This window comes from Falco punctatus, assembly GCF_963210335.1.
Source record: "Falco punctatus genome assembly, chromosome: 2".
NCBI lineage: Eukaryota > Metazoa > Chordata > Aves > Falconiformes > Falconidae > Falco > Falco punctatus.
Window position 1 is genome coordinate 8,702,676 of NC_137581.1, and position 121,896 is coordinate 8,824,571.

The 121,896-nt window shown below is 44.7% G+C and overlaps 3 protein-coding genes and 1 long non-coding RNA gene across 6 annotated transcripts; 3 read left to right on the plus strand and 1 right to left on the minus strand.

The window, feature by feature from the left end:
• Positions 1 to 17,747: 17,747 nt before the first annotated feature.
• On the plus strand, positions 17,748 to 70,449 carry RAB30 (RAB30, member RAS oncogene family). The gene is made up of 5 exons (XM_080375947.1): positions 17,748 to 17,889; positions 53,070 to 53,170; positions 54,627 to 54,710; positions 59,576 to 59,759; positions 61,881 to 70,449. Exons 2-5 carry the CDS (start codon positions 53,078 to 53,080, stop codon positions 62,129 to 62,131), a joined length of 612 nt encoding a protein of 203 aa, XP_080232073.1. The 5' UTR covers positions 17,748 to 17,889; positions 53,070 to 53,077; the 3' UTR covers positions 62,132 to 70,449.
• A 4,428-nt stretch (positions 70,450 to 74,877) lies between these two features.
• On the minus strand, positions 74,878 to 84,564 carry DDIAS (DNA damage induced apoptosis suppressor). 3 transcript variants are annotated; one of them, XM_080375914.1, is made up of 7 exons: positions 84,084 to 84,564; positions 83,542 to 83,626; positions 82,910 to 82,949; positions 81,860 to 81,988; positions 80,691 to 80,852; positions 79,431 to 79,548; positions 74,878 to 77,681 (listed from the first exon to the last, which is right to left on the minus strand). In XM_080375914.1, the coding sequence occupies exons 4-7, from the start codon at positions 81,970 to 81,972 to the stop codon at positions 75,126 to 75,128; spliced, it is 2,949 nt and encodes a 982-aa protein (XP_080232040.1). In that variant the 5' UTR covers positions 81,973 to 81,988; positions 82,910 to 82,949; positions 83,542 to 83,626; positions 84,084 to 84,564; the 3' UTR covers positions 74,878 to 75,125. The 3 variants fall into 3 exon arrangements, with proteins under 3 accessions (XP_080232040.1, XP_080232041.1, XP_080232039.1); XM_080375915.1 differs by having other exon boundaries at positions 83,542 to 83,637; XM_080375913.1 differs by lacking the exon at positions 83,542 to 83,626.
• A 146-nt stretch (positions 84,565 to 84,710) lies between these two features.
• PRCP (prolylcarboxypeptidase) lies at positions 84,711 to 118,962 on the plus strand. The gene is given in 10 exon segments (XM_080375917.1): positions 84,711 to 84,973; positions 102,278 to 102,418; positions 103,477 to 103,578; positions 103,874 to 104,055; positions 104,724 to 104,881; positions 105,874 to 106,046; positions 108,652 to 108,816; positions 111,188 to 111,375; positions 115,793 to 115,917; positions 115,920 to 118,962. Coding segments are annotated over 10 exon segments (1,434 nt in total). The 5' UTR covers positions 84,711 to 84,850; the 3' UTR covers positions 115,997 to 118,962.
• On the plus strand, positions 84,981 to 97,039 carry LOC308059078. Its single transcript, XR_013926106.1, has 2 exons — positions 84,981 to 87,806; positions 90,197 to 97,039. It is a non-coding gene; the product is annotated as an uncharacterized lncRNA (long non-coding RNA).
• Positions 118,963 to 121,896: the final 2,934 nt, after the last annotated feature.

Below are 121,896 nucleotides of genomic sequence, written 5' to 3' on the forward strand. Positions count from 1 at the left end.
AGGGATGAAAACGGAGTAAGTGTCTGAAAACAACATCAATTCTTTCATCAGGTTTGCACAGCTGGGTATTTTATCCTTTCTCCACAGAGTATAGCTGGGCCTTGGGTAAAGTAGGTTGGATGGTCGTTCCTATTCACAGTGGCTTAGTTTAGTTTAACTTTGACTCTGAAAACATAACATCTTGGCTAGAGAGCTGCACTTTCAGTGGCTGTGCAGTCTGATGGGTGTGCTTGCAAATAGCTGGAGGCTACGTCGCTAATTCCTTTCTGCCAGTGAGACGTGCCTGTCCATTTCTTGGACAGTGTCATGAGTCTCTTATTTCTCTTGCCTGTCACTGGACCCAGCTGATAGAGTGTGAACTCATGCGTCATCTATATGCCAGTTGTAAAGCCATTGTGCCTTCCTAGAGACAAGTCTTTTTTAGATATTACACCACAGAGAAAGAGCAAAGAAGATGGAACAAGCCAAATGACAACAGTGGGGTAAAAGAGCCAATAACCCTCCAGATCTGAAATGCAATGCCTTTAGATACTGACAATATACAGTTGCTTTGTCAAGGCACAGAATTTTGCAAAATCTTTGACAAGGAAAATTTATGGCTTTCCTTGTGGAACATTTTAATGCTCAGCTTTCCCAGTGGGATCTCACTTTCTCAGGGCAGAGATTTGCCACCACTTTCTTGATTTGGATGAACTTTCTGCCAAAATCAACAAGGAAGGAATTGACAGGAAGGACTTTGGTAACAGGGAAATTGTAACGTGTTTGAAGAGAGCACGTGCTCGGAGGAGGGGCTACTTCTGTTTCAAAAAGCAGCTTCTTATCAGCAAACATCTACTCTTTCCTGCAGATGTCTTGTCTCTCTGCCTTGCAGCAATGCTAAGAAGATGTCTCCTCTTGTGAGAAGCCAAGGGAAAGAGTTTCAGCAGCGTAAGAACATCTATGCATACGCTATTTAAACTCCAGTCATTCTATTGAGCTGAACTAAGAAAAGTATTAAAAACAGCTTGATGGACCACAATGATTAAAAGTCTTTGCAGTTATTACAGGGTCTGTTTTTCTGCTGAGTAAACACATGCTGCAGCTTCCGTGACAAAGGAAGGAAGTAAATATTGGTACAACAGCACACAAAAATATTACTCACTGCCCTTCTGCCAACTGGTCTTGGGTGGCTTGGGGCAGACATGTCAGTCTTCTAAGACAAATCAACAGTGCAAAACTTGAGTGTATGAAAAATGCCATTTTTTTAAATACACAAGATCAATCTTAAATAGTAGAGATGCTAAGCAGTGCACAGAGCAACTGTTATCTTTCAGCAATCTAACTGAACACGAGTAGCCAGGAGTCCAAGAACTGACTTAAAGCAGTGATGATAACACCTCTCTCCTCCTCCTTCTTCTCACTCTCCTCTGAAATACTACAACCACAATTTGTAGCACACCATATCTTCCCAAGCTTGAAGAATCACTCACACACAGAGAAGAACATGCAAGGTTTTTTAAAAGCACCTTGATAACTGGAACAAAAAAACTTTGTTTAGCTATGAGTGGAATGCCAAATTATAAAATGCCAAATCGTCTTTTGTTTTTTGGGTCAAAAGATGATGAGATGATCTGTGAGCTCTTATTACTTCTTCTGTTCCTTCACAATAAAAATCTGGAGCATTTTAAAAATGCTGAGAATGTGACAGTGATTGACAAGAAAAGAAGGACGTAAGGAGATACTGTGCTGAATAATTTTTAATTGTTTTTATAAAACAAAATTGATACTGATGTAGGTTTTGCATTTGCAATCTCAGCCAGAAACCAGGGCTAAGTTTTCTCAACCAAGACCCTTACACACTCTGCCTTTCAGCCTTATGAAAGAACACCTAACTTGGTAAAATCCTTTGAGTGCCTTTAAGGAGAGAGATCCTAAGAAATTAAACAGCTGATTGAACTTTTGTATTTTTAACTTTTTCTCAGTGAAAGCATATCTTATTTTTAGTGTTTGTGCAGTGCATGTGTGAGGCTGCTTTCATAATTTTCATTACTGCATCCATGTACTAGTGAATACCCAGGAATATGCGTTTGATTCCAGTTAGGTGTGGGCACACAACAACGTTTCTACAGAATTAAGTATCTACAGTGTGGAGTTCATAGGACTTTTATAATGGCTGGGACCTGATAACTGATCTGACATAAAGTGACAATGGCACAGAGAGAGCAGTAGCTGTAATCACATTAAGTGTGTCAGTAAAAAATTAAGCTAACAAAATTTTAAAAGAAATTTTAACTCCCAGCTTGAGTGAAAGCTGGCTCTGCACCTTGGATAATGGGTTGTGGTATATCTGGTCTGATACTAGGGACCCTGATGTTGGATTTATTGTGTCATTAAGCCACGGTCAGAGAGGAGAAGGATGAACTGTATCTTTTACAGTTGCAAAAAATGGAAAGTACTCTGTCACTGGTATGTTCTCAGTGAAAAAGCCAGTGGTGTTTGAAAACTGCTATTGGAGATGATTCAGTCACCATCTATCTGCATGTTAAATCTTCAAAATATTCTGTGTTACCGCATAGTGATGGCAAAGGACATAAAACTGCTACCATGCATTCACAGGGAGATTTAAAGATGTGGCACAGGTATTTGTATAACTGTACTTTGTTGAGCTGAGCAGGGGTATAGTTCTCATCTGCTCGGATCATTTAACTGGCCTAAGACCAAAATATACATTTAATATTCAACAGCCACCTGCACCCAGTAATGGCAGGGTCCTCCAGTGATATGTTAACTATGTCAATAAAATATTAGCCAAATTATAGCTGGGTTTTTCTGGTCAAAAGAAAGCTAAACCTTCATTAAATTCTAAAACAAGGTTAACAAAGAAAAAGAATTACTTCTTTCATTATGTAATCTGATTATCTGCCATGTTAACTTGGTGACTGGATCATTAGAACCTGCTAATTTATTGGCTTAACTGAAATTGCAGCCTTAAATCTTATAAAAATTAGAGCATTGCTTTGTTTTTAATGTTTGGTGAAATTGTAAGTAAATTAGGTAAGCAATGTGCTTTGTGAGATTGTTTGTGCCTTCACCCTGTTTATGCAAGCTGTAGATGGGACACAAGGCGTGTTTACTTCATCAGCCCGCAACCTGGGTCACAAACTCTGAAGGCACACAGAAGCTCTAGTGGGAAATCACCAGCCCCTTGTGTCTGTCTCCAAAGCGACTACCTACATCCTTTACATCACACAGGCTGTAACTGCCCCCCCCCCCCCCCCCAAATGACCATGATAGATATCTGTCTTACAATACTGAGAACGTAGCCGTCTGTAGATTACAAATATGCTTATGGGCTATGGATTTGTGAGTGTGCCCTCATTTACCTGCAGAAGTCAATACAAGACACAAAATTGCCAGATATGTTTACCTATAATGAACACCTCCCTGGATACCCAGCTGGTTTGAAACAGGACAAAGCAGGGAATGAGGCAGAGCATCTAAGTGACCGCTGCAGGGCAAAACAGCCCCAGCCATCGGGTTGCCTTTTCCAGCCTACAGGGGCAGTACCTGTTTGCTTTGGTTTTACCGTGTATCATCTTCACTGGAACATGGTATATAATAAAATACACAGCGTGTTGTTTTGGCACTGGGGGAGAAGGCTGCCTCAGTCTTGTCTTGGATGCTGCAGCCATGGTTAGACCCATGGAAAGGGGCTGAGGTCCTTTTCTTTGGTGCAGTTAAGCACGCTGAGTTGGGGGAACCGTCTTAAGAGCAGGATGGGACAGAAAAAAGCATTTGAAAAAAAGACCCTGCCTTACAAAGGGTTAATTCAGAAACTTTCTGTTTCTTTCCTGCCTTACTTGAATTATTTTTATTTTTTTTTAAGTATTTGTTTACATTTTAACAAACTCTGATTTCTGAAGTTAAGAGCTTTGTGTTTTGGGACATTAGTATCAAGGGAAAACTGGAGGTAGGTCCACCCCAAAGATCTGCTGACTCTACCAGAGTGCTAATATCATTATATATGTTTATTACCTCCAAAATGAGGAGGTGCCTGCCTTTAGATGTCTTGCAGGATTATAATGTGAATTCCTTAGTTAATTACCAAAAACAGTGTTCCCCTGACCTGTGCTTACCGTGTTGATTTGCATACTTGCAAGACAAGAGTAAACTGCAGAACACAGTGATTTGAATTTAAACCCATTGCTAAACTTTGGCCTGGAAGCATCGAGTTGCTCTCTTGATCATTTGCATTTACACAAGCCGAGGACAGAGGTAAAGAGCAATAAAAAGGCAAGGCAAAGGACAACAACTCATAAAGCACCTCGGCAGTGCTAACTTGTTGGGTTATATTATTCAGTCTGATTTTTGCCCTTTTCAAATGGTTGTGTCTTTGCACAGTTTGCCGCATCGGCCCTTTATAACAGATGCAGAGCTTGAACAAAGCGTTTGCTGCCCCTCTACTTGTTTATGTGTGGGGGTGTCCTTTTTGCCCTGTTTCACATACTGAGAGTGAAACAGCTAGGTACCTGCGTGCTCCCTTATTCCTGCGATGGAAGCAGCGAGGGGGGAAAGGGCAAAAGAAGCCAGAATTTCTGCTAATGGGAAGAAAAAGTACAGAATCACAGGATGGTCAGGGCTGGAAGGGACGTCTGGAGGTCACCTAGCCCCACCCCCTGCTCAAGCAGGTTCTCCTGGAGCAGGGTGCGCAGAGTCACATCAGGTGGGTTCTGAATGTCTCCGGAGCAGGAGACTCCCCAGCCTCTCTGGGCAGCCTGTGCCAGGGCTCCGTCACCCTCAGGGTAAAGAAGCTTTTCCTCGTATTCAGATGGAACCTCCTGTATTGCAGTTTGTGCCCATTGCCCCTTGTCCTGTCGCTGGGCACCACTGAAAAGAGCCTGGCCCTGTCCTCCTGACACTCGCCCTTAAGGTATTTGCAGACATCGATGAGATCCCCCCTCAGCCATCTCTCCTCCAGGCTGAACAGCCCCAGCTCTCCCAGCCTTCCCTCACCAGGGAGATGCTCCAGTCCCCCTATCATCTCTGTAGCCTCCGCTGGCCCCTCCCCAGTAGCTCCCAGTCTCTGTGGAACTGGGGAGCCCAGCACTGGACCCAGCACTCCAGGTGCGGCCCCACCAGGGCAGAGAGATGGGAGGACCCCCTCCCTCGACCTGCTGGCCACCACGCTCCTCCTGGTGCCCCCCAGGGTCCCACTGGCCCCTTGGCCACAGGGCACACCGCTGGCCCATGGGCACCTTGCTGCCCACCAGCACTCCCGGGCCCTTCCCCGCAGAGCTGCCCCCCAGCAGGTCACCCCCAGCCCCTGCTGGTGCCTGGGGCTGGTGCTCAACACATTTGATTTCTTGTAATTACTAACGATAAATGGAGGGTTAGGAAATAAAGGAAGCACTAAGGCCATCATGCTCAGCACCCAGCCCGTAGAGCACTGAAAGCAGTGTGTGAACATTGTACCCACCCGCCGGCAGCAGGGACCCCAAGTACAGTGGGCCAGCAGCTAGAGCAGCCTCTCCGATTTCAAAGCCAGCACAGATCAACACTTCTCTGATGTGCATTTTGCAGCTCCCTGTGGTATTTGGCTACACTGAAGACCTCAGAGGTGTGACCTGAGACAGAGGGACAGAGACCCTCCCCCGCTGTTAGCATTACAGGGTGCCGGGGGCTCTGCAGCGGGGGGCTCTGCCGTTCCCTCGCTCCCCTTACAGCTGCATCCAGCCCAGGTTTAAACTTACAGCCACATCCCCAGGAGAGGCTGTGACGGCGGCGAAGATACGAAGAGAAGGGTTTATGACTGCCAACACTGCCAGTGTTCTCTTTGCCGCTCCACAGGCAAAACACACCGGCTAGGAAACCACAGACCCCATCTAAGCGTTGACTGTATAAGCACATGCATGCCTGAATTTTATTTAAAATAAAAGCCATACCTAATATTTGTGTTTTGAAAATCAGGGCTCCTTTTATGATTTCAGCTGTTTTCTAAAGAAATAATACAAAGCCACTTCATGTCTTGGACTTGGAAATGTGAACATACCCAACGATGCCACAAACCGGCTGTGGAAATGGAGGAGTCGTTAGAAGTCTTTCAAGGTTCAAGAAGTTACATTGTGTCTAGATAGCTTCCAATATCCTCTTTATTAATGCTGGAGAGGTACTTGGCTACATTTATGAGTGCATTAAAATGGGGAGAACCCTGGGAAGGTATTTGATTCTCCTCTTTACCACGTTGTCAACTACTTTTCCAAGGGATAATGGGTTTTAGACAGAATGCTGTAGGCATAACATTGTAAGAAGGGCTGGGTTTGCTCAGCCTCCTGACGAGTTTTTGCACTACCATATTGTAGTGGTGACTGGTTGGTTCCCAGCAGTACCGTGGTTCTGCATCTTTACTGGGTATCTGTGCAAAACGGCACTTCTGCCTTTGAGGCATTTCAGGCAGTTGGCTGTAGAGATCTACTTAGCCTCAGGTGTCACCCGTTTAAGAAATGGAAGGGGCTACTTTAAAAAATGCAAAGGTTAAAAGTATGAAACTCAGCACATGGACAGCACTTTTCATCTACCTTTTAAGTGTTATTAGATCTCTTTCCACCCACACAGAGATTCAACGGGAACCAGATTTCATCCCAGAGGTAAGAGATGCTGAGGTAGCAGCAGCCAGATAGTCACACAGATGTCCTCCAGTGCAAAACATGGTCCTGAGGTATAAATTATTTGCCCACTGAATGTACCAGGAAAGGATCCAGGTCCTCTGAAGTTTGAACTCAGCAACTCTTGTGGTTTATGACCCATTTTAACATTTGTTATTCAAATATTCCTGACTTACCTGATGTGGATACATGCAGCTGTAATACACAACACGAAAGGAACGCCTACTAAGAAATGCCATTTATATGCCTTTGCATAAAAATGGCCGTATCTGTACAAAATGGAGAAAATTAATTGATTGTAAGTTACATGGAATACGCAGGGATTCTCAGGGCTGAAACATCTACTAAAAAAAAATAATGGAAATGGGTCAAACTGTTCTTCCCATCAACACATTCTTTGAAGGACCCTTGGAAACAGTGTAGAGCCACCTTCACACTGTGGGCTCATCAGGGCCTCCTTACTTGGCAGATCTCAAAACTCTAATGCAAGATTACCACGATAGAGTCATGGAAGAAGACCTGATGACAGTGCCACTAAAGAGAAGACCAAGTCACATAAGGCTTTTTCAAGTTTAGCAGAGGTTACACATGCCTCTACAAAAGTATTTCTCGGACCTTGCCCACACTAATATCCCCTTTGTTACAAACTACCTAAAGACCTGAAAAAGTTCATCTGATGGCATGCCAAGATGCACCCCGGCCTGCTGTATCTAAAGACTGCTTGTGCTAAAGGGCTGTATCAGAGCAGGTGTTTTCCAAAAAAAATGGCAATGAGTTTCAGGGAAAGGGACATAGAAGCTGACCTCCATCCATCCCCTGCCCTGGGTGGTGGGACAGCAGCACCCTAGGGTGGAGGAGGCCAGGGGCCATCCATCTCAAGAGCTGCTGTCTTCTACCTTTGTCACTCTGTCCCCGTGGCTTCTATGTCCCTTTCCCTGAAACTCATTGCCATTTTTTTTTGGAAAACAGACCCCTGCACCAGCTCTGGGGCTGCTCGGCACATCCCAACAGACAAGAAGGAAAGGAGGGCTCTTTCCTCCAAGCTTTCATTTGTCTTCTTTATAATGATGGGATGCAATAGCCAGAATTTTGGAACCACCGGAATCACCAGCTCCACACAGCTGAATAAACAGGGAATTATCCTAGCGCTACTCACACCTATCAGGGCATAACCTACAGACTGAACACGAGTGTGATGTGCTGTTTGGGTGACAGAGAGATACTACAGAAAAGGGAAAAATCCAAAGTTTGGAAAACCTGTGTGTTGGCACAAAGCCTCCCTTAACACCTTTGTTTTAGCCAGAAACAAAATGGTGACGAAAAATAAATGCCAGTTGAGGGTGGTGGACTTGAGCAAAATAATGCCTTGCACTCCCTGCTATGTCACGGGGTGCTGAGCAGTAAATTCAGGGATGACTGGGGTAGCCATCCCTTGGCATCCCACAGAGGTGACCACTGCCTGGAGGCTGTGCACATAGCACAGGGAAAGCCCAGGACGCACGTATCCTTTGGGAGAAATAAGACGGGTAAATCGGCCATACCCAAGAGGCAGATCCATCCCCACCAGACAGCATGACTGAATATTACAGGGAAGCAGGCGTCTTCCAAACCCAGGATCTTGGCAGTCGTGAGCATTTCTATCTAAATTCACCTTCAGGTAATGGAGAGCGGACTATGGCGAAAGGCTGGGATGCCTGAGATACCGTGAAACCCATGTGAATGAGGCTGCAATGCCACTCAGAGTGAATGGCAGCAACATTATCCGTTCTGGAGAGCCACTGCACGTAAGTGTTGACAAACTTGTGAAAGAGCCCACACATACCTGCCTCCACGGCCAAGCATGTCACATGCCTCGGTACTCATGGCAAGGTTAATCCACGGCCAAATAACCTTCTCAAAGAGCAAAGTTTAAAAGACAGACATGATTAGGAACTTTAACAAAATGAGGGGATTCACACAAACCATATTTGTTGGGGACCAGGCTGCTGTGTTTGATCCGCTTTTAAGAGGGAACAGCTACTCCATGCCAGCAATCTGTTGGCAACAAACAGCTCCTGTATTTTTCCATGATTCCCTGGCTTATTAATTTATAATTGTTACTTCATAAATTATTAACATACACAATATAGATGTATTTAAACATACATTTTATATAGGTATATGCCTTACTTCTGGTATTCACATTTACATGACAAAAATATAAATTATTGTATAAATTAAATGTATTTAATAATTTAAAAGTAAGCAAATTTACTTATTCTCATTGGACCTACTAAAATAAACTCTCTTTCCTCACCTGTTTGCAGGAGGTAGCATCGGGACAGCGGTTGCTCCAGTCACAACTGACCCTGGAGACGAGAGGAGCTTTCAGTGGGCAGGGATCTGCAGGAGGCTACACAGACCTCACAAGCACGACTGCCCTCCATCCCTGGTGAGACACAGCATCCCCCTCGGCTGCGCAACACCCTCCTGCCAATTCACGTGAGGATTCTATCTGCCTCTACTTCTCATTTGTTTTTTTCCAGAAAGATTAACAGCAGCAATAATCTAACTCTTAGGGGATGCAATTATTATTTTAGCCGACATCGGCTACAGCAGAGCAAGTACAGCCAAGCCACCACATGTCACTCCGAAACACCTGCCACTACATCATCCTCATCAGAGGACAGCATTCACCGTTACCAGAACGAAGGCAGTAGATCATATTTGCGTGGCAGGAGTTCACAGCAGAGAAGCTAACTTGGCTAGTATCAGGAGCACTGCCAAAATGTTGACACGGAAAACTGGGATCAGGTTTTTATCTATCATGTGTGGAAGATTTTAGTACCTCAGTCTCGTTACTGTAGAACTGTCCTGCCATGAAATATAAAAGGGATATTTAGTTAAGTGTGCAGGGGTTACATGCAACTCCCTAAATGTAAGAGATTAGTTCCATCATAAGAAAACGTATTTGTACTCCGTTAAGAGTCAACCCCCCGCCCACATTTAGGGGAAAACTGCTCCGCATCTTACTCCAGCTCCCCTCTCCCGCTGGGATTTGTTTGGACTACACCTAGCAATCACAGCGCTGCTTACAGACATCAGGGTTTCTTGAGCTGCCACTGCCTGGTCAGAGGTCTAGAGGCAGCAGAACATCTGGCTGGGTCATGAGCCCTAAAGCAGCAAAACATGATTAACAAGAGCATCCATGTGCACAAGCGACACTGCACTACTGCTGCTGTTCCTCCCCCACAAAATAAACTGCATCCTTATGCGCATGACTTAATGAGACAGAAGCTTCAGCACCAAACCCGACTGCTGCTGTACACCTGGCCACTTCTTTTTAGTGCCATGTTGCAAATGCTCCAAACCAGCTCACTAACCTGATCCAGGTTTTAGAAAGCTGCAAACTACAAACCTCCTCTGCTTCTGCCCCGAGCCACAGAAAAGCATTCACAGGGCAGGGAGTGTGCATTAACACCCTGATTAAGACACTGATAGCTCACTGTGCCACTCCAGAGAGTTGTGCTGGCACAAAAGGGAATGGTGTAACATGGCACAGGAAAGAAAAGGTAAAAGGGTAACACCAAACTCCTTAAACAAGCAATGCCACCACAGCTTCTGCATCGTGCAGCTGTATTTTCTGAGAGCACAAAGCAGGGAGCTCAGGTAATACACCTCCTGGGAACACATACCCAGAAAGGCTCTGCTGGATACAAACCAACTTGGACATGCATCAACTCAGAACCCGAGGACAAGACTCTACTTTGAGCACGGTAGCTTAGTCAGCTTCACACCTCAACGCTAGCTTTGGAAAACCTCTCCTGCAGTGCAGCATGTCAGACCTATTAAAGACATGAGAAATAATCCTTCTCACCTAGGCCTCACGTATGCAGAAGGGCAAGGTTCAGAAGAGATTCTGGGTCATGCAACTCAGTAGGTGAAGCAATCGGTCCTAGCATGTCCATTTTTAAATCTGCAACAGCAGAACACTATCTTTGTCATAAAGCTGTGCAAAAGGGAAACCAAGGGCTGTAAGAGAGGCCACTGAATTTATTGTGAGGCAGCAGGCTTGTGTAAACCTGACCTATGCAGACTGGGGCCAAGACATAAAGGTTAGCTGCTTGCTGCTAGCCGTCCACTAAATTATATCTTTAGGACACTACATGTAAATAACTTGACAGAAGGGAGCAAGTGAAACCATGAGTGGAAACTTGGCCAGGAACCTGAGATACTTACTGTCATTCCCAGGTTTCCAGGAAGTGGTATTTGCAGAGAAACGGCAAAAAAAACCAAACAAAAAATAATCAGGTGATGGAAAAGAGCCGACCAGAGATAATGCGCAGAAAGGCTCAAAGTTTGGGTAAACAGCAGAGTCCAAGGCAAGGAAGAGAACAAGCCCAGGGAATTCTGGCACAGGAGACACTATGAAATGAAGCTCGCCCTAGAGTTGTGTGCTTTTTCACAGTGCAGCGTTACTTACCTAAAAGGAAATGGTTTGTCTACAGTAAGGAATGTTCTGACTGCACTACTGTTTAGGTACTCACACTGCCAAAGATTGTATTCTAAGCTGAATCATATAGGAAGCAACATAAAGCTTTGTGCCACTGCATCCAAATAGCTGGATACCCTGAGGCCACTAGCATGCATGATCAGGGACTCCAGCATTACTGGTTTAGATAAAGGACCTTCTTAGAAAATAACGGTGTGTAATTTCACTCAAAATTCTGGTTGCTAGAATTAAATTTTTACTTCTGGTTACGGTTTTCACACTCTGTGTCCAGCACTTCTCCCCTACAAATCTCAGAAAAACACAGAGAAGGAACGGAATCGGAAAATTGTTGTAAATCACGCTACTTTTTGTCACAGCACTCATCATTTCCCAAAATGTATTCTTTCCACCAAGATTTTTAGTGGGCTTTTACTTGCAGTAGAGTTTATGTGACCCTTCAAAAAAAGTCCTTGCTGCCTCCCCTTTTTTTTTTTTTTTTGTAAAGGAGTAAAGCCTAGTCCCCATGCTTGAGGAGGTCAGCTCATGGACTACTTGTCTGGCAGACACACACACTGGCCGAACGGTATCAGTTACTAACTCAGGTTTACCACTACACAACAAAAATAGACCTTTCCAGGATGTGGCAACCGAGGTCCACACCTAGCGCAACCTCAGCACGATGCCCCCGCCTGTCGTACGCACTACTACAGGGTTTTATCAAGTTTTGCGCTGAAGAGGGCAGTGCGCACACAGAATACCTCCCAACTGGCCCTGCCCGAGTGTTTTCTTGTTCCACGTGGAAGCTCCCAAGCGTGCTGCCTGCATATATTAAAGCTACAACACAGGCAGCCAAAGGATTTACACTCAGCCTGGAGCCCATCCGAGTCATGTCTGTGTGCCAGTCTCCAGCGACCCAAGGGCGGGGAAGGCTTATCTTCAGAGCAGTGCCGCGCTCAGCCAGGTAACTCCTGCTGGAGTTCAGTGGAGCAAGCACAGCTATTTTTAAATCTGGTAATATTCTTTGACGAAAAATGAAACTGTTTCGGTGGTTCTGAACTGCACAGTTGCATCTATGCCCTCAAGGGAAATGTGGTCTGCCTACAAACCTATGGTCTTCAGCAGTCACCTTAGGCCATCCCACCTTAAGAGATACATCCCTATGTAAGAAACAGCTGCAGAACATACTCAACTGGAGTCTCCTCTGCTTAAGCGGCATCCCCCCAATGCTACAGTGCCTTCCCAAAGGGGAGCTTCCCCACAGCTGGTCTCTTGTACGGGAACTACCTGCAGGTTTTCCGAGGCCCACTACAGTGCCCTGACTAGCACTTTTAAGTCCCCTATTCTGATGATCTCCTGTACCTACAATAAAAGTAATTTCCTGTTTCAGTATTAGATGAGTTCTCATTTAAATTCAAGGGAGTTAGAAGTTGTGGAAGAAGTTTTCCTCTCTACTAAACCCAGTTCCTTCCAATACTGGTTGTTATGAACCCAGGGACTTGCAGTAGCCTGCATGCCCCTTCCTGTTGTGTAACTGCTGCCTTGATTCAGTCGAACACATTCATGCCACCTGAAGAGGTTCCTGACTGCTCTTGGAGGATTCTTCTTGTGCTGAAAGATAAAAAAAAATAAAGACTTCATAATTAGTCACTAGAATTATTTTCTGAGAAGCTTTACAAACTTTTTTGGCTATACAGGAAGATTAGATTCTTCTAGAAATTGGTTTAACAGCTGCCACCTCACAATTTCCTTGAGAACACTTAAAAAGGCACAGAAGCCTTCCAACTCTTACCTGTTTTTCCAAACTCTCCTGTTGAAGAATGAAGTAGACAATACAACGTATTTTTCTGTATTATCATTAAGATACTATGAAACAACATGATATAGAAGTACTTGCCTGTTCCACCCAGCTGAACTCACCCTCTCACCTTTCACTTTGCAGCTCTGGCAAGTCCTTGGGAAATTGCTCCACGGGAGACACAAACAAAATACCTTTGTAGCGGTTTCTTCGGCCTCCAAAATTCGAGCAGTAATTCTGAGTGTTTATACCCTTTCCCCATAGGTCTTGAAGAAAGCAGTTCCTCTGTGACACTTTCAACTCTCCCTCCTCCAAGGGGACTGTGGACAACTTGTGACAAAAAAGTTTTATAGCTGGAATAACTAAGAAAATGGGAGTTAAAACCAAATCTTATGTACCAAGGCTAGCACAGATAGCATCAATCACCCTTAGAAACCATATCCCACTCCCTGTTTGAGTGCACGTGAAATTATTTTCATTTAGCTAATTTGCACACTAAGAATTATGTATGGATTGGCAATTTTCAAGAACTCAGACAACCCCAACATCCTGCCAGTTCATGCTGCACTGACATAGATGTTGACACTGTGACAGCAGAGTATCAGACACCTTAAAAATTATCTTGGCATGTAACATATTTGTACACTCTTAAAATTCAGGTAATTCTCATACAGACTGTAGAGCTGGTTTTGGTATACTATCCACTGAAGGCTCAATTTAGGGCACCCAAATCCTTTAAGTTTTCATTAAAACGTGTCAGAATGAAAGCTGAGATATGAGGCCAGGTTGCTACACATGAAATTACACCAAATATGTATTAAGCAATTTCTTCTTGAACAAAGGCATCACACATGCCTACTTAATTTCCACATCCCTCCTGCAGGGTCTTCCTACCACATCTCCTGGTCTTCAAGACACTAGGTGGTTGCTTACCTGAGGCCACAGTGACCAAAATCACTTCAGCAACAAGAGAACACAGTTTCTGTAGTGCAGCATGCCAACATAATAGTCAAAGCATAGACAATGTATCAGCTTTCACAGGCTCGGGACCATATGGACACTGCAATTTTTATTAGCAGTATTAAACCAGAGTATACCCACGTATTTAAGAAATAACAAAGGCAGGCTTTCAATTCTGTGGTCACCTTATGTGTTTTCATATGAAATGCCCAGACACCACTTATTTCTGCAATAGGACTGTAAGCTTCTTGTGCATCTTGCATTTCAGACCCGTTGGGTCAGAAAAGACTTGGACATCAGCGCTTTCAGGTGCACAGAGTATCCAAGTTTGAGACATGTAACATGAGTTTCATTATTATGATCTGTGACTAGTCATCATCAATTAGTAAGATCCACACACCGGCAACTATCAGATACTCCCAAACTGGTGAAAGTGAGCTATACATACATAGAAAACTATTTTACTTGTTTCTTGCATCAGGCATTCATTTGGGTAGATTGCAAAGCCAGTTCCTTTTTTCTACATTTCAATATGCAACTATTAGTTGAGACATCAGTGGTGTCTATAGCTTGAGAAAGAGAAATATGGTATAAACAATGAAATAAAATGATCTGTAAAGCAGGAGGCATCCTTGTCTCCTCCCAAGGGCAGTAGCACAGACACAAGGGGGAAGGGGAAAAAGAGAGGGAAATTAATGCAGGTGAAATGCGTTGTTTCTAAACCAGTTTAAATAACAAAGCATACTGTCATTAGATCAGCAGACAATCTTGGATGAAGGTTTCACATACATGTTTTCTGACAGCTGCAGAAAAGATAACCAAGCTCCCCCCTGCCAGCTATCTCACTGCAATACTTACCATCATTACTTGGGTTCAGCTGCACAGACAGAAGCTTAGGCTTAGAGCCTACAGTGGGCAACTGTTGTGACATAAGTCATCATGCCACTGCCCCTTTTTTCCACCCACAGCACACCTGATCTAAAGGTATCTGTGTAGAGAAGTAGATAAGAAATAAAAGAGGCTGTACTTGCGATTCAGAATGCTTCAGATATATGCAACTATTACTGAAAGTTATAGCAACAGCAGAGGATTGTGCTCCCTCCGCTCATTTTCTTCAGTGATGAATATGGCAAAACTGGCCACCCTGGAGGTGGGGAGAAGCATGTCCCCTCCCAGGACACTGGACATTTTACAGGAATGCAACTGGTTCAGATTCTTTAACTAGAGGGAGCTGGATTTAAAGATAGAAGAAAGGCACACAATGCTGTAGTATCAACAAACCTTGAAAGGCTGCAAGGTTCAAGTTAAGTAACTGCACCACAGAACATCTCATGACATCCTCCCTACACTGTTCCAAGTATATCCTGGGGCAAACAGACCACTGTATCTGTGTAGTTATTGCGAGATGATATCCTGAGCAAATGCACTGTACTTACCTCCAGGAGGAGCCAAAGTATTAAACAAAACTTGTAACTCCATTTTTCCTGAGCTATACTACTGCTGGACTTTTTTAACAAAGACTTCCAGTGAGCCTGTGAAACTCTTCACAACTCTTTTAAATGGAGTGCCTTCTTGAAGTAATAAAGTACTTTATTTCACAGGAATCAGCTGTAACTAGAAACAGTGTTATTTCACAAACCATGCACAAGTGTCCTCACTTTCAGTTTTGAGCAACGATCTTTCACATGTTATTTCATGGAACTCAAGTTCTTTAAGACTAACAGGGATTTAATTAATCTTTCATATGGTGAACGGATCATTTCACATTCCTCAACACAGGGCCTAGCACATGCAGGGGTGATGTTCAGCACAGGAAAGTCTACAACCCATTGCTGAAAATCTGGCCTAACTCCTATACGCCAGGCAGAAGGTATGCTGAAATTCTGACAGCACCCAGTCAGCTGGCTAAGCAATACCAACACTAGACAGCAAGCTCAAGTAAGAAAACAGGGAAGCAAGTTAGCTTGGCTGCTCCCGTACCACGCTGAGAGGTCTTATACCACCTCATCTATTCTCTCAGCTTTTTCAAGGTTGATTTATGTCTCTATGGACACAGAATCATGGACTGGTTTGGGTTGGAAGTGACTTTAAAGATCATCTCGTTTCAACCACCCTGCCACTGGCAGGGACCTTCCACCAGCCCAGGCTGCTCCCAGCCCCGTCCAGCCTGGCCTTGAGCCCTGCCAGGGATGGGGCACCCACAGCTGCTCTGGGCAGCCTGGGCCAGTGTCTCACCACCTGCACAGTGAAGAATTGCTTCCCACTATCGATTCTAAATCTACCCTCTTTCAGACACGCAGGTAACAGCCCCCTGTGGGAAGGGGCAAAGCTGGACACACTAAGCCACGTACCTGTGACAGCAAAACACTGTCAGTACTGTTATCAGAAAGAAGCCACGACCCTTGAAAAAAATAACAGGAGCCCTCAGCCAGCACGCACAAGCTACCACCCTGTGTGTGACAAGGGCACGTCCCAGCCTGCTCCCTGCTGAGGCCTGCCCCACCAAGGCCAGGCCATGAGCCCAGCCCTGCTCTTTAACCCAGCCTGCATTCATCCCAGGCCGGGGCCCAACACCTCGGCAGCTACAGCCCCGCACCGGGCCCCTCTCCCCACAGGGCGCCAGGGGCACAACCCCGGGAGCTACGGAGCCCCCTCCCCCCCTTCCAAACCAGCGCCCCCCGGCCCCGCCACGCCCCGCAGCCCCCACAACCCGGCCCGCGGCCCCGTCCGAGCGCCCCCCAGCTCCTTCCACAGACCCACCTCAGCGGCCGCCGCTCCCGCGCCGCCGAGGCCCGCCCGCCTCAGGGCCCCGCCGCCAGGACCGCAGGGGCCCCGCTCCGGCCCGCAAGGGGGGGGCGAACCCCGGGAACGCACTCCCACCCCTCACCTCGCTCCCCCCACAGAGAGGCACTGCCCTTCCCAGAGCCGGCGGGCACCGAGGGACAGCCGGCCGCTGCGTAACGCCCTTCAGAGCCCTCCGCTACCCGCCGCATCCCCTCAACCGCCCCCCTCCTCTCTCGCTCCCTCGAACAAGCTCTTTCCACCCCCTAAACCAAAACCTGGCTCCCACCCTCCCCCTTTTCCGACATCTTAACCCGGCTCCCCGGCCGCTCCTCCTGAGTTACGAGCATCCCACGCCATCAACATGGCGGCTACCACCACCTCCTTCCCCGGCCCCCGCCCGCGCCCCACCGCGACCGCGCGGCGCGGGGCCTGTCGGGAAATCGAGTCCTCGCCCTGCGCGCTTCCGCGCAGCGCGTCCTTCGTTAAACTACAACCCCCAGAAGCCATCGCTGCCGGCGGGCGCCAGCCAATGGGGAGGCGGCAGCGCGGCCGCTGGCCCCGCCCCGGCGGGCGAGAGGGGTGATGTCATTGCCCAGCGGGCGGCCGAGGGGGCGCGCCGCCGTTCATTGTGCTTCGCCGGTGCCGCCTCCCGCTGCCGCTGCCGGCCACGGCGGGGGGGGGAGCCCGCTCCTGCTCCCGTTCCGCTCCGGCCCCCTAGCATTGGCCCGGGGCGGCCCTGCTCCTGCACCAGCTTGGGGGGCTGCCCTGCAGCCAGGGGCGGCCCTGCGCCTGTTCCCGAAGAGCGCTACCGTGCACCGAACCCTGCTGCACCCGTCCCGGGGGGGGTCTGTCCTGGCCCGAGGGTGGCTCAGCACCCGTTCCGAGTGGGCTGCGCTGCACGGGGAGGAGCGGCGGGGCTCGGCACCCATCCCTGAGCGTGGCTGCTTTGCGTCCGACCGCGCTGCACCCGTTCCGGGGAGCTGCCCCGCACCGGGTGGGCGGCCGGCACCCATCTCTGGAGGGAGGGGGCTGCCCTGCACCCATCCCTGGGGGGCTGCACCGCGCCGGGGGCGGCACAGCACCTCCCCCCGGGTGTGCGGGGGCTGCACCCTACCCAGCCCCGCTATCCCCGTCGTGGGGCGGCCGGGGGCTGCCGGCTTTCTACCATCGCCGGTGACCGGCTCCTGGTTCCCGCCTCGTTTCATGATCGTGGAGAGGGAGGAAAAATCCCAAACCAGGTGAGTTCTGCGCATCTCTTCTCGCTTCCTGTGGTTTTGCTCCCCTTTTTATCACCACCCCCCCCCCCCGCTCCCCGCCAATCCCCCCCATCTCCCCGTGCGCTCCCCCGCGCCTGGCATTCCCCAGCGGGGAGAAGCGCTGCCGAGCAGGGCAGCGTCTCCTTTCCCTGGCATTGCTGAGCAAGGGGTGGGGGGGGAACCCCCCAAAACCCCTACGTCGGAGAAATACCGCGGCGAGGGGTCCCCCCCGGCCCCTGGGGTCCGGCGGGCAGGTGCGGCCGCGCTGTGCGTCCCGCTGCCGTCGGGAAACTCCCGCAACTTCGGGATGCTTCGGGCAGAGCCCCGTCCCGTTTGTCGTCCGCACCGTTTAACAGCGGAAAAAATAAAATGGATTGTTAATCGCTGTCGTTAAGTGCTGCTGAGCTCCTGTGAGACCTGGGGTTCCTGGGGAGGGGGAGGGCGGGGAACACGACCATCTTTTAATAAGTCGAACAGGGAAAGTCTGTTTTGGGATGGTTTTGGGGATGCTGGTGAGCTGCGTCGTGCGGCTTCTGTGTTTTGATCCCCCCGTTCTTCCCCTCTTTCAGGGAAACGGGGGAGATTTGAATCGAACTGGCTTTCCATTCTGGCTATGTGCAGTGGGTCCAGGTTTCTTTTCTAAGTCATTTCATGAGTATTCATTGTCAGTTGTCGGCTGGACAGCCGGGTGGTTCATTTCAGCTTCCAAACTATCGCTCTGGTCTCTTTTCCTTTTATCGTAAATAAAAGAAGTGTGTATATTTTAAATTTTGTTAAAACTTTGTGGTCCGGCAGCACTTTATTTTAGTGTGGCTTCCTTACTTGTTTCCCTGTTCCTTGCTGTTTCTGAGGTGCAGTTCAGATCTTTACTTCAATGGTGATGTGATATTAATGCAAGATATTCGATATTTTTTTTCCTTAGTGCCTAACAGCAGAAGGTTTGATCCCCTTCTATAACTCCATTATCGCTGCAATCGCTCATGGACCCCAGATGTATAATCTGGTGCTGGTGGTGGTGAAATGCATGCACACAGAGTTCCTGCTCACCTCAAATCTGTCAGCATCTTTCAGTGCCCTTTAAAGTTAATCCACTCCAAAGCCTGGCTTGGAGGCTGTTCTGAGAGCAGGAAGAGAGTGTGCAGCTCGGCTGATATATATATATATTTTTTTCCTTTCCTTTCCCTCTGCTGCATATTTGCTTCTGCGCTTCTCTTGTGTAACTGGCACTGTGTGTCCTCTGGCAGGCTCTCCCTGGAATCGCAGCACTGGGGGACGGGTGACATGAGTGCAGTGGGGACAATGAAACTCCCTGTTTGGTTTGATCAAAGTGTTTGTAAACACCAAGGCGGTGGTTGGGGTGTCCGTATGCAATGTGTGGCATTTAACCACCCTCCCCTCTTCAAGCAGGATAAACAGGCTGCATCCACACCTTCTCCTTACATTTATTTTATCTGTGTGTTTTCCTTCCTTCCTCTGTTACTGACTCAAAGGGGAAGAAAAACAGTGCATGCAGGAGTTGCTTTTGTTTGTTTGGTATTTTTTTTAACATTTTTATTTCCTGGAATGGCATTTCCCCCTTTCTTTTACAAGGGAGGGAATGGGTAATCTAATAGAGGGTTTCCCATCTTGGCTATAGAAGCAGAAGTTTTATAGCAGTGATTTTGTTATCTATGGAGAGAAGACACTGGAAATGAAGTGATAATTTGAAAGCATAGCCTGGGAGCTGTTCTGAGAGGTATTGATACCGGAGTTGGGGAGAATAAGCAAGGAATCCGTGGCCAGGGATTTTGTATTTATGCAGTTTTTGTGATGTCCCTTTTTTTGGTTCTGCCTTCATCTTTATATGGTATATATCTTTACAAACATGTATTGGTGTTTATGCTTGTTTTGTTATTTTTTCTGAATTTGTGACATTTCTTGAATTAGCCTTGTGACAATGCAAACATTTTCAAGCTATGCTATACCACCGCAAGAAGTGGATTAAAAATGTACCTCAAATCTACACTATTAATATAATAAGATTAAATTTTGCCTAGCAGCAACCGAAATATAGACACAGAAAAATGGACTGAAAGCTGAAAATCACTCAATAGCCAAGTGATTGCTGTGAAAAAGCACAGATGAGCTAAGGGGCCCTTCCTCTTGAGTCATTTGATTACTGATTCTGCGAAGACCTAAATGCAATGTATGCATTTGCTGTGATTCAAAGGGTCCTGAAGATGCCAATTGCTGGAAGCAAAGAGAATATCCCAGCAAAGCAGCACTAAATATTTCCTCTGGTCTTTTACTTTTCCCCCCATTTCTTACTGGTGTCCAGTTTCTGAAAGGGGATTTAGGGGTAGATGGTCTTGTGGTCATACTCTATACAGTTTTCTTGTGTCTTAGTCCTGCTCTTAGCGGAGTTGTCTGATGCCGTTGATTGGCTTCTTAGTGAAGCCAGAAGTTGAGTCTTTGCAAATTGGCTTTATCAGCGTCACCCACATGCCCTGTGCCGTATTAAATTGCCCATCACAGAACTGTCGCAGAAAGAAGTTCAAGCTGCCCTGAGATGAACCTCATGTATCGGGAGACCCAAAGACCGGTGAGATGAGAGGAACTGGGAAGTGCCAGAGCTGGGATGGACTTGCTCCCTTTTAAGCTTCACTTTCTTCTCTGCTCCAGAGCTGAGCTATGAGAGGACAGTGATTTTGTTGTAGCGTGGAGTTGGGGTATGGTGAGGCAACTGAAGTTTCTGGAGGGGAGAGGTGGGTGGATGAAGAAGGCTGTTCAGGGAGGAACTGAGCAGTCGCTTCCCAGACAGGCATGGGGAGGCAAGGTGAGAAGTGGGGAGCGGGCAAAAGGTGTCTGTGAGCAAACTGAACCTCTGCTTGTTGCTTTCTTATGAAAGAGCTTTTCTCTGTTAGTGGATCTATGCTGTGTGCTGCCCGTCTTCCCAGGCCCAGCTGCAGGTGGAAGGTGTTGCTCACTGCCTGAGCTGAAGTTTTGTGGCGCTCCAATGCAAGTTGTAGAGCTCCTGGCTCTGGCGCTGCCCTTGTTTGGTCCTCACTGTATAGCCAAGCCGGCATGCATCCATCAGCACGTTGAGGTGCTTGCTCTAAGTTTTGTGGCATCTCCCAGATAGATGTATCTGCAGGTGGTACTTTTTGTGGCTGAGGTATGGTGTTGTTGGCACTTTCTTATTTTTGCATAAAATGTAGCCAAACAAGAAGTGATAAGAGCTAGGAATTAGGTAAATTTCTGTTCTAATTTTAAAGCATATTGCGCTGCCTTTTTGTTTTTGTGTTTTTTTTTTTTTTTTTTTTTTTTTTTTTTTTTTTTTTTTTAAGGGCAGGGACAACAGTTTGTGCGAGCCTTGCTTTTGGCAAGTATGGGAGGTGGAGTCCAGGGGGAAAGTGCTGGGATCTAGTTGGTGGGTATTGCCAAATTACCACCCCGGCAATGCCAAAGTTCAAGAGATTGCAACAGTGTGGCTGGCACGGCAGGAGTGCAGAAAGCAGCACAAGGTGGACATACCTTGCTGTGATGGGGCTCTTTAAACAAGGAGGCTTGTATGGATGCTTGCAAGACTTTGCAGCAGGAGATCTAAGAGCCAATAAAGTCATCTTCTGTATTATGGATGTGTTTTGAACACCAAAAACATCAACCTGGTGGGAGAGAGCTTGGGGCAGAGGTGCTCAGCAGCAGCCCTGCTGTGGCTGGAGGACAGACGAGATGACCTAAAGCAATGTTTTGATTGACTCTCTAGTTTCTGTAATTTCATTTTGCATCAAGTCATTTAGCTTCCTGCCCCCCCAGTGATTCTGTCAATAACTAACTAAATCCTCATTTTGTTTTTAATGGGTCTCTTACAGCGGCAAAGAACTGATCTGTCATGTTTGTCATGTAATCCTGCTTGGCCTGTGCTTAAATCGTGAATTTAAACTGGGAGGGGATTGAGTCAAATATTCTGTAGGTGCTAATATGTTGAAATAATTAGGGCAGAACAAGGATGAATTTGTCCCTTAAAAATCCTTGTCAGTATTTAACAGAGCCAAGACCATGTTAAAGTCTGTTTGCTGTTACAGGAGTTTCATAACTAATTTGTGCTATTAAACATTGGAACTGCATAAGGTATTAGTGAGATTTGTGTTGTAATGCCATTTGATTTCATCCTGTGTAGATAAAAATCATTAGAGAGCTTTGTTGTATTGAGCTGGGGATAGGTATGTAGGCTGCGAACAGCTGGAGACTGAATTGCTATTTGTCATCTCGCCTCGCCTGGAGTTACCGCTCTCACTACATCGCGCTTCTGTCTGTCTGCAGAGGTGCGCTCTCCCTTAATATACTTAAGGCAAAATTTAAACCACCTGTTTAAACTAACCTAGCTATTAGTTTCCTGAGATAATTAGGGAATACTTGTACAAAGAGAGGAGAAACAGAGGACACCAAGTAAGGTCTTGCTTTGCTCGGTATAGATAGAGCTCATGGAAATCTGCTGCTGTCCTTTCAAAGATCACAGAATACCCTGTTTATTTTCTTTCCTTTTAGCAGAAACACTTTCTTGTAGCTACTGCTAAACAAAAAATAGCCTTTAACTATCTGAACAGTGTTTTCTTTTAGGCCTTGAAAAGAGTAATGGGAAAGGGAAGAGAAGAAGAAGGGGAGGAAAGGCTGTGGTGGCATGAAAAGAGATGAGCTTGCACATGGTTTCTCAAAAGGCTGTATCCTGCAGGGTGAATTTAAAAGGAGGGGAAAAAAAAAAAGGTGTTAGAGATGCCAAAGTGTACAGAAGTCAAGCAGTGCTAGGGTAACTCTGTCCTGCTAAAGATGCTGTCCATGGAGAGGGGAATTTACTGCAGCCTGACCCACTGCTGCACTGTGCCACTCCTCCTCTGTAATGAAGTTACAGAAAACTAAACTCTGCTTTTTTGTTTAAGCAAAAATCAGGTACTCGGAGGGCAGCATGTGTGTCTTTAAACTGGGAGTATTGCTTGGTATAAATCCAGCCAGTTACTTGCAGAAAGGGATCACCATGGAACTACCATCCTGTAGGCTGGTGATAACCCTTGGTGCTGATTTGTTGGGAACAGCGAAGAAAATTAATCCAAACATGTACAAGACTCTTGCACCCTGTGGTAGCAATCATTTGTGTGCGCTTTCCAGAGCGTTTTGGACCAAGTTCCTTACATCAAAAAAAAAAAAAAAAAAAAAAAAAGCTTTTACTGCTTTGGCAGGATGGATTACTCCTTTACCTGTCTGTGGAAGTATGGGATCCCTCTGCAGGACAATCAAGTGGTTAGGATAGAATATTTTAAGTTGGAAGGGACCTACAAGGATCATCTAGTCCAACTGATGACACTTCAGGGCTGAGCCAAAGGTAAAGCACATTGTTAAGGGCATTGTCCAGATGCCTCTTAAACCCTGAGAGGCTTGGGGATCGACCGCCTCTCTAGGAAGCCTGTTGCAGTGTTTGACCACCCTCTTGGTAAAGAAATGCTTCCAAATGTCCAGTCTAAACCTCCTCTGGTGCAGCTTTGAGCCATTCCCACACATCCTGTCACTGGATACCAGGGAGAAGAGCTCAGCACCTCCCTCTCCGCTTCCCCCCCTCAGGGAGCTGTAGGAGCAATGTTGCCCCTCAGCCCCCTTTTCTCCAAACTAGACAAGCCCGGAGTCCTCAGCCACCCCTCATAGGACATTCCTCCCAGCCTGGCCACCAGCTTTGTTGCCCTCTGACAAAGCTGTATGGGGCGTTTTGCTTGGAGTGTCACTCCTGAGACAGTACCAGCTTGAGGGGAACCGCTGACAGGCTTGTTCCCATCCTCTTTCTCTGTGCTTGTTTTCTGTCTACACAGGTCTCTCCCTGCTCCAGCACATCCACCCCACCTCCCTGTTCCCCTTTGGTTTTCTTCTCTCTAGCGATGTTCAGCAATAACCTTTGGGAGCTTGGATACTCCCCACTACGATTGAACCTGAGGAATACTGTGAATGGGCATGAATGAAGACTCTCATCTGAAGAAGGTGATATCAATATGGAACGTGTTCCTAAAGATGCTGGCTGGAAAGAAGAATGTGTGTCTGTCTGTCTGAGTAGATCAGTCCACCTAAGCTCTGCCCTGTGGCAAATGAAACTTAAGGCACAGGAACTTGTCAAGCCATCCTGCCTTCCCAGTGGTCACTCTTTCTCCAAATGCCCATTCATCTATAGATACAAAAGTGGTGGGCTGTACCAGAAAACATGTGCTCCAGGAAAATCCCAGATCCATGTTCAGGATGTAGCTCGACACCTTGAGTTGGGAGGTGAATGCCCATGTTCAGATTTACAGGTGATCAAAGAACAAGTGAGAGGGATTGCCAGGATTAGAAAAGAGATTTTTGGGTTTGCTGTGTTGCAAAGAATGCTTCCAGTAACGAAAAGCTGACTTGAAAAATAATCATTAACGCTTCTGTGTGATTTAAATTTCATTGTGTGATCTCAGAGTAATGGAAAATAGATCAGTCAAGGCTTTTTATCTAACAAGCTTTTAAAGGAAGCCAGCTTCATGTCTCATTAGTGAGAACTTCTCCATGGTGCCATCTCCTATGCTTCCAGGGTCTAATGCATGGTGTTTTCGTGATAGTTGTGGCTGAAGCATGGGTATATTTACTTAGAATAACATCCTGTCTTAAAAACATAGTAAGACAAACTTGTACATGAATTTATTTCTTGCACAACCTGGATTCTTGTTAGTGACCTCAAAAAATCCCCTAAGGGGTCTCCATGGTGTGTGGTATTATTTTCCTGTTGCTTGCTGGTGGCAGAAGGGAGCTTTAAATTCCATCTTCTCCTACGCTGGAGATTCAAGCTTTATTATAACGGCTACTGAACTTCATTAACTGAGAGAGGTGACTGCCACTTGAAAAAATAATCCCTTTTTTTTTTTTTTTTGTTTTTCCTTCATAGCTATTAACTCAAATACCTGAAAAACAAATGTAGGGTTGAAAAAGCTTTCCTGACTCATTTGGCATCCCTGTTAGTCCTCTGGAGACGTCAGATTACTCCATTCTGAGACGAGTAATCTTTGGAGGTGAGAATCAGGTAGGCTGAAATTGCAGTGGGGGGTATCAGTTCAGGTTTGTGTATCGGGAAATAGATTAAGAAAAACAACGTTAGCCTTTTTATTCTTGCATCTCCCCTGAAGTTCATGGTGCAGCGTGTCCTGTGTAGAAAAGGTATTAACTCAGGTAAACCTGTGGTAATGAGTTTAATTAAAACCCCAGCGAAGACTGGAGTAATCTGTAGCGTTCACAAGAGCGTGAGGGCAGGGTTGGGATTTCGGTGTGCCTCTGGGATGCGGAGGGCTCTGGGATGGCTGGTACCGGCATCAGGTTCCATGTCCTGGTTGACTGGAGATGTAGCAAGTTCAGCTGTGGTGGTGGGTTTGGGCTCTGCTTCTCTTCTCTGTAATCCCCATTTCTGTGGCATAGCTACAGAAAAGTGCTTTCACTCTAAAGGAGTAATTTTAACCATTTGCAGCTATTTCCATGCTTTCTATCAAAAATACCCTCAAGCAAAGTGAATATCTGCACCATTGCAATTACTCCAGCCCCATGGCAATAGCTGTCTCCTCTCTGTAGCCAATAGAAGACTGTTGTACCCTCTAATTTCTCATGTATCTGATAATATAAAAATCCCCACTGTAAATATTTGCTCTTGAGAGCATTAGGTGGTTATAGGGTGATTCTTGAACAATGTTGGGTCTAGTGAAAAAAAAAAAAAAAAATCGTGCAAAGACAGTATCCGAGCTGCATGTACCAAAGCTTGAAACAGCAGAAGCAAAGTCATTGCCTTCTTTTTTCTAGTGCATTTGTCCTTGTTCTGAACAATTTGTTCCTTCTAAAAAGGGAACTGTGCCCATTTTCTTCAAGCCAGCAGCATTCACATTTCTAAAATACGGTAGTAGCATTTTGCTCAGATAGATGGATGGGGGAGTGTGTGTGTGTGCGTGGAAAGCCCCCGGACAAACCCAGGTTTCTCTAACTCTTTAATTTCAGCAGGCAAGTGGGAAGCCCAAAGTCAGGCTCTGAACTCCAGGCTCGACCTGTTTAGGAGAGGGAGGCGTGAGCGTGTGCTTCGGCTGGGAGCTGCTTTGTGGTGTCTGTAGGAATGAGGTCTGCTCTTGTGTTGTGGCCGGCTGTTGGCGTGCCCTGAGCATCTCCTGCAGGGATGTAGTGTGTTTGATGTGGGAACAAACTGTCTCTTTAGCAATCGCTAACCCCAAATTCTGAAGTTTCTTTTGCCTCCCCCACATACCCCAAAACTGGAAAACAAACAAATATATCTGTATCAGAAATATGGAGAAATATCTCAGGATCACATTATGTCTGTAAACCTTGGAAACTACTTCTTTTAGTAGAGGGAAACACTCTACATTAGAAAAACCTTTCTTTCCTTTTTTAAAGTAGCAGTTCTCATGTCACAGTTCTGCAGGAAAACTGTGTCTTGGTGCACCTACGCTTAGCTGTGCAGGGAGTTGGTCCCTATATGTCACCAGGAAGCATGGACAGAAGTGTCTTGAAATGCGTGGCCTGGGAGGAATGTCTGCTGGGTCATGTTGGACATCCCTGTGCTGGAGATGCTTGAGATTCCCCTGTCCTATGCCATTAAACATGGTTGTTACGGACCATCCCTGAACTTTCCACTGCAAACGTGAATGTAGTACAGGGAATTTTTAAAGCTCCTTCTCAAGCTGCTTTATGGCCAGAGACATATGGGCTTCCATCGTTAGTAACTTCACCTTACTCATCTTAAACCTCCAGTCTTCTGTCAATGGCTACCCCATTTATATCAGTGTTGTCTCTAACCTGTTGTCCCTCTGGATTGGGAAACCGCTTAGTTAAAGCCAATCTTAAAATTAAAGTTTTTTGCTAGGTTTTTTTGTTTTGGGACAGTGTCCCCAGACTGATTGACTTTGCAGCCATGCAGGTGGTTAGCTGGCTTTTAATACTACTACTGGTAAAAGCAGCTTTAAAACAAATCCCCTCTGGTTAGAAATTCAGAACTGAAGAAATTAAAAATAAACTGAGTATTGACTTGCACAATGAAATAACCAAGGAAAACATTCATTGTGTGCTGAGGCTAATTCTATTAGAATAAAGGAGGCTGATTGTGAAATAAATATTAAATAAAGTGTCTCATGAAGTTCTGCAGTTTTACAAAAGCCGTTGCCACAGGGAGGAAGAACCTGGCGTGAATTATTGTTTGTTTACTGCAGCTGTCAGTCATCACGGTGGTGAGAGTGTTGCATCAATTCATAGAGCAGCTATTAGTAACCAGGCCATCCAGCTTAAATGTCAGGCTCCTTGCTGGAAGATGTGTGAAACTACATAAAAATTCTTTCCATCTTGTTCACATGTCTTTCGCGATGTTCCTCGTTTTGCTTGCTGACTTCAGTTCTTGGAGATACAGAAGAAGGCTTTAAAAATACCTCCCTGGGTCATGCTAGGTGATGCTTAGTTAATGAATTTAGTTCTGTCTGCGTCTGATGCTCTGGAAGGTTGGTCCACTGCTGGTCCTTCCTCTGATGCAGTTTTTGAGTAATTAATCTTGCTTTTTGACTATTCCTGTATCTTATGTATGGATTGGGTTTTATTATCCGTGATAAGGTCTTTGGAATAGGGCTTTTATCTGTTAGTCCCTCCTTTGCACAGTGAGAATCTGCGGTTTTCTGCAATCTGTCGGTGTTACTGTAATGTGAGTCACCAGGGCTGTGTAACCTGGGGTGGGTGTGTGTGAATAGCCATTAGTGACTTTGGGGAACGGCAGTCTCCTTAATTTCACTGCAAATCAACCTGTATAATTTGCAGTTTCACCTAGAAAGATGTATTTTGTACTTTAAAAGCAAGACAATTGAATTCTGCATCTGTTTTGTGTTTATAGACAAGTCACTTCTAAACTTTCTATCTCTTGGTTGCCTCCGTCTGTAAAATGGATATAACCTCAGAGGGATGCCCTGAATATTCATCAATGATTTATTGTATATCGCTGAAGAAAAGTGTTACAGGCAATGTTAATGAAGTTTATTACTTGGCCTGTCTACTGCACATTGATCGGTGTTTCAAACATGCACAGTCTCCGCAGTGAGCACTAGCAAATTCTTAACTGGGCTTAGCCTGTGGATGACAATAATAACTGCAATTTACGTGGGGCTTTTCCTTTGGAAGAGCTCCAAAGAATTTTATAAACTCGTAATGCAAACCATAGCATAAATATTGCCTTAGCAGCCACCAGCTATCAGTGAGGTGCTGCGAGATAGATATTACAATGCAGCTGGCAGCTTTATGTGAGAGGATAACAAAAAAAGAGAAGTAATACTGCAAGTGGTAGGGGTGACACAGGCAGGGAAATAGGAAGGCAAAATGACACTACCTGAATTGTGATTTTTAGCTTTGATGTGATCAGCACTTCCTAGAGATCAAGTGACTCATGTGAAACATGACATTTTTGTTGCAGTCCCATGGTGCTGTCATATTGGTTCAATTCCAATCAAACAGAAGGAGCCCTGCTAACTCCCAGGGGTTCTTTTCTTGCAAAATGTGCGTGTTTCTGGACATCTTCATTCAAATACTGTAGTACAACAATGTGATTTCAGTGCTTTCCCAGGCTGGTGTGGCTGGCTGTGTAATGCCCTCCTCTTACGGAGGCAAAAGGTACGGTCACATGGAGTTTGCTCTTGTGCATCCAAAAGGCTTGGAAGCGTAACCCAGATAACTTACCCTCAGACTGAAGTCCCGTTAACCTTACATAGGTTGTGGGGTTAATCCTTTCAGAAAGTGTAAATACCTTTGCAGAGATCTTGGCTAAGAATCAGTTGGGTTTGTTCACTGAATGATGGAGCCATGGCTTCTCCCCTGCACCATAGGCACCTAAGTTGGATTGTCTAAAGTCGAATGTTATTGTTGTAGGTCCCAGACGCTGTCAGTGGAGAGAGATGGCAGATTGAGAAGTGCTCAGAGATGCTTGTCTTGCAGTTTGGTAGGGACGCCAGACCTTGTATAAGACTAACTTGGATGTTTTGGTTGGCTTACCTGCCTTTGAGGAGCTAAAACAGTGCCACCATGTACAATGTCATCTGCCAGACCAGTCAGTGCTTTAATAGACTAGATACAGAGCTCGGGTTATCAAATAATTTATTAACAAGAGGTTCACCAGCTTTTGTGTGTCATGCAGGAACATGTGTTTTGGAGAGGTTTTGAGCACTTTCAACTCCAGTGGCTGAGTGCTGAAGCTTCAAGGGCTCAGAACCACTAAAAACCAAGACAGAGGTCCAGGAATGGGGTAACATGAATGAGTAGCTACAATTGGAAGTTCTGACAGGAACATCTGAAGAAGAAATGCGTGACTGCTACGTGTGCTCTTGGTTGACATGCGTTAGAGACCTGAGCAACCAGCCAGCTGCAGCCAGACAAGAAGAGGCAAGGGCAGAGGGCACCAACAGTTACAGTGCAGGTGCTGATTTGGGGCTCATCCCAGCTGCCTGTTGGTCACAAAAAAAAATGTAGACATTGTATTGTCATTGCAATTTTGCTAAAGCAGTCTTTCTTTCAGTAACTTTTGAGCCTGGTGGCCAGGCTAGATAATTGCAAAAGCTTGTTTTCCTTAGAAAATGCGTGTGTGTGTATCTATATTTATATATATTTTAAATATATATACATATATAAAGTGTTTATAACCCTTTAAGGAGAGGGAGGCCTGTTGGATTTAATTGCTTGTTTGGCGATGCTCATCCAAAGCTTGTCTGGTGTGGAGAAGAGGTTGCATTGTATCATCATTAGGCTTAGTCTGGGCAAACCATTATTTCTGTTAGGAGCACCCTGGGCTGATGGAGACCTCAGCAGTCAATAGAGCATGCTTTGAGGCTTGGCTTCTTGCCTGGCTATATGCTTACACCAATCGTTACGATGAAAACAAACCACACAGTATAATTACAACCTGGTGGATAAACTTATATTTTTGGTATGTTGTGTTGCCTGGGCTATTTAAAGCCTCTGTGTCCAGGATTCAGGTCTTTCTAGATATTTAAAATGCCGTCAATTCTGTATTTTGCTAGGCCCCACCCTTCATTAAATATATATCGATAACAGTCAATGACTGCATTAATGTTTAATCCGGTACGTTTTTCAGTTTTAGGATCCCATTCATCCATATTGCTGTAATCAATTCCTCCTGGAAATACCGTGGTAATTAGAGGAGAGGCTGATTTGCAAGCATTACTGTGACATGTGTAACCAACCTGTCTTGTTTTGATCCTTTCATTACCTTCGCTTATGACTGTAATTGTGTACAGCCTCGAGTAGGGCTGTGGAAGGAGTGTGAACTTTTCATTTGCATGTTAATGGCACTTTGTTATGGAAGGTGTTATGGGGATTCAAGCAGTGCTATGCAGGAGAAAATAACACGTCCAGTATGCAAACAACTTTGATGGCTAGCGGATCAGACGTTGGTTATAACGAGGGTATTTTTATTTTTATTTTTCTGATAGAGCAAAAGCACCTTTCAAATGGACAAGGCAATTGCTATGATTTAGGAAGAGAATTGTTACGGTGAATGCTTTCCTGTAATCTGCACCTATCTCCTCCTAGGAAGCTTGTAACTTGTGCATCCTTTTCAAAGGGAGGATGTATTAATTAAATATTAGTATGTGTTGTGATACATAGGGATAGATTGGAAAAAGGTGTACACTGAAACTACCTGGATTTATGATGCACGAGATATGTGTTGCTGGGAGTGTGGGCTGTTCTCAGGAGCTCAAAGACAGGTTATTTTGTGAAGCTTGTTTGGCATTTGCGGGCTTTGTCCAAGGCTCTGACATTTTACTCTCCGACTTCTGGTTTTAAAAAAGAACATCTGTCATTTTATCCTAACCCTGAAGTGGGTCCCAGTGTGCTTCAGTGTGTGATTGGGGTTGTTTGTCTTCTTGCAAAGGACAAGGTCACAATGGCTATTTTGGCTGTTCCTAGGAAAGTAAAGATACCCTCCATCATGCTTCTGATTCTGCGTGGGAAGGGCTTACTCTAAACAGTCGCAGAAATCCCTGTAAATATCAAAAATGTTTCTTGTGACACTGTTCTCGTAATTCCGCGCTCTCCTGTTTGCAAGAAACCTGAGCCGCATGCTTTCAACTCACCATCAGCATCTGACGGAGCCGGGAGGGACTGCCATTCTCTGTGGATCAGACGTGGAGGAAAATGAGTGGCGTGGGAGTAACAGCCTTGCACTTCCATTTAGGAACAGTCGGGTAAGCCTCAAGAAGGGGAGACTTGCTGCTTTAAGTTAAGGGTGGCCCACTTCTGCCTCTTGCTGCTGTGCCTTGCTGCAGCATCCCGTGGCCTCTTGTTGTGTCCCAAATAACTGCACATGTAAGACAGTTTCCACCCAGCAGAGTCAGCGCTTTGTGGTAGGTCACAACAGGTCATGGCCACAAACAGGCAGGGAGAGGCAAGGTAACAGCAGTATTTTTCAGCAGGAGAAAGCTCAGTGGGTGTGGGCAGGGAGATGTGACCATGGGTGAGGGACAGCATGGTTGACACGGCTGTTTGTGTTGAGGATAACTAATGGGGTGCAGGCTAGGCTGTAAAATAAATGTGAAAAGTAATCACAAGGAGCTGGGGAGCCATGGAAGAACAACAGGAAACCCTGTGAACGTGCAAATCAGGAAAACTGTCCTTTTCTTCTTCTTCTTTTTTTTTTTTTTTTTTTAATGGTGATGCCAGGGATCCAAGATGAGATTGTCAAGGCCAGAGAAGAGCAGTGGCAGTAACTGAGATGTGTGAGTATGCTAGGTTAGATTAACCTTGAAGGACCTTTCTGTTTTTTAGGAGGTTTCACTGATGTACTTCTGCAGGAAAGGGCTCTCTTGCCAACAGAGATTACGCCAGTTCTTCCCATGGATGATCTGTGTGGACAGTGAAGCTGCTGGCTGGGGAGGGGAGGGCTGTTTGGAGCCAAGGGAGGAGGGGGTTTAAGAAGAGGTGGATGCTGTCTGTTTAAAGGTGGCGATCTTCCTAGATAAGTGTCAGCTACTGAAGCTTCAGAGCTGCTGTTGCTGTCCAGGCATCTTCCAACCTGCAGCACAAGTTAAAGTAGTATTTTCTTCCCGTTCACAGCTTTACTGGTTTGACTGCTGCCTGTAGAATGTTAAATTAGGATGGAAAGCATTTCTGCTCTAGTCTGGGGACAGAGGTGGCACTAAGGTATTAGTGGCTAGGAGAGAATTTGGGCAGTTGCCTGTGTGCTTGTGCCACGTGGAGACAGTGAAGTCCCCAAGGGAAGGCTGTGCCATCATGGGTGACCTGTTCCCCAGCACCTAGGAGTGGGTAGGAGAAGTTGGAAGAAAGAATTACCTTCTTTATTTTGGCAGCTTTAACTTTCATGCAAAACTTACTAGTTAAAAGGAGAAATTCCCTGAATATGGCCCAGAAACAGTTCCCAGAGAAAAATACTGGCCCTGTTACACCTTTCTTGGCAAAGACAAAGCCCAATATGCATGTAGAGGGTGTGATACCGGGGCAGAGGAAGGCAGGTAGCAAGACTACAGAATGACAAGGATAAGAGATCAGGGATAGTAAAGCAGGGGGTGGCAGGAGAGAAGGAGGCTGGAGAGGTAAAATAGTCCAACAAAGACAGCGTGAGGCTTAGGGGCTGGTTACCTGAGGGCTACTCCCAAACTTCTGACCTTGGGCAAATCACCTGAGCTGTTACTTTTTCTGCATCTTGCCTTGTGTATGGAGCATTCAGTGATGGACGATAATGCTTATAAAGTGATTTTTGTGTGACACAGAGTACAGTGAGGCCAACAGCCTGGCTTGGATGTAAGTGTTACCATGACGCAGATTCCAAGTTACTTTTAATGATGAGAAAAGGGGAAAAATGTACATACTGCTTATGCGCAACTTGCTCTCCCTTTAAAATTTAAAGGTTATACATGTGGGCGTGTGTATGGTGGAAAGTGTGCTTGGGCACTCCCTCCATGCAATAGTTAAATGCTGAGCGAAGCTTTTGGAGTTGTAACTCTGACCTTTTAAAAATGCCACAGGCCTTTTCAATGTGATGGACCAAAAAAAAAAAAAAAATACTGTAATGTTCTCGCTAAGCACAGCTCTTGTGTTGTTGGAATCTGTGCAACCTTCTGTACAAACAGGTATAAAGAAAGCTCATATGATGTGCACCAAGATACCAGCAAGCGACAAATAACGGAAGGGAGAGGAACAGTCAGAAGTGGGCAAAGCAGAGAAGCCGCACGTACAGGGTCTGTAGTGCTCCTCTTGTGCTTTTAAATAACCCAGTTGATGTTTGAATTAGTTTCACGTTTGAGTTGTTGGTTGTCGTAATGGCATGATGAATAAATAATTTAATTTGATGCAATATTACATGTTTAATTGTGGCTTCCTAATCCCCAGGTGCCCATCGCAGCCAGGCTCTGGATGTGTTCCAGTAGTGCGTTTGTGTTGAGGGTGAAGGGGGTGGTGGTGTTTGTGACCATGCTTGGACCTTATATTGCTGGCTTTGGGCAGCCGTGAGGACACAGACCTGCTCCAAAGAACACACACAGTCTTCACTGACGGTTTACATGTAATAAGTGTATTAAACGCAAACGTGGTGCTTTCTGTGTGAGCTTCGTTATCTGCAGCTCTTGTATTGTACCTCGAAGTCTCGCCTGGTGCTTCACCTCTCTTCCCCTTCACATGAAACTGGGTATTAGTTGTCAGAAAAGAAACTCAAACCACTTTAAGTGGTGTTTGTTTTGGTGTTTTTTTTTTTTTTTTAAACTTTTTTTTATTTAAGAGTTGTGAGAACTGGGAGCTGCCAGCTGTAACCCTGGGCAGTATGTGAGGCTACTGCAGAGCGGCAGGAATAGGGCTGGGAACCAAAGCAGTGGATTAGCTAGCCCACAGTGAAAACTTGGCTTTCTCCCCTGAAGGTGAAGTTCTTCACACCAAAGGCTCCAAAGACTCTTTTTGATGTGGAGCACTTGTCTTTGTCACAAGCCAACCTACATTTCTATGCCAAAACAATACTCAAACCTGTCCCCTTGTGTTGCGCCACAAATGGGATACTTGACACTTAATGCCTAATTTTCCCTGATTGTCTTGGATTGTTTTGTGCTTTTGGCAGCGAACCAAAAGCCTGCTTGTGACTTACAAATGCATGTTTTATTACAGATGGATGTGTTAGCTGGGGCTGTAGTGACTGTAGTTCAGGCTGGCACTGAGATTTGTATTCAAACCCAACTTCTGCTCAGTGTTTGAATTCAGATTCCCGGAGCCAATGCACTGCCTCACCAGAATGCGCATCTTCACAATTTTAAAACCGGAGTGTTTTTTTAACTTTTGTTAGAGGTAGCCCTAAAACGTTTGAGTTTGTAGGTAGCTGGTGGGTGTCCTTCCAGGGTTTGGGGTTGGTTTTTTGCCAGTTTCTTCTTCCCCTTGTCCCCTCTGGGCTGCATTTCTCCTGCCTGTGTTTTGCAGCGCCAGGCACAGATATTTCTCTCAGCAGTGCTGCTGGCTGGGCTCACGCCTTGGTGCTCCAGCAGCATCTGCCTAGCTATCCTTATCCCAGATTCATCCTGTATCCTTCTGTCCTTATAAAAGGAAGAAATAGAAGTTATAGGGTGTTTTCCCTGGCTTTTTGTCCTAGAACTTCTATTCCTTCCTCTTAATATCCTAACCCAAAACTGCCTCAGAGTTTCCTTAAACCACTTTTTTTCCTGTAAACCTAGATTTTTACAGCTGTAATGTGTTTCCTTTCACCATCGACTGTAGCAATTCAGAGGACTGCCAGCTAAGCAAATACCCCAGCCCAGATGAAGCCAGTTTGGCAAGCCTTGTTACCCTGCTGGGATTATTTACCACTGCAGCAGCTTCTTTTTTGCTTCTTGTCATACCTGTATGCAGTTGTTCAGGTTGGCTCAGTTTAAGTTGTTCTGCGTGTGAGTATTGAAGAGACACTGAGGTGCTTGTGCTACAAGGTAGCAGCAGTGCACACTAACGGTGAAGATTTCTCTTCCTTAGGAGAAAAACTAAACAGATTGGAGAACAGACCAGTTTGAAAAGGTGGTTCAAAGCTTGAATTTGCTTGTTCTTGCTGGAGTTACCTCACGGTAATAAAATTGCGTAAGGCGTTGCAAACCCTGTTTTCAGAGAGAAAACCCCAGTGACTGTAAATCTGCTTTCAAAATTAAGTCTCAATGTAATGCTTCTGCGAAACGTCCTTGCATGGAATTTTGCAGGATGGGTGGGTTTGGTCTTGCAGTGCCACTTCAGGGCAATGCATATTATGACTGTTGTGTAGGGAAGAATAAAATTGGCAGCGCCACATACGACCTGTCCTGCAAGCTGTCGTCAGCAGAGCCAATGTGTCGTCTTATATTCTGACCTCCGTTCCTGGTCTTTACCTGTTTTTTTTTCTCCTGCTGTGAGGATAAATATACACAAAAGAATCATCTGTTTGTTCTCTGATTTGTAGTACAGTTCTGGATATTTAATTTCACTCATGTGTAGTATAGAAATACATATAGAATGGACTAGAAATAAATATAGAACTTCTCTAGAAGTGCTTTCTTTGCTGTAGATGGGCTCCGTTAGACATGAAATCTTTGTAATTAATGACAGTTTGCTGTGTGATAGGAGCTGGTGGTTGTGTGTTGCTTTATATTTGATGGGGGCATGTTGTGCTGGGGGCCGGCAAGGCTGCGCTTGTGTTTGGAATAAATGGCAAACAAACATGAAGAGGGAATTCTGCATTTTACTCAATGAAAATGCCTTATGTCGAGTTTTGAATTGCAAGTAGGTTTTTTGGGTAGACTGCCCATTTGTCAAAGAACAAATGGTGGCAGTCCAAATAGTTTTGTGTAAACCCAGGGAAATGCAAGGAAGGAACAAATGTGAGATGTTCCTTATCCTCACAGCACAGTCTGTCAGGCTCATGCCATCTCCTTTGCTAAGCTGTATCCTAAAGAAAAATGTCCAAGTATATATGTATTTAAGAAGCTGCTAACCCGGTGGGGGTTTTTGGTTTGTGTGTGGTTTTTTTGTTTGTTTGTTTTTTGGTTTTTTTTTTTTGTTTGTTTGTTTTTGTTTTTTGTTGGTTGGTTGTTTTTGTGATTGAAACATGCTTTTTCAGGATTGTGTGTCAAGATCTTGAACACCTGAGGGTAACCAGCTGGTGTTAGCTTTTGGACAAAATCTCCTAGTTGGGATGAAGAACACTTGCTCTGTCACATCCCTTCAAATTAAAGGAGTAAAAACTGTGTGGTACCAGTGTCAGCCTGCTTTGGGGTAATACATTAAAGAGAATTATTCTTGCTTGGTTTCAGTTTTCCTTCTATTTTCCCTTTTTCCTTCTGAGCCTGTCTTTTAATTCCCCTTGGGCCCATGCTTTCTCCCTTGCCTTTCATCCCTCCCCTCATCCACCCACGTGCATAGAAATCCAGAAATGCTCTGGCCCTCAAACTGCTGGAGGACTCGGCGTGTGAGCCAGCAACCCTTGCAGGGAAGGGATGCTGCAGGACCAGCATGCTGAGGTGTACGCTGGCTGGAGTCCTGCATGGAAAGTTCCTGTTTTCTGTGGTTTTGGCTTATGTCTTGGGTGAAAGAGCAGGGTTCCCTTGTCCCCTGGGCTGCGATCGCATTTCCAGTAACTTCAGCAGCCTCAACGTTTCAGCTCTGTGGTGTGGGTAAGGGTTAACGTATGAGGTTTGTGATACAATTAATACTGTCTGAGCTGAAAAGTTATTGTGGAAATCTATTTATCTCATGCTGGGTACAAAGTGACCTCCTTTTGGTAGGTACAGACTGTAAATGAGAAGGTGGGTGTTTCGCCTGCAGTCCTGCAGGCACAGCCCGGCCAAGGAAAATAATGGATCTCCTTCCTTCTGCCTCATATCCAAAAGATAAAGGATCCAAACTAGTTAGGTTTGTTATATCCTGTTGCCTTTAGCTAATTTGCATGGGCATCCCTGATTGTGGCTCGGTTTTGTGGATGAAGTTGAGGGAGGAGCCTGGTTTGGTTTGTGGTGGTGACAAAGCTCTGCAGCGTGAATATGCACTGAAGCTTCTGACTTGGTAGGACACAGTCCTCTGCATACATACGCAGGTGGCCAGCGTCGGAGAGTGATGGCACAGTTTCATATACAGCTGCTTTTTGAGGAGTTTAAGGGAAGGAGGTTGTGGCTTTTGTTAGAGAAGGGGCTGCTTTCCAGCCAGCTGCAAGCGTGTGGTTGTGCAACTTCTGGTCCCTGCTGTGCAATCACAGCAGATGGGATGGCAGAAAAAAAACTAACCCACAGAGGAGCATTGCTTACAACACTGTATAATAAACATTAATCCTTAGGATCCTGTTACTCCTTCTAGACAAAAGGCCGTGCGTTGGAACCTGAGAGTGAAGAGAAAGCTTTGCAGGAGGGGAAGAGCTGGAGACACAACCAACCACGTGTGACCTAGTGGTGGAATGAGTGATGTAAATCTGCTGGGTGGATATCTTTTAACTTCCCAGATTTTTAGCATGCAGCCAAAACCAAAAAGCACTGTGGCTGGAAGGAGCAGGCTCTCTGGGGACCTACTCCTGAAATTACAACCAAATTATCTCCAGCCTATTTTCAGGGAATCTACTGTAACGAAGGGGTTGTGGTGCTGGTTGTGCAAGTGGCATGCAAGGTGCTTTGGTTACCCCAGCGTTTGGGCCAACACAGGCTGTCTTTGCTGCTGTTACCTGTCTGGCAGTTTAAAATACCTATGGTTTTGGCTTGTTTTGGGAACACGTGAAGAAACTTCTGCTATCAGACGTGTGGCAGGAAATGTGGTGATGCTGAGTGTGGGAGCAGGGGAAGGGGACCTGTGTCACTGCCGGGTTCCCCTGACCATGCTGTGCCAGCAGCCTCCCCGGGAAGCTGGTGGTGGAGCTGTCATGGGGCTGAGAACGCCCCCCCCCCCCCCCCCCCCCCCAGCTGGTTTAGGCTCCCTTTGGCAGGCAAGAAGTCACCGCATGTAAAAGCACATGATTCTCATTACCCGCGCCTGAATGTCTGCTGGGGCTGAATTGCCTGGATCCCTCGGAGTTGCTCAGTAAGAAACAGCAAACACTTTCCCTGGGAAGGAGCAGCTGTTTATATATAGTGTGCAGTGGGTTCATGAGCGATTATTAGGAAAACACTCCTTTCTAGTCATAAAAAAAGGGCATTTTTGTTGTCTCTTTTCCTCTAAAACACACAAGTTGAAGAGTCAGGGATTTTCATTTGCCATGACAACCAATGAAACCACTGAGCCATGTGATTTCTCTAGCCTTCCTATGATTAAATCTTTTTTTTTTTTTTTGTAAAGGCCATATTGCTAACAGAGTTGGGAAATATCAGGTGTTATTTGTTTTTCTCAGGATTTAGGCAGGATTTAATTTGCATGTTTGCTTGGGAGCTGTAGAGAGCTGGGGGATATTGATATTTCCATGATTTATGGTAAGAACAGTGTCTTAGTTCAGAATTACTGTATTGTGGTTTTTTTTTTTTTCTTTTTCCCTGCTCTCTGAGACACTGCTATAACTGAGGGGTCCTGGCTCCCACAGGACAAAAACCATCATGGGACCCATCAGTGCTGCTGAATAGTGATGAATTTCAGAGCCTTGAAGATGTTGGTGTACACATGATACACAAATGGCTTAGACTTTTTATGAGCCGGTAAATCTTCTCCTATTCTTACGCCAGGGCAAAGTTTTGCAAAGGCAGAAAGTGTGATGGACGTGACTTTGATGCCTGGTCCGTGTGAGGACCCCGTTGGCTCCAGGTCTGAGCACTTCACATTGAACAAAAGCCTGAGGGTGGTGTTACTATCAGCAAAGCTTGAGTGCCAGCATTTATTCTGTCTTTTAAAAATTGCTATTTTCTGCTCAGAAACTTCCCCAGTATGCCAAATATAGATGCAACATACACACAAAAACCCAACCAAACAAAAACCAAACACCAAACCCAAAACCCAACCCCAAGAGCTGCTCTGTTGCTAAGAAATAAAAATAAACGGTCACAAACGTGGTGCTGACGTGCTGTGTTGTGTCCCCATGACCACGCAGCTGTGTGTGAAGGTCCCTAGTTGGGCAGTGACAGCACTGCCCAGGCTGCGCACGTCATGTTGGCATCGGTGTCTACAAAGGACTGGCTACTGTTTGCTTTAAGTAACCAAAAGGAAATAACTTTCTGTTTCCTAGTATTAGCCCCCGAGAGGTCAAAATCTTAGTAAGCTGCTGCCAGATCAGTAGTAGTAAAGGACAATCTCTGTATTTTTATGTGGTGTTATATATTACACAGCAATGTCTATATTGTAAAAGCCCTGAGAGATCATGTTTGTGATGGGAACATATTTTTTGAGCAGAAGTACCATGCTTTGGGAGGTCTTGGGCTATTCCAGAGCGCTGTCAAACACTGACAACATCCAAAGGGTGAATATTGGTGCTGCAAGCTGCAGTTATGCCTTCATCTCTCCAAATGCAAACCTCTATCTGCAAATCTCTGCAATAATTTATTAACCTGGATGGAGACAGAGAGTAGCTGAGCTGGGAGTAGAGGTGTGCAGAGGTGAAGACATGATTTATCTGGGCCAGAGAGCTGCTGTGACCAATGCGATCTTTTAATCTCTGTGTGTGGATGCACATGTGGTGCTTGGTTTTGGGGGGGCCTGCCCACTTTAGTCCTTAAGGTACCACTTGCTGCATCAGCTCTAAATAATAAATCTCAAAGACCCTGCCCCTGGAACACATTATTTAATATTTATTTTTTTTCAGATTTCAGGCTTTTAGGTAAGCTGTTTGAGTAATCTCCCTGCAGTGCTAGGAGACCTAGAGCAGAAAGCTTCCACTAAAGAGCTGAGTTTTTTGCTTTTGGGGATTTTTTTTAGTGTTGAATTTAACCCATGTGGTCTTGAATTGCAGCTGACCCAAAGCTGAAATGAGGATTTAACAGCAGATAGCTGCCCTAAATGAGTAACTGTACTTTTGTGGTGGTTTAGGACAAATGAAAAGTACTGTAACCACCTGAAACTGTAAGGGGAACTGAAATCGGGCTACATGTTAGCATGTGAGCTAAAATTTAAGGAGAACATGAATACTGTTCCTTATTCTATGAAGAGACTTGTGATAGCCTTATAAAAAAAATCTTACTCGGGAGCAATGATATGAAATTACCGTTACAGAGATACTAGTTACAGTAAAGATATTTTTTTACAAAAATGAATTTCTGGGACCAGGGCTGTAGGATCTAATTCTGTTGTCCCACCCCTAGATTGTTCCCTGTCCGTACTGGGTCCCTCCTGCAGCCGGCAGGGTGCTGGGTGCAGGCAGGACTGGGAGCCTTCCCTTTGGATGCAGCAGGGCTTACATCAGCTTCAACCAGCCCTGAAGCTACACCCAAGTCTCTATTATTTCCACTTTCTTTCCTCTCTGAACAATTTGTTTTCATGAAACATCTGCTTCTCTGGCACATACTCACAGTTAAAACTGTACCGCAGTGTTTCTCTGCAGAAATGCAAAGAATATCCCCCATCAGCTCAGCCGCTTGCCAGGCGGGTTGGCTGATCCCGGCTGAGGGGCTTCCATCAAACAAGAAATCTTCCCCTCTAAAAATGCTCTTAAAGAGGGCAACGCCTGCACTGGCAGCGCAGTTTTGTTAGGAAGCAGAAGCATAGATGCTTGGGTGCACGACTGTGTATATGGTGTTACAGGTAAAATGTGCTTCCCACCTGGAAACAGGCGATGAATTGGGAAGAGCTGGGGCAATCATCAGCCTAGGAATAGCCTAGACCCACCACTCCAGACTTGACCGTAGTGGCAGAGAGGGCCCTCTGGTTTGGGATTTCAAGCTCATCTTTGGAGGGAATGGGGACCTGGGAGATGAGCTTTCCTGGGCTGTCCTCAGCTGCTCCAGCACCTTTTCCATCTCCCACCCTGTAAGGATTTAAATAGCTGATGCTATGGCATTGCTTCTGCTATCTTAACAGGAGCCTGTAACACTCTAACTCATTTTATTCCTCCATTTCATGCTCAAAAAAGCACTATTATTTCTGGAGGAGAAACCTTCCTTTAAAATGCTTACCAGAGGCAGAAGTTCTTCCTAAATGCAAACTTGCTATTGCAAGTTGCCACCTTTCCTATCAGGGTGGCACAGGGGTGTGATGCACAGTTCCATTGTAGCTGGCTGATGTTACCTGTATGGTTGTAGTAAGGGAGCTCCTAGCTGAAACACAGGTTCGCTTCTAAAAAAAAAAAAAAAAAAAAACAAACCACAACAAACCCCCCTTTTCTTGTAATGATCCTACTCAGTAGTAGCAGGCTGTACTCCTGAATTGGGAGGCACACCTGAAGGTTTTGCTTGGGGATGCCAGCCTTCCTGTTGAGTCACGAGAAGGATGCTGCCCCACAGAATCCAAATGCAAACGACTGATTGAAAGTGGGTTACCTGCACCGTGTGAATAATTGGCCTAATAATTTTGTGCTCACTCCTGGAAAAAGCTCCTTCGAGCAGTTGTTTTGGGGAGGTTTCTTTACTGCGCTTCAAACTGTGACATTAAATGTATGAGGGTTGCTAGTTTGGGGTTGAGCTTCTCTCAATGAAATATTATCATAGACTGGTTTGAGTTAGAAAGGACATTAAAGACCACCCAGTCCCCACCCCCCTGCCACAGGCAGGGACCTTCCACCAGCCCAGGCTGCTCCCAGCCCCGTCCAGCCTGGCCTTGAGCCCTGCCAGGGATGGGGCACCCACAGCTGCTCTGGGCAGCCTGGGCCAGTGCCTTGTCACACTCACAGTGAACAATTTCCTCCTAATAGCTAATCTAAATCTCCCCTCTTTCAGTCTAAAGCCATTCCCCCTTGTCCTGTCACTGCCTGCCCTTGTAGAAAGCCCCTCTCCAGCGTCCTTGTCGGCCCCTTTAGGCACTGGCAGCTGCTCTAAGGTCTCCCTGGAGCCTTCTCTGCTCCAGGCTGAACAACCCCAACTCTCCCAGCCTGTCTCCACAGCAGAGGGGCTCCAGCCCTCTGAGCATCTTCACAGCCTCCTCTGGATTTGCTCCAACAGGTCCATGTCCTTCTCCTGTTGGGGGCCCCAGAGCTGGATGCAGCGCTGCAGGTGGGGTCTCACCAGAGCGGAGCAGAGGGGCAGAATCCCCTCCCTCGACCTCCCGGCCACGCTGCTTTTGAAGCAGCCCAGGATACAGTTGGCTTTCTGGGCTGCAAGTGCACGTTGCCGGGCCATGTTGAGCTTGTTGTCCACCAATACCCCCAAATCCTTCTCCTCAGGGCTGCTCTGAATTCATTGTCTGCCCACCCTGTGGCTGTGCTTGGGGCTGCCCTCACCCGTGTACATGACCCTTGCACACAGCCTCCTTGAACTTCTTGAGGTTCTTACGGGCTTACCTGTGAAGGTCTTTGTGGATGGGATGGGAGGTCAAATGTTCAGGGAAACATAATTTGGGGGTTTTCCTTCCCCCCCCCCTCTTTTTTTTTTTTTTTTTTTTTTTGTTTTACAGTTTCTGTAGTACATATACAATTCTCACAGCTGTAGTGTCTTGGCTTTTGCAGGTTTGGCTTTGATTTGTGTTATTTTAAGAGAACCAGTGCAAGCAGCTGTAGTAAGAGAGCACCCATCTCCTCTTTGGAGTTCTGGTGATACTGGACAGATTGAATCTACTATAGAGGAATGTTAGGCACTGTGTCTGCTTCTGAGGAGGGCTAGCTCTCTGGATATTGGTAAGATCAGTTCAATGGATGATGAAATATGTGTCAAGAACAGTGTTTAAGATAGTTTTTTGGGTTTTTATTTTGTTTTATGATGAGGGTGGTGAGACACTGGCCCAGGCTGCCCAGAGCAGCTGTGGGTGCCCCATCCCTGGCAGGGCTCAAGGCCAGGCTGGACAGGGCTGGGAGCAGCCTGGGCTGGTGGAAGGTCCCTGCCCAGTGCAGGGGGGTGGGACTGGATGATCTTTAAAGGTCTCAAAACGGTTCTATGGCTCTATGATTTTTATCTTGCTTGTTACCTCTTCCCTTAACTGCTGGTAATGCTCATTTATTATTACATTTCAGGGAAGTTACCTTTAGGTCTGATATTGCAAGCCACAGAACCAAGAGCCAAAAGTTGAGATTTTTTGTTGATCCTGTTGTCCATTCTGAAAAAACCCTTTCATCTTAAAATAGCAGTTAGCAATCAAAAAGTTTAAAACTACTGCAGGACACTGTTGAGTTGGCCCAGCGTGGCCTCCCCAGTGGCATGGCATAGCACAGGATCATCGTGCATGGTGACGTATGGACCCCGCAGCCCAAGCTGCAGGGTGCCAAGCACAGCCCTCCGGACACTGATCTCAGCCATGTGAAAGCAAGATTAGATGAGGTTTAATTACTTATTACTTCTCCTAGGTTTTATGGAGAAGTGATGTAAATCCCAGTAAATCAAAACCTTACTTAAGCAGAAATCAAGAGGTGGAAATAACTGCTCATTTTTCCTTAATTAAAAAGCTTTCTTACAAAACAAAGCCTTATTAGCAAAATTTTTTAAACTTGTTCATACCACAGTCTCTGGTACAATCAAAACAAGATAGTTGACAGCAATAAGACATGTAACCGTAGTTAAAACTCCACAAAATTTTCTCAGACATAGTTTGGGTTATAAAAGCATCTGATGTACACATTCATATTTCACAATACGTTTATGGACTTATGTAATTTGGCTAATGACATACTTATGCTACTTTACGCTTGCAGCTTCATTTGAGTCGTGATGTTCTTGTAAATATTTTATTGAAATTCTTTAGTTATGATAGCTTTTCTTGTCTTTTCAAAAATGGAGGTGTCAAACTGTCTAATCCTGCAAATGTTTTATCAGAGCTCTGTCACCCAGCGTCAGAACTTCTCCGTGTATGACCATGACGCCATTCAAACCCCATGCCAGCCCAGCAAACTGGTGCATCGGACTTCTTGTGCCTTCTACCTGGCTGACACGCACAAACCTTTCTTCTAGACCAAGGGTGAATTGTTTCCCCCCGGCCTTTGCCTCCCTGCAGGCTGTGCAGCCAGCACTTCCCTGCCTGTAGGCATGCTGTCCCCCAAAACTTCTCCCAGATCGTGGGAGACACGTGGGGTTCAGCCTGATCCTGCACCTAATTTCTGAAGGCAGAGGAAACCTCACCTAAGGTCCTGATGGGTTTCTCCATTTCAGTGGGTCAGGTCTTGGTGCAGGATTTATTTCTCATTGTAGAAAACTGTACTTGGGAAGATTTCCTGGCTTTTCCATGCAAGACACATTCCAATTAATGCTTGGCTGTAGTTTTAAAAAATAACTTTGTGGGTTTTTTTTTCCTTTGGGAAGAGGCTTTTGTTTTTGAGTGGATAAAACAGCATTTTTGGCTGGATTTCTGGCAATGCAGTTTTCCACACTTGGAAGACAGCCTGTCTGCTGTGCTGGCTGAGTCTTTAACTGCTTCCATGCAAAAATGTGTTGCTGCAGAGCCCACAGCTTGGTGGTCACATAATTTGCTAAAACGTGGCCAAACCCAGCAGGGTCTTGTTTTGAGCATGCACTATTGGGTCTCCATGTCCAGGCATGTCTTAAAAGATGTTTGTAAAAGCATGTGTTAAGGTTGCACTGACTTTTTTTGGCAGCCAGGACCCAGATTCTGCGGGTTAATGGAGTGCTGGCCTGTTCTCGTGCTTGGAAATGGTTTTCTGAAGATGGTGTGTTATCTGGGCGTGCTGCTGGTGGTGCGTGGTTTGGTCAGCCACTGTCGTGACATTGTGGATCTACGTGTCAGCATTTGTTTTATCAGTCCTAAAGAAATTAATTTTCTATGTTTTATTTTGCAAGTACTGTATGTATCTCATTTTTCCTAAGTAATGCAGAAATTGGATGAGTTTGTTTATCTGTGTGAGGAGAATCATCACTGATTAACAGTTCAATCCTCAGATTTATGTGATGGAATATAACTTGCTGTTTGCAAGTGATCTTTTGCATTTCCATGGCTGTTGCCAGCGCTGAAGTGTGTTACAAATGTCACTGGGTCTCTCCTCCCTCCAAGAGGTGGGAAAGTTAAATGAGGACACTAGATTGCAGAAGCTGTGACTTGCCTGGTCTTTCCTGAAGAGCCTTTGGTGGCGCTGAGATCCTCAGGGATGTGTCCAACTCAAACACCGCCCAGTAAAACAGAGATCCTGTTCCAGGCTCTTCCTTGGGATGATACTGGTGCTGGATTTACCAGCTTGTTTCATGGTGAAGCGCCTGTAACTGCTGGTCAGTAGGTTCCTCCATAGCACTTGCACAAGCTCCTGGCAGCCAAGTAACCTATGAGCCATGACCTGATCCAAGTAGCCCAGCGAGCTGCAATTTTTTCCCTGGTGGCAAAAGAGGTAAGGGGAAGGGCTGTGTACTCTGTGTGGTCATGGATGCAAAACCCCTTAGCTTTAGCTTTCCTGTTCTTTGTAGAAATCTATCTATGGGATAAACCACATCTGTGGTACATGAGAACTTTTACCTACTTGGCTTACTTGGTTTTTGTAGCTGAAATATTCTGAGCAAAGGGTTGAGGAGCAGAAATCACCCCAAATGGGGTTAGGGCTGAGGTTTTCATAATATACTGCTTTTTCCAGCTGGAAAGTTTGGATGCAATTTGCTTTTTTTAAATGAGTCTACCCTTCTGAAAGACTGGCAGCTGGGCAGCCAGTGCTGACAGGGCTGCCGTGCATGGGGAAGCCCCACGCTTCTCTGCACTGCATGTGTGGCTGCTTGATGCCTCCTGGAAGCGTTGAATAGACTCACGGAGCCTGAATTTCTCAGTGGTAGCATGGACACACTGAAAGCCCAATACACCACGGAGGTGTCTGCCCTAATTGTAGGTGATGTGTGTGCGGGATAGAAGCTGCTATGCCTCGGAAATCATGCTTAGAGGTGTGGTGTTTCTGTACTCAGGACCTTCTCCCTTCCTATGAGGGACCATCCTTGATAAAGACCCATATTTTGGATTGCCAGTGCACAGGCAACTGGATATGGCTCACCTGGAGTGGCAAGTGTGATGGGAAATGCTGGACTCTGCAATCCCAGGTGCCTGCAATAGATCTTTTCTCCCTTGAATTAGGGAAAGACATCCTCAGAGTGTTAATGTCACACCAAGCTGATGGCATGGATCCCAAGTGCTGGTGGCTTTGGCACCAGCAGCACAGAGGCACGGGTGATCCAGGCTTTCACGGGGATGAAGTCTCTCCATCTTTCCAGTATAAATGGAAGCGAAATTAAACCTTGTAGAGATGAGGAGTGAGAGGAAGGTGGGAAAGGCAGCAGAAGGAAGTCACCCAGGCTGCTTGTTTGCAGAAGGGCATGAGCTGGGCTTGTGCTTGCCAAGTGCAGGAGCCTGCTTGGGTTGGCAGGTGCTTTGGAAATTAAAATATTTTATCCTGAGTTACGTAATGCAGCAGCATGTCCAGACATGAGTTCCCTGCAATTTTTCTGGCCCACAAGGAATAATTTTCTGCTTGAAATATTAGCCTTAGCTTTGAATTTCCTGGCTCATATGGCATGTACAATTAATGTAATATCTGTACACATAACTGCTGCTGTTTGAACTTGAGATATTTAGGTAAATTTATTTTTGTTTATAGCTGTTGGATGATGAAGAACAGAGAATACTTGTTCATTAGGAACTGTATAAATACATCAAAACCCACCCTGACCTACTGGTTAGATCCAGCAGGTAGAAGAGACTGCAGCTCCTTCTCCGTACCTAATTGAAGCAGTAGGTTGTAAATGAGGATTTGAGGTGGGATAGAACTGAGGTGCAAATTATCAGTGTTCCTGGCTTAATATAATTTCAGTCTTTATCCCTAAATGTGGAGAAGCCTTTGCAGCTGTGGATAGTGCAGTTAGGTTTTGGGTTTTTGATGTTGTCTGGTGGTTTCTGTTGTGTGTGGTGTGTGTGGTTTTTTTGTTTTTTTTTTTAACTCTGCTTTTTTCTGGGTAAAAACATGGCTGGATGGTCAGATCCAAAGAGGGGTGGTGAATGAAGATAAATCCAATTGGTGGCCAGTCGCAAGTGGGGTCCCCCAGGGCTCAGTACTGGGGCCAGTCCTGTTCAGTATCTTCATCGATGACCCGGACGAGGGGCTGGAGCGCACCCGCAGTGGGTTTGCAGAGGACACGAGCTGGGGGCAGTGTGACCTGCTGGGGGGCAGGGGGCTCTGCAGGGGGTCTGGGCAGGCCGGGCCGAGGGGCCGAGGCCAGTTGTATGAGGCCCAACGGGGCTGAGTGCCGGGCCCTGCCCGTGGGTCACACCAGCCCCCCACAGCGCTGCGGGCTGGGGGCAGGGGGCTGGGAACTGCCCGGCGGGGAAGGGCCTGGGGGGGCTGGTCGGCAGCCGGCTGGGCATGAGCCCCCCGTGTGCCCAGGTGGCCACGGCGGCCAGCAGCGCCCTGGCCGGTGTCAGCAGCAGCGTGGCCAGCAGGGCCAGGCAGTGCCCGTCCCCCTGTGCTGGGCCCTGGTGCGGCCGCCCCTCGAGCCCTGGGCTCAGCGTTGGGCCCCTCACCCCCAGACAGACCCGGAGGGGCTGGAGCGTGTCCAGAGCCGGGCAGGGGCTGGGGAAGGGGCTGCGGCACAGCTCGGGGGGGGCAGCTGATGGAACTGGGGGCGTTTAACCCAGAGAAAAGGGGGCTCAGGGGGGACCTTATCGCTCTCTACAGCTGCCTGGCAGGGGCTGTGGGCAGGTGGGGGTCGGTCTCTTCTCCCAGTAACAAGCGACAGGACAAGAGGAAAAGGCCTCAAGCTGTATCATGGGAGGTTTAGATTGGATAGTAGGAAAAAATTATTTCACCAAAAGAGTTGTCAAGCATTGGAACAGGCTGCCCAGGGAAGCGGTTGAGCCCCCATCCCTGGAGGTATTTAAAAGCTGTGTAGATGTGGTGCTTAGGGACACGGTTTAGTGGTGGGCTTGGCAGTATTAGGTTAATGGTTGGACCTGATCTTGAAGTTTTTTTCCAACCTAAGTGATTCTATGATTCTATATCTATACATGGGTCTGCATCACCTGGCTGTGCTAAGCCTGCTCTGATTTGACCCGTTCTGATTTGGGAACAGTGGTCCCCTGGCCATGGCTCGTAAGCAAGACATGCTCGTGAAGCCTTCTGGTGCCTCTTCAGGCTACAGAAAATGAAACTCTGAGAGACTAGTGGGGAGAGAAGGTGGTGCCATGATGTGCCCCAATACTCCCTTCTTCGGTTGTCACCTGGCCATGAGGAGATAGGAACTGTTGCTCCATGGTTCCTGTGCCTCTGACTCAGAAGAGGACTGAGATGTCATGAAGGTTTAGAAACAGGTTGTTTCTGTTTTGTTCTAAAATGAGGACATCAAAACATTCTTTTAGACATGAAAGGTTTTTGACCTCAGGTGAAGGCTGTCCATTGTGTTTCTTGAGCATGTGTTATCTTGTGATCTCCAGGGAGGGCAAAAGACAGGCAGAGGATGCCAGCCCTTGCAGTTGACTGAGACAGGCTTGCTCTTTTGAAGTATCCTACTCTGGTTTTGGCTCCCTGAGCCAAAACAACTGGGGCAAAATCATCATCATAGAGCCTGCTCTGTTCATGCCTAGAGGTGGAAATCTCCATTGAGCAGAGGAGTTGAGAGAAATGCCAGAGATTTCTTTATCAGCTAAAAACCTCACTCATACTTGCTGGTTGTTTTGTGCAAAGGCTGGTGGTGCAGCTGTAAAAGCCGATGAGGGACAGGCAGAATAGTGGTTTTATCCCTTTGAAGGAGAACTTGATCGCTCCACAGTCATTCCTGTTTCCCAGGTAGTATTTGAACCTTTGCACTGTGCTTCTGCCACTTAGTTGGTATCCAAAGAGGCTGAGCCTGGCATGGTCGGAGACGACGAGGGAATCCTCTGTGCCCATCCAAACTAATGGGTGAAAAAACACCGCAAAAAGATAAAACAACTGGTTCGGATGATGATGATAAACACTGTCAGGTAAACTAAAGTGGATCAAGGAAAACTAAGAGGTGAATGGAGCAAATTCAGGGAGAGGACATCATGTAGGGGAATAAATGAATACCCGGATATTCTCTGAAGCGTCTATTTATTGTGAATCAACTCCTTGCCTTGTGGCTTGTGGTAAACAGGAGAAGCAGGTGGGGGTGGGTCTTTGTCCTCCATCAGCTGTGCTGCTGTCCCACATCTAGCAGCGAAGAGCCCATGGCAGGCTGAAAGAGAGGACCCAGTCCTGCTGACCACGCTATGGGAAAGTTCCTAGCAATCAAGACACTGGGAGAAGCAGGAAGGACTGGTGCTTGTCTACCTTTGCAGCAGTGCTTGCTGCATGGGGAAGGCAGCCCATGGCTTCTGTGCCTCCTTTTTCAGGTGTCTCCATGGGAGCTGGAGCTTCTTTGTATGAGCTTGTTTGGGGGGTAAGGAGAGGTGAAAGCCTCCAGTTCCTGTGCTTTTGGTTGGGCTGGATCTTACCAGTATTTTGGTTGAATTGGAATTAATAATCAAAAAATACCAGGAGTGTTTACTGCACTGTCTTGCCCAAGTAAAGAAAACCAGCTAAGCCTAAAACATGTCCTGCTGTCCTTCAGCTGCGCTCCTGCTGATGGACCACCTCTCCAGGTGGTCACCCTGCTTTGATTTATCCCTCCTGGCCCCTCTTCCTGCCCACGGTGACTGTGCATGGAGCCGTGTGATGGAGTGCGGCAGAGCAGTGATGTAAATGAATTAAAAACTTGCAAAACCTGGCGGGAGCAGCCCAGCAGGGTCATAAGCCACTGGGGCTGGTTGGGGTGGGAGCTGTATAAACTGCCTCTGGGAAAAACTGCTATGAAACCCAGTTTTCTGCCCTGCTACCAGTCTTGGGCGCTGCTTCTGATTCATGTCATGATAGGGAGTGTATCTGTGCTGCAGCCAGCCCTGTTTGTGATTTAAATGAATGTGGTGAGGGGTGGCTGAGGCATGGACAGGCATCCTGTCCCCTGCCCTTGCTGCAGAGCCTTGTCTCTGCCAAAGGGTGGGACAGGCAGCTGTGGCCTTAATGCTTTAAACCACTGCAGGGATGCAAGGCAGAGCCCTGTGCCTGCAAACACAGAAAGACAGAAAGGAAAAAAAAAATGCAAAAAAAATCCCCCGAGAAAACAAAACCAGTTGCATTCTGCATTATTTTTTTTTTTTTCTAAACATAATTCAAAGTGTGATGTATTGCTGAGATGCACATTCCCCAGCCGTGGCAAGCTGGGCAGAGGTTGAGACACATCTTCCCTGGGGAGCGGGAGGGTTGCGTGAGCCTGAGTCAGCAGCAAAGGTCACTTGGCTGAAAGGCTCTGCTTGCAGGAGGAGAAGATTTCGTAATGATAACTGATGCAATGTTTGTGTTCGGCGCTGACGGCGTGGCAGGCTCCATGTGTGCACATCAGAGGGAGGAACACCAGTTTGGACCAACATGAGTGGCAGGGCAGCGACAACCAACCTCACCTGCCCACTCCACCTCCCAAATGACTCCTCTCTCTCTCTCTCTCTCTCCCTTGCTGCTTCCTTTGCTTTCTCCCTGCTTTTTGTGTCTCTTCAGTCCTGGCATTTAATCTCATTGTCGCGTTGTTTGTCTTACGGCCTTGGCTCATCTTTCAGTTCCCCTTTGGGGTCATTATCACATATGATTAGTCTTGAAGGCTAATGAAGGGGATCAGACATAACTCTAGGGTATGTCTGAGCCATTTAGCATTTCTGAGCTCAAAGATCTGCAGAGGAAGTTTATTTTTAAACTTCCTGAGAAGATAAATTTGAATGTTGGATTGTTTAGGGTACAAGTAATAGAACTGAAATCCCTCCAGGGGGGAGCAGTGCCCTCTGGGATTTGAAACATCCCAGGGATAATTATCCAGTGCTGAGTAAGTCTCGTTAGTCTTGAAATAGCTTTTAGTGGATGATCACATTTTTCTTCACATTGGCTCGTGTGAAAGCTTGAAACCATATATTAACATTTAGCCTTCATTGTAAGAGCACCGTCAACATGTTCTTAATGTTGGTGTTATCCAGTCCCATTCTGGGAAAGCCAGTCACGGAATGATTACAGAAAATAACACCAGGAAATAAAAAAGGGCTGCTTTTTTTTTTTTAGGCTACTCTTTAAGGTCCCATTCTTTCACTGTGTTAAGAGTAAGGAGGGAGCTGCAACGTCTTGCGTGTTGGAGCAGGGTGAGGTTAGAGCATCCTCAGGACAGCTCCGGTTGCTGCCGTTTGGTGGCACTTTGCAGGGGACCGTAGCTCCAGCCCAGAGATGCAGCAGCAGGGCAAGTGCTGTGCTGTGTCACTAGCCGGGGTGAAGTGACACGTCTGCGTAGTGACTCAGCCGTGTCCATACTAACCATCTGCTGATGTGATGCAGATCATTAGTCATTAATTGGTGTGGTTATCTTTTTTTAGGCTGCTGGAAAGGGCAAAGATCATCTAGATGTGAAGCAGCTGAGTCAGTCTTCCACTTCTTTTGCCTTCAGGTCCCCCAGACCGTTTGGAGAGACATTTCCACGTGCCCTGCCGGGAAGACCCAGACCGTCTCAGTTTTATCTTGTTCTCTGGCTGTGTGACCATAAGCCTATCACAGCTATATGGTGGGATTGGGGTCAGTAGCTGGGGCCTTCTGGCAATGAACCCTCCCAAGAAAGGACCTTTGGAGGCAGCGGGAGAGGGCACTCTGCCTTTGGGCTGCATGTGAGAGGCTTGTTTCACCCATGCTGCATTTGCTGCCTTTGTCAGCTCTGTAGAAACTCTTTAAGCAATCTGGGTCTTTATTGGGTATAGTGATTTCATAGTACTCCTTCCCCCCGCACACCCCATCTTCTATGCTTCCCGTCTTTGGCTCAATCTCCCCATCCAGTGCCTAATCTATAGGTACTGGTGGGTTAGGTACCAATGCTTAGGTGTCGCCTTACCAGGTATCTCAACTGATGGCTTGTAAATCTGTCTCTTTACTGATGTCTTTTATGTCATTACCCCAGACCAGACTTGAGGACACGTTTCTGATGCCACATATAATACCTGGATCCTCCCTGATGCAGCTGGGTTTGGACACTGCCCTTCTGCTCCCTTGTCTAGGTTTTTCTGTCTGCCTGAAATCTCCACCTGAATCTCTTCTAGTTGTTGTTGTTTTTCTCGAAGGTTACAGACCCCTTCTCTGGTAATGGTGTCAGTGGTACCCTTGGAGATGGGGGTGTGGATACTCATCCCTCGTGCCTTGCTGAGCCACAGCAAACTCTACATTTATCTGTTCAGTCCTCCCCACACTTGAAGCCCTGTAGACCTTCCCCCATGTAGGCAATCCTGCTCATCTCCTGCAAGGTTGCTGAAACTTCAGTCTCTGCATCCTGCTAAGGAGGTTGGACTTGGTGAGGGATGTGTGCTGGGGACCCCCCAGGCTCCTCTGTGTTCACTTCCATTTGAGCTTTACACCAAGCACGCTGTCTTCACAAAAATTAAGAAAATTATCGTAGTAGTAGTAATATTCCTAATAGTATCTATTATTTCTTCTTTTTTAGAAATGTCTCTTAGTGTACTTCAGCTGAACTCTTACATTACTCACCACTATCATTTTAGCAAATAAGCTTTTTCTGTCTTCTAAGCAAATGCTGCTGCTTTTATCATTATTTTAATTTCCCCATCTGTTCTGCCCTCATGTGCACCTCAGCCCTGCTCTGTGGGTACCCAGTGCCCTCCTGGAGGACCTCATGGGAAGCTTCTGGTGTTGCCCTAACAGAAATAAATTGCATGATCCCCTCAGACAATGTGGCAAATTCCATGCTGTCCTTTGGAACTCACATAGTTAAAAGTGAAACAAATGCTTTGGGAAATCTAGAAAACAGTGGCTTGAGCTTGTGGAGCATTGCTTGGAAAGCTGAACAGTGGCATCTCTAATTTGTGGGCAGCCAGGTGAGACAGCAGGGAAGCCAAAACGTGGCCAAGGTTTCACAGCAACTGATGCTGGACTACGTGGATGCCCCAACATGGAGTGGGAAGGACTCTTCTCTGTTATCTGAGGAGCCTTACACATGCCAGGAGACCTTTGTTCTGAGTATTTGGAGGAGTAAAGTTCAGCAGGAATAAAAAGGCATTTCCCCACTACCTTGGTTCATGTCGTGTTGCACTCTCTGTCTCTCTTGCAGCTGCGTAAATGAGTATGGAAGATTATGATTTCCTCTTCAAAATTGTTTTAATCGGCAACGCCGGTGTGGGGAAGACCTGCTTAGTCCGTCGCTTCACTCAGGTAAGGTTGGCTGCTTCTTGGATGTGGGATGTCGAGGTAGCACTGGGATGGGAGCCTGTGGCTTTGTGCAGAGGGCGCTGCTGGCATCGTGGCTCCAGAATATTTTGTTGTCCACCCTATTCGTGCATGCATCACCTATAGCAACGTACTGGCACAAGCAGCACATCTGTACCTAGTGCTGTACTTGGCCCAGTTGGGGATCTTGTGCTGGAGAAAGTTCATCCCTCTCCGAAGATGGAAGGTCCCCTCTGAAATCCGCTGGGTCAATGCTTGATTTAGGGGTGCTCTGGGTCGGTTACAAGGACCAGCATGTCTCCTAGTGTGTTCCTGTGTGCCTTCTCCCCCCCCATCCCTCACTGCACAAAGCTCTCCCTGTTACTTGCCATTAGTAGATAAGTAAATAACCTGGGTCCTGGGCTGTCAGTCCAGTGTCTTCTTTAAACACCAGACCTTTTTTTTTGTGGCAGAATAACAGGGAAAGGGCCAAGCTTCTGGGATCCATCCAGGGCAAGAGGTTTTGCATGATGCACTGTAAAACATAAGATGTGGTTTTCTTGTTGCGCTGTCCACTAGGGATTGTCAGCAATTCCCCCGCCCCCGTCAATTGTAGTTTTAAAGCTGTGGTGATGTTACACTCTCTTAACTGCATGTGACAGCCAGTGGCAATAATGCTAGTCAACCCCAAAGGGTTAACCACAAAAATCTGTGGTCACTTCTGCTGCTTGTGCTTTGGCAGTGCAGCTTCTGTAAGGGATGGATGTGCCCCAAAATCAACATGACTTTGTAGACCTAGACACTAGAAATAAAAAAGCTCTGGTTACTATTTTTTTGTTTTGTTTGCTGTTGCTCCTTTCTGATGCTGCTGTAGTCAAATACTGCCAGCATCGTGCTGGCCCTTGCCATTGCTGTGGCACCAGTAGTGGCTGGCTCCATGTTTTGCTCCCAAAATGCTGATCAGGGTTGTGGCCCCGGTGCTGGGAGCTGCCAGAAATGCCTTTCCATGCTGTGGCGTGTGGTGGAGGGGAAAGGAAACGCATGAGCAAAAGCGTCTTATCCCACATGGGTGCTCACACCTCTTTCAAGATGCTGGGAAGTATGATGGAGGGTCCTCATTTACCCTTGCCTTGCCTCTTCCAACTGCACAGAAGAAGGGCTTTTCCCCTCTATTTTTGCCTGCCTGAATCCTTTGCTTCTCCCGTTTTCCTGCCTCTGAGGTCAATGACTTGCTACGCTACTAGGGACACGTAGGCAGGGAAAACACTATGGGGTTGAATTATGGTAACCTTTGTGCTGGGGAAATGTCACATTTTCCTCTCTAAATGTGATGGAAATAAGTTCCTGGGGAAGGGGACAAGGGAGGAATAACTGAGGATGGAAAAGGGGTGAGGATTGGCTCCCAGAGCGAGTTTTGTTTTGCTACAGAAAGGTGCTTAACGAGACTCTTGGTTTTTTTCAGGGGCTTTTCCCACCAGGTCAAGGAGCCACGATTGGGGTTGATTTCATGATCAAAACTGTGGAGATAAATGGTGAAAAAGTAAAGGTAGGAGCCTGTTGTTTTAAGCGTAAACTGGGGTGGCAGTACCATAGCTGAGGTTTCCTGCTGTAGCCCTCCTGCCGCTGGAAGGCATGCGGGGAGGCACAGGGCTTTCTGGTATGGCTCAGGCAACGCTGGGTCTGACAGGCTTTGTGCCCCTTTCCACAATTACCATCAGGGTCCTAACAGTAGAACCTACTCTAAAGGAGAAAATGGAAAGGGAAGATCTTGCAAAACTCTGTCCTTGCCTAGGAGACACTAAGGTTGTGCCTGGCTGGGGTTGAGGAAGCGCAAAGTGCTTCAGTGCAGCCTCTGCTCACGGCATTTCTGGTAAGCAGAAATCTGTTGCATTCCCACTGGGATATGCTTGATGAAGATCATCTCCTGTGAGCTCCCAAGACAGCTGTTGGGGAGAGCAGGCTTCTGGACTTTTGCAGCTCTATACAACAAAGGCTTGTCTTCCACTTCTGCTGAGCTACGAATTCAGAAGAAGCTGAGATAGTCACAGTATTGGTGCTTCAGTCAACAGGTTGAATTGAGAAGGGTAATGTCCTCTATTTCAACTCTTTCATCCTCCAAAAATAGGGTGGTGGGAACCAAACTGCTTCTGGGAAACCATCCTTGTTCCTGTGCTAACTCCCGAACCAAGCCTGAGCATCACTTGGCAGAGATCTATTTTGCCTGGGCCAAAACACAGGGGGGACCAATCTCATGGTGTAATGGGATCCATGGTTGGGTTCCAGCGTCCAGAGATGTTGGTTGATGCAGTTTTATTCATTAGAGATTTCACTAGAGATACTGTAGTAGTGTCTAAGAGATAGGAGAAGAGTATGGTTATCTGAGTCTGTAACGTCAAGGTGCCCAGGGTCCCTGAGCTGCTCCTGGAATTACTCTGCCTGCATGAAATCCAGGGGTATAGAAGTGAAAACCAGCAGTTTTCCCCTTGCTGCCTTTGTCAAATCTAGTAGTGAGCAGATAGGAGAGCAGCGGCAGTGTGGCAGTGGCTGGATGTGACATTGACACCCATTTTTAAGCTTGTGTAAGTGGTGGGATGGAAACAGTGGACTGTTTTGGGTTTTTTTCATCTTTGGGTTTTTTTTTTAACCTGTATTTCAGCACAGAGGTTTTTTAAGAAGAAAATCAGGTGGTGTATTCCTAAGTTCAGGACAGATTTGAGAAGTCATGATCGTATCAGCAGGCTGAGGAGCTGTGCAAACCTATGGCCAGTGATGGTCCTTGACCAGAAGACCTTCCAGCCTGAGCAGGTGAAGGACAAGAGGGGTCAGTACACTCCACCTGGTAAAGACAGAGTTAATATTCAGCACGTTGCTGTGCAAGTGGGACAGAGCTGCAGGCAGGAAAGCAGTGAGGATCACATGTAGCCCCTGTGGTGTTGGTGCTTAGCTCAGTGGTTGTGATGGTCATTAGCAGGTGTCTAGTGTAGCAGGGTTGCCCAGGACATGGATGCTGCTTGTCCAGGCTCCTCAGACAGCAGAGAGGCTTCTTTCAGCTGCTCTGGAGCAGCTCAGAGGATCTAACCTGGTAAATAGATTAAGTACTGCACTGAAGGTGGAGTTCATTTTGTCCCTTGTATACCTGGCTTAAACCGGCTGGCCAGTCTCAAGATTGTCCTGATCAATGGAGGGAGAAAAACAATCTCGGGGAAAACCAAATTCCATCCATTTAAGACAGCTCTCTTTTCCAAGCATCTGGTTCCTTGTCCAAGTACAGCTGAAGCCTTAAGAACATAATTTATATTTGAGGTCTGGATTTTGGACAGGTGAGCTCACCTGAAGGATCTGTCTGTGTGTGACTTGTTGCTCCCATGGCATAATCCTGTCATAAGACTACCTTGGACTGAGGATGCAAACTCCTTAAGAGAATATTGGGAGCAGTTGTGCCAACATGGGCTATCTCAGGGACAAGGATGGTTCAGGGAAGCTTTACAATCTAAACGAAAGCTCATCAGTGTGGTAAGCCCCTGCTGCCTTGCAAATGTCAAGTGTCCACCCAAGTGGCTCTCGTAATCACCTTGGGGCTGGCTTATGTTTCACAGCGCCTTAGCCAGCAGTAGCTGGTATACCAGCTACGTTTCACATAACAAATACTGAGTTGTTAATCAAAGTCCCTCTCCCTACCTCACCAGTGCAGTAAAGTGGAGTTGCTGGAGCTCAGCCACAGTGACCAGCTCGGGAGGAAGCTTGGTATGATATATTTGGGTATCTGAGTGAGCCTTCTGGAGTCGGAAAGAGAAACTGAATTCTTTCAGGAAGTGATCTTGTAGCTGAAACTTCTTGAGTAAGCGGTCCTAGTGAGAATAAACACTTAACAAGCAGGAAAAGCAGGAATGAGTCGGAGCACAGAGCAATAAAAATAGTATCTCGGTCAAACAAGGTGCTTCTCTGACTGTTAGCCCATCTAACAGTGCCCAAGCCATGACTCTGCTTCTGTGTCTGGTAGCATCTCCTGCACGTCTGCTGGGATCCAGGATGAGAGAGGAGACCTGTTTACCGAAAAGGTTTTCAGACTTGAAAATAAATGATGGATTTCTGGGGAAAAATACTTTCTAGCTTTCAAGACTGCAGTTGGAAGTCAGTGAAGAGGGACTTGCTAGCATGAAAGCTCTGTGCAAGCCATATCAGATGCGAGTGGCTACTAAAGCTCACTGACAGGTGAGCCGAGACAGCACTGTGCAGTTGGGGGAGTTTTGATCTGCCTGGGCTTCTCTAATAAAACCAAAAAGATGTGTGACACCTATACTAAAGAGGCCACACAAATCTGAGCCGAGTAGATAGCAGTTATCATGCTGGTCAAAGCTAACCATTGTCAATGCTGCAGGGGGCTGTGCTATATGGACCTGTGATCTTATTGTACTTGGTGGAAATGTTCATACTCATAAAGCTAAATGTGTGTGCAGATGTTGGGAGAGTGGGAAGCATCAGCTGGCTCCAAGAAAATAAACTTCTAGGTTTTCTGCTGGCTAAATCAGGCACTGTCCTTTGGTTCCTCTGAAAAAATGATAGGTGTAAAACAGCTGTTGTGAAATGTTTTGTTTGGCAGAAATAATCGCTGGGGTGAAGTGTGAGATGTGCATTTTGTGTGCAGCAAGTTTATCAGTGGCTGTAAGGTCGGGGGCTCTTCCCTGCCTTCTGCACCCAGCTCCCAGGTGAAGTCGTGACTGCAGCCTGTAAGAAACCCTCTCCCCCAGGGCAATCCCTTTTGCTTTCAATGTCTGTAATATTAAAGTGGTGGAAGAACATACACCAAGTTTTTATCTGCTTGGAGATCTTCTCAATAAATGCAAAACACATATAAGCTGGAGTTAAGCAGTAGACCAATCAGTAAATGTTCTTCCTGGGAAAACAGCTGAGCAATGACAAAATTATCTGTATTTTTCCATCTGCCAGAGTTTGGAGGATGTTTTTTTTTTTTAATGGAGACTCGTTCATTATCTGAATTTCATGTACAAGTAATTTCACTTATGGGTTTGTGTGTCACTTAACTGCAGGTGCCACGTTCAGCTGTTTAAGTACAACTGTGCCAAGAGATTAAGCACAAAGGTGCCCAGGAGCTGTAAGCCAGCCACAGATTACTTTCTCTGAAAAAAATGTATTTTTTCAAAATCATACTCCACATCTGAAAGCTGCTACTGGAAGCTCTTATTTCAAACTAACACATTTATGATGAGTAGCTGGCATAGTTCGACTTTGGAACTGGGCAAGAATGAAGTTTTCTCTGTTATGGGTTGTTGAATATATGGAAAAAATCTCAAATACTTTACCTTTTTCTTCCCAAAGTACACAGGATTCTGGCTGGAAATCAACATCTCACATATTTAATTGCAGGGAGGGGTGCTTTGAAAAAATAAAAGCAGAAGCACAGAAGTACTCTTTTATGTTGAAATGTTTTAATTTTGGATGTTTGTTTCTTTTGACTGCCTTTTTGAGGAATTGAGGTTTTGATGACCCACCAAAAACTATCAGATGGTCAAATTATAAAACCAGTATGAGTTTAGTTTGTATTGGGAAATGTATGTTGTCTTCCTGGACCAAGGGGGTTTGGCAAATGCTCATGACCTCTTTGATGGTAGTAAGGCGCTGGCCCAGGCTGCCCAGAGCAGCTGTGGGTGCCCCATCCCTGGCAGGGCTCAAGGCCAGGCTGGACAGGGCTGGGAGCAGCCTGGGCTGGTGGAAGGTCCCTGCCCAGTGCAGCGGGGTGGGGACTGGATGACCTTTAAAGGTTCCTTCCAACCCAAACCAGTTTGTGATATAGTTAAGGACATGTCAGCTAGCTCTACGTGTTGGAAAGCCAGGCAGTGAGCAACTGGGTGAGATGGGTGAAGCTGTAGAGAGCAAATGTGTTAGAGTCCTTGGATCAGCCTTAAGCTGAGCTCCTTTTTCGATCCTGTGGTTCCCACCCATCAGTGCATCATCTCAGGATAATTATAACTAGCTTTGGGAGCTAGAGGAGAGGCTTTCCTATTTCTTCTGAGATGGATGCTGCTGTTGGTTTGACTTCAGGGTCAGGAGAAATTACTTTCTTCCTCCCGTGCCGGCATTGTAACCCCAGGCCAGCAGTGTCCACAGCAGAGGGAGATGCCAGAAGTCGCGTGAAAGCCTGCAGACCTGCGGCTTCCAGGGGCTGTTGGCTGCAGTGCCAGCTGACTTTGTGCCTTGTGCTTCAATCTACAAGTGCAGGAAAGGAAACAAAAAATGCTGGGGAAGGGGAGCCAAAGGGAAGAAGAGCTAAATGCTTTCCCAGCATTGGTTTTACCCTGAAGGGTCGGGGTTTTTTTTTTAGGTCAAAAAAAGTGCTGCTATGAAATAAAATTTTTTTTTTCCTTTTATCACCCTTCCTTATTGTGCCAAAAGCTGCAGATCTGGGACACAGCAGGACAAGAACGATTCCGATCCATCACACAGAGTTACTATCGCAGTGCTAACGCGTTAATCTTGACCTACGACATCACCTGCGAGGAATCATTCCGGTGCCTCCCTGAGTGGCTGCGAGAAATTGAGCAGTATGCCAGCAATAAGGTCATAACCGTGCTAGTGGGTAAGTGATGACTGTCCCTGGTGGGGTAGTGTGATGAGGGGGTGAGCTGTGCCTGTGGAGGGGTTGGTGGCAGATGGAGATGATAGGAGGAGGGAGGAAAACGTGGCATCTGTGTGAACTGGTGGCGTGGGATGCTCGAACTGGTGCGGCAGATCTTGTTGCCCACCAGTTGTAGCAGCAGGTGGGCACGGGGTACAGCTGATGCCTTAAATGTAGTGCTTGGAGCATTCCTTCTGTAAATAACCCATGATACTGATAGTGATGTTCAGGACAGATATGGTCCCATCTCAAGTCGATGGCTATTGCATGCAGAGGTGGATGTTTCCCACCACTCGGTCCCATATGGGACCGAAGTGTTGATGGTGCAGCTACTAGCTGAGCTAAGGATACAGCAGTTTCCCTTGTGACTCCCGGCTTGGATCTCTACAAATATATGAGGATCTGCTCAAGCTGGTGATCCCTGCAGGTTGCTGTACCTTTAACTGTGGGACAACCAGAGCCTCATCTTGAGCAGCTCAGGACCTGGGAACCACATCAGGATGTGATGGTTGTATGGATCATAGCATTCATAGTGGGGGCAGAGCTGGGAAACTGTAGACGTTTGAATGGCTTTTAGGGAAACTAAAAATAAATAACTGAATGCTGTGTTAATCTGTAGAGCTTCAACTCAAGCTAAAGCAGACCTCAGGCCATCTGTCTGCTACAAGCAAGGTGAAGGTTATTTTGCCTGCCTGTGCTTTTCCATGCTCTGCTTTCAGCATCTGACACTTAGGACTTGGCTTTTAAAGGCCCAAGAATATATAAAGAACTATGGAAAAATAACTTGGGGAAAGCCAAAAAGTTTTATGCTGCAGTGTTGATTTCACCTTTAATAGTTTGCTGTTCAAAAGAAAAAAAAAATCTAAATGATTGTAAAATATGTTTAAGATTTCTTAAATCTCTTGACTTTTATGTGCCTCAGTGGTATTGCAAACGAGCTGTGGGATTTACAGAGCTTCTAAACAAGATACTCATTATATACTCCACGAGAAGGGTATGGCCTGTGTACAAATGGTGCAGAAATAATTAATAAATGACTAAGAAATGTACACATGAATTTTTTAGGGAACATTAAGGTAATTATCAGCATCTACAGCACAAAACATAAACGATAACAGTTATAACACACGTTGAAGATGGTGACGCCCATAAACCACTTGTGTCGAGTGATAATCTAGTTAGAAAGGTAACGTCAGTGTATGCAGCGTGTCCAAGCAACTGCTTTATCGGGAAAGAAGGGCGATCACGGATGAGAGGAGGGCAGTGAGGCATGGCTTGCCAGTGGAAGCACAGTCTCTCCCTCCCACTAGTTCTCACTAAATTGCTCGTAGAAGTGAGGCCAGGAGATGTTTGCTCCTGAACCTGCTGAGTCCGTGGACTCAGCCCCCTGTTATTGCAGATCCTAGGCTTTCATCTTCATGGTAAGAACAGTTTATGGCAAAAACATTGTTTGAAGCAAAGTGGCCAGTAATAGGGTATAATCATATCAGATGCTTGCCTGAGGCTTTGATCAACTCTCTGCCAAACTGAGCTCTCCAAAGGAAGGGGCTGGTCTCTCGCCCCACCTCGCTCTGCGGGTGCCCTCCAAGCCCGTCCCTCTTCCAGCCACAACAGTCAAATCCTGCATGGGAATATTGAAATAGGAAAGCTGCCTTCCCTGCCAGGCTTCTCTTAAAGCTTGTAATGACATGAGAAATACCACATTTAGTGTCTCATATGCTGTAATTGACATTTTAAGCGCTCCTCAGAGCAAGAACAGGAGAATTTTCAATGGATATTAAAATGGAAATCCTTTAATGTCAACTGATAGCAGCAGACATGCACTGGTGCTAATTTAAAGCTGGATGACTTGGATGTTCACAGGGCATATTCCATTAAATGAGCTGATATTAAACGAACATGGCTGCATGTATCAGGGAATCCATTATTTGGAGGGGAGAGCAAGCACTAAGAGTTTCACATCAAAGCCACTGTCCGTACATCCATACAACACCAAACTTTTCTTTATCCCCTTATCAACTTCTGTTTCTCTTGTTTTGGAAGTCAAATTAATGCCTCTTCTAAAATATTTTATCAATGCAGGTAATAAGATTGATTTAGCTGATAAGAGAGAAGTCTCCCAGCAAAGAGCTGCAGAATTTTCCGAAGCACAGGACATGTACTATCTGGAAACCTCGGCAAAAGAGTCGGATAATGTGGAAAAACTCTTCCTGGACTTGGCCTGCCGGTTGATCAGTGAGGCACGACAGAACACCCTTGTGAACAATGTCTCATCCCCCTTACCAGGAGAGGGGAAAAGTATCAGCTATTTGACTTGCTGTAATTTTAATTAAAGAGCTGGCACGTGATTTCCCTTCCACCATGGGCCAAGAGGATTCTTTTTTTTTTTTTTTTTTTTCTTCTGTCTTCTGGGATATACCTACATGAAGGGAATTGCTGCCACTTTGCCCCATCTGATTTACCCTGAGGTTGCAGACCTGAAAGCATGGGAGGCTGACAGCTCCAGCTGCATGGCAACATAGCAGAAAGTAACATGGTTTAAATTTCATTTTTCTTGCAGTCTCTGGAGTGCGTTGGGAAAAGAAGAGTAGCACAAGTGCTTCATGTAATGCAGAACCTGAGCTATTACATTTCCTTCTATGGGAGACTAGAGCCATCTCTCTCGAAGATAATTGAAGAAATCAAAATCTGTCGTACAAAACAATGTTCTTGGTCCTTTTTAAAATAAAAAATAAGAAAACCCCCAACAATAACCACTGACCCTGGACTACACTGGCAGTCCTCTGGGCTGCCAGCAAGTGAGCTCTTAGGACATGTACATAGCGGCTTCGTGGAGGACTCTGGTGTTTGAAATAGTGTTATGTCTCTCATCTACAGGCACTTTCATGAACCTGGAATTGAAAAAAGTTACATATATCAACATTTTCAAGATTTAAGAAGACATGGATACAGCTCAGTTGCTCCCTTTGGTGCTAGCAGTTCAGCAAATATTCCATAGACCAAACGTAGTCTTACTACATTACTGTCCTTTGAATGTGTAACTTAAACTGGTTAGGAAAAAACACTAATAAGCACTGTTCATAAAAATAAATAAATCTTGTTACCTCTTTTTCTAGGCCTGAGTGTAGTGGGAAAGAAAGGACTGTACTGCTTTGATATCTAACACAGGATGAAAAGACTTTCCAGAAATTAAAAAAAAAAAAAAAAGGAAATTAACCATTCCTCTTCTAATTGGTAATGCCCTAATGTGAAAAATTAGCTGTGGGAAAGGTTTTTGGTGGAGTTGGAAAAAGCGCGCCTGATGTGACCAAAATCTCATGCGTGAATGGATTGTGCATAAGGAATTCAAAGAGGGGCACAGTTTGAAGTGGCAGTCTGCAGTACGTCTGGCTTAAAAAATGAAGTTTGTAGATACAGTTCTCATTGAAAGGCAGGCATACAATTTGCAGAGGGGCTTTTTATGCTAATTGGAAATAGTGACGGGTTGCAAGTTGGTATCGTTCTGTGTCTGACCCATCTAGCACTCACCTTGTGGAACTGCTCTCCAAAACGCTCTTGAAGGTATCTTCCTGGCATCCAGTCTCTTTGCTAGAGTAGCTTTCAGTAGGTTCAGGGCTGTAGAGTCATCTAATTTACTTGATGCTTTGTACTCTTAATCCCAGACTCCAGTGTGTGTGTTCAGGCAATTTCTTTTTTGACAAAGGCCTCTGAAGTGGAAGCACTATGGAGTCTGCAATGTTATCCCACCTGTAGTGCCATATGCAAATAATGCATTGCAAATTAACACATTGGTGTTAAAGGGAAATTGGAAGATAGGGAATATGCACATGAGAAATGATATTTAGAAGTTTGAGTTCCGTTTAGCTAATCCAGATAAATCTCTCCTGGCAATTACATGGCTGTGAAATGCTGTAATTTAATCAACTTAAAATTATTTGGCTTTGACTGAAGATTATAACAGAGTCTTTGTATTGACATAAAAAGCTGCCAGTAAGTACTTCTTGAAAAGAATAACAATTAAAAAAAAAAAAGCGCAAGCATTTTAAAATGCATTTTCATATTTTCCTGGAAAGACTTCTTTGGGCTGTATCATGTTGTGCCTTTGATCTGTAATGGGGAGACAACTCTGCGTTAAAGAGAGGAGGGGATCAGTCTGTCATGGCCATTTTAAATATTTTCTTGCTATTTTTTAGGTCACTTTCTTCTTTTATGACTAGTGGTAAAAAGGAAGATGTGGAAGGTGTGGTAGGAGGCTTGTTTGTCATTTAGGCAACATTGAGCAAAGAGGTTCTCTTAGATGACATGTACCCCAACATCTCACACTTATCTGCTGCGCTGGCCTGGTCCTTTTCAGTCTCTGCTCCTGGTGTCATCCAGGGGATTTAGAAATGTGTGGGACTCGGTGGCTTCTGCTGTGCCGGACTGTGGGGTACAGCCTGTGCTGAAGAGCAGCATCTTTCTTGAGCGTTCCTCGGCTTCCTTGAGCATTCCCCAGATTGCCAAATGCAGCCTCACTTGAGCTTGTGAAGACCACCCAACTCTGGGACTGCTGGTTCTGCACAGCTTTTAGATAGTTGTTTAGAGCAAAGCTCAGCGTGTTACATATAAGGTGACACTCAAGTTAAATCAATGCTACGTATATTTAATCTGTAAAAGCTCTTACTCTCCAGATGCTGGGCTTGTCAGTATATAATTGATAATGAATAGGGCAGGGCTGTTTGAGCAAATTAGTCAAGGAGGAAAGAGACTAAAACACCGGTGGGTTCCTCAGCCTGATTTCCAAAAGCATCAAAGCTGAGCAGGTACTTTTCATTCCTGCTGAGTACCACTATAAAGTCATTTTAAAGTGCTCCTTGCATCACTTCTGGAGATTGAGCTCTAATGCATCGTCACGACTGAACAAGCTGAACCGGTTGAATAGCTGAAACTACCAAGTTTTTATTTTCTTGGGTATTCATTTTGAGGTTTCTAGAAGGCTAAGTTTCTTTTCCCAGTGTTTTCCTAACATGTAGGTGACTATTTTGGAGACTAGCTGCCTACCTTGAAGTATTGCTTCTTTTTATTGCTGGCAGATCTTCTCCCTGTAAGGACTCCACCTCGAGGCAGTGGGGTGGCGTGCTGCAGCTGGGCTGGTGTTCAAGTAAAGTATCTGACTTCTCCAGGGACAAATCTGAAGTGATTCCTCTCAAGGTTGATTCTGTGTGGACTTAAAGTTGAAAGGAACAACGGTGGTAGGTGCAATGTTTTTTTACGGTCATAAGCCAAAGCTGTAGTTTTGAAACTAGCCTCTTTTTCTGCAGTTAACACACACACTACCTGTTAAAGAAGTAATATTTTACTGTTGTAATTCATTACAGGATTTATTTTTGTACAACTTTGAATATCTCTCTAGTGCATGCAACCCACCTTTCCTTGTAGCACTGAGGGCTTACCTTCTCTTCTACAATCTGGTCCACTGCTGAAGGCTTCCCATCTAGAAGAGGGGCTTTATCAGCTGCTGATAACAACTCAATGCTGTGGAATAGGTTTCAAAGTCCTGAAAAATAAAAGGAGATAAAATACAAATCTCCATTACCTGACAATCAGCACTCCAACTATGGCCAGCACCTTGCTAGATGAGTGGATTTTGAGAGAACTGTCAGTAAAAGCCTTGTGACTCTTGCTGGCTCAAGTGTCCAAAAGCCATGCAGAATTGACTATAATGGGGCCAAACTTGACTGGAAATGTTCTCTACTATCAAGAGAGCAAAGCATTGCTTTTAGTGCGATTGCTAGGTCTGGGTGTGTGTTCAGGGTGATATATTCACAGCCATGGACTAGCTCCAAGCAGAAGCCAATATTGCATGGTCGACAGATGTTGGCTTTATAGAACAAACCTGTTTGCAGAGGTAAGTAAAAGCATCTCCTGCAAACTGAATGATCTACACTCTGTTTTCTGGTTCAGCCACAGACTCATGCTGATTTTGGGTAAACCACCAAATGTTCTGTACTTCAGATGTGAAGTACTTGCTGGTATTTTGCATTGGGTATTTACACTGCAAGTTTGCTGGGACAAGCCGTGACTTTGTTCTGTTCCTATTTGTGTTCCCCGTGAGAGACCGAGTGCTAGGGGGGGGAAGAGCAGCCCTTCAGGTCAAAGAGTTATGATGGGGAAAATGAAATCGTGAACTCTGTGAAGAAAGGGACACTGTGTGCCTCTTCCTACCTCTAATACTGAAGTCCTGATTTGATCTACCGGTAAGCTGTTTGAGTGTGCAGTCAGATACCTGTTTGTGCTGAACGCTAACTGGCTTTGCCATCATTGCTTAATGAAAACCGCACATGACAAGTTGTCAGGCAAGATCCTTTGTTCTCTGCCGTAGAACACATGGAAACAGCCCTTAAAATCTGTCAGCCTGATGGTGCTGTTTGTCTTTGGAAATAGCTATATTGGTAACAGTTGGCTCCCGCTAGTCTAGGTTTAGCGGTTTAATGGCTATTGAATTCCTTCAGCATCGGTAATAGCAGCAGGCTGAGGCTGACACAGGAGACAGTGATTTGAAGAGAGAGAAAGTTGAAAGCAGTGATGCAGAAGCATGGTGGGTGCGCGCACATGGGACATCAGGCTTCCTCGAGCTTTTGCTGACAAGGGATGCAATTAGCTATAGGCAAACCCACTGGGGTTTGCCTCATTCGTTGTCCCAAAGGACTGCTGTTTGTTCAGCTGCTTTTCCACTTGTCTTCTCCGTGCAGTATGAAGACCTGTCTATAAATCAGGCTGAGATGTTGAGCTGGCATGATTTCTGTAGTCAGAGGCTGAATTCAGCTGGAAAATAGGTGAAATTCTCCAGCTATTAAAACAGGCTGAGCAAACATGCAGGACATGCATGTTTGGGGACCTGTGGTGCCATTAGGGTCGGAGATGGCTGGAGACGGCGTCACAGAAACTCTCTCCCGGTTGTGGGGCAGACAGAGTGCTAACAGCCCTTCATGCCACGGGAGAGATGGCTGTGCTGGGGAGAGATGGCTGTGTGGGGCAGGAAGTGCAAAAGAAAGAGATGGTTTTACTCAGGATTTTCTCAGTCCCATCCTCTTTAAAAACTGCATCTATGATTTTGGTTTTGTTTGCTCTGGACTTTAAGGGATGCTTTGAATTTGTTTCATCTGAAATCGTTCTGTATTCTTTTGCTTTCAATATCAAAGCACCTGATTTCCTCATACAGGGTGCTTCCACCAACAGACTTTTTGAGTTAATTCTGCTAGTGTCTTCTAGAAATACCTTTTTCTTTGTGAATTCCTAGTGAGCAAACATGGAAGCTCTCTGAAACGTTGATGTATGTAAGGGCTCACCAGAAAACCCGCTGGAGCTGAAGGAAATACTCTAATCAATCCTGGTAGTGAAAAACCTGTGAAAGGTGTTATATCAAAATGTTTTTTTTCCTCTGTTCACAAACTTAATTTGCTTCTCTGAACAAATTTGGCTCTGGACACCATCCTTTATCTTTGCATCAAGTCTGTCCTCTTGTTGTTGTGGGTAATAATTGTTCTAGTTACTGTTCACAAGGAGCAGAGGATCATCATTTTGAAGGACAGTCTTGTCTTGTGATGATGAGTGGTGGGGGAACACTTACCTGATTTCCTACAAGCGAGTAGCACATCCTAAGCAAAGCAGCCGCAACTGGAGCTTACCATGTCTTTGAAATGGGATCATCCACCCGAGCTGTAGTTAAATGTACCGTAAAGGTTACAGCTCTCACATCGGCCTCAGTTCAGGATTTATCTTGGCTAGAGCAATAGACAACAGGGTAATCACCCTGACCGTGATGTCAGGCTCCCAGACTAGCCCACGGCGTTGCTCTGACTTACCTCGCTAATCACCACCTCGCTGAACTGGCCCAAAGTTTCCTTTTGCGGGATTGTACGATCTCCAGCCAAGACAGATTGCCAGCTGTCATCACCCATGGATTCCATCACACCCTTTTCCCTCATGCGAATGAGCTGTAACTTAAACCAGAAGTAAAAACTATGCCACGTGAGTTGAGGGTGTTGGTTTTTTCCCCAAGTGGGAGCCACAGATCCAGCAAAACACCCCTCACCTCTAATGCTTACCCCTCCAAATACAGTCAGCGGGGTAACTGGGGAAAGCCAACTCGGGTATAGCAGAAACTGAGATGGAGTGTGATTTAGGCTGAAAATACTGTCAGTGAAAGATTAGACTGGTTTTAAGAGTAATAGCTGGTGTTAACAGCTCAGCTTGCCTGTCTGGATAAGCAGGAGCTGGCTGTGCTGTGCTCGGAGATGGTCTCTGTTTTCACATTAATAACTACCTGTTGGCACATCCTGGATATGATCACATTTGCTGTACCAGTTATCCTTTTCCAGCAAGCTCACAAGATAATTTTAGCTCTGGTTAGTGCTCCAGTTAAACTCGAGAGGCAGATGCCACCTTTACGTGTGCACTTTTGCTTTTTCTGCTGCTGCTTCTCTTCGGCCTCTTCCCAAGGCCATGCGCGCTGGTGAGTGCCCTGTGGCGATGTTCCTGCTGAGCATCTCCTGGCGTCCAGCCCTGGTTCACAGGCACCTGACACGGCCAAAACCCGTGTCAGTCATGGCTTTGGCTTTGCGTGGCTCCCTGGGGGAGAGGCAGTGCTAAAAGCAGGCTTTTGCATTCATGGGCCGTGATCCAGGGCTCCAGTGTGTCTGGTGTCACGTGAATGCAAACCTCGGAGCTTTTCAAAGCCTGATTCCTCTGGTACTTTTCATCCATGAATCTGCTGCTTCTGAGTGCTGCTCGTGCCTCAGGCACTGTGGAGGTCTCAGACTGGAAACTATCCCGGTTGTGCAAACCAGTGGTTCTGGCTCCTGCTTTAGCTGGGAGGAAGAGCATCCGTGGCTCATCTCCCCTGCCACGTCGAGTTTCTTGCTATGAACATAAACCTAACTAATTCCATAAGCCTGTTCTCAGCCAGGGCATCCTATAAGGAATGCTTCCCTTCATTCAGATGTTAAGAAATGGTGGGGATTTGGTGTGAGTGAGTAAATCCCCAGTGAGCAGGTGGATGCTGCTCTCCATCCCGGAAGACTTATGGCTGTGTGGAGGAGAGTCATTCCGAGCTCTCACCTGGGGGGTGGTGGGAGTATCTCTGAGGGTCTGGGTCACATCACTGGCACAAGCTTTAGCAAATGTAACGGCTACAGTGTCCCCAGCAGCCAAGCCTTTGTGGAGAGGGAAGAGGAGCTGGTTTTGACATTTGAATGGAGTAAGAATAAAATGTTTGGTCTCTAGCGGGGAGAGCTGCTGCCGTTTCAGGTGCTGCCATTGCCTCAGCTGCTCTTGCAGGCTGGAAGGAAGCCTTGCTGCTGGCCCCCACGTACAGGGGAAAACCTGGCTCCTTAAGCCAGTGTTTTGGGTGGGACAAGGCCATCTCAGGAAAGTATGGAGGAAGCCCAGCGCTTGTTGCTATGCCGATTTGGAGTGACAAGTATATCTGGATATTAGAGAAGTGGTTTAAAATGCGCCATGGTTTTTAGTATAATAAGATGCACTGCCGAGATGTCACATCCATTTTACTCTCCACAGCTGTTTACAAAAGAAAAAAAACAAAACAACAAACACCCAACCCTGAGATTGGAGCAGCTGCAGTCACTCAGCTGTCAATATGGGACAAGGCTTTTTCTGCTCCTCTTTTATTTCCACTTCACTCTGTTCTGCTGCACATATTTGGCTGTTCTGTGAATTTGCAGATCATGAGATTATTTTTTTTTCCCCCAAACTGCCTTTGATCTATACAGAAAGACTCACCCAGCTCTCATTTGAATTCATTAATACTTTGAGTAAGCATTTTAATTTTATGTTTACTGGCTTGTTTCCCTTTGTAATACTATCTAACTGACAAGCTCATCGTGCTCTGCATTACCTTTAGGTTTTTGAGTCTAAAACACTTCCTCTTTCCTGAAAGCTCTGATCATTTTCAGAGATGTTACAAAGGCATCTTCATTTCCTCAGGAGAAAACCTGAATTACTCTCAGCCTTGATTACTAGCAAATCAATATTGAAGCACGTAAATTTTTTTTACAGCATGAACAAAGTAGGTTTTATGCCATCAACTGTAGTTTGAATTGTAGTTTTAAAACCTGCTTAAACACTAAAAGCAGCATTTTGTTTGCAACTTCTGTGCCGGGGAAGTCGCAGCATTGAAGGAATTTCCTGGGTTGGAGTTTATCCCGCAAAGGTCTGCTGTTTTTTCCCCAACAATTGTGAATTTAGCACAATGTACAGAGTATTAGCAAGACCCCTGATTCCTAAACATGTGGCTAGAAGGATGAAGAGAGGATGTGTTTCTTGTTGATCAAGCACAACCATTTCAGTGGAGAAAATGCACTACAGCTGGTCAGACCATTGATCTTGAGTTGCTGGGGTAATGCTGTCTTTGGGAAGAGTATAGGTGTTAGCAAATTGTCAAACTGTGAATCATTGACTGTCAGAAGCATTTGGCTTGTCTGTTTTTTAAGTTCTTGTGGTCGTGTGCTACAATGGGATTGAGAAAGGAATGTACTTTGGGTAACCAGGATGATGAATGTATGATGCTTCATGTTTGTTTGTAACGTCCTTTTTATACTTAGAAATTGCTTACATATGTATCTGTATGTAAATAAATGTTTAATCCTTTCCACTTGGTCTGTGAAGTGGTTGATTTGTTTGGTTTTTGTTTGAATGGCAGAGCAAAGTTGCCTTAAAAATATGTACAAGGCAGATTCACTTGATGTGATTTAATATCAGACTAACAAATGAACGACTGCTAAAGGGTTTCTGCTTGGGTTGAGCAGGCCGAGGCTCTCATGGCATTGGGACCTCACAAGAAGAGCAAAAGTAGAGTTGCTGTCTACCGGAGCAATACCCCTTTGCACCAGAAGAGAAGGAAAATGTTATTGGGAACGAGCCATCATCGCAAAATTGGAAATGCCAAAGAAATGCTGGCATCAGTCACTGGAGGGTGGTCTTTGATGGAGGTACCATCTTCACACACCATCATTGCAAACCTGTAGCTGGTTAAACTTTTGTCCTAGCAAGATGCTGGGTTTGTGTTGGACGAAGATGGTGGTTGGATGCTTCTGTTGTTTTCTATTCTTTGTCTTGGTGCCTTTTTTCTTTTTTTTTTTTTTTTCCTTGTTTGTTTTGTTGTCGTTATTTGTTTAATGCTAGTTCTTCAGCCTTCACCACTTGCTCGTTTCATGCTCATAGAACGCTGCTGGAGTTCCCCAATGACCTGCTTTTTTCTGGGCCTGGAATCCTTTTGGACAAGTTCTCCTGTTTTAAGCCTTTAGTCTTTTGGTCAGTATATGCAGTTTGTGCTCTGAGTCGTTCTGGGGATCAGGTTTCTTCCCTGTGCTCTGCTCCACATCAAAGATGACTTCTGCTAACACTTACACTGAGGAAGGAGCTGTGAAGCTTGAAGATGCCATGTGTCTCATATTGCTTCCTCTACTGACCTTGAAGCTCCTTCCGTGGTAAGTCTGACATGAGGGCTGGACCATCTGCTCTGTGTTCCCCAGGAAGCTGGCAATTTGAGCCAGTAATAAAACAGAGAGGTGTTTGGAGAGGGAAAAGGCCCTGCATGCTTCTGGGTAGGAACTGGGCAAAGGGAGGGGGAGAAAACATCCTTAAAGCTCAGACAGCTTGGAACTGAGCTTTTACTGCAGGAGAGGGGGGCTGGAATGTGTTGCCTGTGGGGGTGATGGCTGGAGAAGCCAGATCAAGCTCTTCCTGGGGAAAGGAAAGGGGCAGGTGAAGAGTGGTAGCTCTTCCTTGCAAAGAGCATGTAACCAGTGAGGTGTGCTACCTTCTCCTTTTTCAGCAGGTGTAACCGCAAGGGCACAGCCTGTGCCAGGCTTTGCTGTGGGTAGAAGGATTGTCAGAGCATGAAGGTTCCCTGCAAGAAGGGAACAAACTGCCCAGGAGAAGAAATAAAAGGCTGACGGACCACAGGAGCAAAACCAACGTAGCTCACTGCCTCTCCTCCATGTACGAAGTCTTCCTACCGAGCACCTGGGGAGCTCTGCCCAGAAGATGTCACCTCACTGACAAAGGTCAGTCACAAAACAGCACTTTTTGGTCTCACAGTGTCTGCAGCGCTCTCGTGCAAAGCACAGGAGAGCTGACTGCCCTGCATCGATTCTAATGGTATCATACAGACAGTCCTACCTGATTTAAAACCTAGTCTTGATTTATGGATTTCTATGCATAGGGAATCAACCACAAACCCGGTATGCATTTTCAGCAGTTTTATTACCTTCAGAATTAAACATGCTGAGCTTTATTCTTTTTGTGCAAGCTTATAATTGCATCAGCTTGCAGCAAAGCTATCGCTGTAGTATGTGGATTAATTGCTGAATAAAATCACTCATTCTGGACAAAACCTTTCATGTCAAGATGCTGTCAAGTACGACGTAGAAGTTCTGGCAGTGTTTCATACCTAGCTGCATCAAGGCTCTGGTGTATCACTTGGATTGGGTCAACCCCCTGTGATAAAGTGGGTGTTTGTCCAGTTCATCACAAAGGAGTGCTTAAAGAGCCAGTGATACTGTAGTCTCATGTTATGTGGGAAGCTGTAGTAGAAACAACTCGTTTCAAGTGTTATTTGTTTGAGCACTGATGTTTTAAAACCCCTTTGATACTGTGCTCAGTGATTTGGGTATAAGTAATGCTGTCTTTCCCTTTGTTTCTTCTACAGGAGCTATAAACGCAGACTTACCATTTCCAGGCAGGCTACATTTTTTTTTTTTTTTTTAACTCCTTTTCCATCTGCCCCTAACATAGATTCATCAAGTAGAATTTTATTTGCAATAACTAAAATCTCTTGAAGCAGCATAGCATTGCTAAATGCAGGCGTACACACAGGCTTTTTCACTTGGGCTCACCCTAGAGCCTGGCACTCTCCTGACTGAAGCAACCCTGGTGCAGTGCCGCTGCTCTGATTTGCTCAGGTGCAGGGCTAAAGCTCAGCTGGGCAAGTCATCAACAGCTTATAAAGTCTGTATGTTTTGGGGTTTTTTTTTCTATTGCCATCACATCCCTTTGGCTGTGCCAAGAGGCTCTGTGTATCCCTTACAGCGCAGCATTGCCACAAGTGACTCCACTCACAGGTACAATGCTTGAAGTTACTTTGGTCATCAAATTATTGTTTAATTCTACTTCTCCCCACTCCCCCCCTTCCCCCCCCCCCCCTTTTTTTTTTTGTTTTGTTTTTGCTATAACTGGATGTTCCTTTTTTCCTTCTGTTTATGTCTAGGATCCAGGGACCACAGAGATCAAGGCTTGGGTCTGTGAGAAGAAACCTTGAGGCTCTTGCCACCTCCACCTGCCGTTGCAGCATCCTTAAACACCAGGAAGAAATTTTGGCTTGTGCTGGAGTATCTTGCTGGTCAGGACAGCAAGGAGGAAAGGTGTTTTGCTGGTTAATCTTTCACCTATCTATCATCCTTTGGTGATATACAGTTTGGCTCCACGACCTCTTAATGCTGGGCAAGTCTTTGACCCTGTGCCTCAACCGTAAGCAGTGAAAAAAAACCCACGAACAAATGCTGACTGCTACGGAAAACTTCTTTGTAAATTCACGTGTGAATTTACATGTGCGTTTACATGTGCAGCCTTGCTGTGTAGCCACGAGGAACTGTTTTCTTTGGTCAGCCTGCAGGAATGCCTGCAGCCTTGGCACACTTGTACCCTTGGTAGGAGAGGCTGTATCTCATCAATATCCTACTCGGCTGCAGAAGTTTGTTTGATTTCAAATGCTCTTCGCCCTCCCAGCCCTCCATGAGAAATGCATTTCATTAGGAAGTGCAGAACTTAGGGTAGAGACCAAGAAACTGAAAAGGTTTTACCTGTATGTTCTGTAAGGGTGATCCATGCTAAAAATAGCAGAGAAGGGACAAGGTGGTGAGAGTAAATGCCCTCATACTTCCCTGAGTGTCCTGAGAATCATGAGCAGGTACATAATAACTATTTTATAGACAAGATATGAAGGCACACAAAGAGTACAGCTCAAATGCCAAAACTAAAAGTGGCTTCCATTCCTAGCTGGACCCTGCCTGCCCACGCTGGCTTGTGTGCGCGCCCCACTGAGGTACCCACCGTCTGACCATGAGAACGTAAGGTTGGAGAGGCCCAACGAGTCACACAAGAAGCCCTTGTAGCCCTGTCTCCCAACAGCGACCAACAACATATACTAAGGAAAATACACAGGAACAAGAGAAGCACGAAAGCATACGTTCCCACAATACTCTTCTAACTTCCAGCAACTTCTGCCTCTGAGATTACCAAAGGCAGAGATGGTGTCTTTGTAACCTGGAAGTGCTTTAGTTGTCAGTATGGATACAAGTTGTTCTTGCATGCAGAGACACCAAACTCTTCTGAACAGTGAGTCTGGGGCTTAAGCAGGTGCGTTAGAAATGAAGCGAGGCCTCAAACACAGAACTGCAGTAATGTCTATCTCATAGCAGAGAATGAATGAAGTAAACTCTCCTTGTCACCAGTCATGATGCACATGGTGCATATGCATCCTATGACTCAGAAAAAAAATAAATATCACAGCAGACAATTTTAGGACCGCTTCTGGTTTTACAAGTCAGCATTTTCAGGCTGATGAGATCCTGAGCCATCAAGTTCCCACATCCTTCTGCAGGACCTGAGCTACAAGCCTGCAGCAGCAGCTCCAATTCTTTTGTCAATGATCCCAAATGCAGCGGTTCTGCATGGGGGATATGGAAGACCTCAAAGAAAGGATGAGCAGAGACACTGCCAGGCATCTGCCACTAGCAACCTTGAAAAAACCCACTGGAAAACTGGGAGCTGCTGCCAACCGCTCAGGATGGTCCTCTCTACCCACCTCAGTGCTTCGTAGGATCCCAAGTGGGCTCAAATACGAGGCGCCCATACGGTAATTGAAATTCTTTGATGAAAACCTGGCCCTTCTCCCCAGAAAGTTAGCAGGCAAGAATCTGGAGTGGGCACAGACTCCAGGCCTTCTTGTGATGAAAAGGCAACACTGAATGCTAAAACACTTCACCTACCTGTACTTGATAAAGTGAGATCTACTAAAAACTCCCACTTCTGTAAAAGTCTTTATTGCACGTTCCAGAGTTAATTTACAATAAAATACAGTAACTGCAAATTCTGTTTTCCCCCATTGGTGTGGTACAAAGATCTGCAAATAAACACAGCTCATCTGAGGAAGGCATATGCCAACAGGTCTATAAACAATTTAATTGTTAAATAGCTCTTTTCTTCTACTGGCTCCTTCCCAAAAGTCTTAAAAATAATTAAAAAAACACAGCACAGAAATACCTTTGTTTAGTATTTTGGCTTATTGGAAAAAGGAGTCTGTGCTTGGAAGAACAACTCAGGAGACCAGCCAGTTGCCCCTTCCAATATACCTCCTGAATAATTTGCCCAGGAGAGGGGATTCTTGCCTTCCGAAGCAGAACAAGTTCCCAGGACTGCATTGTTTAAAAACAAGGCCTTGGTGACACCTGCAGATACAGGAGTTGTCAGAATCCTGGCTGTGTCCCCAGGGTTTAATCTCTCATTCTGGAAGCATGCATCATTTTCACTGTTCTCTTTGCTTTCAGAAGTCTGGTTGCTGCCGCTGTGCTCACAGGTCGATTGCAAGTCAGCAGTCCAGCTAACAGCTTCTAAGTTTAAGGATGTAGTTGCTTTCCACCTTTTCTTTGCAGATGGAGGGATCCACTCCTCAGAGCTGCCAGGTGGCTGGCTGTTGCGGAACTGCTGTGAAACAGAGCTCGTACTTTCTTGGTCTTCCCCGTTACTCAGCCTTGGACGTTTCACTAACCTGCCAGTAAGCTGCTGCAACAGAGTGTTTTGAAAGGAGGACCTGGATCGCTTGGAATGAATTTTGGTGGGATTTTTAGGGGTGAAGATAGCCGTAAAAGAGCTTCTTTCCCCAAGAGGCCACAGTTTTGGGAAATGTTTTGTTACAGGAGTTGATTGCGAATAAGGAACAAAGTCTTGAGAGCTGACCGAATTGCATTCTGAATCACAGAAGGAGTAAGTTACTGGTGTACTGTGCTTACTAAAAGCAGGAGAGGACCTGTGCAGGGATGAGCTCGGGTTTGAACTGTTACAGGGAACAACTCCAGGATAAAGCACCCATTCAGGAGCTGCGACCTTTTCTGTCAAAATATCTTCTTGTATTAAAGAATTACATGATTTATTTAAGAATTCCACAGATTTTGCTACCTCTTTTGCACTTGTATCAAAGAGATCAGCAGAAGCATTGTAGCTGCCTTCAGGGAAGATCCTGTTCCACAGCACCTCTCTCCTATTAACACTTTTGAAGGTATTTTCTGGCAGTTCTGTCAATGGTTTTAATTCTCTTTCATACATCCTTCTCGTATTGTTGGGAGTTGCTGGATCACAGTCCCACCCCCCTGAGAATGTAAGATCTGTTCTTTGGCTTGGCGCAGAAGAATAATTTTCTTTATTTTCACAACCAGCTGAACAGCTATCATGTGCAGAATGCACGCAGGTAGCCGCCTTGCTCCTTTTTAAAGAGGAGGTTTCTCCATGTTCAGCAGTACACTGCAGACTAATAAAAGACCAAGCTGACTTTGAAATGCCAGTATTTGCATCCCTGGATTGCACATATTTGCTCTCAGAAACAGAAAGCTCTGATGTAACTGGCAAGGGCTGCGACAGAACAGGTAGATGAGGGTTAGGTATAAAGCAAGATGCTCCACATTCCTTGTCAGCTGAAGATAAAACTTTAGAGGAAGACTCACATTGTGACACTTCATCACTCGGAGGATTTGCATTTGACTGAAGACAAGCAAACAAGATGTTCTCCCAACTATCATTCTCTGCTGGTGGCAAGAACCTCCCTGAGATACTTGCTTCATGCAATTCACCAGCTACTAGGGTGTGCCTAGGATATGATTTGCTATGATTTACCCCCAACTTGTGACTTTCAAGAAGGGTACGTTTGCCTGCATCAGGGCTGGGTGATGTTGCAAAACTCTTACCTTCTTCTATTTTGGCTAAAAATTCATTTAGGCTTTCTGAGAATGGGAACTCATCCCAAAGCGTAGAGTCCATCTGAGACACTTCAGTGACATTTATGTGATTAGAAGCTGAGACATCTCTCTTGTAAAAAAAGGAGTTGTGGGATTTTTCTGGGTAAGAATAATTTCTACTATTAGCCTTTGGGTAAACGCTTTTTACCCCAAGTTCCAAGGGATGTTGTAACAACCTGGAACTGTTCCCATGTGAACACTCAGCCTTTGAAGAGCATACTCTCTCTAATTTATCAGTTGCAGAGGTACTGTCAGTCCGACTAGGCTGTGAACTCAATTCATTATCCTCCTCTTTATCCCCTTCCTTCACAAAAGACCTGCAAAACTGTGAATCCCAAAGAGTTTGACTGTTGAGGCTTACACTGCACGATTCTGCAGAGACAGGCCTCCCCTCTTGTTCATGCTGTTCACTCACTAGCTTTCCCACTTCTAGAGTGGGAAAGTCTTCCACTGTTACCCAAGCAACAGATGAATTCAGGCTGAAGGACTGCTGCCAGAACCCTAAAAAACTTTCTCTGCCACTAGACTGAACAAAACAGGAGCTTCTGCTCAGGCTAGACAAGTTGCTGAGCTCACTGACAGGTTCATCTATTGGAGCCGATGATGCATCAGGTAAATATGAGCTGTTATTACAGTTCTTGAATTTTGCCGACTGCAGGAGCCGATGGAAGTAGGTGATAACAGTAAAGCCAGTAACAGCAGCGTTTGGCAAGAAGATCTGGCAAGCTGTAAGGTTTTTTGTACTTCTATTAATCCTGGAACGGTTTTGCAAGATGCTGCTGGCAGCAGAATGCCCTCCATCTTCCCTTGCACAATGCTGGGGGGAAAAAGAAAAAAAACAACAACTTAGTACAATGCTTTGTTTTGTAATAGGAAAAAAAATTAACACATGTCTTTTAAGTCAGGCTTAAATTTAGTTCTCACTTTTTGGTGGGATCTGCAGGGAAGAGAATACAAAACAGCCTGTCACAAAGCAGTAATCCCTGGGAAATAAGCACTGGCAAGGGCTACAAAGGGCATCACAGTGAGAGGTTCTTTGCTTGTTGCAATTATGCAGAGTTCTGGAGCTGGAAAAACAACCAAGAATTCCAAGAAAGGACTTCACAGAAAATCCTCCCTTTAGGGCACTGGGTGCTTCCGGGCTTCCTCCAGTGCAATTCTGTGCAATTGGCTAGTTGCCTAAGGCCAGTGCTTTTATCTAGGAGGAACTGGGCAGTACTTGAAGCAAAGCACTCTGGTACCAGGTATCTACCTGACTTGGCAGCTCAGTTATCAAGCCAGCATATTTTCTATGCCCTACCTCTGTGAGAGAGAAATAAGCTACAACCTTTATCTTCTCAGATTTATTTGGAGAGTAGTGTTTCAAAGAAGCTTCAGCTCAAATTCTTTATAAAACCTGCTTTCCTCAAGTTAGAGATAAAAAAATGACATTAAATAGCAGAGGGAATTATCTAATGTTTTGAGAAGTGGATAAAAACCACCTTCACCTCCCCCTCAAGGTGTGGCAATGCCAGAGAGGCCAAAAAGTGAACACAGCCATCTTGAAATTCAACTACCCTCCTACTCCCTGAGCCTATGCAAAGGCTGAGGTTGAAGGCTGTGAGCCAAGGACAATACCTTTCTATGTAGGTCTTAAAACCTATGTTGATTCTGAGTTTTAAGTGAGAGAGTGCAACCATAAGCTGAACAAATGCTCTTCGAATGTGTGTTCAGTCCTTGTGCGTGCAGGAACAGCCACAAGGCTGTTGATATGTAAGATTACTTGTATTTGTAAAGGTATCAGACCTGGAGACCTGGTGAATGGTTCCAGCTCAGTAAAGTTAATGCATGAAGTCTTCTAATTTTCATTACTTAAGATGCTGTGCATCAGGAAAACCTGAGCTCAGACACAAACCTCATGGTGCCCGTGGGAGAGGAAAACCACCTGCCAGGTAGGATTTAGTTCACAGACTTCATAACATGATTGACTCACACAAGCACCAGGTGAAGAGAACTCAGAAGGCTGTTTCTATGGAAATATTACTAAGAACTAATATTCCAAAGTCTGTTAAACACATAAAAGAGCTGCAGATGCATATGCTAAACAGCTGTACTGTATCAACATTTTTAAACGTGCTCTTAAATCCAGAAATATCAAAATGCTGCAAGGAGATGTGTTTCTCCTGACATTTCAGGCACCAGGAGACTATGCAGCATAGGCAAGGTAGGGCAGTGCTTGAAGAGACAGTCTGTTTCTTGCTTGAACTGTACATGGTTTTTTAACAGACTCCAAGCTGTTACTGATATGCACAAGAGCTGGCACTGCTCAAGCTCTCTGAAAAGCAGCCCTGACAAGCTGTCAAGCTGACTACTGCCACTCAAGATGACTTTTGGATGTGACTCATTTAAAATAACACAGGTGTCTGGGGGAAGAGGAGCAGAATCCTTCCCATGTCCTAGCCCTAAATTTTCTCAAATTCCCAAAAGATACTGTACCTGATGCTTTGATAACTCAGTCTATGCCCCCAACTGGCTACAAGCTAATGAAAAAACTCATTATAAGAGAGTAATGTACATTAGAAATTACCTTCAATCCAAATATAAACCTTTTTCCAATGAAACAAGTTTCCACTGCTTGAACTAACGCTCCTGGAGATGCATCTGTGTTTGTTTCTCCTGACAGCTGATTGAAGTCTTGAATATACCTTGAGTAAAACATATAGAAGCATTGGACCAACAGAGGAAGCCTTACATAGCATTTTAGCTGTCATACAGGTAGGACACACGCTAAAGAGAAGATATTGTGGTAGCTTAAACTAAATGTAAAATGAAAACAGGAAACCATGAACCTACAAATTCAATTGTTTAGTTCACTTCATTCGTTAGTGAAACAGAAGTAAACAAAACAATCGCTCTGAACAAGGTTAATATACACACAACTTTCAGTTCCATGCATGGCTGTCGTTTTTATATCAACATGATGACTATATAATGCTGTCAATATGGTGCTATTGCTTACATATCCTTTCTGCCCGCACCTTTACAGCGACAGCAGTATCCATATTAAGACATGCAAATAACTCTGTCACACTGGACAGAAGTATGCAGTCCAGTGTAGAATGCCTGCCATGAGTGTGTTATTAATACTGCTAATATGGGATTTTAAAAGTGTTCACCTTTGACCCAGTGACAACACAAGGTATTGGAAAATAACAGAATAGAGAAAGAAGTGGATGTATCTGAATATCCCATCCTAGCAGTTTCACATATAAGAAAGTCTGAAGCTTACAGTGTGGGTAGTCAGGCTCTGAGGACCAACAGGCTTTCTTAGAAATCCCTCCTTTCTAAAGGAAAATCTGATCATATTGATGAAAAGTCATAAGGTGCAAGTTTTTTAAAAAAGCAAACTGTTAAAAAAACCCCAAACAATGCAAAGGCTCCAGCTTTTGCTTAAGAGTCTTCTTCTGAATCTTGAGGAAAAAATATGTCTAAATCTCTGGAAAAGCTAACTTACTTAGTAATCTGACATTAGATAAAGGAAATTTAATCATCTCAAAGGAGGAAGAATGCAACAAAGACGCCCAACCAACCACACTGTGAAGCTCACTTAGCAGGTAGTAGCTGCCTCAAATGGACAAGTGAAGGATCTCTTCTACTACGTAGAAGTAATTAATCTTAAAATTTCAAGATTCCAGGAAGAAACCAAACTTCAGCATTTTCTCAAGGTAATGGGTACCAAGGAAATGCTCAAAGGGAGCACTTTGGCAGCTTCTTCCCAATCATCTCACTTTTTTTTAGGCTGAAGAAAAAGCAACAGTTAAATAGTTAGAAAGAATCCATTCCTTACCTTTGTAGAGTTTTTGCGGTGACCCCAAAGAATGGATCTAAGCAACTTCCAAACACAGTAATGTCAAACAAATCATTAGTGTCAGCAATCTTTAGGGACAATCTATACCTGTAGCTTGCATCTTTAGCTTCACCTGTGCAGCCACATTTTACACAGTGAAACCTGACAAAAGACAGTAAAAGGATAAAAAAAGATTGTATATGCAAACTTCTGTTAATCACTGCTGAGGTAAGAACTTATCTGCAGCTGTAAGTATTACTACAATAACATATCAAATATTCCATTCCATTCCAACTATAAGGTTCTTTCTTGTTCTTTATTCCTGGAGGCATTAATCTTACCACAGGCTCAGCAAGGTGTCTGTATCATGACAGAATCCCTCTGGCTTCTTTTACTGACTTATTAAATGCTAGCCTGTTGTGAAGTTGGAGAGCGACAGTGGGCTTTGACTGGCCTGTTGGGGAGTAATTTTGAATTCCCTACACCCCCATTTTTCACGTTTCATTCTGGTTTGGGATTTTGTTTCCTGCAGCTTTAGTATATACCTAAATTTAAAAAATCATCAGGAAACAGCACTGTTATCTTCTACTTCAGCATTTGAAGCAACAGATATTCTTGCTTTACAAAGTCAGCTCCTTCTGTTTAGTGCTGACATTCATTGATTTACTGTTCTTCTGTGTCACAGATTTCACCTAACAGTGGGATTAAAAAGGAAAGCCCATGTGTTTCTGGACACACAGTAAGTGGAAGAATCATACAAGACTACCTGATGCATTTCACATATAGAATGAGAAAAAATGGAGAAAATAAAAGATTCTATTTGGGTGGCCTTTCGGTCAATGCTTTTCACTTTAGGAACAGTACTGAAGAACTGGATAGACTGCAAGGGATACACTTGGAAGCTATTACACAAATCATTTATTGTCCTAAACTGCCCTTCAACATTGCATGGCACTGAACGAAACAGAACTCTTGATCCATGATGACCTCCAAGCTGCTACTGGAATATAAAGAGATCTAAATAGTAATAAGTAATATAAATATCTGAAATTAGCACTTATTTCTACAATGGCCAGATTTTCACTAATTTGTTTTAACTTGTGTTCAGCTAACAGAGACTCCCAAGGCCTCTGAGAGCTACAATTAATGATCCCCAAAACAGGGCATACCTCCTGGAATTCAGTATCAGCCTAGAAAAGCAGTTTTGACAGGCAGGATAGATGAAGCTGGAGTTGTAGACAGAAATTACAGAGGCAGCCAAGAGTCCTCTCACACTATTCATGCGTTCACAGCATCACCTGAAACAAGTAAGTCAAAATGGTTCAAAGAGTTCTCATTTCATGAGACGCTAATATTAACTGCTTTTAGTTGGGTTGTTTAAACATTTTGAAAGGCAGCCCTTTGGAAACGATGATCTCTGTTTGAAAATGGTAGCCCAACTGTGGCAACATCCCATCCATTATTACCCTTAATTAAGTCTTTAAAAAGAAAAAAAGACGAAGATATGTAATAAGGAAGTGCTCGTGATATCTGCACACCACTGCAGATAAATCATGCACATTCCCACTTGTATTTAGGGAGTCTTTATTAGAAATAACCTTAAAACACAGTACTGCAGCAAATGAGGTTTTGATTTTTGTCCTTAACTTAGAATGATGTCACAACATGGTGTTAAAAACTGAAATGATTTTACATGTGTAATTCTGCAAAAGCCTTCAATACCAGTGACTTTGAAAGGACAGGATGCCCAGAAAATCTCAAAAGGGCTCGCAATAGCAACTATATTCTCTTGCCTTTCTTACCACTATACTGTCCAAAATATCAGGTTTTGGGAAACTTCCCCTATTTTAGAAAGTTAACTTTTTTCTCAGCAGATGCTAGAAACATGTAGAAAAAAATACCCTAAAATACCTAAAATAATAAATTTCCAACTTAAATAACAAATGTTCTCTACAGCTGAATTAAAGGACACCTTATAAATCCTTCTTTGCAAAAACACTTTCATCACAGTAATAGCTAAATATACATCTCTTTTCAATGTATGCTGCAGAATAAACTCAGAATAGGAAGTGAATTTCACATCTTCATCTCAGAAGACCCTTGGGGAGGCAAAAGGCCAAAGACCTAAAGGAGACTCAAGTATGGCTTTTACATGTTAAAAAACATTCAACAATAATGTTTTGTTCATATTTTGCTACCAAAAAAAAAGTTCAACTTACAGGTTATCTGGTTGACCTTAGGTGCACCGCTCTCAGCATTCTGGTAAAAACAAGATCCATAACATGAGTACTAGAAACATGTGAGTAACTAAACTTACTACTCTGAGTAGCTAAGGGTTAAAAAAAAAAAAAAAACAAACCAAAAAACAAACCACCAGAAAAAACCCACCCAGATATCCCAGTATTCACTATGGCAGAAAGGCCAGGAAACCAGAGGCAGGAGAAGGTAACAGCTTTACTGGAGAGCTAACCAAAATGAAAAAAATAAATAAGTAAATAATTATCCTTTCAAAACACTTATTGACACTCATTAGACCGAATATATTAAATGCTGCATGCCTTCAATTTGTGCCAAAACAACTATTTTTTTTTAGTTACAGTACAAGATATCATTAAAAAGTACATGGTAAACATACTAATATACAGAAGTAATAAAATTAAGCCTGATTTTGTTATTGCCCAAGAAGGTGGACTTGGAGAAACCGGCACATGCTTCACATTCCAGTTGGTTTTCAACTCAGACTGTTAGTTACACTTTTTAAAGACATTTGAAGAAACCTCAAACCCCAGAAAACACAGCGAACACTTCCAAGTATTCCCTTGGGAAATAAAGCATAGCATGTATGTATTACCACAGGTTTGGGGAAGAGCTTGCTTTAGAGCAGGCTGAAGATCTACACCTCTGTTTCTCCTTAGTAGAAACACACTACTCGTTATCTGGGCACAAGCTGAAAAAAAAAATGCTGTACAAGTAGATCTGTTTTACTTTATTTTTCTAATTAACAACCCAAACCTCTGCGATCACACACACACACCCCCCCCCCCGCCCAGGAGCGCCGCCTTGCAGCAGCCCCGCAGCCTCACCCAGATTTCTGTCGGTGCCTGCTGCCCTCTCGCGGGGGCTCAGCGCCTTAAACCCGATTTTATTAGCAATCCCCCCAAACTTCACCCAAGAAGAGTTATTAAGAGCTCTCACGCTGCAATCTGCGCCCCTTAACCCCCCCGCCGCCCCCGCAGGCCCACGCCGCGCACCGGCCGCGGGCACCGCACAGGGCGGCTGAGGGCCGGTATGAGCTGCCCCGTTTCACCCCGCCCCCCTCACTCGTCCCGGCCGCTTCAAGCCTTACTCAACACCCAGAAAACGCTTCAGTTACCGAATTACGATCATTCTTACCGTTGCAGCGCCGTTATCCGCCACCAACTCGAGCTTCCGCCTGCTGGCCCCAGGGACCGCGCTGAAGCGCTGTCCCCCAGGCACGGGAAGAGGCAGCTGGCAGCGGCGCCGCCGCCCCTCGGTGCCCTCAGGCCAGCACGGGAGGGCAACGCCGCAGGGTGGTTACGGGGGCCGTGCCGCCATCGCCTCAGCACCGGCCCCGGGGAAGAGCCGCCCGGCACGGCCCTAGCCCTGAGAAGGAGACAGTGCGTGACGCTAAGGGCCGCTGCCGGGGGCGGGGACGAGACGGCGCTCCGCCAATCGTGACGCGGCCCGGAGGCAGGCCCGCCCCACTTGCCCAATAACAAAGCGAGGATGCCAGCCTCGTTCTCACGCTCCCCTCCTGCGGAGCGTTGACGCGAGAGGGGCGGATCACGTGCTTCAAGTAGCCAGTCGCTGTCGCTTTACAAGACGCCGCGCGTCCCAAACCCGTATCCAGAGTCGCCGCGGCCAACCGCGGAAGCGTGCGCGAGCTACCCTCCCCTCCACAGCCAATCGCAAAGCCCCACTGCTTAATGCCCGCCCCTCCACGCCTGCGGGTAACCCCGCCCCGGTGGAATGAGTCTCCCAGCGGCCGTGCGGTAGTGCGCAGGCGCGGCACCGCCCCCGCCGCTGGGTCCCGCCGCCCGCCGCTCCCCGCGGGACCGGCTCGGGGCAGCCCCCGGGCCGGGGGGCGCGGGGGCGCTATAAAGCGGCGGGGCGGCGGGTGGACTCCGTTCCTTTCGGCCATGCTGCGGCTCCTACTGGTTCTCCTGTTCCTCCAGGCGCCCGGCGCCCTGCCCGTCTCTCCCTGCCGCCGGGGCGGCGCGCCGCCTGTCGCCCCCTACCTCACACGCTACCTCACGCAGCAGGTAGGAGCCCGCCGCGGCCGGGGGCAGCGCTCCCGCCCGCCGAGCCGTTTGAGGGGGATGCTCCCCTCCGAGCGGTGCTGGGCAGGGGGCTACTGCTGCCAGCCGGGGCGAGGGGAAGCCCGCCCGGGGGCCCCGCCGGCGCGGGGGTTGGCACTAGGCAGCGTGCCCGCAGCGCGGCCGGCTCTGGGGGGCCGGGGGCCCGAGCCGGGCTCGGGCAGGGAGCTTCCGTGGGGCTTCATGGAGCTTTTTTCCTGTGATAAGCCTTATTCAGCTGCAGCCTGTATGCTTTTGTAGATTTACGGGTGTTCCGATGCTCGGTCTCTTCGGTAAAATGTTCCAAGTCTTGAATATTCCGCTTATTTGAGTATTATTGACTATTGCGGCTATGTAAGGTAACAAGCAGCCTGCTCAGTCACACCTATACACCATATTCTAGTACTAAAATCTGTTCGAAACCAGACTGCACAGCATGTTGGCCGCGAGGGGACTCAGCTGTACCCTGAAGGTATTTGCAAATAGCGGTTCTGTGACTTTGTTTGTTTTAAATATGGAATAGATTTTTGTTGCTATCCTGAGCTTCGTTTTCCTGACTGTTCCAACAATTCTCCGTGCAACTTGTTGGCAAAATCCATAGCCCGTGGGCAGAACAGAGACCTCCGCAATATTGGCTGCAATATTTCCACAAAAACAGTGAACAGTTCCTTTGTAGGTGTCAGGGAGCGTCTGCATCTTCACCTGTGCTGGGGGAGGTAATGGTACCTCTTGCTGGGAGGTGTAATAAGGGGAGAGGAAGCTTTACTAGTATTCCTTTGGTTTGATTAGAATCAGGCTTGTAGCCTGCATCTGAATTTCATGCCCTTGTCCACACAGGGAGTGGGGAAGGAGCAGCTCTTTAATTCACAGGTGTCTTGGATGATATGTGGATTGAACATTTCCTGTTTCAAATTTGTAGGTGAATTTACAATGGAACGAGCAAAATGGGAAGATTATGCTTTTAGAGAGAACAGACATGAAGATGACAGATAACCCTTGCAAGATTATCCTGAATAGCTAAGGAATAATTTTAAAGTGAAGATCTGTGTCATTAGAGGTGTAAGAGATGGGTTGGGAACAATTTTAGTGAGAAACCTGCACACTGAGATTATATTTTTCTGCAAACAGTGTTGGTGGTTTGGGAGTGCTCCTCTTCCAGTGGTCTCCCTGCATAAATTATGGAATTCCTGTGTCTTGAAAACATCTTTGGGTAATGCTTTTCAATCACTCGGGTAGTGATTGGAGATTTGGGTCCCTCCATTAACTTTTTTAATAGCCCTAAACCTTATTTTGGTAACACATTGCAGATACCTTCAGCAATGTGTGGTCAGTGTTGGCCGGGATATCAATCCTGCGGTAGTGTTGTAACTCTTATGTGTGTCACCTAATTGTTCTGGCCCATCAGTTGTTACACATTGCTATCATAGTATCAGTGATACTAATTCTGTGCTGTGGTTTGAACCACCTTTTGTCACTGTGCTGTTACACCTCTGTCCGCATCCCCTCCCTGGGCTGTGGTATTAACTAGTTAATCTCAGCTATCATAGAGACGTCCTGTGTAACCTCCAGCTGCCAGCAAAACAGCAGAGCTGCTGTGTACCTGAGATCTGTGGATTTGTGGAGGTAGGCAGATGTTGCAAGAAGGAAGGGGAGAGTTGCAGTAACATCCTGTTGTAACATTGACACATCTCGCTCCCTTCAGTCTTCTGCATTCTCTTCCCCTCATACTTCAAGCAAAATCGTGTTGGCTGAGTGGCTGCTGCGGGAAAGAGGAGTCCTGTTCACAGACCTTGAAAATCCTTGCTTTCCCTGTCCAAAGACTTACTACTATTATTGAATGTGGTAGGAGATGTGTGTGTATCTGTTTATTTTTTGTATTCATTAAAGATCTGAATGCTGCTGCCTGGCACTTGAAAGGCACAGGGTTAGCATAAGAGGTCTAATCACATGGAAGGCGTAAGACTGCTTTTTATCAAGTAGCATAGCATCCAGAACTGATAGGCAAACTCTTAAGCCCTTGTCTGGGCTTGTCTGTGTTGTCTGGGAACTTGAAATTATATTATGATTCTGTAGTGGAACATAAATACAATGATTACATATTAAATAAGGGCGGTGATACTTTGCCACCTCTCAGGATTGTTGAAGTTTAATTACTTACATTATAGTTGCTTATGGCATGAATCATCTGCTTCAGTTCATGCTGCTGAGTCTTGCTTAGCTAAAGTTCCTGGTTTAATTATTGTTTCTCCCTTTGGTTTTCATCATAAGTTGAAACAATTTTATATAAACCCATACAATAGAAAAATTATTTTATAATACGGCAAAATATTATGTTGTCACAAAGAAAAAATATCTTATCTGTTTATATTATAAATATCTTCAAAAACAGTCTTTAAATATTTAATACTTCCACAAAAGAAGACTTTGAAAAGGCTAAATAGATTCCTTGCATAAATTCTGTGCTTAATGAATTGTTTACAGTGTTCAAGAGGTAACTTTAATGTTGCATGTTGGAGAACTGAATTTCAGAGGCTGAGAATTTTCATGTGCAATCACAACGTCTCAATGGAGCCTCTTGGCATGAGGGCCTATAAACCTGTAGTGTTGCTTGAGGGCTTAGTGTCAGCCTTTACTATGATATTGCAAGGATATGTAAGACTGCTTTCATAAAAAATGGAGAAATAACAGGGTCAGAGTTCAGCTCAATGCTCGTTTACATTGAACTTCCTCCTGTTTACCAGACATCCCTGTGACAGGGCTGGAGTTTAGACTGCTGAGAAATAAGTCGTGCAATGCCTGTGTGTGTGACTAGGATCTTAGCTTCCATACTGGCCTCTGTGTGCCCTTAACAACTCCTATGTTAGCTTTGGGGTGTGATTTATTTCATTTTTTCCTCCCTTCCCCTTCAAAAGTAGCTGATCCCTCTCAGCCCTCTACTCCTCCAGCGTGTAAATGAAATTACCCTGGTATAAGGGTACCTCATGCTGGCACAGATTAGCAGATGGCCCTTGAAGGAGAAACTGCCATCACCCACATTTTTATATTAGTAAATTTTATCTGTATTGGGGAAGTTGGTCTCCTTTTCAACTCTGCTGATATACTAGCATGACTTTTGTATGCAAGATTATTCTCACTTCTGCTTTGGTAGCTTGCTTGCTAAAAGGATGTTTGTGATTTGTGTAAATTAATCCATCCAAAATTGAACTCGACAGAGAGAATGATGTGTAGGATGAATAGGGCTGCAGGAAGACCACCACTATCTGAATAGCTTCTTTGTAGGTAGCTGTGTCCATCACCACAATTCAAATCCATTGGAAGGACTTTGGGCATTTAAGAGCCATCTTACTTCTCTGCCCAAGTAGAAATAATCTTGTAGTATAGCGGGGAGGGTCTGGAGTCAGGCAGCTTTTCTGAGCTTTGGGAAGCCTTGTCTTGCACCTCTGCATTCCTGTCCTCAACAGACATACCAGCATTACAAAAAATGTAGCCTGAGAACTTGTGGTGCATTAAGTGCAGTACTGCTGAGGGGATGCCTTAAATTTCCTAATATTTGAAGGATACTTGGTGATAAACTGTTGTCTTGGAAAAGAGAATGTATGTGGTATCTTCTAATTCAATTTGATAACTGAGACTTAATGTGCTGGTGGACCCAATGATGCTGAACAAAAGTTTGTTTGTACTTTAAGTTACTGAGCCTGGTCCTTCCATCAGATTCTTTTGAACTAATACATGCCAGTTGTGTTACAGTTTCCAGAAGATGGGTTCTGATTGCATTTAACTTCCTAGATTTCATACGTGTGTCAGTATTTCATAGCTTAGTAAATTCATATGCAAGACTTTGCTCTAAGCCATGTAGAAACATTTAGGTTGGACAAGACCTTCAAGATCAGCAGGTCTTTTTTAAGGTAAAACTGCTAAATTTAACACTGCCAAGCCCACCACTGAACCATGTCCCTAAGCACCACATCTACACAGCTTTTAAACACCTCCAGGGATGGGGGCTCAACCGCTTCCCTGGGCAGCCTCTTCCAATGCTTGATCACCCGTTTGGCGAATACCATTTTTCCTAATCTCCAATCTAAACCTCCCATGATACAGCTTGAGGCCTTTTCCTCTTGTCCTGTCGCTTCTTACTCAGGAGAAGACAGACAGCCACCTCACTGCAGCCTCCTGCCAGGCAGCTGTAGAGAGCGATAAGGTCCCCCCTGAGCCCCCTTTTCTCTGGGTTAAATGCCCCCAGTTCCATCAGCTGCCCCCCCCGAGCTGTGCCGCAGCCCCTTCCCCAGCCCCTGCCCGGCTCTGGACACGCTCCAGCCCCTCCGGGTCTGTCTGGGGGTGAGGGGCCCAACGCTGAGCCCAGGGCTCGAGGTGCGGCCGCACCAGGGCCCAGCACAGGGGGACGGGCACTGCCTGGCCCTGCTGGCCACGCTGCTGCTGACACCGGCCAGGGCGCTGCTGGCCGCCGTGGCCACCTGGGCACACGGGGGGCTCATGCCCAGCCGGCTGCCGACCAGCCCCCCCAGGCCCTTCCCCGCCGGGCAGTTCCCAGCCCCCTGCCCCCAGCCCGCAGCGCTGTGGGGGGCTGGTGTGACCCACGGGCAGGGCCCGGCACTCAGCCCCGTTGGGCCTCATACAACTGGCCTCGGCCCCTCGGCCCGGCCTGCCCAGACCCCCTGCAGAGCCCCCTGCCCCCCAGCAGGTCACACTGCCCCCAGCTCGTGTCCTCTGCAAACCCACTGCGGGTGCGCTCCAGCCCCTCGTCCGGGTCATCGATGAAGACATTAAACAGGACTGGCCCCAGTACTGAGCCCTGGGGGACCCCACTGGCGACTGGTTGCAAACTGGATTTCTCTCCGTTCACCATCACTCTCTGGACTCGGCCATCCGGCCAGTTTTTTACCCATCTGCACTTCATACTGTGTCTACATTAAAGGAAGCTATGCTGAAGCTTCAAAGTAACGAAATTTAAAAAGTAATACGATTTGATCTTCTCTGGCTATACCGGGTGTCTTTAATACCCTATTTTGTGTTACAGACTGAAGTTCTTAGGCATAGAAAATGAAAGCCTTCATTGAAAGTGTGAATAATAGAATGTAGATTTCAAGCCAGAAAAGAGTTTTTTGAGAGGGATTGCAAAGGAGGTGCAGAGATAGATTATTTTTTTTAGATATGGTTCTTTCTGTTTTACAGGAAGGGCCAATCTAGAGGAAGCCAGTGAATCCCAGAATTTTCTTGCTGTAACTGAAAGTCAGTACTACATCAAAAACCAGTTTGACTTCAGTCATGTCAGTACATGAATGTGTAGAGTAAAGGAAAGCACAGTGGAGAGACTGAATCACCTTTTTGATGACAATGCTGTCTTAATGTATCAAGTTAATCAAAACTTGCTTTTAAACAAATGTTACATCTATTGTTCTCACAAGAAGGAAGTTTACAATTACAGAACAAGATATCTTTAATTCATTTGAGCATTTTTCACCATTTGAAACTTTCACTGTTGAATGTAAATGAGTATCACTAAAAATGTATATATAACAGTTACGTATAAGTTCTCTCAATGTTTTCAATATGGACTTAAACTCACTTATAAGGATATTAAGATGCATTGAGATCACTTTTAATTCTGGTTAGCAGCTTTTTCAGCATCCTATTGTGACTCAGGTTGGTGTGTTGGAATAGTAACAGATGCTGGGAATGGTGAAGATGGGTTTGTTTTTCATGCCCGGCACTGTAATACAATAGTACTTTTAACTTCTGGTGAAGGGAAAAAACAAAGGCTTTTTGCAGAGCCCCTTGGTACCAATTAAAAGTTATGCCAGTAGTTAGAGAAGAAGTGATGCTGATGTTTGTCTCTGAGGTGAATTACTCGGAATATATGTTTTACTCATCAAGTAGTACAGGAGTACTTGGCAGCTCTTACTCTGTGATTTCATAGTGTGATTTAAAACAGGAGCTGTAAGCTATAAACCAGGTCTATACACAGAAACAATAGCTCTTATTCAGCAGGCAGGAAACCAGGGAAGTACTTGTTTAAAGCTTGTCAGTGAATTTTTATTTTTATGCACTACTTATCTGCGGGTCACAATACAGACATCAGCTTCTCAAATTAAGCAGGAAACACTTAATTTCCTCGCAACTTGCAGCTTTTTCCTTCAAGTGAGTAGTTAATACCAGAGACTACAAAAAGCATCAATGATCACTGCTCTGTCTGAAAACAGGCATTTCTTTATCTCACTAGCTTTAATCATTAAAAGCTGTAGTAGGCCACTGAAAGGTTTCTGATAGACTGGCTTGATTAAAGAAAGTCTGAAGGACTAAACAATAAACAAAACTGCATATGGCTGAAGTAACAAGCTGTTTACAAGCCAGACATGCATGAGATAAGTCCTGTTAACTTAATTTAAGTTATTTTGACATGTACCAATTGCCCATGAGCTTCTAGCTGTTGAATCGGTCTTGGATCTGAATTTCTTGCCTTTTTTTTTTGGAGGGGGGGGGATGACATGATAGCTTGATGGGGAGATGAGGAAAACGAAGTTCAACATGGGATTTGATGCTAATGTGTTTTGTATTGATTTCTTCATCTGCCTTCGAAGAAATCAAGATCAGCCAACAGCATAAGAACTTGTAGACTGTGCAGATAATTTGTAACGTTATGCAAAGTCGGTGTGACACTAGAGATTCTGGAATATTTAGCTTTTATATCTAAAGCAATGAAACCTGTATGAAACTTAGTGGGGAAAACTAGGCTGTACTCAGTCGTCTTCATATACTTGCAAAATGGTTCATTTCTTTCTTTTCCAGGCATGTGAATTCAGAGAATAAAATACGGACAGAACAGTAGGAGTTGCATTTCTTTTAAGCACAGTCAGCAGAGACTGTTGTCCTTACCTGTAGTGTAAGGGGATAATTATCTTTTTTTATTTTAACTTTTTAGTTACTGTCTCCTAAGCTTTAGCTGAGCCCTAGCATGGATGGAGTATTTTCTGATACTCAGCGCTGTTATAGTGCCACTGCCAAGCGTCATTCAGTTGTGCTGTGGTGTGGCTGCAGTTCTCTAAAAACATACAGTGAGTAAAGAAAAAAAACCTGATCCTTTTGGACTGTTGTTTCTATCTTTAAATTGACATAACACCTTTTTCCATTATACCCTTCTATAGCCAAGATACAAAGTTTACATATGAGCTTACCCTCATGTCAGGCTTAAAGAGAGATGAAGATTAGCTGGGAAAGGTGTTTGTAGAGTAAGATCAGAGAAGTGTGTGTCTTTCCTGAAGAGGAGAGGGTATGCTAAAAGGCCTGCCTGCATGGGATGTGAGTATGCAGGGAGCTCTGATGCTGTGTGCTAGCTTCTCCCTCGGACTGCTGATATGGACACCCTTGGTGGCGCGTCTCCTTCCATTCCTAGTTAATTTATTCTGCTTCCAAAGGGAGTAAGTTTTCTTGCATTGTGAAGCAAGAAACCTTTCTAAAAAAGCATCCATGAAGGGACCTAATGTGTAAAAACTAGTCAGAGGTAGGCTTAGATGGTAGTTTCCATGCAGGAACTTCCTTTTAAGACAATGGGAACTGAAAGTGATGAGCATCAGGTCCTTTGACTTGGACTGAGGCCAGGCTGAACTAGAGGAAGTGGGTGAAAGCAAAACTAGCATTAACAAACAGTTTGATTTATGCCTTGAAGCAGCAGTTTGCTTTGCCCTGCTGTGTGATTCCCTGAAAATGGTGTCTTCCACAAAAGCTGTTCAGAAGCACATGCAGCTCTGGAAGTGCTGGCATTTCTGTAGTGTTTCCTATACGGTGATAAATATCTGGCCACCTACAAGTGTACAGTTTTCAGTCCTGCAAGTTGCTGCTACTTGGAGGGGGTGGGTGGAAGGAATGTAGAGTTCCCTTGACTCCTAAGCAGGAGCTCCTACAAGTTGATGGCAAATTGCTTTTACCAATGTCTGTGGAGTTACTCAAAGCCTGTTCCAAACAGCGTGGTTCATAACAAAATGTTCTTGCCTACTTTTAAGTGAAAAAAGGAAAAGAAAATAGAAAAATAATGGATAAAATAAATGGATAGAAGTCTGAGAGCCTCTGGGTGAGAAAAATGTTGCTTTGCTGTAAGAAAGGCATCTGTGGCCCAGCTCATTTCTGGGTGCTAACTGCACTGATATAAAGACCCATCATTTATCCATATGTTTGCTAGAACTTTTCATCCACTGGAGAACTTTTGTCATGGCTGTGACAAAAGACTTTGATGTTTCTGTTGTAAAGTGGGGCAATCTGCAGGGAGCAGATTGCAAATCACTTGCTGGGAGCCATGGATGTTATTTCCATGAATGCTGCTGCTCTCCATATCATCCCATCTACCAATGTCTGAGGCCTGCAAGCAGACAGTTGTTCTTCAGTGTTCAGATACGCCGCAAGCTTGCCAAAGTAGCAGTTGCTATGTGGTACTTTTGCTGTTGCATAAGGGCTGTATGACTAATTAATTGCTGCTTTGATGCTTTGTTTCCTGAAATTTTCCCCCCTCACCCCCTTAAATGCTCATCAGAATTGGTGACTATTAAATAAATGATCCACAGTGGCATGTGTAAAATCCCTAGCACTGGACCTTATGGAGGTATTTGGTGCCTTTTAGTACAAATAAAACTGCCATACCTGCACTAAGCTTTTGCCATTTTGCCTGTGCTTTGTCTAATTAGAAGAATATCTGGATGGATGACAGGACAGTTTTCCTGTTTGCTTTCACAATGTCTGTCTCTTCTTCCTTGGATCCCATCTTGTGTGGGATTAGTTAGTAGAAAATAAAATACAAATAATAGTGGTTGAACTAAGTCTGGGAGAATGATGCAACAGAGCAAATTTCTTTGTAGCTCTGAAAATCTGGGAAGTAAAAGTTGCAACTTTGGTTGAATCTTTAAAGGTATTTGGCAAACTAGAAAGTTTTAGCCTTTTTTGGGGGAGGGGTAGAGGTTTTTAAAATATTTGACTAAATCAAAATACTGTCTTGAATCTGAAATATTGCTCTTCCCTGTGTCTCAATTTAAAAAAAAAAACTGAGGAAATCTTCCAAATGAAAACTGTTTTGATCAGAGATGATCAAACTTATTTTACAAAATATTTTGTTTAAACGATTAGTCCTGCTCAAAATGTTAGGACACTCTCAGCAGAACTGGAATGTTTTTATATTGTTTAATCTGTGACATATTGGAGGTTCAAGTCCAATTTTTTCCTGTCCTCTGAAGTTAATCCTCCAACTGTGATATATTTGTAATTCAATCTGGAAGGCAGATGGAAAAAATTAAAGGGCTTTGCCTGTTAAAGGTCTGCGAGACCTTTCACAAGGGTAACTTTTGTTTTTGTTGTAGTGCATCATCTTTGAGCTTACTTCAGCCTTATATTTGGGTAATACAGCTCTGACCTGGTTGTTCCATATGCCTTGTCCCTTGGAAGAATTTCACCAGGATCATAATGCCTTGAATGGGAGCATCAGTTATGGGGATATTGGGCAGTGTGAGTAGCAGTTTGTTATAAATTTATGTAGCTGATTGATTCTCAGCAGCACAAGCCTCTTGATTGCTTGGAAAAGGGCAGTGGTGTGTATGGTTAGGGAGAGTCAGCAGTAAAGTTGATAAAAGTGATTCCTGCCATCTCCTGCCTTGGTCACCCATTACCCCTTGTCCTGGGGCTTTGCAGCCCTTGAGCCTGGGACAGAAAATGTTGGGAAGGTCTGTAGGACCTCTCAGACTGTCCTTCCAACTGGAGAAGTTTTAACTAGGAATTGCATCTTCACTGTGACTGCTGGAGGATTTTACGTGTAAGTAATGAAAGCCTAAATGTGTTCATGGGCTTCATCTTTACATGGTAAGCAGAATCTGGAGTTTCAATTGCAGCACAAAACTACTAATGGTTTGTGGAAGTTGAAACCAGTTTGTTTGTGTTCTTGTTAGCTGCTTACGTTTCCAACATAAAAGTAATGCTTCATCATATACTGTTCATTACTAACAAGGGCTGACCTGAGTCACCTGGTGCTTTCCTACAGCATATCCTGTAGCGGTTTAAATGTTCTTTGGTCTTGTCAAGTGGCTTGTCCAAGCTCTGATTCAGGGCAGGGGTAGAGTTCCTGTTTGAGGCTTTCCTTTTCAGTGCTTTTTAATCACTGAAGTGATAAATGAGTGCTAAAAGCAGACTTCCTTGAACAGTTGCAGCCTCCCAAGAGCAGGTGACATGATTTCTGCAGCATAGAAGAAGAACCTTCAGTAAAAATACATGAAGCATGATTCTAGTCAAAGGTCAGTGTGCTCACAAGGACATAGTTGCAACGGAAGAGATCCTTTTGTTACAAGGATCTTAAGCCTGTATTTGTTTTGGGGACAGTGTTTGGCTGAAAGCTAATTCCAGCCAAGGAAAAATTGCTAACAGTCGCTCTAGACCATTGCTGGTAGAATAGGAGCTGGAATCAATTAACAGACAAAAAAGCATATGTGCTATGTCTTTTGTTAAATGTGACAGATCTATTAATCTAGGAACAAAACCTCTGAATTATGGGAAGTGTGGAAGATTACAATGACATGGAGTCCATCTCTTCCAGTTTACTTATATGTTTTTGTGGAGGACCTTCAAGTTAATGGGTTAACAAGGCCTGATGCAAGAAGGTGCAGTTTACATCTCCCTGCTCTTCCACTGAGCATCACATGATTGCGTGTTTCAAGTGGTGCAAATCTTCAGTCTCTGCTGTCACTTGCACAGGTGTCAGGCTAGAAAGCAAGGAAACTCCTCATTCCTTGCATTTAAAATTGAAAAGATAAAAAAAATCAAGGTTAGCTTTGTTTTGATCTTTTTTTCTTCTGCACTAAATGAGCAGGGACAAACTGAGAGAACCTTACCAGCTGTTGGTGAGATGAAGCCTCAGTCCTGCCAGGCTACAATGCACATAAATGTGCAATAGGAAGAAACAAAACAACAATACTGTCAGGGAGGGAGGCCTTTTTTTAAGCATTATTTTTTTAGCTTTCACTTCTGGTTCTGTCTGCCCTGCTTTGAAGACATAAATGGTGTGTGAGTGTGTTGGTTTTTTTAGTGGTACTCTACTGCTGCAATGTTTTTTATGGCTTGAATATTTAATTATTTGTAGTAGTACTTGTGACAAAGTTTGGGCCCCCCTTGAATATGATGCTGTACAAAGATGACAAGGCAGACCCTACCATCGTGGGTCTGCAACTTAAGTGGCAGAAGCAAAGATTATAAAAGGAAATAAAACTAACAGGGCCAGTTAACTGGACCAGAGCCCCAACAGCTTATCAAGAGCAAAACCAAGAATAGAAACACATCGGTGTAATCCCGAAGAGGCTAGTGCCCACGCTGCTGTTCATGCAGGAGGATATCCTCAGCCTGTCCTGTATCTGCCTGTCTTCAGGAAATAATTCAGACAGGATGAGCACTCAAAAGAACTCCATGAACGCGTGGAGGGTGGAGTGTGACTCTTTAAATCCCCTGGCTTCTCACCAGTAAAACAACTGACTTGATTTCACCTGGAATATCCAAGTTTGTGAAAATAAAGCTACTGCACAGAGGATCAAAACGCAAGCCATGACAAAAGCTTGCAGGCACAATCTTGCCAGAAACTCAAAAGTACAAAACTACCAGGTGCTGATCTACCTCCTTGAATGATATTAAATGCTTTTGGTTAGAAGCTACTCTATGAATTGAAGTTTTGTTTTGGGTTTGGGGTTTTTGGGGTGGGCTTTTTTGTTGTTGTTGGTTTTTTTTTTTTATTTTTTGGTAAAAAGCTTGGGTTTGCTGTCCTCTCTCTGTAATCACTATTGACCTTAAGGTGCTGCTGAGAAGGAAGTGGGTTTTAGCCCACATGTCCTGTTTTGTCTTTGTACTTTACTCATTGCCATAGTTCCTGAATACTTCCAGGAGTATATTAAGCAGACTAACATCTGTAGAACAGCTAACTAACATCTGCTGTGCTTTTTTTGTACCCTCCCCAGGGAAGATGTGTGGCAGAGTGGCTTGTTTTGTTTTAAATGGGCTTCCAAACCAACAAAAAACACATTAAAAAACCTCATCCTGAGAGAAGTTATCTTTGAGAGCTCAACAAAAGCATGTGATACATGTGCACATATAACGTAAAGTCAAAGAAACGTGCCATGTATTTCAGGTAGAAGGCAGCAAGGTGGGTTTTGGCCCTTCCTTCCAACCTGAATTTGTTCAGTGGACCAGCCTGGAGAAGGCTCCTTGTTCCTGAGCCAGTGAGCTGCACTTCACTGTAGAAAGTTTCTCTGAGCTAAAGAATCAAAACTGACTTGAGCCTTCAGCCTCTTGGGCACAATATCTCATGCTGCCTACTGCTGGTTTTAATCAAACTCAGGGAGTGCAGTTCTCAGCAGCTGTGCTTTGGGTAGTGGCTGCAGTCTTCCATCTGGAGCTGGCTGCTTCTTCAGCAGTCTGTTGTGTGTTATGTATGTGTCTTCCTCAAATGCTTTGTGAATCTTTGAACTCGGAGTTCTGCAGGAAGATAAAAGGTCGTTCCTGTTTGTAATCAAGTGAGGATCACAGGTTTTTGTACAGGGAACTGAAGTTTTGTTGCTTGCTTTCTTTGCCTCACAGCTGCAGCTCTTCAAAGTATTCTCATCCTGCCTACATCAGGTGACAAAAGTTTAAGGGAAACTTACTCATAACATATTAGTTTCAGTACTCTTCTATTTTTATCTGTCATTTTACTACTATCAGGATGACTGTTTCTATGCAGTGTCTTATGCATGTTGTACTTTCATTTGTTATAAAAATGTTGCTGTTGTATTGCTGATGATGACTATATTCTTATTTCTAACCAAACTTGCTAGGTAGTCCTCTTTACTGAAGCTTAACATTTTAGGCTGTATAACTGCTTTGGATTAATCCTGGAACAGTTTCGTTTTGGAAGGGGACTTTGCGTATCATCTGGTCTAACCTCCCACTCAAAGCAGGGTCAACTTCAAGGATGTGTTAGGTTGCTCAAGACCTTGTACTTACTGATGGCATCCTGGCATTAATTGTAATGATGAAAATTGTAATGGGAAAACCCCTCGTACATGCTAGTATACCGTGACCGTTGTTACTTTTAACCAACAGTTTATGTATTGTGAATGTACTAAACTGCTTTTTTCTTTTGCTGTTGTAGTGTAAGTCTGGTTGCAAAAGCCACTGCTCATTTTGCATAAGTGTGGAAAATTTTGTTTAACTTTTTAATGGAATCTGACTTAAGAAAAAATGCTACAAAAAATATACCTAGGTAATGTCAGTTGTAAAGTATACTTCCGACAGTTTGTGGGGTTTATTCCTTGTTTGCATACGTGTTCTGTAAAGGATGGTGAAAGGACAGGGCTTGTTGAACGAGGAGCAGAGCTCCCACGTGCAGCCCTGCAGGTTCCTGCAGCAGTTTGCCTACACGACAGCTCCATCTGCTGTTCTTCAGCACAATTTTATATCAATTCTTGTGCTTCTTCCCTCTGATTTAATAAATTTTCAAACTGTTTTTACTCTTGTGAGGATACCTCCAAACTGCATGTTGATGTTCTGGATTCAGAATTTCTTTGAATTCTTGGCAATAACCAGCAGTTGTGACATCTCTCTCTTCCTCTGCCTGCGTTAGAAGCATTAGCTTTTTTTAGTCATTATGTGTCTCAGCCTTGCAAAAGCAAGTTACTACAAGGTATTGAAGCCCCATCATCTAGCAATAAAGGAATTCCTGCTCTTCAATTGAGTAATATGTACTTGTGATTTTAATTTTTTTTTCTGGAGAAGTCTGGACTTGCGTCCAGGCTGGGATCTTACACAAGTCCATGGTGTGTGTCATGAGTATGATGAACAGAGGCAGTTTAGCTGCTGTGAGGCTATCAAAATTTTACAGAATGAGGAAAGAACAACGTGACTGCTGGCAGTGAGTGAGTCTACAGTGTGGCTCAGAGTCAAGATGGAGATCCATGATGCTTTGATCAATGCGGTTACTAAAACTGGCAAAAGAACTTAAATTCCTGTGCTCTTCTCCTTCTTGGTATTGAGAGGCAGACTCACTAGAGCACGGGGATTTGGGAGTTTGTTTTGTGGGAGTAGACTGAGAGATCACATTATAAGGAAACCTTCTTATAGTAGAATATATCTCTAAAGAAAATTAACTGTCATTCAGGAAAATATATTCATGTTGGGCTAATTATATCCTAGTTTGCTAGCTTGTCATGGTTTAACTCCGGCCGGCAACCAAGCACCACACAGCCGCTTGGTCACTGCCTCACACCCGGAGGGACGGGGAGGAGGCTTGGAAAGGAATGTAAAACTCTAGGGTTGAGATAAGAACAATTTAATAGGTAAAGCAAAAGCTGTGCATGCAAGCAAAGCAAGGGACTCATTCCCCACTTCCCTGGGCAGGCAGGTGTCTGGCCATCCCCAGGGCAGCCGGGCTCCGTCACACGTAATGGTTACTCAGGAAGACAAATGCCATAATGCCAAATGTGTGTCCCCTTCCTCTTTTTTTCCCCCCAGTTTATATACTCAGCAGGATGCCATATGGTATGGAATATCCCTTTGGCTAGCTTGGGTCACCTGTCCTAGCTGTGTCCCCTCCAAGTTTCCCATGCCTCCCCCCAGCCCTTTGGCTGGCAGGGCCCAAGGAACTGAAAAGTCCTTGACTTAGTACAAACATCACCCAGCAACAACTACAAACCTCAGCGCATTATCAACAGTGTTCTCACATCAGAGCCAAAACACAGCACTGTACTAAGAAGAAAATTAACTCTATCCCAGCTGAAACCAGGACACAGCCTGTGGAATAGGAACAGTAAGATGGGCTTTAGAATCTGTTCTGCAGGACTGTATTGAATAGTCTCAGCCTGGTGCCGAAAGGATGCTTATCCATTAAAGTATTCGGATTTTGGAGTGTGGGGTTTTTTTTCCCCCTTCACTGTGTCTTGTCTTTTTCATGTTAAGCTGCCTGCACGGAGAAAATTTTTGTACTTATGTTTGTAGTTCAGGGAAGCTGAATACTTTTTGTGGTGTAGTTTTGTAGTTGGTGCTGTGGCTTCAGGCAGAAAGGATGCAGAATCAAGTTCAAGTGAAATGTTTTATTTCAGATGATTCTATAAAAGGCAGACAGAACACATGAGCCTATTTTTTTTTCTTATCACTGGCTAGCAGCCTAACCAGAAAAGTTAAATAGAAAAATACTTCTCCCTTTTACAAACAGTCCTGGAACAAAAGACTTATTAGTTGTACTTTCTAACAGTGTTGGAGTTTATTAAACTATACTATGTTTTTTCTATTAGAATGTGCCTTAGCTAATCCTTTTCTAATTGTCCCAAGGTCTTATGGCCAACAACTTTTTCAGTTGCTGACCTTGTTTTGCCTTTTTAAGTCTAATCACTATATCTGATGACTCTTGATTATGCTTGATGTAGGAAGTTGAAATGAAATTAGTAACTGTGCAAACAAAAAAGGGAGCATGTGAGTTGTCAGTGTAAAATAAGCCCAGCGTATGTTATCAGCACTTGAGTTCAGTGAAAAAGCCCTTAAATACATACATAATAACATCACCACATACTTATAAATAAGTAGTAAATGGTCCCGCTGAGCAAAACTGTAGAACATACATAAATTAGTTTTTATTTGGGTCTGGAAGCAGTTCCTGAAGTTAACTTATTCAGAGTGAGGACCTTGTCTCATATCTGACAAGACCACACACAGACCTTCAGCTGTTCCTGCTGTTCTGCTAGCAGTGAGCTGCAACACAACTGTCCTTTCACTTCAGTCCAAGAGTGAGAAACTTTTGAGAGTGTTTGGAGAAGGCACTTTGCAACAGATTGTGTATCTTAAATAAGTTCCTGCACTCTTTGACCCAAAGCAAATATAAGTACGTGGTGTGGAATAGCTGGATCCTGCAGGTCAACAGTTAGGCTTTCCTTAACTGCCTGGAGGAACCTGCCTAGTGCTTAGGTCACTGCAGTAGCAGCAGGTGTTTGGGTTTGTGTGTGATTTGGTGCTTTTTTCACGTTTCCTATTTTCAGAACATCTGAAAGTTAACATTAAAGTTTGGTTCTTGGAGCATCTGAGAGATTTGACAAAGTTCTTGGTGTAAAGGCAGATGGGTGAGCTGAGATCTTGAAGCCAGCAGATGTCAGGCTGTTACCACCAGCAAGAAACTATGAAAAGATGATGCTTTGTGCTAATGAAGCCAAATTGGGAAGCTACGGGTCATCTTCAACTGATGAATAAAAGTAGTGATGATTTGTGAGTACAGGAGGATTAAGTGGGATAACTCCTCTTGGAGTAGTTCTGGGGGTGTGTGTTGGTTTTGTTTTGGGGGGGGTCTTTTTTTTTTTTTATAGTAAAAGCCTGCACAGGTATTCCAGAATAAAATTATGCCCATGCAGGGAGTTACCTTGTAAAAGGAACTGATAAACCTTCCCGGACAGATGAATGCTTGGGGAAGGGTCAGGGGGGATAGTGCATACAAAACGGTGTGAACAAGCTGAGAAATTGACCTTAGGAATTGAAATTGTATTTCTGAGGGAATAAAGCTGAAATTTCTGTGGGGTCTGTGTTAAATGGTGTATGTATAGGCTTGCAATGTTTGTAGGGCAGTGGAAAAAATTGAGGAGGGTATAGGGATTAATGAAAATTGCAAGGAGAGAAGGAGAAGCATTCCACAAAACTATCTGAAAAATCTCAGTAGCACTAGAACTACAGAAAATTATTATTTTCTAAAAATTAAGAAAAATCTACCACTTTGTGACAAGAATCTGTTTAAATGTCAATCTTATTTCAAAAGGGGGAAGAGAAGGAAGTGGGAGGTTTTTGTTGGCTTGAGATTGTTTGGTTTTTTTTAATAAGTAAGGGCAGTAAGGATTTTCCCTAAGACTCAAAACACTGTGTAACAATGACTTTTTGCTTGATACAGTCTTATTACATCATAGACCTTGTGACCCCTCAGCAGATTTGTCCGACTTCCTAAATATACTTATATCTCATGTTAAGTATGATACTATAAAAAGGGCGTGGTTTTTTTTTTATGGCTGAAAAAACATTTATCCTTCAGCATATACACCTGTAGTTCGGGCTGGTTTCATTGATAATGCAGAATTCTGATGCATTATGAATATAAATTACTTCAATGTCATTTTTTTATCTTGGTAAAACGTTTTTTCCTTTTCTTTATTTTTCATCTGCAGAGTGACTGTCAGCGCTTCCAGGGGACTCCAGAATTAATTTTAGTTTTCTGAAAATGTTGTTTCCTTTTTCTTACAGATTGATCACTTTGGATTTGATGAAAACCTTACATTCCAGCAACGGTATCTAGTAGCAGATCAGCACTGGAAGAAAAACAATGGACCAATACTGTTTTATACAGGCAATGAAGGAGACATCACATGGTTCTGCAACAATACAGTATGTGGAAAATAGATGCTTGATCTTGAATTACAGGCCTTCTTTCCAGTAGTGGCATACTGAAAAAATAAGAACAAGGAGACAGGGTCAGAATATCATTTAAAGAGAAGTTTGTAGTGATTGTTATGGTTGTTACAGGAGGAAGAGGAAGCTGAACGGAAGTGCAGAAAAAGTTTTAGGGGGGTCAGGGTCCCATTTGAAGCCCATAGAAATCAAAGGGATGTGCTTGTATTAACTTCCTGGAGCAGTGAAGAAGATTTCTAGAGGAAACATAAGGTGCCTCAAGCTAAGAATGCAAGATTTTGGACCAAAATACACCTATCCTAGTACTTCAGATTCCCCGAGTAAAATGGGAAGTTTTGATGTTTTTTCCCCTAAGAAAAATATGAAGTGGAAGACGTGGAAGTTTTTACTTCCCTGAGCGAAACAAATGCAGAACGAAGCGTGTGGGTATTTTTTCAGCCACTTCAATTCAAAGTCCAGTAACGCAACAGGAGGTGGCATATGCTGAGCTCAAAGCAACCAAGGACTGCTTACCCACTTTGTTCTGTCAGCAGGCGATCTCTGTCCGCCTGTTTCCATAACTGGTGGTAACAAGTTGCTGTCAACAAGTTGTAGTTAATTTATTAGTTGAAAATAAGTGTATTGCAATGTTCTAGGTTGTCGCTTATTGCCAAACAAATCTTGTGTTTTCTGTAATTAATGTAGTCTTAACTCAGTGTTGAGCATACGTTTATTTCCTATGGATTAAGCTTGTGCGTAGGAGTTTTGGCAAGATTGCCTGTGTGTACTCACAAAACAATACTGCTTAATATTTTGCAGCATTAAAATATGTGTATTTTCTTTGTACGTGTCCCTTTCTATGGGTGGATATCTGGGTTTGTGTGTTTTCTCATTTCAGTCATACTTGAAAACCAGATTGCACTTTGGCTTTCTAGTTGTATTTTGATAGTGATAGCTTTCTCATCAGAGAATAAGAGTTGGAATACACTAGATTGAAAGTAGACTTTGAAAATAATTGATCCAAGTTATTTAAATGTCTGTTTTCCTCTAACTAGGGTTTTATGTGGGATGTGGCTGAAGAACTTAAGGCCATGTTGGTATTTGCTGAACACAGATATTATGGAGAATCTTTGCCCTTTGGGAATGAGTCTTTTAGTGTAAGTGTTGTCATTTGTCTTCCTTAAACGTGTTCTATAGAAACATAATTCTGCCTATTGTAATTCCTGCCACTGCAATGACTGTTAGCCTGAGTAAGACTTAAATGTGCTAGAAACACACAACTGTCCTATTTTTGCAACTATCAATTCTAGGATATAAAAAAAATCTCAAGGGACATGCCTGCAAAGAATATTTCATTAGCACAGATCTAGAACTACAGCTGCTGTGGGGAATAGAAAGACTGCTGGGGGAAATCACTCCTGTGCTGTACATAACCTGTTTTCTTTGTCTCAGGATTCCAAGCATCTGAATTACCTGACCTCAGAACAAGCTCTGGCAGACTTTGCAGTACTGATTGAGTACTTAAAGGCAACCATTGCAGGAGCCCGTTACAGTCCTGTCATAGCTATAGGAGGATCTTATGGAGGAATGCTTGCAGCCTGGTTTAGGATGAAGTACCCCCATGTGGTAGCTGGGTGAGTGTACTCACCCTGCTCAAACAGAGCAGGCACCTGTTGCTTCCGAGCTATAAATATTGTGATACTGGGAGAAGTATCATAATTCAAGCTGGCTTGATTTTTTTTCACTACTGGGAGGAGGAGTTGTTACCTTGAATTTGGGAAGAGACACTGTTTGCCTAATAAAGATAACTCTAGGTCAGCAGGTACTGAGTGGTGTATATTTTGAGAGCTGTCTGTTAGTTTTGTAAGAACAATTATGAATGCTGACTTTGCACCTAAATTTTTTTTATGATCACCAGATCATAAAAACCCTACAAAACTAGTAATTCCCCCACCTTTGCTAGAGAGTAGACTTTTGTGGGCAGGGGCTCTCTTCAGTTGAGTTTGCACAGCTGCCAGTGAGAAAGACCTAGCTGCGAGATGAGAATGAAAAATAATAAAGCAAGCAAGTCTGAAATTCTACTTCATGTTTTTTTTGATATCTTTGTACTTGTGTCCAAGACTTAACCTTCAACAGCCTTTGCATGTGGAGTTATGGAATAGTTTTGCAATTTATGGTTAGTCTGCCTGGGGCTCAGTGTTCAAGTTGAATTATAAATTCTACTTAGTGGCTGTAGGGAGGGTATTGACCAGAGGACAGAATTTCACTTTGCAGGAGTTCAGCATCTTATGTCCCTTTGCAGAGCTCTGGCAGCCTCTGCCCCAATCTGGCAGTTTGGTGATTTGGTTCCCTGTGGTGCTTACTTCAGCATAGTGACCAATGATTTCAAAAAGAGTGGGACGGGCTGCTCAGAAAGCATCCGGAATTCCTGGAAGGCCATTAACCACCTTTCTTCAACAGGTAAGACCTCACCAATACTTTTTCGAAGGGTTGTAGTGTTCAGGGTTGTGTTAAAATTTCATAAAATCAGCAAGCTTGTGTTATGACTTTCACCTGTATATGTATTGGGTTTTTTGAAACTATACTTTCAGTACTAAAAACTTCCAAATAAGTTTAGCATTATTTTTTTAAATATACTTTGTACAGACCTGGTGTATTCAGAATCCAGGTCCAATCATCCCTAAGGTCAGACAAGGAGCTACCTCCAGATCAGAACCTCAAGGCTTGTATTCCTTTCTGACAAAGTAGGCCAGATAGTTGTTACTTTAAAAAAAATAAATATTTAAATACCAACTGAGGGAACTGGATATAGAAGATCACTGCAATCTTTATGGATTCAGTGCTGGGGATTCAGTTGGACTCTATCTTAAGGGTCTTCTCCAACCAAAATGCTTCCATGAATCCACAGCTGCCTGAAAGGATGTTGTAGTGAGGTGGGGGTCAGTCTCTTCTCCCAGCAACAAGCAATAGGACAAGAGGAAACAGCCTCAAGTTGTGCCAGGGGAGGTTTAGATTGGATAGTAGGAAAAAATTCTTCACTGAAAGAGTGGTCAAGCATTGGAACAGGCTGCCCAGGGAAGTGGTTCAGTCCCCATCCCTGGAGGTGTTTAAAAGCTGTGTAGGTGTGGTGCTTAGGGACATGGTTTAGTGGTAGATTTGGCAGTGTTAGGTTAGTGGTTGGACTTGATGATCTTAAAGGTTTTTTCCAGTCTGAATGATTCTATGATTCTATATCGGGTGAGGTCACTGTACAGCAAAGGAGTTAAATTTAAAAAATAACCTTGCTACTTCGGTGTCCTAAAGAGAAAGCCTGGTATGATGAATTAGGTAATTAAAATCAAGGAAGCTGAATTGGATGAGTTCTAGACCAGATGAAATAAATAAAGGCCAGGAGAGCACAGCTAATGGTACAATAGTCTAAATATTATTTTCTTTAATTTTTTTTATTAAAGATGCAGGTTTACAGTGGCTTTCCAACACATTTCATTTGTGCAGCCCGTTAAAAAATCTTCAGGATGCTGCTATGTTGAAAAATTGGCTGAGTGAAACATGGGTAAACTTGGCTATGGTGAACTATCCCTATAAAGCTGACTTCCTGCAGCCTCTGCCAGCTTGGCCTATACAGGTAACGAGAATCATTGTCTTGTAGAGTTGATCATTTGGCTTAACCAATTCACTTCTCTCCTAGCCTTGTACCTTTTCCTTTATTTTTGTCTCTGTAGAGCCCATATGGCTGAAAAAAAGAGAACCAGGGCAATATCTTCTTGTGCATTGACTGGTTTGTTGACTAACTGCCATTTGTGGGGCTAATAGGTTGCATCAAGAGCCCAGCAGAAGAAGAGTGCCAGCAATGACTGAAAAACCTCAGCTGTCCTGAGTTGTTCTGGGGAGTTGTTCTCGAGGAGCAGAAATGCTGCAGAAAAAGCACATGCACTTAAAACTTCTGATGCCAGGCTTAGCTGACAGTGCTTGCAATTGAAGAGAAAGTTTTGAGCCAATGTCCTTTTTGATGTGGGAAATGTAGTGACAAAGGAAATGCAGATCCCCACAAATGTATTCCTTGCAGGGTCACTTCTCAAAGCAGAACCACTTTTCACACTTGCAAACCTTCCCTTGTGCAGTTCTATTTATTGGCATTGCTTTCTCCAAGACTTCTGTTTTCTTGGAGTGTTTTTGTTCTTTTAAGACTCCGGCTGAATTTCCCTACGTGGCTTTGGGTTACTGTATATGGAAGGTGAGGCAGATAAGATACTAGTATTTTTGGCTATTAAGCAGCAGATAAAATTTTTTTCCCTTGTGTAGAGCTAGCTGTCTGATGGAGGTAGGGAGGGACGTTCACCTGTCCTGTGTGGGTGGCTGCAAAGGGCAGTATGAACACCTTGAAAAATATTTCTGCTTTCTTATCAATCTGACACAACCTAAGAAATGTGCTCACCTTCACCTGTGTCCACACTATCTCTGACTGAAGTGTAAACTAAAATGGAAGAGGCTGCTGCTCGACTGGACAGTGCTAATTAATGTATGAAATGGGAGTTAAGCTCTTCAGATACTTAGTTCTGAAACAGAAGCTCTAATCTGACTCTGAGGCTGGGAAAGGGGAGAAAAAATGTGTTTGGATATCTTGATATATATGCATGTTGCTTAACCTGTTCTTTTTTGCGGGCTGCCAGTACTATCTCTGAAATACTGTTTTCTGTCTTACTACATGATCTGAGCTTCAGATACAGGGCTGTAGCCCTCTGCTGTGCAACCTCTAATTGTGGAGTTAAGAACTGATGGCTGAGCTAGCCAGACCATAAAACCTATTTGGAATGACAAAATGTGGAAGCTGGGCTCTGATGTTGTCTATAGGGAACAAGGGAGGGATCAGTTTCCTAGCTTCCATAATGAAAACAAGGGAAAAGATGATACAGGGGAGGGAAGGATAGTAAGTCCACTTCTGAGACGGGGTTGTTCAGCCTGGAGAGGAGAAGCTCCAGGGAGACCTTGTAACAGCCTGCAGTTCCTAAAAGGAAGCTGGAGAGGGGCTTTTTACAAGGGCCTGTAGCGATAGGACAGTGGGGAATGGCTTTAAACTGAAGTAGGGTAGATTTACATTAGATACTGGGAAGAAATTCTTTACTGTGAGAGTGGTGAGGTGCTGGAACAGGTTACCCAGAGCAGCTGTGGATGCCCCATCCCTGGAAGCATTCAGGGACAGGTTGGACGGGACTTTTGATCAGGTGTTCCCTGCCCATGGTAGGGGGTTGGAACTAAATGATCTTTAAGGTCTCTTCAAACCCAAACCATTCTATGACTCTTGGAAGATGCATGGTTAGCATTGGCCTTGAGTTGTGCCTGTGCTGCTGTCCTTGGAGCAGTACTGGAGTTGTAGTGCATCCTTTGCTCCCTGCAGAAAGAAACTGGGTTCTTCCAGTTGGCTGGGAGCTCAGATTCACAGCTTCTTGCCCTTCACCGTTCTTGTATTAGTCCTAACTCCATGGGAGCAGGAGTAAGGAGAAAGCCTTGTCAAAGAGAATATTTTCACGTTTGTTTTTTTTAATGTTTTAACATTAAAAAACTTCCTGGGGTGGTAGTTTTTCTGGTTTTGGTTGGTCTTGGTTTTTCCAGTACTTGTATCCTCAGTTAAGGTTTTGAATTAAACTTTACCTGAGATCGCTCTTAATTTTTCACAGGTGAAACAGTGCCTTGTTCTACCACCTCATTTTATGAACACAAAGTAGTAAGAATTTTGCAATGCAGTACTACTGTATAAAAGAAATTTGAAATATTAGAGCTTTCCTTACATGGATTTTTCAATTTGTACTACAGCAAACTGCAGGCAACTCCAACCTGTACCTGGAGCTTCTTTGTTATATATATATATATATTTGCATGTGTTACCTTTCATTACAGAAAAGCTAAATATTCTTTTAAGTATCATCTATTTTATTGCATGTGGAATGGACTGAAAAGCTTGGTGAATGAAATATTAAGGTTGTACTAATTTTTAAAGTTTTTTTTAATGAGGAAATGTAAAGTTTCAGGTTCCATTTACATAGTGCGTGCTACTATGATGAATATGGCTTTTTATGATAATGCTCAGGGTATATCATTGCATAGAAAGATGCTTTCTGGAAGTGGTCTGACTAATTTGAGAATTAGGTAACTTGAGAAGAAATGTATATCCTATCAAGTGTAACATTAATCTTTATTTCTTATAGATATAGACTCTTCTTTCTGTGTTGCAGGAAGTCTGCAAGTTCTTGAAGGATCCCACTCTCTCTGACAAACTGTTGCTGCAGAATGTTTTCCAGGCAGTAAATTTATACTACAATTACTCAGGAGAAGCCTCATGCTTAGACATGTCTGAGACTGCAACAAAGAATCTGGGCCAGTTGGGTTGGTACTATCAGGTGTGCACTCTATTCTTTATAAATTGCAGCTTGATGAGATTTTTGAGCTAGAGGTGGTGAGAATTGTCAAGTAATTTAGCTGTCAATATATTGTCAGATGTAATTGATGTATGGATGACAAATGTAATCATGAAGCAAGTATGATTGTAGTGGGGAGGGCAAGGCAGAAGAGAAGCAGCTTTCTCAGGTTTAGGTTCAGTCTTCATTATCTAGGTAATTGTTGAGTTTCAGCTGTTTATATAGACTGGTAAATGATGTGCAGCAGCATCCTGGTCTTCTAATTTCCTTCCTCATCCCAGCCATCCACCCCAATTTGTGCATGCAAATATGTCAGGATACTGATGTTGGTACTGATTTCTTTTAGCTAAACCTATTTATCCTGTAGCTTGCCGAGACCCAACCTTTCCCATTAAGTAGGTAACAAAACTACACATCCCTGTGGTAAGTGGTCCAGGGCATTCTGCACTCCCCATCCCATTTACTAAGCACGTGCAACGCTTCCATACAGTCTCTCTTCTGAGGAGCAGGGCAGCTGCTTCCAGAAGCAAGGTTTTAAGGATTTAATGTTCAGGTAGTAACTGTGTGCTGTTGGCTACTGCCTCCTATGTATCTTTTCTGCACAGCCCTAGATGTGTGGGCTTTATAAGTTGTCCTCTGTGACAGGGAGGGAAACACCATGTGGGTAACAAAGAATATGGCAACTGGGCTCATCAAAACAACATATCCACTCTGCAGCTTGTTCCCTGCCTGCTTCTGAGGGTATGTGGGGAAGGGGGCAAGGAGGAACAGACTGTGAGTTAGGTTAGTTGGCATGGTGAGGGCTGTGTTGCTTCCAGGATATAGTTTTTCTTTTTTAGCTAGTGTCACTAAGGTGTCAGAGTATAGTTCCTGTGAAAGGTGAAACTTTTCCTTGGTGTCAATGAGAAGGGCCATAAGGAGGATCTGGGGAACTACAGGCCTGCCAGTCTGACCTCAGTGCTGTCATACAGCACGTACAGGACAACCAGGCAGTTGGGACCAGTAGGCGTGGATTTATGAAAGGCAGGTCCTGCTTGACTAACCTGAATCTCCTATGGCAAGGTGACCTGCTTAGTAAATGAGGGAAAGGCTGTGGATGTTATTTACCTGAGCTTTAGTAAAGTCTTTGACACTGTTTCCCACCATATTCTCCTGGAGAAACTGGCTGCTCATGGCCTGGGTGGGTGTAGTGTTGGCTGGGTAGAAAACTGGCTGGATGGCTGGGCCTAAAGAGTGATGGTGAATGGAGAGAAATCCAGTTTGCAGCCAGTCACAAGTGGGGTCCCCCAGGGCTCAGTACTGGGGCCAGTCCTGTTTAATGTCTTCATCGATGACCCGGACGAGGGGCTGGAGCGCACCCGCAGTGGGTTTGCAGAGGACACGAGCTGGGGGCAGTGTGACCTGCTGGGGGGCAGGGGGCTCTGCAGGGGGTCTGGGCAGGCCGGGCCGAGGGGCCGAGGCCAGTTGTATGAGGCCCAACGGGGCTGAGTGCCGGGCCCTGCCCGTGGGTCACACCAGCCCCCCACAGCGCTGCGGGCTGGGGGCAGGGGGCTGGGAACTGCCCGGCGGGGAAGGGCCTGGGGGGGCTGGTCGGCAGCCGGCTGGGCATGAGCCCCCCGTGTGCCCAGGTGGCCACGGCGGCCAGCAGCGCCCTGGCCGGTGTCAGCAGCAGCGTGGCCAGCAGGGCCAGGCAGTGCCCGTCCCCCTGTGCTGGGCCCTGGTGCGGCCGCCCCTCGAGCCCTGGGCTCAGCGTTGGGCCCCTCACCCCCAGACAGACCCGGAGGGGCTGGAGCGTGTCCAGAGCCGGGCAGGGGCTGGGGAAGGGGCTGCGGCACAGCTCGGGGGGGGCAGCTGATGGAACTGGGGGCATTTAACCCAGAGAAAAGGGGGCTCAGGGGGGACCTTATTGCTCTCTACAGCTGCCTGGCAGGAGGCTGCAGTGAGGTGGCTGTCTGTCTTCTCCTGAGTAAGAAGCGACAGGACAAGAGGAAAAGGCCTCAAGCTGTATCATGGGAGGTTTAGATTGGAGATTAGGAAAAATGGTATTCGCCAAACGGGTGATCAAGCATTGGAAGAGGCTGCCCAGGGAAGCGGTTGAGCCCCCATCCCTGGAGGTGTTTAAAAGCTGTGTAGGTGTGGTGCTTAGGGACATGGTTCAGTGGTGGGCTTGGCAGTGTTAGGTTAATGGTTGGGCTTGATGATCTTAAAGGTCTTTTCCAAAGTAAACGTTTCTATGATGTTTTGACAGTAATTACTTATCAACTGGTGTTTGACCTTTTTTATTTAAATACTGCACTAACAGCTATTGGACAGTCTCCTGGGAATACATCTTGTTTACCCTGCTCTTTTTCAGGCTTGCACTGAGATGGTGATGCCCATGTGCACAGATGGTGTCAATGACATGTTTGAGCCTCAGAAATGGGACTTTGATGCATTTTCAGACCAGTGTTACAGGTTCTGGGGGGTGAGGCCGCGCCCCTCTTGGATTCTTTCTATGTATGGAGGGAAAAACATCAGTTCATACAGCAATATCGTTTTCAGGTGAGCCTTATTTCATCTTATAGAGTGGAATCTCCTACCAGTTTAGGTTGTCAGTGCAGAGAGCCTGTCTTATAAGTATCTAACAGGTCTGTCTCCAGCACTTCAACTGATTAAGTGGTTGGCTTGCTTTGTGTTGCTCTTTAGAGTAAAATGGTCAATCTGCAGTGGCCAAAGAAGTCAACTGTTTCGTTGCTGCCTGTGTGACTCTTAACAGAAGAATCTGGTTTGGGATTCTGCCAAACGTAATCTTCCCACGTGGATTCCTTATCTTGTGGCCAAAGTCAAAGTTTCTCATGCTGGTAAATCAGTCTAGCTTTTATGAAGCCAAAGCACTGTCTCTTCCATGTAAAAGAAAGCCTAAACAAGCTCTAGCTATAACACAGGATCTTAGTCACAAAAATTATTGCTCTGGGTGATAGCCTTGCAGAAGGGCTGGAGTGACCTTCATTTTTCCCTTTGCAGAAAAGAGGGAAATAACTTGGAGTTTTCCTATTATTGGCAATTAGACAAGTTTCAACAAACTTGTTTAAGTTCCAAATACAAATAGATGTTTCTGTTCTAGCAAGGTGTACTGGTAATACAACAGAAGTTTGTCTGAAACATCTTTGTATATGGACAAAAGGTGAAAGAAATGTTTCAGTCTAGTGTAAAAACTAGTGCATGCTGCTTGCTCTCTACTCAGCCTTCACTTTCCTTATTTTTTAGGTTAAACTCTGCTTTCTTTAAAGGGAAGTTTGTGTAGCTGTAATTTTGCAGTGTGGCGATAGAAAGTTTTGAGCAGTTAAGTACTGGCTGTTCATAAAGTTTTGATGTGGTAGGGAGGCATTTAATAAACCCATTGAAGCCTGTGCTTCAGGAGTTCTGGCTTGTGCTGATTGTGCACTCTAGGCAGCTCCTGGATATATGTTCCTCTGTGCTCTGGTTAAAATTGTGTGAGGGACTACAAAAAACAAACAAAAAAAAAAAGCAAGCCCTACCACTTTTTTAAACAAAACCACAACTCTGAATTAGTCTGTTGGACTTGGTGAATAGGTGTGTATTTTAAAAATAGGAAGCCATCACTTGAATCGGGGATTATTCTCCAGATTTCAGCTGTTAACGTTGGTCTGTTTGGCTCCAAAGGCCTGTTGCCTCCCTCTTGTTTGCCTCTTGCTGTTTCTGTCCCAGCAGGATATCTAGTCTAGTGAGAAATTCCATCCTTTTTTGGAAAACTTTTTAATAAAAAAAAATAATTGTTGGTTTAACTTAATTTCTGCTGCAGTGTTGCTCATTTCCAAGGCTTCACAGCTCTGTACAGTAGAAATCTACTTTGTAAGCGATAGACAAGCAAACAAATCTAAGTAAGTGTTTTAAGAATTTATGCCAGCTGAAGGAGCTTGAAATGAGAAAAGCTTGAAAGCAACCAAATGAATGAACAAGTGCTGTACACACAAAGCTCTGGATCTCAAGCTGGGTTGTTTCTCTTCAAACAAATACATTGTCAACACTGTACATTTTATATAAGAGCCTTTTATCCCTGAGCACTGTGGAGTGCTTTACAAAAAATATCCCTATGTTTACCAGGGGATGTGGCTCCCTGTGGGGTGAAAAGGACTGTGTTTCAAGTGTCAGGCAACTTGCACAACAGTGTAGCACAGGAAGGGAAAAATACTCCATCTGAAAAGGACCACTGTAGGGTGGATTTATCCAGCCGCAGTGGGATTTGGCCACGATGCTTAAACTGGTGTGGCTGCTTCTCCCTCTATGAACAGCGCATCACTCTGCAGATTCACACTGTTGTATGTATTGCATGGTATCAACACAAGAATCTCCATTGCTACTTTGGTACCTTCTTGGAGGTACGTAGTGTGTGAGTGGGTACTTAGGCTGTAGGCAGATACTGCTTGCCTGTCCTGAGCAGCGCGTCTTTATTAAAACAATAGTTTGAGGAAAATGGGGTTTTCAGAACCCTGTTTGCCCATTCTCTTGCAGCAGTTTCCACTCCTGATACTCTTGCTGGAACATGCTGTGTACTTGGTGTAGAAGTGTTGCACGGTGGTGGAAATGGCATTTAACACTGTTCATGCACGTGGTGGCAGAGAGCTTGTAGCAGCTGGTAGTGTCTTGTCACCAACATACTATGATAGTCAAAATCAGCCCAGGTTATTTCAGACAGTATGCAATTTGATGTGCAGTCTAAAAATTTGTATTTTTTTAATCTGGATGGATCACACCTAGGTTGTATGCTTCTAACTTAGGGCACCCCCCTATCCAGTTCTGCTCTGGCAGGGAAGAGGCAGAAAGTGTAGGCTCTGTTTTGAGATACTGGATCTATGTGCAGAAGCAGGGATTGTTAGCATAAAGGAGAATGGAGGAAAAGAAGAGATGGCAGAAAAATGCCTGGCTGAAGAGAAAAGGTGAGAGATAAAAGTTAATAAAAGGAAACTTATTTTGTTTCAGCAACTGTGAAGAGTGGGCCTATTAAAGGATGTACAGACTGTGCTGCTAAGATTATGTAAAACTTGTTCTGAGAAGGACTAGAGGGCTGATTAGGCTCTGAAGAGATGATAGGAAAGGGAACTGTTTGCTGTGGGATAGGCAGGACCTTATTTATGCTGTCAAGGAAATACGATGAATTGAAAACAGGACTAGCATGCTGATATTTTACATTTTTTTTTTTCTGAAGCCTGATTTGCCTGGCTACTGCTAGAAAGGAATGACAGACTTTATTCTTTTCTTTTACTTCTGTTTACATTGGGGAAACTTCTGTCCTGTAAGATGGGCAACTGAGTACTTACATGCACACTTAGCTTTAACACATAAAGAATCCATGCCATTGGTACTGATTTACCTTTATTCTCTAAAACTATGAAAACTTAAAATGATTTTGTGATGAGCTCTCGATCCCCCCCCTTCTCCTTTCAGCAAGTGTCACTTCCCAGACTGCGTCAGTGCCTCTGGTGCCATCATTTGGCAGGAGCACAGAGGATGCAGCCAGAAGCTCCCAAAAAAGCCAGTGTGTGTTGTTTTCTTGTGGCATGCTTAGCTTCCACATGACTGGGACCAAAAAGATCCAAGTTCATGTACATCTTGGGTCTCTCAGCAACTCATCCCTCTGTTGCCAAGGTGCTCTGCTGATTCAGGTGACCTTTTAAATCCAGTGCTTTTTGCTTATTGGGCAGCTCTGTATGCTTTTTGTTTTACAGATACACAATGTTTCTCTTCTCCTAAGTCATATTTAGAATCACAGAAAGTAAAAAACCAGAGATTCATACTGCTTGTTTGGTGGTTGGTTTTTTTTTCAATGGAGAAACAAACAAAGTATCAGTTCAGACCCCATCAGGTTTTTACTCTTAGTTATTTCTACAAAACTCATATTTACTCATCATTTCTTTCTGGTATTTTCTGGTGCTGCCATAGTGGTGTTTTTCTAGCTGCATAGCTGTTAATGTCCAAGGATGTTTTAATTTCTTAGATCCTCCTAGAAGTTTACACTCACATACTCTAGCGTTTCCTTTTGTGGGCAGGTCCAGTGTTTTAAGTGAGGAACAGATCTAGATTTGCATAGTTCCAAAAGTATGCAGATGTTGATTTCTTTGTGCAAAAAGATGGATCACATGTGGGAAGAACACTGCGGTAAAGAGAATAAGATGTAGTAGAGATTATGGGGTCAGTTCATTCCCAGCTCTGGAGAGATGCAAAACTCTCACCCCAGCTCAGCCATTGGCATGCTCCATAGACCAGGCATTATTTGGAGCCAGATCTATAGCACAAGGAATCCTTTCAGTGATTTTGGGATAAAGGCGGGGGGGGGGGGGGGGGGGGGGGAGGAAATTGCATGAAATTATTCTGTCACAGAGGAAGAGTCATTTTAGAGAGTTTCTTGAGGGATAAAAGCTTTATTTTAATATTGCTGTTGCTAGAATTAAAGGGACTAACAGAAGGTCCAAGAATTTCTTTGCAAAACCAAGTTGGCACCCAGCAGAGACAGCAAAAGGTAGAACTTCCTGAAAATTAAACTCTAAAGGGTCTACTTGGTTATTAGTTTATGGCAGACTGAAGAAGGAAAGCAAAGTGCCTTGATTTGGGAATTTGGACGTGTCTTGGTATAGGGCAACCTGACCCTTTTATGGCAGTGACAAGTGGTAGCAGATCTAGTTCCAGAGGCTGTGGCACTACGATAGGTCATTATCTGAGTTAGCAGATCATTAATGACAGAAGCATAGCCTTGTTTAAGCTGCTAGTAGCTCCATACCTCTGTCAAGAGGGCTGCTCGTAACAAGGGTGGGCACAAGCCATTGAGCCAGGGCTGAGGCCTGTTTCTGTTGGTACCTGTGCAAAGCTAGTTGCAAGTGAGCGTAGCTATGTTGATGTGAGCTGCCCCGCCGCTGCTGACTGCTGCGCAGATGTACCCTAATGAGGTATTCTTTCCTTCCAGCAACGGTGGCCTGGACCCCTGGTCTGCAGGTGGGGTGACCCAGAACATCACAGATTCCCTTGTGGCGATTGTGATACCAGATGGAGCCCATCACCTGGACCTACGCAGCCGCAACCCTTTGGACCCCAATCTGTGCAGCAAGCTCGAGCCTTGGAAATCTGCTACATGAAGCAGTGGATTGAAAAGGCCAGGTACAGCCACTGAAGTGGTACTGCACCAGCTGTGGCCCGTATATCTCCACTCGCTTTGCTGGGAGTAGGGCCAGGCCTTATCACACCGGTAATTTGAACATTTCACTTCCTGTTTCCTCACCTGTGTTGCAATGCTAACTGTTGCTTGTGCCTGTGAGAAAAGGAGGCAGCAGATGGGTGGAGAGGGTTCTCAGATAATAAACTTTAGTCCAAGTGCATGGATTGAGCTGCCTGCTCTGGCTTTCTTTCCTCTTCTGCTCTTCTCAAAATGCTGTACAATACCATAAAGACTCCCTGTTCTAGGCTTGATGCCTTCCTTGCTGTGCTAAGTGATTGCCCTGACTGCTGGTATATACAGTGGATTAAATGGCAGTGCTGATGATGATGAAACTCCTGCTGCCTTCAGCGGGATGGAATTTCAGACATCCTCGGCTGGTGTAAACTGCCATGTCAGGGGCATGGAGATAATGGGGGAACAGAAATCACATCTTACTGTGATATTTGATAGAAAGTAGGGAGGGCATGGGGAAACTGGCTGTGCCATTTGTACAGAAACTGAACAGCCCTTACCCTTTGGAATCAATGCTGGAAAAGAAGTAAATATTTTTCTTCCTAGTTTTCTGGCAGTTTATTAATCAAAGCTGCGTCAGGTGGCTTTTCCATTCTGCACTGCGTTGAATGGTCAGGGCTGGGCCCAGACTCGCTGTGTTGATAACTGGCTGAGCATGCGCAGTCTGCCTCAGGGTTTCATTTCTTCTTTGCGGTTTGTCCTAATTCTGAGATATCTGCTGCTGGGATGATAGTTGCCAAAGAAAATGCTGGGTATTTTTGTGTGTGTGTGTATGCCCCACAAACACTTAGCTCTTTCAAATCGGGAAGCTTTCAAAGCTGTTCTCTTGAAGAGCAAATGTGACACTTGTGCTGGCTAGATCTTATGAAGTGACAAATAATCGGGGCTGTGCCTTGTGTGAGTTCCCCCCCCCCCCCCCCCCCCCCCCCCCATCCTGTGTATTGTTCGAATTCTGCATGATCTGTTTGCTGATGGCTTTTCAATAAAAGCCTTTTTAAAAAAAATTGTTTGCGGGACAAACTATTCAAAACACAGAATGCAGCTATCCTCTTGGATCAGCCTACAGACTGATGCTGAGCTCAACAAGCCAGGTGCACTGGGCTTTCTGTAAGGCTTCCAAAACAGACAAACTGCCCTGATTCATGAGACAGCATATCTGACATTAATAAATGGCTGGGGCAGTCCCCTCATTTTCCAGCTTTGGCTTCATTCACACTGAAGCCCTTCTTCAGAAAGGATTCTTTGCAATTTAAAGGAAAACTCCATTTCAGAAAGACTTGGTTAAGGCTTCTTGTCCCCAGACTCTTAAAACTCCAGTTCTGTTGAAAAGTTTTTCTCAGCTTTGATGTGCTTGATAGTTGAGTATTTTCCTAAGACACCAGGTGGCCTTTTCTGTTTCCAGTCTCCTCCCATCCTCTGGGAACAAAGCAAACCCAAAACTGAAATTTTATCTTTTAAAACACTCTGCATCTTCTTTCCAATGGAGTTCCTGTCATTCCCTTGTGTTAAACACGGCATTTATGTTCAGACTCTGCAATCTGAACCTTTCATGCTCTTGAGCAAGGTAATTATCTAAGAGACTGTAAAGAACAAGACTCGAAGAACCATAGGGGAAAAGGAAGAGCTATGTAGAATTTGCCTGAAACCTGTTGACTGAAAGCTGTTGGTAATCTGATGGTTCCAATTTTTGGTTCTCTGCTGTAAATAAACTCTAGTCTCTCACTTGTGTACTTTATTATAACATGGTGGGCTTGAATTTTTTTGAAACAAGAAATTGTTATTGTTTTCTTAATCAGCTGGGTTACAGTCAAGTTTTTAGAAATACTGTTGTATCTTCTTGATGTGTTAATCAATGTATGGTAATGTCCGGGTTTGCTGCAAGGCAAGGAACGGGATCTGCAGGAGTAAATACAGATTTGTGGATCACAAATTTGTGGTTTAACTAAGCAAGAGGCTGTTCCAGTTGCTCCCACTGATTGCTCAGAATGCTATTCCTAGTGCAGATTCTGGGAGAAACATTTCCACATTGTGTGAGGACGTGGGGACATTCCTGCACTGGGCTGTGAACCATCCAAATTAACAGCTACTGTATATTGTTAATCAGGTTGTCTCTCTCTCCCCCTGCTAGTGAACCTACTGTCTCAGGAAATAGCTTCTTTGTTGTTTAGAAAAAAACTTGGTAGCTTCAATCTGCATAAGTGACTTAAACTTTCATTCCTCTCTTCTTTTTCACTCCTTTCATAATCAGAAAAAATGTCTTTAATAAACCTTAAACATGCAATTTTAAATTTTGAGAAAATGCATTTAAAACAAAAAATTGCTCAGTGTGATTTTGTTAGTGGGTTTTTTATTTATTTGGTTTTTAATCTTACTATTCCATTTGTTTCTGTCTGTGAGACTAACTGAAGTGCATTTTGTATCAAGTTCTTAATGCTTGGACCAGCTTATGAATTAGGTGACTGGTTTTCTGTTATTTTTAATTGTTTTTCCTTGTTACTTTTCCCATCAAATTTAGTTGAAACCTTAGGTCTTACATACCTTAAAAATTCAGAATTCAGCTTAAAATCTATGTACACGTCTGTCTGCTACCAAGAAAAACTGTCTGTGGTGTTCGGCTACCTCATCTAAATGGTGGCTCCCCTGCTTGTTCCATGCAGGTGAGAACAGAATAGGCCATGGGAAATGGTTGATTTCTCTTTCCAGGCATATGATGATGGACTATACTTCATCTCTGGCTTATGCGTGGTCCTTGGCATGCGTCATAAATGACTGGAATTTAAAAGTGTATGTTTCCTACTCATTGGGGAATGCAGAAGGAAAAAGAATGAATGATTTCCCCAAAGCATGAATTTTTACTGGTGCAAATGCTATTTCTATCAATAAAAGTGCATTGAAATAATGAAACATGAGTTTCTGGAGCTGGATTTTTTTGTTTGTTTGTTTTGCAAAGACATGGATTTTTATCCCTTGCCAGATTTGGAGTTCTGTAAATGTCTTGTTTCTGATTGACTCTGGAGTAGGAGAAAAACTAGTTGAGGATTAACTTTAGTTACACACACAGCAGTCACGATGTCAGATGGTGAGCCTCTGCACTCATTCGGTAGTTTCTCACTCCAGAGGTTTAGCTGTGTGGTGAGGAGCAGTGGTATGAGCTCATTCTCCATAGGTGACCATGTTGAATGCTGTCAGGTTAGCTATACTAGGAAAAAAAATCCATTTTGATTTTTTGAAAGCTTATTCCAGTCCCAAGCAAACACATGCTTCCTACATGTGAGTGATGAAGGTTGTGTGGATGGATCTGTAACACTCCCTGACCTGCCAAGTCAAGGTTTTGACAAGGTTTGGGCTGTGTAGCCCAAAACTATTAATCAGGCAGGGCTAAGGCTGCAGAGTGCTGGGAGGGAGCTAAATAACTTCTGCAACTTGATTGTAGGTAATTTTAACTTTGATGTGGTATTTGATCTTCAAAGGAGACTATAGAAAGGAAAAACCCTCCAGGAACCTGGAACCCGGTTTCTAAATCACAGAAAAATTTCATGCAAAGTGAGAATCAAGTTCTGTCTCCCATACCGTCAGTGCACTAAGTTGCAGGCAAATGTCAGTATGCTTCAAAGGGATATTTTTTTTCCTACCTCTGCTCATCTAACTCTGAGATGTGAAAGACCTAAAGAGCTTTCTGTATGTTGAAGACTTTGCACATAGACACTCAGATACCTTCCAGGACTAGTGGTGGATTCATTGTCTCTTTCTGACAGTCAGAAGAATGCTGTGAAACCCATAAACGTGGGGTTGAAAAAGCACAGGGGACTCTGTACTCCAAGCTTACATTTTTTGCTCTCTCCTGTTGGTTTAGAACATCGGTGATACAGCTGAGGGATGCATTCATGAAACTGTGTTTAGAGGAAAAACAAAAGATGTTTATGGTAGTTTAAGTTAAAATTACTATGTCTCAGACTACTCGGACCTGATGATACTTGCACTCACAGCCATAACCAGCTGAAAGGAATGCACTAAAAGACCACCATGGGGACAGATTTGTGCTGTTGGAATTATAAAACGAGTCCTCACGGAGCTGAGCGAGCAACACATTTGTCTCATCTTTCTGAAGCGGGCTGCTGCTCCTTAAAATAGAAATCTTTCTGAAGTTGAAACTGTGCATATGTTATTTTTACTCTGTAGGAATAATTTATAAATGATCCATTGGAGAGGGTTTTTTTTGAATCCAGTTAGTTCTGCGTCTGTCACTTGCCGTGGTAATGTCACTGGTGCTGGTGTTTCGTGTATTACTAGGTGTTACTTCTGGAGCCTCTAGATTTTTTTTATAATCTAGTCTCTTTGTGTGTTCTTAAACCAAAGCCTTGGTCTTACAAAAATGAGTTTACAAATCTAGCTTCTTTAAGACTGTCCATGGTAAAAAATGAAAATGGTCTGTTTTGGCAGCGCAGGTTAGCAGAACATGTGTCCTACCTTGTGCTACCTGAGCAGTGAAGCAGTGGCAAAAGCTCTGAGGATATCTGGGATAAATTCACAGTGCTTAAGTGCTTCTCAAATTTCCCTTTCTCTTGTTAAAAAAAAACAACCCCCATCCTGATGTTATCATTTTAAAGATGCTGGACAACTGCTTGCAGATTCTGCTGATATGAATAGACTTGTGTTCCTATATTATTTTGATTCCTTGATTTTTACAGCACTGCCTCCACGTGCAGAGACACAAGTGTTAAAGCCCCAAGTCAGCTTTGCTTTTTTTTTTTTTTTTTTTTCCCTCCCAGCCCAACTAATTTTCATCAGCAAATCTGAAACTATTTGATCCACATGCTTTAGGGCAGTTTCCTTCTCTGTTGTCCTTTCAGTAATACAAGCCCAATGAAGAAATTGCTTTATAGCATTAATTATATTGCTAACAGCTAATTGCATTGCTATTCTGAGCCTTGCTGAGGTGGGGACCCTCTCTGCAGCCCCACTGTGGAGGTCCCCCTGGTCCAGGGGTGCGATGCAGAGACAGCAAATGTCCACAGCAGTGAAGAGTGAGAACGTGGTCCTTGAGCGTGGAGTGCCCGGTATTTGTGCTCTCCAAGGCAGTAGTAAACTACATCACCTGCTGTTCATCTTGCAGTTGAATTGAGTGCTGGATATTCAGCCCAAGAAAATCAGCTGGCTGCCGGGGTTCTTCGGGTGTAACATGTGGGCATCTCCATATGGAAAATGTATTTTCCACAGTTCTATATCTGAGCGTTTCCTCGATGGGGAGTGAGAGCCCCTTGGGGCGGGCAGGGGTGGCTGCCGCCCAGCTCTCAGGGCTTTCCCTTCCACTGGTGATTTGCAAAATCTTTTAGTTCAATCACCCAGTTTAGAAAGTAGGGGCAGTGAAACACTGAGACCGGGAATAGCAAATCCCTTCCGTTTGTCTTGTTGTTTTCTAATGTATGCGACCTCTCTGGGTGGTTTAAGCGGTTTAGGTACTTTCTATAAAAGGGATCTTTTAATGACAAAACTAATGTGATTATCTTACCAAGTGTGAGAGGCGTATTCAAGGTTTAAAGAAAATCTGTTAGAATAGCTGAATGTATCTGCTTAATCCTTTCTCTAATGTGGGTGGACAATGCTCTGGGAAGCAATTGGTCTTTCTTTCTTAGAGTAAATGCCTGGTCTCCAGAGGTAGGAACTTGTTTGCAGCTTTTTATACCCTTACGCTTCACCTTCTAGAGAATACAAAGGCACAGGAGAGAGGCAGAGAGCTTTGAGAGGCCAAGTTTTTCTTTAAATAGCTGGGGGTGTAACCAATACGGGGCCAATTCCGGCAGGCGGCCAAGCACCCTCTGCTCCCTTTGACTGCTACCTGAATA

Coding starts and splice junctions, on each gene's coding strand:
- RAB30 (XM_080375947.1), top strand. CDS start 53,078: ATGAGTATGGAAGATTATGATTTCCTCTTCAAAATTGTTTTAATCGGC. Junction 54,711..59,575: donor TAAATGGTGAAAAAGTAAAG/GTAGGAGCCTGT, acceptor TTGTGCCAAAAG/CTGCAGATCTGGGACACAGC. Junction 59,760..61,880: donor GGTCATAACCGTGCTAGTGG/GTAAGTGATGAC, acceptor TTATCAATGCAG/GTAATAAGATTGATTTAGCT.
- DDIAS (XM_080375913.1), bottom strand. CDS start 81,972: ATGAATAGTGTGAGAGGACTCTTGGCTGCCTCTGTAATTTCTGTCTAC. Junction 79,549..80,690: donor ACCGCAAAAACTCTACAAAG/GTAAGGAATGGA, acceptor GTTTTACTCAAG/GTATATTCAAGACTTCAATC. Junction 77,682..79,430: donor GGTTTATATTTGGATTGAAG/GTAATTTCTAAT, acceptor TTTTCCCCCCAG/CATTGTGCAAGGGAAGATGG.